The sequence below is a fragment of the Sus scrofa genome, chromosome Y (genome assembly GCF_054392235.1).
Source record: "Sus scrofa isolate SSC_HxYL_T2T_F1_AM1 chromosome Y, Sscrofa_HxYL_maternal_Yorkshire_Landrace_v2.0, whole genome shotgun sequence".
NCBI lineage: Eukaryota > Metazoa > Chordata > Mammalia > Artiodactyla > Suidae > Sus > Sus scrofa.
The window spans coordinates 24,132,528-24,276,706 of NC_139402.1; positions in this window are offsets into that span (position 1 = coordinate 24,132,528).

Below are 144,179 nucleotides of genomic sequence, written 5' to 3' on the forward strand. Positions count from 1 at the left end.
AACTTGTAGCAGGAGGATTCAAGAGAATTTGAAGGGGGGCAAAGGAGGGAGTGAGAGAGCTAGAGAGAAGGAGATCAAAAGAAGGCGAGAGAGAGGTAAAGGAGCTGTTGAGTCAAGCAACGGTCAATGGCAGGATAATTTCTCCAAGGACATGTGTTTGTTTAAGGGGGATATCACACGAATGGGACAAACCAGCACACTTGCACCAGAGTCTTCTCTCCTTCCTGGCCTGACTCCCAAAATGTGTCCATTACAATACCAGCTCCATATTGGAAGACAGGTTTGAAAGCCTTGGTATGGTCCCTATATCTTCTCCAATGGCATGGGGTGGAAATCAGGTTAAAAGTTATTGAATAGTTTTCTTCAGTGTAACAGCATCCTCCCATGGAAAGGGATGCTCGTGTGTTGTTCTTCCTCCATCGGCCATGGTTTTCATGTACAGGCTCCGTGGGGAGTGGGTCATTTTCTATCACATATGTTCTTTCCAAATGAGATTGTAGACTCTGTATTCCTGGGAAGCAGTTCTTGAATCACCGTGTTGAGCCTGACACACGTTCAGGGGAAGAGCCATCCTTCTGTAGAGAGCAGGTGGGCACAGAGGAGTTGGAGTTGCCTTCCATCTGAGAAGTTCAGGCCCAATGGTTGGCAGGGCAATGGCATGCTGCCCACCAAGCATTGTGACACCACAGACCCTCTGTGAGAAGAGAGGCGAGGGATGGGCCCAAAGTGGGAAGCTCTCACCGTCTCCCCTCAATTGTTGTACATGGGGGAGCCTGAGCTCATGATCTGGAGGTAGGTTGATACTAAATTAAAGGACGATCCATTGGATGTATTGAACAATTGGATGATAAGTGTTCTTTCCAGCATTCTTCTCAGGGCCACCATTCTCATCCTGCTCCTGAGTAAATAAATATCCACTGCTCAGGCTTGCTTTGGCATTAAGAAATATCTGAAAGGGACCAGTGAGCATATCACTTCCAGTCTTTTCCAACAGGGGAAAAAAGACGCCTAAGTATTCCCGGGATGATAAATCTCATTCCAGAGCTCAAACCTTGAAACTAGACCCCTCTGCCTTCACCCGAGGACGAGGCCTTCAGTATCAATCCTGAGGAAATAATGGAATGGGGAGAAGGACCATTCCCTGCTTCTGAACATACACGTCAATAGATGAAATCACGCACTAGCTATCCACAGTAACAAATTTCCTGAGAATGAAGCTGGAATATGTCTGGTGGGTATTTCACAGGTTGATCAGAACAAGTCCTGTCTAATGGGGTGCTGGATTGAAGTGGGGTGACTAGTTCCACTGCTGGCTGTTTTGTGGGATACTCAGGTGTCAGGCATTTCAGGAGTCTCTCTTCTTCTCCTCCGTGAGCCCTGTGGTGAGGGCTCCATGGCAAGTCTTGAGGTTTCCCTCTTGGACGAGAGGGGCCTCTGGCCTGCCAATTGAGGGTGTAGAGCAGGAGGAGGATTGTCCCAAATGGAGACTGGTTTTAGGGGACCGAATACTTGACCTCTGTCCCATTGTCATTGAAACCCTGCTGAAGGGTCTCAGACCACTTCTGAGGTGCCACTTCAGTGAGACATGGAGAGTCAGAGACTTCATCTCCCAACTCCCCTTAGAAGGAGTCGAGAGATCCACCTCACGAGCACACTTGGGGCGTGCTGCAGATAAGTGAATTCTCACTAGGTCCCTTAGGTGTAGGTGGTTGAAAAGATGTTGATCTCGGAGTAAATATGTGACCATGTAGAACGCAGTACCAATGGGATGGTTATCGGTCAGTGTGAAGGGCTGACAATGGTAAGATAGGGGTACTGTGAATGGTGGGATATCTCCATACAAGCAGAGTAGTTATTTCAGGAAAAATGCTTTCATATTTGATAGGAGTTTGGAAGACTGATGGAAAATCTTGGTGAAAGAATTTGACTGCCCTCCAGGCTGAGATATGCCAACCTGGACCAGCACAGATAACCTTGGATGCGTAGGATTTGAGAGAATGTGAAGGAGGAAGAAGCCGAGAGCCAGGGAGAGAGAGAGAGAGAGAGAGAGAGAGAGAGAGAGAGAGAGTGAGAGTGAGAGAGAGAGAGAGAGAGAGATGAGATTTGGATAGAAGCCACATTCCAGGGCACAGTTTCATTCCCATGGCCTTGTCTGTGTTTCCGGGGACTATCAGACACGAAGGCTATATCAGGCCTCCTGCATGAGATTTTCACTCGTTCTTGGCCTGTCTCTAGAAATATGTCGGTTGCAAGCAGTCCTCCCTGCGTGGCTCCCATGTCTTCTCAAAGGACACGAGGTGTGGGTCAAGTTAAATGACACACTTTACTGTCCCTAAGCGGAAAAGTCCCTTCCTATTGAAATTGCAGCTCATAGGGTGTTCTTCCTCAGTCGTTCCTTGATGTCATTGTCCAGGGGAGTTTTGCTTGGGTGTTTGGAATGACATATTTTCTCTCCAAAAGAGATTCTGTCCTGTGTATTCGTGTGAGGCCGTGACTGAGAAAGCACTTGACCCTGAAGTGCTACCCATGTTATCAGATATCGATCATGATAGTGAAAATTTGGTTCCCCAGTGTGTGTGGAGTTGCCTTCCTTCTGAAAGGTGCAGTCTCAGAGGTGGCCATGGCACTGATATTATGCCCATGGAGCCTTGTGACCTGACAACCTCTCTGTGAGAAAAGAGGTGTGTGATGGGCCATATGTGGGAAATTCTCACCCTCAAACCTTGGGAGTTCAACGATGGACTCCATGAGCTCTTGCTCTGGAGGTATGTCGAGGTTGATGGAAAATTGGATCCATCAGATGGGTGGTCCTCTTGGAGGAACACTATTATCTCCATCTGTAGACTCATAGCCACCACTCTCATCAGGCTCCCAAGCTAAAGGTGGATTCTAGAGGCTTGGTGTTGGAACATGTGATATCTTCAGGGGATCAGTGGGCAGAATACCTCAAGGGAGTTCCTACATGTGAAAAAAGAATTGTGCTTCATGGCTATTTGAAACAAGACTTCACGGTGCACAAACAAGGCAACCATGCCTCAATGCTCTCCCCCAAGCAGGAGGCCCTGGGTGGAACCCCTGAAGAAGACATTCCCAATGGGGCATTTTCAGCTCCACACTTCGGAATCCATATTTCCATAGCCGAAGCCACAGGGGAGCCCTCCAAACAGAGGCATTTTTACCGAGATGTAACCGGACTATTTCAGGTGCCTGTTCCACAGGTGGATAAGCACAAGCCCTCCCTCTCATGGAGTGCTTACTGGGAGTGTGGTGCCTGGGGCCAGTACCAGTGTGTTTGTTGTGTCTACAGTCATATGGAAGGAAAGGTGGGTCGATTGCCTGAACTTCCAGGAGCCCTGTGATGATGCCTGCAATTGGAGGGTCTTGAAAGTTCCCTCCTGGAAGGGAGTGGGCTCTGTCTCTGACACACATGAGGCTAGAGAATGAGGAGGTCTATTCCGTAGAGATTGGTCTTGGGTGACACACATCTTGCACTCTGGGCTATGGTTGGCCAGCCCACTGGCCACGGAGGCTCAGAGCATTGTTTGGATGCCCAATCATTGAGACATGAAGAGTCCTAGACTTCATCTTCTATATGCCCTAAGAACGAGTCCAGAGATCCACACCCGAGCAAATCCACAATACCTCATGGACCAGGTAGGGAATGCTGCAGATCAGCAATTTCTTGGGAGATCACTCATGTGAGCGTTGTCTCAAGGGTGTTGATCTCTGAGTCCAATATGGGGCCGTCCAGACCGAAGTACATATGAACTGGCCAGCGTGTCCATCGGAAGGGCTGAATATGTGAAGTGATGTGGACTAATTTGGGGTTTACCTACACAGCACAAGAAATCTTTCTGGACAACGGACTTTACATTTGATCCGACCAAGATGACAGGGAGAAAAGGCTGGGGGATCACTTGGACCATTCTCTTGGCTACTATACTTCATCCATTATCACCACAGGTCAACTTGTAGCAGGAGGATTCAAGAGAATTTGAAGGGGGGCAAAGGAGGGAGTGAGAGAGCTAGAGAGAAGGAGATCAAAAGAAGGCGAGAGAGAGGTAAAGGAGCTGTTGAGTCAAGCAACGGTCAATGGCAGGATAATTTCTCCAAGGACATGTGTTTGTTTAAGGGGGATATCACACGAATGGGAAAAACCAGCACACTTGCACCAGAGTCTTCTCTCCTTCCTGACCTGACTCCCAAAATGTGTCCATTACAATACCAGCTCCATATTGGAAGACAGGTTTGAAAGCCTTGGTATGGTCCCTATATCTTCTCCAATGGCATGGGGTGGAAATCAGGTTAAAAGTTATTGAATAGTTTTCTTCAGTGTAACAGCATCCTCCCATGGAAAGGGATGCTCGTGTGTTGTTCTTCCTCCATCGGCCATGGTTTTCATGTACAGGCTCCGTGGGGAGTGGGTCATTTTCTATCACATATGTTCTTTCCAAATGAGATTGTAGACTCTGTATTCCTGGGAAGCAGTTCTTGAATCACCGTGTTGAGCCTGACACACGTTCAGGGGAAGAGCCATCCTTCTGTAGAGAGCAGGTGGGCACAGAGGAGTTGGAGTTGCCTTCCATCTGAGAAGTTCAGGCCCAATGGTTGGCAGGGCAATGGCATGCTGCCCACCAAGCATTGTGACACCACAGACCCTCTGTGAGAAGAGAGGCGAGGGATGGGCCCAAAGTGGGAAGCTCTCACCGTCTCCCCTCAATTGTTGTACATGGGGGAGCCTGAGCTCATGATCTGGAGGTAGGTTGATACTAAATTAAAGGACGATCCATTGGATGTATTGAACAATTGGATGATAAGTGTTCTTTCCAGCATTCTTCTCAGGGCCACCATTCTCATCCTGCTCCTGAGTAAATAAATATCCACTGCTCAGGCTTGCTTTGGCATTAAGAAATATCTGAAAGGGACCAGTGAGCATATCACTTCCAGTCTTTTCCAACAGGGGAAAAAAGACGCCTAAGTATTCCCGGGATGATAAATCTCATTCCAGAGCTCAAACCTTGAAACTAGACCCCTCTGCCTTCACCCGAGGACGAGGCCTTCAGTATCAATCCTGAGGAAATAATGGAATGGGGAGAAGGACCATTCCCTGCTTCTGAACATACACGTCAATAGATGAAATCACGCACTAGCTATCCACAGTAACAAATTTCCTGAGAATGAAGCTGGAATATGTCTGGTGGGTATTTCACAGGTTGATCAGAACAAGTCCTGTCTAATGGGGTGCTGGATTGAAGTGGGGTGACTAGTTCCACTGCTGGCTGTTTTGTGGGATACTCAGGTGTCAGGCATTTCAGGAGTCTCTCTTCTTCTCCTCCGTGAGCCCTGTGGTGAGGGCTCCATGGCAAGTCTTGAGGTTTCCCTCTTGGACGAGAGGGGCCTCTGGCCTGCCAATTGAGGGTGTAGAGCAGGAGGAGGATTGTCCCAAATGGAGACTGGTTTTAGGGGACCGAATACTTGACCTCTGTCCCATTGTCATTGAAACCCTGCTGAAGGGTCTCAGACCACTTCTGAGGTGCCACTTCAGTGAGACATGGAGAGTCAGAGACTTCATCTCCCAACTCCCCTTAGAAGGAGTCGAGAGATCCACCTCACGAGCACACTTGGGGCGTGCTGCAGATAAGTGAATTCTCACTAGGTCCCTTAGGTGTAGGTGGTTGAAAAGATGTTGATCTCGGAGTAAATATGTGACCATGTAGAACGCAGTACCAATGGGATGGTTATCGGTCAGTGTGAAGGGCTGACAATGGTAAGATAGGGGTACTGTGAATGGTGGGATATCTCCATACAAGCAGAGTAGTTATTTCAGGAAAAATGCTTTCATATTTGATAGGAGTTTGGAAGACTGATGGAAAATCTTGGTGAAAGAATTTGACTGCCCTCCAGGCTGAGATATGCCAACCTGGACCAGCACAGATAACCTTGGATGCGTAGGATTTGAGAGAATGTGAAGGAGGAAGAAGCCGAGAGCCAGGGAGAGAGAGAGAGAGAGAGAGAGAGAGAGAGAGAGAGAGAGAGAGAGAGAGAGTGAGAGTGAGAGAGAGAGAGAGAGAGAGATGAGATTTGGATAGAAGCCACATTCCAGGGCACAGTTTCATTCCCATGGCCTTGTCTGTGTTTCCGGGGACTATCAGACACGAAGGCTATATCAGGCCTCCTGCATGAGATTTTCACTCGTTCTTGGCCTGTCTCTAGAAATATGTCGGTTGCAAGCAGTCCTCCCTGCGTGGCTCCCATGTCTTCTCAAAGGACACGAGGTGTGGGTCAAGTTAAATGACACACTTTACTGTCCCTAAGCGGAAAAGTCCCTTCCTATTGAAATTGCAGCTCATAGGGTGTTCTTCCTCAGTCGTTCCTTGATGTCATTGTCCAGGGGAGTTTTGCTTGGGTGTTTGGAATGACATATTTTCTCTCCAAAAGAGATTCTGTCCTGTGTATTCGTGTGAGGCCGTGACTGAGAAAGCACTTGACCCTGAAGTGCTACCCATGTTATCAGATATCGATCATGATAGTGAAAATTTGGTTCCCCAGTGTGTGTGGAGTTGCCTTCCTTCTGAAAGGTGCAGTCTCAGAGGTGGCCATGGCACTGATATTATGCCCATGGAGCCTTGTGACCTGACAACCTCTCTGTGAGAAAAGAGGTGTGTGATGGGCCATATGTGGGAAATTCTCACCCTCAAACCTTGGGAGTTCAACGATGGACTCCATGAGCTCTTGCTCTGGAGGTATGTCGAGGTTGATGGAAAATTGGATCCATCAGATGGGTGGTCCTCTTGGAGGAACACTATTATCTCCATCTGTAGACTCATAGCCACCACTCTCATCAGGCTCCCAAGCTAAAGGTGGATTCTAGAGGCTTGGTGTTGGAACATGTGATATCTTCAGGGGATCAGTGGGCAGAATACCTCAAGGGAGTTCCTACATGTGAAAAAAGAATTGTGCTTCATGGCTATTTGAAACAAGACTTCACGGTGCACAAACAAGGCAACCATGCCTCAATGCTCTCCCCCAAGCAGGAGGCCCTGGGTGGAACCCCTGAAGAAGACATTCCCAATGGGGCATTTTCAGCTCCACACTTCGGAATCCATATTTCCATAGCCGAAGCCACAGGGGAGCCCTCCAAACAGAGGCATTTTTACCGAGATGTAACCGGACTATTTCAGGTGCCTGTTCCACAGGTGGATAAGCACAAGCCCTCCCTCTCATGGAGTGCTTACTGGGAGTGTGGTGCCTGGGGCCAGTACCAGTGTGTTTGTTGTGTCTACAGTCATATGGAAGGAAAGGTGGGTCGATTGCCTGAACTTCCAGGAGCCCTGTGATGATGCCTGCAATTGGAGGGTCTTGAAAGTTCCCTCCTGGAAGGGAGTGGGCTCTGTCTCTGACACACATGAGGCTAGAGAATGAGGAGGTCTATTCCGTAGAGATTGGTCTTGGGTGACACACATCTTGCACTCTGGGCTATGGTTGGCCAGCCCACTGGCCACGGAGGCTCAGAGCATTGTTTGGATGCCCAATCATTGAGACATGAAGAGTCCTAGACTTCATCTTCTATATGCCCTAAGAACGAGTCCAGAGATCCACACCCGAGCAAATCCACAATACCTCATGGACCAGGTAGGGAATGCTGCAGATCAGCAATTTCTTGGGAGATCACTCATGTGAGCGTTGTCTCAAGGGTGTTGATCTCTGAGTCCAATATGGGGCCGTCCAGACCGAAGTACATATGAACTGGCCAGCGTGTCCATCGGAAGGGCTGAATATGTGAAGTGATGTGGACTAATTTGGGGTTTACCTACACAGCACAAGAAATCTTTCTGGACAACGGACTTTACATTTGATCCGACCAAGATGACAGGGAGAAAAGGCTGGGGGATCACTTGGACCATTCTCTTGGCTACTATACTTCATCCATTATCACCACAGGTCAACTTGTAGCAGGAGGATTCAAGAGAATTTGAAGGGGGGCAAAGGAGGGAGTGAGAGAGCTAGAGAGAAGGAGATCAAAAGAAGGCGAGAGAGAGGTAAAGGAGCTGTTGAGTCAAGCAACGGTCAATGGCAGGATAATTTCTCCAAGGACATGTGTTTGTTTAAGGTGGATATCACACGAATGGGACAAACCAGCACACTTGCACCAGAGTCTTCTCTCCTTCCTGGCCTGACTCCCAAAATGTGTCCATTACAATACCAGCTCCATATTGGAAGACAGGTTTGAAAGCCTTGGTATGGTCCCTATATCTTCTCCAATGGCATGGGGTGGAAATCAGGTTAAAAGTTATTGAATAGTTTTCTTCAGTGTAACAGCATCCTCCCATGGAAAGGGATGCTCATGTGTTGTTCTTCCTCCATCGGCCATGGTTTTCATGTACAGGCTCCGTGGGGAGTGGGTCATTTTCTATCACATATGTTCTTTCCAAATGAGATTGTAGACTCTGTATTCCTGGGAAGCAGTTCTTGAATCACCGTGTTGAGCCTGACACACGTTCAGGGGAAGAGCCATCCTTCTGTAGAGAGCAGGTGGGCACAGAGGAGTTGGAGTTGCCTTCCATCTGAGAAGTTCAGGCCCAATGGTTGGCAGGGCAATGGCATGCTGCCCACCAAGCATTGTGACACCACAGACCCTCTGTGAGAAGAGAGGCGAGGGATGGGCCCAAAGTGGGAAGCTCTCACCGTCTCCCCTCAATTGTTGTACATGGGGGAGCCTGAGCTCATGATCTGGAGGTAGGTTGATACTAAATTAAAGGACGATCCATTGGATGTATTGAACAATTGGATGATAAGTGTTCTTTCCAGCATTCTTCTCAGGGCCACCATTCTCATCCTGCTCCTGAGTAAATAAATATCCACTGCTCAGGCTTGCTTTGGCATTAAGAAATATCTGAAAGGGACCAGTGAGCATATCCCTTCCAGTCTTTTCCAACAGGGGAAAAAAGACGCCTAAGTATTCCCGGGATGATAAATCTCATTCCAGAGCTCAAACCTTGAAACTAGACCCCTCTGCCTTCACCCGAGGACGAGGCCTTCAGTATCAATCCTGAGGAAATAATGGAATGGGGAGAAGGACCATTCCCTGCTTCTGAACATACACGTCAATAGATGAAATCACGCACTAGCTATCCACAGTAACAAATTTCCTGAGAATGAAGCTGGAATATGTCTGGTGGGTATTTCACATGTTGATCAGAACAAGTCCTGTCTAATGGGGTGCTGGATTGAAGTGGGGTGACTAGTTCCACTGCTGGCTCTTTTGTGGGATACTCAGGTGTCAGGCATTTCAGGAGTCTCTCTTCTTCTCCTCCGTGAGCCCTGTGGTGAGGGCTCCATGGCAAGTCTTGAGGTTTCCCTCTTGGACGAGAGGGGCCTCTGGCCTGCCAATTGAGGGTGTAGAGCAGGAGGAGGATTGTCCCAAATGGAGACTGGTTTTAGGGGACCGAATACTTGACCTCTGTCCCATTGTCATTGAAACCCTGCTGAAGGGTCTCAGACCACTTCTGAGGTGCCACTTCAGTGAGACATGGAGAGTCAGAGACTTCATCTCCCAACTCCCCTTAGAAGGAGTCGAGAGATCCACCTCACGAGCACACTTGGGGCGTGCTGCAGATAAGTGAATTCTCACTAGGTCCCTTAGGTGTAGGTGGTTGAAAAGATGTTGATCTCGGAGTAAATATGTGACCATGTAGAACGCAGTACCAATGGGATGGTTATCGGTCAGTGTGAAGGGCTGACAATGGTAAGATAGGGGTACTGTGAATGGTGGGATATCTCCATACAAGCAGAGTAGTTATTTCAGGAAAAATGCTTTCATATTTGATAGGAGTTTGGAAGACTGATGGAAAATCTTGGTGAAAGAATTTGACTGCCCTCCAGGCTGAGATATGCCAACCTGGACCAGCACAGATAACCTTGGATGCGTAGGATTTGAGAGAATGTGAAGGAGGAAGAAGCCGAGAGCCAGGGAGAGAGAGAGAGAGAGAGAGAGAGAGAGAGAGAGAGAGAGAGAGAGAGAGAGAGTGAGAGAGAGAGAGAGAGAGAGAGATGAGATTTGGATAGAAGTCACATTCCAGGGCACAGTTTCATTCCCATGGCCTTGTCTGTGTTTCCGGGGACTATCAGACACGAAGGCTATATCAGGCCTCCTGCATGAGATTTTCACTCGTTCTTGGCCTGTCTCTAGAAATATGTCGGTTGCAAGCAGTCCTCCCTGCGTGGCTCCCATGTCTTCTCAAAGGACACGAGGTGTGGGTCAAGTTAAATGACACACTTTACTGTCCCTAAGCGGAAAAGTCCCTTCCTATTGAAATTGCAGCTCATAGGGTGTTCTTCCTCAGTCGTTTCTTGATGTCATTGTCCAGGGGAGTTTTGCTTGGGTGTTTGGAATGACATATTTTCTCTCCAAAAGAGATTCTGTCCTGTGTATTCGTGTGAGGCCGTGACTGAGAAAGCACTTGACCCTGAAGTGCTACCCATGTTATCAGATATCCATCATGATAGTGAAAATTTGGTTCCCCAGTGTGTGTGGAGTTGCCTTCCTTCTGAAAGGTGCAGTCTCAGAGGTGGCCATGGCACTGATATTATGCCCATGGAGCCTTGTGTCCTGACAACCTGTCTGTGAGAAAAGAGGTGTGTGACGGGCCATATGTGGGAAATTCTCACCCTCAAACCTTGGGAGTTCAACGATGGACTCCATGAGCTCTTGCTCTGGAGGTATGTCGAGGTTGATGGAAAATTGGATGCATCAGATGGGTGGTCCTCTTGGAGGAACACTATTATCTCCATCTGTAGACTCATAGCCACCACTCTCATCAGGCTCCCAAGCTAAAGGTGGATTCTAGAGGCTTGGTGTTGGAACATGTGATATCTTCAGGGGATCAGTGGGCAGAATACCTCAAGGGAGTTCCTACATGTGAAAAAAGAATTGTGCTTCATGGCTATTTGAAACAAGACCTCACGGTGCACAAACAAGGAAACCATGCCCCAATGCTCTCCCCCAAGCAGGAGGCCCTGGGTGGAACCCCTGAAAAAGACATTCCCAATGGGGCACTTTCAGCTCCACACTTCGGAATCCATATTTCCATAGCCGAAGCCACAGGGGAGCCCTCCAAACAGAGGCATTTTTACCGAGATGTAACCGGACTATTTCAGGTGCCTGTTCCACAGGTGGATAAGCACAAGCCCTCCCTCTCATGGAGTGCTTACTGGGAGTGTGGTGCCTGGGGCCAGTACCAGTGTGTTTGTTGTGTCTACAGTCATATGGAAGGAAAGGTGGGTCGATTGCCTGAACTTCCAGGAGCCCTGTGATGATGCCTGCAATTGGAGGGTCTTGAAAGTTCCCTCCTGGTAGGGAGTGGGCTCTGTCTCTGACACACATGAGGCTAGAGAATGAGGAGGTCTATTCCGTAGAGATTGGTCTTGGGTGACACACATCTTGCACTCTGGGCTATGGTTGGCCAGCCCACTGGCCACGGAGGCTCAGAGCATTGTTTGGATGCCCAATCATTGAGACATGAAGAGTCCTAGACTTCATCTTCTATATGCCCTAAGAACGAGTCCAGAGATCCACACCCGAGCAAATCCACAATACCTCATGGACCAGGTAGGGAATGCTGCAGATCAGCAATTTCTTGGGAGATCACTCATGTGAGCGTTGTCTCAAGGGTGTTGATCTCTGAGTCCAATATGGGGCCGTCCAGACCGAAGTACATATGAACTGGCCAGCGTGTCCTTCGGAAGGGCTGAATATGTGAAGTGATGTGGACTTATTTGGGGTTTACCTACACAGCACAAGAAATCTTTCTGGACAACGGACTTTACATTTGATCCGACCAAGATGACAGGGAGAAAAGGCTGGGGGATCACTTGGACCATTCTCTTGGCTACTATACTTCATCCATTATCACCACAGGTCAACTTGTAGCAGGAGGATTCAAGAGAATTTGAAGGGGGGCAAAGGAGGGAGTGAGAGAGCTAGAGAGAAGGAGATCAAAAGAAGGCGAGAGAGAGGTAAAGGAGCTGTTGAGTCAAGCAACGGTCAATGGCAGGATAATTTCTCCAAGGACATGTGTTTGTTTAAGGGGGATATCACACGAATGGGACAAACCAGCACACTTGCACCAGAGTCTTCTCTCCTTCCTGACCTGACTCCCAAAATGTGTCCATTACAATACCAGCTCCATATTGGAAGACAGGTTTGAAAGCCTTGGTATGGTCCCTATATCTTCTCCAATGGCATGGGGTGGAAATCAGGTTAAAAGTTATTGAATAGTTTTCTTCAGTGTAACAGCATCCTCCCATGGAAAGGGATGCTCGTGTGTTGTTCTTCCTCCATCGGCCATGGTTTTCATGTACAGGCTCCGTGGGGAGTGGGTCATTTTCTATCACATATGTTCTTTCCAAATGAGATTGTAGACTCTGTATTCCTGGGAAGCAGTTCTTGAATCACCGTGTTGAGCCTGACACACGTTCAGGGGAAGAGCCATCCTTCTGTAGAGAGCAGGTGGGCACAGAGGAGTTGGAGTTGCCTTCCATCTGAGAAGTTCAGGCCCAATGGTTGGCATGGCAATGGCATGCTGCCCACCAAGCATTGTGACACCACAGACCCTCTGTGAGAAGAGAGGCGAGGGATGGGCCCAAAGTGGGAAGCTCTCACCGTCTCCCCTCAATTGTTGTACATGGGGGAGCCTGAGCTCATGATCTGGAGGTAGGTTGATACTAAATTAAAGGACGATCCATTGGATGTATTGAACAATTGGATGATAAGTGTTCTTTCCAGCATTCTTCTCAGGGCCACCATTCTCATCCTGCTCCTGAGTAAATAAATATCCACTGCTCAGGCTTGCTTTGGCATTAAGAAATATCTGAAAGGGACCAGTGAGCATATCCCTTCCAGTCTTTTCCAACAGGGGAAAAAAGACGCCTAAGTATTCCCGGGATGATAAATCTCATTCCAGAGCTCAAACCTTGAAACTAGACCCCTCTGCCTTCACCCGAGGACGAGGCCTTCAGTATCAATCCTGAGGAAATAATGGAATGGGTAGAAGGACCATTCCCTGCTTCTGAACATACACGTCAATAGATGAAATCACGCACTAGCTATCCACAGTAACAAATTTCCTGAGAATGAAGCTGGAATATGTCTGGTGGGTATTTCACATGTTGATCAGAACAAGTCCTGTCTAATGGGGTGCTGGATTGAAGTGGGGTGACTAGTTCCACTGCTGGCTGTTTTGTGGGATACTCAGGTGTCAGGCATTTCAGGAGTCTCTCTTCTTCTCCTCCGTGAGCCCTGTGGTGAGGGCTCCATGGCAAGTCTTGAGGTTTCCCTCTTGGACGAGAGGGGCCTCTGGCCTGCCAATTGAGGGTGTAGAGCAGGAGGAGGATTGTCCCAAATGGAGACTGGTTTTAGGGGACCGAATACTTGACCTCTGTCCCATTGTCATTGAAACCCTGCTGAAGGGTCTCAGACCACTTCTGAGGTGCCACTTCAGTGAGACATGGAGAGTCAGAGACTTCATCTCCCAACTCCCCTTAGAAGGAGTCGAGAGATCCACCTCACGAGCACACTTGGGGCGTGCTGCAGATAAGTGAATTCTCACTAGGTCCCTTAGGTGTAGGTGGTTGAAAAGATGTTGATCTCGGAGTAAATATGTGACCATGTAGAACGCAGTACCAATGGGATGGTTATCGGTCAGTGTGAAGGGCTGACAATGGTAAGATAGGGGTACTGTGAATGGTGGGATATCTCCATACAAGCAGAGTAGTTATTTCAGGAAAAATGCTTTCATATTTGATAGGAGTTTGGAAGACTGATGGAAAATCTTGGTGAAAGAATTTGACTGCCCTCCAGGCTGAGATATGCCAACCTGGACCAGCACAGATAACCTTGGATGCGTAGGATTTGAGAGAATGTGAAGGAGGAAGAAGCCGAGAGCCAGGGAGAGAGAGAGAGAGAGAGAGAGAGAGAGAGAGAGAGAGAGAGAGAGTGAGAGTGAGAGAGAGAGAGAGAGAGAGATGAGATTTGGATAGAAGTCACATTCCAGGGCACAGTTTCATTCCCATGGCCTTGTCTGTGTTTCCGGGGACTATCAGACACGAAGGCTATATCAGGCCTCCTGCATGAGATTTTCACTCGTTCTTGGCCTGTCTCTAGAAATATGTCGGTTGCAAGCAGTCCTCCCTGCGTGGCTCCCATGTCTTCTCAAAGGACACGAGGTGTGGGTCAAGTTAAATGACACACTTTACTGTCCCTAAGCGGAAAAGTCCCTTCCTATTGAAATTGCAGCTCATAGGGTGTTCTTCCTCAGTCGTTCCTTGATGTCATTGTCCAGGGGAGTTTTGCTTGGGTGTTTGGAATGACATATTTTCTCTCCAAAAGAGATTCTGTCCTGTGTATTCGTGTGAGGCCGTGACTGAGAAAGCACTTGACCCTGAAGTGCTACCCATGTTATCCGATATCCATCATGATAGTGAAAATTTGGTTCCCCAGTGTGTGTGGAGTTGCCTTCCTTCTGAAAGGTGCAGTCTCAGAGGTGGCCATGGCACTGATATTATGCCCATGGAGCCTTGTGACCTGACAACCTCTCTGTGAGAAAAGAGGTGTGTGACGGGCCATATGTGGGAAATTCTCACCCTCAAACCTTGGGAGTTCAACGATGGACTCCATGAGCTCTTGCTCTGGAGGTATGTCGAGGTTGATGGAAAATTGGATGCATCAGATGGGTGGTCCTCTTGGAGGAACACTATTATCTCCATCTGTAGACTCATAGCCACCACTCTCATCAGGCTCCCAAGCTCAATGTGGATTCTAGAGACTTGGTGTTTGAACATGTGATATCTTCAGGGGATCAGTGGGCAGAATACCTCAAGGGAGTTCCTACCTGTGAAAAAAGAATTGTGCTTCATGGCTATTTGAAACAAGACCTCACGGTGCACAAACAAGGAAACCATGCCCCAATGCTCTCCCCCAAGCAGGATGCCCTGGGTGGAACCCCTGAAGAAGACATTCCCAATGGGGCATTTTCAGCTCCACACTTCGGAATCCATATTTCCATAGCCGAAGCCACAGGGGAGCCCTCCAAACAGAGGCATTTTTACCGAGATGTAACCGGACTATTTCAGGTGCCTGTTCCACAGGTGGATAAGCACAAGCCCTCCCTCTCATGGAGTGCTTACTGGGAGTGTGGTGCCTGGGGCCAGTGCCAGTGTGTTTGTTGTGTCTACAGTCATATGGAAGGAAAGGTGGGTCGATTGCCTGAACTTCCAGGAGCCCTGTGATGATGCCTGCAATTGGAGGGTCTTGAAAGTTCCCTCCTGGAAGGGAGTGGGCTCTGTCTCTGACACACATGAGGCTAGAGAATGAGGAGGTCTATTCCGTAGAGATTGGTCTTGGGTGACACACATCTTGCACTCTGGGCTATGGTTGGCCAGCCCACTGGCCACGGAGGCTCAGACCATTGTTTGGATGCCCAATCATTGAGACATGAAGAGTCCTAGACTTCATCTTCTATATGCCCTAAGAACGAGTCCAGAGATCCACACCCGAGCAAATCCACAATACCTCATGGACCAGGTAGGGAATGCTGCAGATCAGCAATTTCTTGGGAGATCACTCATGTGAGCGTTGTCTCAAGGGTGTTGATCTCTGAGTCCAATATGGGGCCGTCCAGACCGAAGTACATATGAACTGGCCAGCGTGTCCATCGGAAGGGCTGAATATGTGAAGTGATGTGGACTAATTTGGGGTTTACCTACACAGCACAAGAAATCTTTCTGGACAACGGACTTTACATTTGATCCGACCAAGATGACAGGGAGAAAAGGCTGGGGGATCACTTGGACCATTCTCTTGGCTACTATACTTCATCCATTATCACCACAGGTCAACTTGTAGCAGGAGGATTCAAGAGAATTTGAAGGGGGGCAAAGGAGGGAGTGAGAGAGCTAGAGAGAAGGAGATCAAAAGAAGGCGAGAGAGAGGTAAAGGAGCTGTTGAGTCAAGCAACGGTCAATGGCAGGATAATTTCTCCAAGGACATGTGTTTGTTTAAGGTGGATATACACGAATGGGAAAAACCAGCACACTTGCACCAGAGTCTTCTCTCCTTCCTGGCCTGACTCCCAAAATGTGTCCATTACAATACCAGCTCCATATTGGAAGACAGGTTTGAAAGCCTTGGTATGGTCCCTATATCTTCTCCAATGGCATGGGGTGGAAATCAGGTTAAAAGTTATTGAATAGTTTTCTTCAGTGTAACAGCATCCTCCCATGGAAAGGGATGCTCGTGTGTTGTTCTTCCTCCATCGGGCATGGTTTTCATGTACAGGCTCCGTGGGGAGTGGGTCATTTTCTATCACATATGTTCTTTCCAAATGAGATTGTAGACTCTGTATTCCTGGGAAGCAGTTCTTGAATCACCGTGTTGAGCCTGACACACGTACAGGGGAAGAGCCATCCTTCTGTAGAGAGCAGGTGGGCACAGAGGAGTTGGAGTTGCCTTCCATCTGAGAAGTTCAGGCCCAATGGTTGGCATGGCAATGGCATGCTGCCCACCAAGCATTGTGACACCACAGACCCTCTGTGAGAAGAGAGGCGAGGGATGGGCCCAAAGTGGGAAGCTCTCACCGTCTCCCCTCAATTGTTGTACATGGGGGAGCCTGAGCTCATGATCTGGAGGTAGGTTGATACTAAATTAAAGGACGATCCATTGGATGTATTGAACAATTGGATGATAAGTGTTCTTTCCAGCATTCTTCTCAGGGCCACCATTCTCATCCTGCTCCTGAGTAAATAAATATCCACTGCTCAGGCTTGCTTTGGCATTAAGAAATATCTGAAAGGGACCAGTGAGCATATCCCTTCCAGTCTTTTCCAACAGGGGAAAAAAGACGCCTAAGTATTCCCGGGATGATAAATCTCATTCCAGAGCTCAAACCTTGAAACTAGACCCCTCTGCCTTCACCCGAGGACGAGGCCTTCAGTATCAATCCTGAGGAAATAATGGAATGGGGAGAAGGACCATTCCCTGCTTCTGAACATACACGTCAATAGATGAAATCACGCACTAGCTATCCACAGTAACAAATTTCCTGAGAATGAAGCTGGAATATGTCTGGTGGGTATTTCACATGTTGATCAGAACAAGTCCTGTCTAATGGGGTGCTGGATTGAAGTGGGGTGACTAGTTCCACTGCTGGCTGTTTTGTGGGATACTCAGGTGTCAGGCATTTCAGGAGTCTCTCTTCTTCTCCTCCGTGAGCCCTGTGGTGAGGGCTCCATGGCAAGTCTTGAGGTTTCCCTCTTGGACGAGAGGGGCCTCTGGCCTGCCAATTGAGGGTGTAGAGCAGGAGGAGGATTGTCCCAAATGGAGACTGGTTTTAGGGGACCGAATACTTGACCTCTGTCCCATTGTCATTGAAACCCTGCTGAAGGGTCTCAGACCACTTCTGAGGTGCCACTTCAGTGAGACATGGAGAGTCAGAGACTTCATCTCCCAACTCCCCTTAGAAGGAGTCGAGAGATCCACCTCACGAGCACACTTGGGGCGTGCTGCAGATAAGTGAATTCTCACTAGGTCCCTTAGGTGTAGGTGGTTGAAAAGATGTTGATCTCGGAGTAAATATGTGACCATGTAGAACGCAGTACCAATGGGATGGTTATCGGTCAGTGTGAAGGGCTGACAATGGTAAGATAGGGGTACTGTGAATGGTGGGATATCTCCATACAAGCAGAGTAGTTATTTCAGGAAAAATGCTTTCATATTTGATAGGAGTTTGGAAGACTGATGGAAAATCTTGGTGAAAGAATTTGACTGCCCTCCAGGCTGAGATATGCCAACCTGGACCAGCACAGATAACCTTGGATGCGTAGGATTTGAGAGAATGTGAAGGAGGAAGAAGCCGAGAGCCAGGGAGAGAGAGAGAGAGAGAGAGAGAGAGAGAGAGAGAGATGAGATTTGGATAGAAGTCACATTCCAGGGCACAGTTTCATTCCCATGGCCTTGTCTGTGTTTCCGGGGACTATCAGACACGAAGGCTATATCAGGCCTCCTGCATGAGATTTTCACTCGTTCTTGGCCTGTCTCTAGAAATATGTCGGTTGCAAGCAGTCCTCCCTGCGTGGCTCCCATGTCTTCTCAAAGGACACGAGGTGTGGGTCAAGTTAAATGACACACTTTACTGTCCCTAAGCGGAAAAGTCCCTTCCTATTGAAATTGCAGCTCATAGGGTGTTCTTCCTCAGTCGTTCCTTGATGTCATTGTCCAGGGGAGTTTTGCTTGGGTGTTTGGAATGACATATTTTCTCTCCAAAAGAGATTCTGTCCTGTGTATTCGTGTGAGGCCGTGACTGAGAAAGCACTTGACCCTGAAGTGCTACCCATGTTATCAGATATCCATCATGATAGTGAAAATTTGGTTCCCCAGTGTGTGTGGAGTTGCCTTCCTTCTGAAAGGTGCAGTCTCAGAGGTGGCCATGGCACTGATATTATGCCCATGGAGCCTTGTGACCTGACAACCTCTCTGTGAGAAAAGAGGTGTGTGATGGGCCATATGTGGGAAATTCTCACCCTCAAACCTTGGGAGTTCAACGATGGACTCCATGAGCTCTTGCTCTGGAGGTATGTCGAGGTTGATGGAAAATTGGATCCATCAGATGGGTGGTCCTCTTGGAGGAACACTATTATCTCCATCTGTAGACTCATAGCCACCACTCTCATCAGGCTCCCAAGCTAAAGGTGGATTCTAGAGGCTTGGTGTTGGAACATGTGATATCTTCAGGGGATCAGTGGGCAGAATACCTCAAGGGAGTTCCTACCTGTGAAAAAAGAATTGTGCTTCATGGCTATTTGAAACAAGACCTCACGGTGCACAAACAAGGAAACCATGCCCCAATGCTCTCCCCCAAGCAGGAGGCCCTGGGTGGAACCCCTGAAGAAGACATTCCCAATGGGGCATTTTCAGCTCCACACTTCGGAATCCATATTTCCATAGCCGAAGCCACAGGGGAGCCCTCCAAACAGAGGCATTTTTACCGAGATGTAACCGGACTATTTCAGGTGCCTGTTCCACAGGTGGATAAGCACAAGCCCTCCCTCTCATGGAGTGCTTACTGGGAGTGTGGTGCCTGGGGCCAGTGCCAGTGTGTTTGTTGTGTCTACAGTCATATGGAAGGAAAGGTGGGTCGATTGCCTGAACTTCCAGGAGCCCTGTGATGATGCCTGCAATTGGAGGGTCTTGAAAGTTCCCTCCTGGAAGGGAGTGGGCTCTGTCTCTGACACACATGAGGCTAGAGAATGAGGAGGTCTATTCCGTAGAGATTGGTCTTGGGTGACACACATCTTGCACTCTGGGCTATGGTTGGCCAGCCCACTGGCCACGGAGGCTCAGAGCATTGTTTGGATGCCCAATCATTGAGACATGAAGAGTCCTAGACTTCATCTTCTATATGCCCTAAGAACGAGTCCAGAGATCCACACCCGAGCAAATCCACCATACCTCATGGACCAGGTAGGGAATGCTGCAGATCAGCAATTTCTTGGGAGATCACTCATGTGAGCGTTGTCTCAAGGGTGTTGATCTCTGAGTCCAATATGGGGCCGTCCAGACCGAAGTACATATGAACTGGCCAGCGTGTCCATCGGAAGGGCTGAATATGTGAAGTGATGTGGACTAATTTGGGGTTTACCTACACAGCACAAGAAATCTTTCTGGACAACGGACTTTACATTTGATCCGACCAAGATGACAGGGAGAAAAGGCTGGGGGATCACTTGGACCATTCTCTTGGCTACTATACTTCATCCATTATCACCACAGGTCAACTTGTAGCAGGAGGATTCAAGAGAATTTGAAGGGGGGCAAAGGAGGGAGTGAGAGAGCTAGAGAGAAGGAGATCAAAAGAAGGCGAGAGAGAGGTAAAGGAGCTGTTGAGTCAAGCAACGGTCAATGGCAGGATAATTTCTCCAAGGACATGTGTTTGTTTAAGGGGGATATCACACGAATGGGACAAACCAGCACACTTGCACCAGAGTCTTCTCTCCTTCCTGACCTGACTCCCAAAATGTGTCCAGTACAATACCAGCTCCATATTGGAAGACAGGTTTGAAAGCCTTGGTATTGTCCCTATATCTTCTCCAATGGCATGGGGTGGAAATCAGGTTAAAAGATATTGAATAGTTTTCTTCAGTGTAACAGCATCCTCCCATGGAAAGGGATGCTCGTGTGTTCTTCTTCCTCCATCGGCCATGGTTTTCATGTACAGGCTCCGTGGGGAGTGGGTCATTTTCTATCACATATGTTCTTTCCAAATGAGATTGTAGACTCTGTATTCCTGGGAAGCAGTTCTTGAATCACCGTGTTGAGCCTGACACACGTTCAGGGGAAGAGCCATCCTTCTGTAGAGAGCAGGTGGGCACAGAGGAGTTGGAGTTGCCTTCCATCTGAGAAGTTCAGGCCCAATGGTTGGCAGGGCAATGGCATGCTGCCCACCAAGCATTGTGACACCACAGACCCTCTGTGAGAAGAGAGGCGAGGGATGGGCCCAAAGTGGGAAGCTCTCACCGTCTCCCCTCAATTGTTGTACATGGGGGAGCCTGAGCTCATGATCTGGAGGTAGGTTGATACTAAATTAAAGGACGATCCATTGGATGTATTGAACAATTGGATGATAAGTGTTCTTTCCAGCATTCTTCTCAGGGCCACCATTCTCATCCTGCTCCTGAGTAAATAAATATCCACTGCTCAGGCTTGCTTTGGCATTAAGAAATATCTGAAAGGGACCAGTGAGCATATCACTTCCAGTCTTTTCCAACAGGGGAAAAAAGACGCCTAAGTATTCCCGGGATGATAAATCTCATTCCAGAGCTCAAACCTTGAAACTAGACCCCTCTGCCTTCACCCGAGGACGAGGCCTTCAGTATCAATCCTGAGGAAATAATGGAATGGGGAGAAGGACCATTCCCTGCTTCTGAACATACACGTCAATAGATGAAATCACGCACTAGCTATCCACAGTAACAAATTTCCTGAGAATGAAGCTGGAATATGTCTGGTGGGTATTTCACATGTTGATCAGAACAAGTCCTGTCTAATGGGGTGCTGGATTGAAGTGGGGTGACTAGTTCCACTGCTGGCTGTTTTGTGGGATACTCAGGTGTCAGGCATTTCAGGAGTCTCTCTTCTTCTCCTCCGTGAGCCCTGTGGTGAGGGCTCCATGGCAAGTCTTGAGGTTTCCCTCTTGGACGAGAGGGGCCTCTGGCCTGCCAATTGAGGGTGCAGAGCAGGAGGAGGATTGTCCCAAATGGAGACTGGTTTTAGGGGACCGAATACTTGACCTCTGTCCCATTGTCATTGAAACCCTGCTGAAGGGTCTCAGACCACTTCTGAGGTGCCACTTCAGTGAGACATGGAGAGTCAGAGACTTCATCTCCCAACTCCCCTTAGAAGGAGTCGAGAGATCCACCTCACGAGCACACTTGGGGCGTGCTGCAGATAAGTGAATTCTCACTAGGTCCCTTAGGTGTAGGTGGTTGAAAAGATGTTGATCTCGGAGTAAATATGTGACCATGTAGAACGCAGTACCAATGGGATGGTTATCGGTCAGTGTGAAGGGCTGACAATGGTAAGATAGGGGTACTGTGAATGGTGGGATATCTCCATACAAGCAGAGTAGTTATTTCAGGAAAAATGCTTTCATATTTGATAGGAGTTTGGAAGACTGATGGAAAATCTTGGTGAAAGAATTTGACTGCCCTCCAGGCTGAGATATGCCAACCTGGACCAGCACAGATAACCTTGGATGCGTAGGATTTGAGAGAATGTGAAGGAGGAAGAAGCCGAGAGCCAGGGAGAGAGAGAGAGAGAGAGAGAGAGAGAGAGAGAGAGAGAGAGAGAGATGATATTTGGATAGAAGTCACATTCCAGGGCACAGTTTCATTCCCATGGCCTTGTCTGTGTTTCCGGGGACTATCAGACACGAAGGCTATATCAGGCCTCCTGCATGAGATTTTCACTCGTTCTTGGCCTGTCTCTAGAAATATGTCGGTTGCAAGCAGTCCTCCCTGCGTGGCTCCCATGTCTTCTCAAAGGACACGAGGTGTGGGTCAAGTTAAATGACACACTTTACTGTCCCTAAGCGGAAAAGTCCCTTCCTATTGAAATTGCAGCTCATAGGGTGTTCTTCCTCAGTCGTTCCTTGATGTCATTGTCCAGGGGAGTTTTGCTTGGGTGTTTGGAATGACATATTTTCTCTCCAAAAGAGATTCTGTCCTGTGTATTCGTGTGAGGCCGTGACTGAGAAAGCACTTGACCCTGAAGTGCTACCCATGTTATCAGATATCCATCATGATAGTGAAAATTTGGTTCCCCAGTGTGTGTGGAGTTGCCTTCCTTCTGAAAGGTGCAGTCTCAGAGGTGGCCATGGCACTGATATTATGCCCATGGAGCCTTGTGACCTGACAACCTCTCTGTGAGAAAAGAGGTGTGTGATGGGCCATATGTGGGAAATTCTCACCCTCAAACCTTGGGAGTTCAACGATGGACTCCATGAGCTCTTGCTCTGGAGGTATGTCGAGGTTGATGGAAAATTGGATCCATCAGATGGGTGGTCCTCTTGGAGGAACACTATTATCTCCATCTGTAGACTCATAGCCACCACTCCCATCAGGCTCCCAAGCTAAAGGTGGATTCTAGAGGCTTGGTGTTGGAACATGTGATATCTTCAGGGGATCAGTGGGCAGAATACCTCAAGGGAGTTCCTACCTGTGAAAAAAGAATTGTGCTTCATGGCTATTTGAAACAAGACCTCACGGTGCACAAACAAGGAAACCATGCCCCAATGCTCTCCCCCAAGCAGGAGGCCCTGGGTGGAACCCCTGAAGAAGACATTCCCAATGGGGCATTTTCAGCTCCACACTTCGGAATCCATATTTCCATAGCCGAAGCCACAGGGGAGCCCTCCAAACAGAGGCATTTTTACCGAGATGTAACCGGACTATTTCAGGTGCCTGTTCCACAGGTGGATAAGCACAAGCCCTCCCTCTCATGGAGTGCTTACTGGGAGTGTGGTGCCTGGGGCCAGTACCAGTGTGTTTGTTGTGTCTACAGTCATATGGAAGGAAAGGTGGGTCAATTGCCTGAACTTCCAGGAGCCCTGTGATGATGCCTGCAATTGGAGGGTCTTGAAAGTTCCCTCCTGGAAGGGAGTGGGCTCTGTCTCTGACACACATGAGGCTAGAGAATGAGGAGGTCTATTCCGTAGAGATTGGTCTTGGGTGACACACATCTTGCACTCTGGGCTATGGTTGGCCAGCCCACTGGCCACGGAGGCTCAGAGCATTGTTTGGATGCCCAATCATTGAGACATGAAGAGTCCTAGACTTCATCTTCTATATGCCCTAAGAACGAGTCCAGAGATCCACACCCGAGCAAATCCACCATACCTCATGGACCAGGTAGGGAATGCTGCAGATCAGCAATTTCTTGGGAGATCACTCATGTGAGCGTTGTCTCAAGGGTGTTGATCTCTGAGTCCAATATGGGGCCGTCCAGACCGAAGTACATATGAACTGGCCAGCGTGTCCATCGGAAGGGCTGAATATGTGAAGTGATGTGGACTAATTTGGGGTTTACCTACACAGCACAAGAAATCTTTCTGGACAACGGACTTTACATTTGATCCGACCAAGATGACAGGGAGAAAAGGCTGGGGGATCACTTGGACCATTCTCTTGGCTACTATACTTCATCCATTATCACCACAGGTCAACTTGTAGCAGGAGGATTCAAGAGAATTTGAAGGGGGGCAAAGGAGGGAGTGAGAGAGCTAGAGAGAAGGAGATCAAAAGAAGGCGAGAGAGAGGTAAAGGAGCTGTTGAGTCAAGCAACGGTCAATGGCAGGATAATTTCTCCAAGGACATGTGTTTGTTTAAGGGGGATATCACACGAATGGGACAAACCAGCACACTTGCACCAGAGTCTTCTCTCCTTCCTGACCTGACTCCCAAAATGTGTCCATTACAATACCAGCTCCATATTGGAAGACAGGTTTGAAAGCCTTGGTATGGTCCCTATATCTTCTCCAATGGCATGGGGTGGAAATCAGGTTAAAAGTTATTGAATAGTTTTCTTCAGTGTAACAGCATCCTCCCATGGAAAGGGATGCTCGTGTGTTGTTCTTCCTCCATCGGCCATGGTTTTCATGTACAGGCTCCGTGGGGAGTGGGTCATTTTCTATCACATATGTTCTTTCCAAATGAGATTGTAGACTCTGTATTCCTGGGAAGCAGTTCTTGAATCACCGTGTTGAGCCTGACACACGTTCAGGGGAAGAGCCATCCTTCTGTAGAGAGCAGGTGGGCACAGAGGAGTTGGAGTTGCCTTCCATCTGAGAAGTTCAGGCCCAATGGTTGGCATGGCAATGGCATGCTGCCCACCAAGCATTGTGACACCACAGACCCTCTGTGAGAAGAGAGGCGAGGGATGGGCCCAAAGTGGGAAGCTCTCACCGTCTCCCCTCAATTGTTGTACATGGGGGAGCCTGAGCTCATGATCTGGAGGTAGGTTGATACTAAATTAAAGGACGATCCATTGGATGTATTGAACAATTGGATGATAAGTGTTCTTTCCAGCATTCTTCTCAGGGCCACCATTCTCATCCTGCTCCTGAGTAAATAAATATCCACTGCTCAGGCTTGCTTTGGCATTAAGAAATATCTGAAAGGGACCAGTGAGCATATCACTTCCAGTCTTTTCCAACAGGGGAAAAAAGACGCCTAAGTATTCCCGGGATGATAAATCTCATTCCAGAGCTCAAACCTTGAAACTAGACCCCTCTGCCTTCACCCGAGGACGAGGCCTTCAGTATCAATCCTGAGGAAATAATGGAATGGGGAGAAGGACCATTCCCTGCTTCTGAACATACACGTCAATAGATGAAATCACGCACTAGCTATCCACAGTAACAAATTTCCTGAGAATGAAGCTGGAATATGTCTGGTGGGTATTTCACATGTTGATCAGAACAAGTCCTGTCTAATGGGGTGCTGGATTGAAGTGGGGTGACTAGTTCCACTGCTGGCTGTTTTGTGGGATACTCAGGTGTCAGGCATTTCAGGAGTCTCTCTTCTTCTCCTCCGTGAGCCCTGTGGTGAGGGCTCCATGGCAAGTCTTGAGGTTTCCCTCTTGGACGAGAGGGGCCTCTGGCCTGCCAATTGAGGGTGTAGAGCAGGAGGAGGATTGTCCCAAATGGAGACTGGTTTTAGGGGACCGAATACTTGACCTCTGTCCCATTGTCATTGAAACCCTGCTGAAGGGTCTCAGACCACTTCTGAGGTGCCACTTCAGTGAGACATGGAGAGTCAGAGACTTCATCTCCCAACTCCCCTTAGAAGGAGTCGAGAGATCCACCTCACGAGCACACTTGGGGCGTGCTGCAGATAAGTGAATTCTCACTAGGTCCCTTAGGTGTAGGTGGTTGAAAAGATGTTGATCTCGGAGTAAATATGTGACCATGTAGAACGCAGTACCAATGGGATGGTTATCGGTCAGTGTGAAGGGCTGACAATGGTAAGATAGGGGTACTGTGAATGGTGGGATATCTCCATACAAGCAGAGTAGTTATTTCAGGAAAAATGCTTTCATATTTGATAGGAGTTTGGAAGACTGATGGAAAATCTTGGTGAAAGAATTTGACTGCCCTCCAGGCTGAGATATGCCAACCTGGACCAGCACAGATAACCTTGGATGCATAGGATTTGAGAGAATGTGAAGGAGGAAGAAGCCGAGCGACAGGGAGACAGAGAGAGAGAGAGAGAGAGAGAGAGAGAGAGAGAGAGAGAGAGAGAGAGAGAGAGAGAGAGATGATATTTGGATAGAAGTCACATTCCAGGGCACAGTTTCATTCCCATGGCCTTGTCTGTGTTTCCGGGGACTATCAGACACGAAGGCTATATCAGGCCTCCTGCATGAGATTTTCACTCGTTCTTGGCCTGTCTCTAGAAATATGGCGGTTGCAAGCAGTCCTCCCTGCGTGGCTCCCATGTCTTCTCAAAGGACACGAGGTGTGGGTCAAGTTAAATGACACACTTTACTGTCCCTAAGCGGAAAAGTCCCTTCCTATTGAAATTGCAGCTCATAGGGTGTTCTTCCTCAGTCGTGTCTTGATGTCATTGTCCAGGGGAGTTTTGCTTGGGTGTTTGGAATGACATATTTTCTCTCCAAAAGAGATTCAGTCCTGTGTATTCGTGTGAGGCCGTGACTGAGAAAGCACTTGACCCTGAAGTGCTACCCATGTTATCAGATATCCATCATGATAGTGAAAATTTGGTTCCCCAGTGTGTGTGGAGTTGCCTTCCTTCTGAAAGGTGCAGTCTCAGAGGTGGCCATGGCACTGATATTATGCCCATGGAGCCTTGTGACCTGACAACCTCTCTGTGAGAAAAGAGGTGTGTGATGGGCCATATGTGGGAAATTCTCACCCTCAAACCTTGGGAGTTCAACGATGGACTCCATGAGCTCTTGCTCTGGAGGTATGTCGAGGTTGATGGAAAATTGGATCCATCAGATGGGTGGTCCTCTTGGAGGAACACTATTATCTCCATCTGTAGACTCATAGCCACCACTCCCATCAGGCTCCCAAGCTAAAGGTGGATTCTAGAGGCTTGGTGTTGGAACATGTGATATCTTCAGGGGATCAGTGGGCAGAATACCTCAAGGGAGTTCCTACATGTGAAAAAAGAATTGTGCTTCATGGCTATTTGAAACAAGACCTCACGGTGCACAAACAAGGAAACCATGCCCCAATGCTCTCCCCCAAGCAGGAGGCCCTGGGTGGAACCCCTGAAGAAGACATTCCCAATGGGGCATTTTCAGCTCCACACTTCGGAATCCATATTTCCATAGCCGAAGCCACAGGGGAGCCCTCCAAACAGAGGCATTTTTACCGAGATGTAACCGGACTATTTCAGGTGCCTGTTCCACAGGTGGATAAGCACAAGCCCTCCCTCTCATGGAGTGCTTACTGGGAGTGTGGTGCCTGGGGCCAGTGCCAGTGTGTTTGTTGTGTCTACAGTCATATGGAAGGAAAGGTGGGTCGATTGCCTGAACTTCCAGGAGCCCTGTGATGATGCCTGCAATTGGAGGGTCTTGAAAGTTCCCTCCTGGTAGGGAGTGGGCTCTGTCCCTGACACTCATGAGGCTAGAGAATGAGGAGGTCTATTCCGTAGAGATTGGTCTTGGGTGACACACATCTTGCACTCTGGGCTATGGTTGGCCAGCCCACTGGCCACGGAGGCTCAGACCATTTTTTGGATGCCCAAACATGAAGAGTCCTAGACTTCATCTTCTATATGCCCTAAGAACGAGTCCAGAGATCCACACCCGAGCAAATCCACAATACCACATGGACCAGGTAGGGAGTGCTGCAGATCAGCAATTTCTTGGGAGATCACTCATGTGAGCGTTGTCTCAAGTGTGTTGATCTCTGAGTCCAATATGGGACCGTCCAGACCGAAGTACATATGAACTGGCCAGCGTGTCCAACGGAAGGGCTGAATATGTGAAGTGATGTGGACTAATTTGGTGTTTACCTACACAGCACAAGAAATCTTTCTGGACAACGGACTTTACATTTGATCCAACCAAGATGACAGGGAGAAAAGGCTGGGGGATCACTTGGACCATTCTCTTGGCTACTATACTTCATCCATTATCACCACAGGTCAAAATGTAGCAGGAGGATTCAAGAGAATTTGAAGGGGGGCAAAGGAGGGAGTGAGAGAGCTAGAGAGAAAGAGATCAAAAGAAGGAGAGAGAGAGGTAAAGGAGCTGTTGAGTCAAGCAACGGTCAATGGCAGGATAATTTCTCCAAGGACATGTGTTTGTTTAAGGGGGATATCACACGAATGGGACAAACCAGCACACTTGCACCAGAGTCTTCTCTCCTTCCTGGCCTGACTCCCAAAATATGTCCAGTACAATACCAGATCCATACTGGAAGACAGGTTTGAAAGCCTTGGTATTGTCCCTATATCTTCTCCAATGGCATGGGGTGGAAATCAGGTTAAAAGATATTGAATAGTTTTCTTCAGTGTAACAGCATCCTCCCATGGAAAGGGATGCTCGTGTGTTGTTCTTCCTCCATCGGCCATGGTTTTCATGTACAGGCTCCGTGGGGAGTGGGTCATTTTCTATCACATATGTTCTTTCCAAATGAGATTGTAGACTCTGTATTCCTGGGAAGCAGTTCTTGAATCACCGTGTTGAGCCTGACACACGTTCAGGGGAAGAGCCATCCTTCTGTAGAGAGCAGGTGGGCACAGAGGAGTTGGAGTTGCCTTCCATCTGAGAAGTTCAGGCCCAATGGTTGGCATGGCAATGGCATGCTGCCCACCAAGCATTGTGACACCACAGACCCTCTGTGAGAAGAGAGGCGAGGGATGGGCCCAAAGTGGGAAGCTCTCACCGTCTCCCCTCAATTGTTGTACATGGGGGAGCCTGAGCTCATGATCTGGAGGTAGGTTGATACTAAATTAAAGGACGATCCATTGGATGTATTGAACAATTGGATGATAAGTGTTCTTTCCAGCATTCTTCTCAGGGCCACCATTCTCATCCTGCTCCTGAGTAAATAAATATCCACTGCTCAGGCTTGCTTTGGCATTAAGAAATATCTGAAAGGGACCAGTGAGCATATCCCTTCCAGTCTTTTCCAACAGGGGAAAAAAGACGCCTAAGTATTCCCGGGATGATAAATCTCATTCCAGAGCTCAAACCTTGCAACTAGGCCCCTCTGTCTTCAACCGAGGACGAGGCCTTCAGTATCAATCCTGAGGAAATAATGGAATGGGGAGAAGGACCATTCCCTGCTTCTGAACATACACGTCAATAGATGAAATCACGCACTAGCTATCCACAGTAACAAATTTCCTGAGAATGAAGCTGGAATATGTCTGGTGGGTATTTCACAGGTTGATCAGGAGAAGTCCTGTCTAACGGGGTGCTGGATTGAAGTGGGGTGACTAGTTCCACTGCTGGCTGTTTTGTGGGCTACTCAGGTGTCAGGCATTTCAGGAGTCTCTCTTCTTCTCCTCCGTGAGCCCTGTGGTGAGGGCTCCATGGCAAGTCTTGAGGTTTCCCTCTTGGACGAGAGGGGCCTCTGGCCTGCCAATTGAGGGTGTAGAGCAGGAGGAGGATTGTCCCAAATGGAGACTGGTTTTAGGGGACCGAATACTTGACCTCTGTCCCATTGTCATTGAAACCCTGCTGAAGGGTCTCAGACCACTTCTGAGGTGCCACTTCAGTGAGACATGGAGAGTCAGAGACTTCATCTCCCAACTCCCCTTAGAAGGAGTCGAGAGATCCACCTCACGAGCACACTTGGGGCGTGCTGCAGATAAGTGAATTCTCACTAGGTCCCTTAGGTGTAGGTGGTTGAAAAGATGTTGATCTCGGAGTAAATATGTGACCATGTAGAACGCAGTACCAATGGGATGGTTATCGGTCAGTGTGAAGGGCTGACAATGGCAAGATAGGGGTACTGTGAATGGTGGGATATCTCCATACAAGCAGAGTAGTTATTTCAGGAAAAATGCTTTCATATTTGATAGGAGTTTGGAAGACTGATGGAAAATCTTGGTGAAAGAATTTGACTGCCCTCCAGGCTGAGATATGCCAACCTGGACCAGCACAGATAACCTTGGATGCATAGGATTTGAGAGAATGTGAAGGAGGAAGAAGCCGAGCGACAGGGAGACAGAGAGAGAGAGAGAGAGAGTGAGAGAGAGAGAGAGAGAGATGAGATTTGGATAGAAGCCACATTCCAGGGCACAGTTTCATTCCCATGGCCATGTCTGTGTTTCCGGGGACTATCAGACACGAAGGCTATATCAGGCCTCCTGCATGAGATTTTCACTCGTTCTTGGCCTGTCTCTAGAAATATGTCGGTTGCAAGCAGTCCTCCCTGCGTGGCTCCCATGTCTTCTCAAAGGACACGAGGTGTGGGTCAAGTTAAATAACACACTTTACTGTCCCTAAGCGGAAAAGTCCCTTCCTATTGAAATTGCAGCTCATAGGGTGTTCTTCCTCAGTCGTTCCTTGATGTCATTGTCCAGGGGAATTTTGCTTGGGTGTTTGGAATGACATATTTTCTCTCCAAAAGAGATTCAGTCCTGTGTATTCGTGTGAGGCCGTGACTGAGAAAGCACTTGACCCTGAAGTGCTACCCATGTTATCAGATATCCATCATGATAGTGAAAATTTGGTTCCCCAGTGTGTGTGGAGTTGCCTTCCTTCTGAAAGGTGCAGTCTCAGAGGTGGCCATGGCACTGATATTATGCCCATGGAGCCTTGTGACCTGACAACCTCTCTGTGAGAAAAGAGGTGTGTGACGGGCCATATGTGGGAAATTCTCACCCTCAAACCTTGGGAGTTCAACGATGGACTCCATGAGCTCTTGCTCTGGAGGTATGTCGAGGTTGATGGAAAGTTGGATCCATCAGATGGGTGGTCCTCTTGGAGGAACACTATTATCTCCATCTGTAGACTCACAGCCACCACTCTCATCAGGCTCCCAAGCTAAAGGTGGATTCTAGAGGCTTGGTGTTGGAACATGTGATATCTTCAGGGGATCAGTGGGCAGAATACCTCAAGGGAGTTCCTACATGTGAAAAAAGAATTGTGCTTCATGGCTATTTGAAACAAGACCTCACGGTGCACAAACAAGGAAACCATGCCCCAATGCTCTCCCCCAAGCAGGAGGCCCTGGGTGGAACCCCTGAAGAAGACATTCCCAATGGGGCATTTTCAGCTCCACACTTCGGAATCCATATTTCCATAGCCGAAGCCACAGGGGAGCCCTCCAAACAGAGGCATTTTTACCGAGATGTAACCGGACTATTTCAGGTGCCTGTTCCACAGGTGGATAAGCACAAGCCCTCCCTCTCATGGAGTGCTTACTGGGAGTGTGGTGCCTGGGGCCAGTGCCAGTGTGTTTGTTGTGTCTACAGTCATATGGAAGGAAAGGTGGGTCGATTGCCTGAACTTCCAGGAGCCCTGTGATGATGCCTGCAATTGGAGGGTCTTGAAAGTTCCCTCCTGGTAGGGAGTGGGCTCTGTCCCTGACACTCATGAGGCTAGAGAATGAGGAGGTCTATTCCTTAGAGATTGGTCTTGGGTGACACACATCTTGCACTCTGGGCTATGGTTGGACAGCCCACTGGCCACGGAGGCTCAGACCATTGTTTGGATGCCCAATCATTGAGACATGAAGAGTCCTAGACTTCATCTTCTATATGCCCTAAGAACGAGTCCAGAGATCCACACCCGAGCAAATCCACAATACCACATGTACCAGGTAGGGAGTGCTGCAGATCAGCAATTTCTTGGGAGATCACTCATGTGAGCGTTGTCTCAAGGGTGTTGATCTCTGAGTCCAATATGAGGCCGTCCAGACCGAAGTACATATGAACTGGCCAGCGTGTCCATCGGAAGGGCTGAATATGTGAAGTGATGTGGACTAATTTGGGGTTTACCTACACAGCACAAGAAATCTTTCTGGACAACGGACTTTACATTTGATCCGACCAAGATGACAGGGAGAAAAGGCTGGGGGATCACTTGGACCATTCTCTTGGCTACTATACTTCATCCATTATCACCACAGGTCAACTTGTAGCAGGAGGATTCAAGAGAATTTGAAGGGGGGCAAAGGAGGGAGTGAGAGAGCTAGAGAGAAGGAGATCAAAAGAAGGCGAGAGAGAGGTAAAGGAGCTGTTGAGTCAAGCAACGGTCAATGGCAGGATAATTTCTCCAAGGACATGTGTTTGTTTAAGGTGGATATCACACGAATGGGACAAACCAGCACACTTGCACCAGAGTCTTCTCTCCTTCCTGGCCTGACTCCCAAAATGTGTCCATTACAATACCAGCTCCATATTGGAAGACAGGTTTGAAAGCCTTGGTATGGTCCCTATATCTTCTCCAATGGCATGGGGTGGAAATCAGGTTAAAAGATATTGAATAGTTTTCTTCAGTGTAACAGCATCCTCCCATGGAAAGGGATGCTCGTGTGTTGTTCTTCCTCCATCGGCCATGGTTTTCATGTACAGGCTCCGTGGGGAGTGGGTCATTTTCTATCACATATGTTCTTTCCAAATGAGATTGTAGACACTGTGTTCCAGGGAAGCAGTTCTTGAATCACCGTGTTGAGCCCGAAACACGTTCAGGGGAAGAGCCATCCTTCTGTAGAGAGCAGGTGTGCTCAGAAGAGGTGGAGTTGCCTTCCATCTGAGAAGTTCAGGCCCAATGGTTGGCATGGCAATGGCATGCTGCCCACCAAGCATTATGACACCACAGACCGTCTGTGAGAGGCGAGGGATGGGCCCAAAGTGGGAAGCTCTCACCGTCTCCCCTCAATTGTTGTACATGGGGGAGCCTGAGCTCATGATCTGGAGGTAGGTTGATACTAAATTAAAGGACGATCCATTGGATGTATTGAACAATTGGATGATAAGTGTTCTTTCCAGCATTCTTCTCAGGGCCACCATTCTCATCCTGCTCCTGAGTAAATAAATATCCACTGCTCAGGCTTGCTTTGGCATTAAGAAATATCTGAAAGGGACCAGTGAGCATATCCCTTCCAGTCTTTTCCAACAGGGGAAAAAAGACGCCTAAGTATTCCCGGGATGATAAATCTCATTCCAGAGCTCAAACCTTGCAACTAGGCCCCTCTGCCTTCAACCGAGGACGAGGCCTTCAGTATCAATCCTGAGGAAATAATGGAATGGGGAGAAGGACCATTCCCTGCTTCTGAACATACACGTCAATAGATGAAATCACGCACTAGCTATCCACAGTAACAAATTTCCTGAGAATGAAGCTGGAATATGTCTGGTGGGTATTTCACAGGTTGATCAGGAGAAGTCCTGTCTAATGGGGTGCTGGATTGAAGTGGGGTGACTAGTTCCACTGCTGGCTGTTTTGTGGGCTACTCAGGTGTCAGGCATTTCAGGAGTCTCTCTTCTTCTCCTCCGTGAGCCCTGTGGTGAGGGCTCCATGGCAAGTCTTGAGGTTTCCCTCTTGGACGAGAGGGGCCTCTGGCCTGCCAATTGAGGGTGTAGAGCAGGAGGAGGATTGTCCCAAATGGAGACTGGTTTTAGGGGACCGAATACTTGACCTCTGTCCCATTGTCATTGAAACCCTGCTGAAGGGTCTCAGACCACTTCTGAGGTGCCACTTCAGTGAGACATGGAGAGTCAGAGACTTCATTTCCCAACTCCCCTTAGATGGAGTCGAGAGATCCACCTCACGAGCACACTTGGGGCCTGCTGCAGATAAGTGAATTCTCACTAGGTCCCTTAGGTGTAGGTGGTTGAAAAGATGTTGATCTCGGAGTAAATATGTGACCATGTAGAACGCAGTACAAATGGGATGGTTATCGGTCAGTGTGAAGGGCTGACAATGGTAAGATAGGGGTACTGTGAATGGTGGGATATCTCCATACAAGCAGAGTAGTTATTTCAGGAAAAATGCTTTCATATTTGATAGGAGTTTGGAAGACTGATGGAAAATCTTGGTGAAAGAATTTGACTGCCCTCCAGGCTGAGATATGCCAACCTGGACCAGCACAGATAACCTTGGATGCGTAGGATTTGAGAGAATGTGAAGGAGGAAGAAGCCGAGAGCCAGGGAGACAGAGAGAGAGAGAGAGAGTGAGAGAGAGAGAGAGAGAGATGAGATTTGGATAGAAGCCACATTCCAGGGCACAGTTTCATTCCCATGGCCTTGTCTGTGTTTCCGGGGACTATCAGACACGAAGGCTATATCAGGCCTCCTGCATGAGATTTTCACTCGTTCTTGGCCTGTCTCTAGAAATATGTCGGTTGCAAGCAGTCCTCCCTGCGTGGCTCTCATGTCTTCTCAAAGGACACGAGGTGTGGGTCAAGTTAAATGACACACTTTACTGTCCCTAAGCGGAAAAGTCCCTTCCTATTGAAATTGCAGCTCATAGGGTGTTCTTCCTCAGTCGTTCCTTGATGTCATTGTCCAGGGGAGTTTTGCTTGGGTGTTTGGAATGACATATTTTCTCTCCAAAAGAGATTCTGTCCTGTGTATTCGTGTGAGGCCGTGACTGAGAAAGCACTTGACCCTGAAGTGCTACCCATGTTATCAGATATCCATCATGATAGTGAAAATTTGGTTCCCCAGTGTGTGTGGAGTTGCCTTCCTTCTGAAAGGTGCAGTCTCAGAGGTGGCCATGGCACTGATATTATGCCCATGGAGCCTTGTGACCTGACAACCTCTCTGTGAGAAAAGAGGTGTGTGACGGGCCATATGTGGGAAATTCTCACCCTCAAACCTTGGGAGTTCAACGATGGACTCCATGAGCTCTTGCTCTGGAGGTATGTCGAGGTTGATGGAAAGTTGGATCCATCAGATGGGTGGTCCTCTTGGAGGAACACTATTATCTCCATCTGTAGACTCACAGCCACCACTCTCATCAGGCTCCCAAGCTAAAGGTGGATTCTAGAGGCTTGGTGTTGGAACATGTGATATCTTCAGGGGATCAGTGGGCAGAATACCTCAAGGGAGTTCCTACATGTGAAAAAAGAATTGTGCTTCATGGCTATTTGAAACAAGACCTCACGGTGCACAAACAAGGAAACCATGCCCCAATGCTCTCCCCCAAGCAGGAGGCCCTGGGTGGAACCCCTGAAGATGACATTCCCAATGCGGCATTTTCAGCTCCACACTTCGGAATCCATATTTCCATAGCCGAAGCCACAGGGGAGCCCTCCAAACAGAGGCATTTTTACCGAGATGTAACCGGACTATTTCAGGTGCCTGTTCCACAGGTGGATAAGCACAAGCCCTCCCTCTCATGGAGTGCTTACTGGGAGTGTGGTGCCTGGGGCCAGTGCCAGTGTGTTTGTTGTGTCTACAGTCATATGGAAGGAAAGGTGGGTCGATTGCCTGAACTTCCAGGAGCCCTGTGATGACGCCTGCAATTGGAGGGTCTTGAAAGTTCCCTCCTGGTAGGGAGTGGGCTCTGTCCCTGACACTCATGAGGCTAGAGAATGAGGAGGTCTATTCCTTAGAGATTGGTCTTGGGTGACACACATCTTGCACTCTGGGCTATGGTTGGACAGCCCACTGGCCACGGAGGCTCAGACCATTGTTTGGATGCCCAATCATTGAGACATGAAGAGTCCTAGACGTCATCTTCTATATGCCCTAAGAACGAGTCCAGAGATCCACACCCGAGCAAATCCACAATACCTCATGGACCAGGTAGGGAGTGCTGCCGATCAGCAATTTCTTGGGAGATCACTCATGTGAGCGTTGTCTCAAGTGTGTTGATCTCTGAGTCCAATATGGGACCGTCCAGACCGAAGTACATATGAACTGGCCAGCGTGTCCATCGGAAGGGCTGAATATGTGAAGTGATGTGGACTTATTTGGGGTTTACCTACACAGCACAAGAAATCTTTCTGGACAACGGACTTTACATTTGATCCGACCAAGATGACAGGGAGAAAAGGCTGGGGGATCACTTGGACCATTCTCTTGGCTACTATACTTCATCCATTATCACCACAGGTCAACTTGTAGCAGGAGGATTCAAGAGAATTTGAAGGGGGGCAAAGGAGGGAGTGAGAGAGCTAGAGAGAAGGAGATCAAAAGAAGGCGAGAGAGAGGTAAAGGAGCTGTTGAGTCAAGCAACGGTCAATGGCAGGATAATTTCTCCAAGGACATGTGTTTGTTTAAGGGGGATATCACACGAATGGGACAAACCAGCACACTTGCACCAGAGTCTTCTCTTCTTCCTGGCCTGACTCCCAAAATGTGTCCAGTACAATACCAGCTCCGTACTGGAAGACATGTTTGAAAGCCTTGGTATGGTCCCTATATCTTCTCCAATGGCATGGGGTGGAAATCAGGTTAAAAGTTATTGAATAGTTTTCTTCAGTGTAACAGCATCCTCCCATGGAAAGGGATGCTCGTGTGTTGTTCTTCCTCCATCGGGCATGGTTTTCATGTACAGGCTCCGTGGGGAGTGGGTCATTTTCTATCACATATGTTCTTTCCAAATGAGATTGTAGACACTGTGTTCCAGGGAAGCAGTTCTAGAATCACCGTGTTGAGCCTGACACACGTTCAGGGGCAGAGCCATCCTTCTGCAGAGAGCAGGTGGGCTCAGAGGAGGTGGAGTTGCCTTCCATCTGAGAAGTTCAGGCCCAATGGTTGGCATGGCAATGGCATGCTGCCCACCAAGCATTGTGACCCCACAGACCGTCTGTGAGAAGAGAGGCGAGTGATGGGCCCAAAGTGGGAAGCTCTCACCGTCTCCCCTCAATTGTTGTACATCGGGCAGCCTGAGCTCATGATCTGGAGGTAGGTTGATACTAAATTAAAGGAGGATCCATTGGATGTATTGGACAATTGGATGATAAGTGTTCTTTCCAGCATTCTTCTCAGGGCCACCATTCTCATCCTGCTCCTGAGTAAATAAATATCCACTGCTCAGGCTTGCTTTTGCATTAAGAAATATCTGAAAGGGACCAGTGAGCATATCCCTTCCAGTCTTTTCCAACAGGGGAAAAAAGACGCCTAAGTATTCCCGGGATGATAAATCTCATTCCAGAGCTCAAACCTTGCAACTAGGCCCCTCTGCCTTCAACCGAGGACGAGGCCTTCAATATCAATCCTGAGGAAATATTTGAATGGGGAGAAGAAACATTTCCTGCTTCTGAACATACACGTCAATAGATGAAATCACGCACTAGCTATCCACAGTAACAAATTGCCTGAGAATGAAGCTGGAATATGTCTGGTGGGTATTTCACAGGTTGATCAGAAGAAGTCCTGTCTAATAGGGTGCTGGATTGAAGTGGGGTGACTAGTTCCACTGCTGGCTGTTTTGTGGGCTACTCAGGTGTCAGGCATTTCAGGAGTCTCTCTTCTTCTCCTCCGTGAGCCCTGTGGTGAGGGCTCCATGGCAAGTCTTGAGGTTTCCCTCTTGGACGAGAGGGGCCTCTGGCCTGCCAATTGAGGCCTGCCATTTTGGGAGGATTGTCCCAAATGGAGACTGGTTTTAGGGGACCGAATACTTGACCTCTGTCCCATTGTCATTGAAACCCTGCTGAAGGGTCTCAGACCACTTCTGAGGTGCCACTTCAGTGAGACATGGAGAGTCAGAGACTTCATCTCCCAACTCCCCTTAGAAGGAGTCGAGAGATCCACCTCACGAGCACACTTGGGGCGTGCTGCAGATAAGTGAATTCTCACTAGGTCCCTTAGGTGTAGGTGGTTGAAAAGATGTTGATCTCGGAGTAAATATGTGACCATGTAGAACGCAGTACCAATGGGATGGTTATCGGTCAGTGTGAAGGGCTGACAATGGTAAGATGGGGGTACTGTGAATGGTGGGATATCTCCATACAAGCAGAGTAGTTATTTCAGGAAAAATGCTTTTATATTTGATAGGAGTTTGGAAGACTGATGGAAAATCTTGGTGAAAGAATTTGACTGCCCTCCAGGCTGAGATATGCCAACCTGGACCAGCACAGATAACCTTGGATGAGTAGGATTTGAGAGAATGTGAAGGAGGAAGAAGCCGAGAGCCAGGGAGAGAGAGAGAGAGAGAGAGTGAGAGAGAGAGAGAGAGATGAGATTTGGATAGAAGCCACATTCCAGGGCACAGTTTCATTCCCATGGCCTTGTCTGTGTTTCCGGGGACTATCAGACACGAAGGCTATATCAGGCCTCTTGCATGAGATTTTCACTCGTTCTTGGCCTGTCTCTAGAAATATGTCGGTTGCAAGCAGTCCTCCCTGCGTGGCTCCCATGTCTTCTCAAAGGACACGAGGTGTGGGTCAAGTTAAATGACACACTTTACTGTCCCTAAGCGGAAAAGTCCCTTCCTATTGAAATTGCAGCTCATAGGGTGTTCTTCCTCAGTCGTTCCTTGATGTCATTGTCCAGGGGAGTTTTGCTTGGGTGTTTGGAATGACATATTTTCTCTCCAAAAGAGATTCAGTCCTGTGTATTCGTGTGAGGCCGTGACTGAGAAAGCACTTGACCCTGAAGTGCTACCCATGTTATCAGATATCCATCATGATAGTGAAAATTTGGTTCCCCAGTGTGTGTGGAGTTGCCTTCCTTCTGAAAGGTGCAGTCTCAGAGGTGGCCATGGCACTGATATTATGCCCATGGAGCCTTGTGTCCTGACAACCTGTCTGTGAGAATAGACGTGTGTGACGGGCCATATGTGGGAAATTCTCACCCTCAAACCTTGGGAGTTCAACGATGGACTCCATGAGCTCTTGCTCTGGAGGTATGTCGAGGTTGATGGAAAGTTGGATCCATCAGATGGGTGGTCCTCTTGGAGGAACACTATTATCTCCATCTGTAGACTCATAGCCACCACTCTCATCAGGCTCCCAAGCTAAAGGTGGATTCTAGAGGCGTGGTGTTGGAACATGTGATATCTTCAGGGGATCAGTGGGCAGAATACCTCAAGGGAGTTCCTACCTGTGAAAAAAGAATTGTGCTTCATGGCTATTTGAAACAAGACCTCACGGTGCACAAACAAGGCAACCATGCCCCAATGCTCTCCCCAAGCAGGAGGCCCTGGATGGAACCCCTGAAGAAGACATTCCCAATGGGGCATTTTCAGCTCCACACTTCGGAATCCATATTTCCATAGCCGAAGCCACAGGGGAGCCCTCCAAACAGAGGCATTTTTACCGAGATGTAACCGGACTATTTCAGGTGCCTGTTCCACAGGTGGATAAGCACAAGCCCTCCCTCTCATGGAGTGCTTACTGGGAGTGTGGTGCCTGGGGCCAGTGCCAGTGTGTTTGTTGTGTCTACAGTCATATGGAAGGAAAGGTGGGTCGATTGCCTGAACTTCCAGGAGCCCTGTGATGACGCCTGCAATTGGAGGGTCTTGAAAGTTCCCTCCTGGTAGGGAGTGGGCTCTGTCCCTGACACTCATGAGGCTAGAGAATGAGGAGGTCTATTCCTTAGAGATTGGTCTTGGGTGACACTCATCTTGCACTCTGGGCTATGGTTGGCCAGCCCACTGGCCACGGAGGCTCAGACCATTGTTTGGATGCCCAATCATTGAGACATGAAGAGTCCTAGACGTCATCTTCTATATGCCCTAAGAACGAGTCCAGAGATCCACACCCGAGCAAATCCACAATACCTCATGGACCAGGTAGGGAGTGCTGCCGATCAGCAATTTCTTGGGAGATCACTCATGTGAGCGTTGTCTCAAGTGTGTTGATCTCTGAGTCCAATATGGGACCGTCCAGACCGAAGTACATATGAACTGGCCAGCGTGTCCATCGGAAGGGCTGAATATGTGAAGTGATGTGGACTTATTTGGGGTTTACCTACACAGCACAAGAAATCTTTCTGGACAACGGACTTTACATTTGATCCGACCAAGATGACAGGGAGAAAAGGCTGGGGGATCACTTGGACCATTCTCTTGGCTACTATACTTCATCCATTATCACCACAGGTCAACTTGTAGCAGGAGGATTCAAGAGAATTTGAAGGGGGGCAAAGGAGGGAGTGAGAGAGCTAGAGATAAGGAGATCAAAAGAAGGCGAGAGAGAGGTAAAGGAGCTGTTGAGTCAAGCAACGGTCAATGGCAGGATAATTTCTCCAAGGACATGTGTTTGTTTAAGGGGGATATCACACGAATGGGACAAACCAGCACACTTGCACCAGAGTCTTCTCTTCTTCCTGGCCTGACTCCCAAAATGTGTCCAGTACAATACCAGCTCCGTACTGGAAGACATGTTTGAAAGCCTTGGTATGGTCCCTATATCTTCTCCAATGGCATGGGGTGGAAATCAGGTTAAAAGATATTGAATAGTTTTCTTCAGTGTAACAGCATCCTCCCATGGAAAGGGATGCTCGTGTGTTGTTCTTCCTCCATCGGGCATGGTTTTCATGTACAGGCTCCGTGGGGAGTGGGTCATTTTCTATCACATATGTTCTTTCCAAATGAGATTGTAGACACTGTGTTCCAGGGAAGCAGTTCTTGAATCACCGTGTTGAGCCTGACACACGTTCAGGGGAGGAACCATCCTTCTGCAGAGAGCAGGTGGGCTCAGAGGAGGTGGAGTTGCCTTCCATCTGAGAAGTTCAGGCCCAATGGTTGGCATGGCAATGGCATGCTGCCCACCAAGCATTGTGACCCCACAGACCGTCTGTGAGAAGAGAGGCGAGTGATGGGCCCAAAGTGGGAAGCTCTCACCGTCTCCCCTCAATTGTTGTACATCGGGCAGCCTGAGCTCATGATCTGGAGGTAGGTTGATACTAAATTAAAGGAGGATCCATTGGATGTATTGGACAATTGGATGATAAGTGTTCTTTCCAGCATTCTTCTCAGGGCCACCATTCTCATCCTGCTCCTGAGTAAATAAATATCCACTGCTCAGGCTTGCTTTTGCATTAAGAAATATCTGAAAGGGACCAGTGAGCATATCCCTTCCAGTCTTTTCCAACAGGGGAAAAAAGACGCCTAAGTATTCCCGGGATGATAAATCTCATTCCAGAGCTCAAACCTTGCAACTAGGCCCCTCTGCCTTCAACCGAGGACGAGGCCTTCAATATCAATCCTGAGGAAATATTTGAATGGGGAGAAGAAACATTTCCTGCTTCTGAACATACACGTCAATAGATGAAATCACGCACTAGCTAGCCACAGTAACAAATTGCCTGAGAATGAAGCTGGAATATGTCTGGTGGGTATTTCACAGGTTGATCAGAAGAAGTCCTGTCTAATAGGGTGCTGGATTGAAGTGGGGTGACTAGTTCCACTGCTGGCTGTTTTGTGGGCTACTCAGGTGTCAGGCATTTCAGGAGTCTCTCTTCTTCTCCTCCGTGAGCCCTGTGGTGAGGGCTCCATGGCAAGTCTTGAGGTTTCCCTCTTGGACGAGAGGGGCCTCTGGCCTGCCAATTGAGGCCTGCCATTTTGGGAGGATTGTCCCAAATGGAGACTGGTTTTAGGGGACCGAATACTTGACCTCTGTCCCATTGTCATTGAAACCCTGCTGAAGGGTCTCAGACCACTTCTGAGGTGCCACTTCAGTGAGACATGGAGAGTCAGAGACTTCATCTCCCAACTCCCCTTAGAAGGAGTCGAGAGATCCACCTCACGAGCACACTTGGGGCGTGCTGCAGATAAGTGAATTCTCACTAGGTCCCTTAGGTGTAGGTGGTTGAAAAGATGTTGATCTCGGAGTAAATATGTGACCATGTAGAACGCAGTACCAATGGGATGGTTATCGGTCAGTGTGAAGGGCTGACAATGGTAAGATGGGGGTACTGTGAATGGTGGGATATCTCCATACAAGCAGAGTAGTTATTTCAGGAAAAATGCTTTCATATTTGATAGGAGTTTGGAAGACTGATGGAAAATCTTGGTGAAAGAATTTGACTGCCCTCCAGGCTGAGATATGCCAACCTGGACCAGCACAGATAACCTTGGATGAGTAGGATTTGAGAGAATGTGAAGGAGGAAGAAGCCGAGAGCCAGGGAGAGAGAGAGAGAGAGAGAGTGAGAGAGAGAGAGAGAGATGAGATTTGGATAGAAGCCACATTCCAGGGCACAGTTTCATTCCCATGGCCTTGTCTGTGTTTCCGGGGACTATCAGACACGAAGGCTATATCAGGCCTCTTGCATGAGATTTTCACTCGTTCTTGGCCTGTCTCTAGAAATATGTCGGTTGCAAGCAGTCCTCCCTGCGTGGCTCCCATGTCTTCTCAAAGGACACGAGGTGTGGGTCAAGTTAAATGACACACTTTACTGTCCCTAAGCGGAAAAGTCCCTTCCTATTGAAATTGCAGCTCATAGGGTGTTCTTCCTCAGTCGTTCCTTGATGTCATTGTCCAGGGGAGTTTTGCTTGGGTGTTTGGAATGACATATTTTCTCTCCAAAAGAGATTCAGTCCTGTGTATTCGTGTGAGGCCGTGACTGAGAAAGCACTTGACCCTGAAGTGCTACCCATGTTATCAGATATCCATCATGATAGTGAAAATTTGGTTCCCCAGTGTGTGTGGAGTTGCCTTCCTTCTGAAAGGTGCAGTCTCAGAGGTGGCCATGGCACTGATATTATGCCCATGGAGCCTTGTGTCCTGACAACCTGTCTGTGAGAATAGACGTGTGTGACGGGCCATATGTGGGAAATTCTCACCCTCAAACCTTGGGAGTTCAACGATGGACTCCATGAGCTCTTGCTCTGGAGGTATGTCGAGGTTGATGGAAAGTTGGATCCATCAGATGGGTGGTCCTCTTGGAGGAACACTATTATCTCCATCTGTAGACTCATAGCCACCACTCTCATCAGGCTCCCAAGCTAAAGGTGGATTCTAGAGGCGTGGTGTTGGAACATGTGATATCTTCAGGGGATCAGTGGGCAGAATACCTCAAGGGAGTTCCTACCTGTGAAAAAAGAATTGTGCTTCATGGCTATTTGAAACAAGACCTCACGGTGCACAAACAAGGCAACCATGCCCCAATGCTCTCCCCAAGCAGGAGGCCCTGGATGGAACCCCTGAAGAAGACATTCCCAATGGGGCATTTTCAGCTCCACACTTCGGAATCCATATTTCCATAGCCGAAGCCACAGGGGAGCCCTCCAAACAGAGGCATTTTTACCGAGATGTAACCGGACTATTTCAGGTGCCTGTTCCACAGGTGGATAAGCACAAGCCCTCCCTCTCATGGAGTGCTTACTGGGAGTGTGGTGCCTGGGGCCAGTGCCAGTGTGTTTGTTGTGTCTACAGTCATATGGAAGGAAAGGTGGGTCGATTGCCTGAACTTCCAGGAGCCCTGTGATGACGCCTGCAATTGGAGGGTCTTGAAAGTTCCCTCCTGGTAGGGAGTGGGCTCTGTCCCTGACACTCATGAGGCTAGAGAATGAGGAGGTCTATTCCTTAGAGATTGGTCTTGGGTGACACTCATCTTGCACTCTGGGCTATGGTTGGCCAGCCCACTGGCCACGGAGGCTCAGACCATTGTTTGGATGCCCAATCATTGAGACATGAAGAGTCCTAGACGTCATCTTCTATATGCCCTAAGAACGAGTCCAGAGATCCACACCCGAGCAAATCCACAATACCTCATGGACCAGGTAGGGAGTGCTGCCGATCAGCAATTTCTTGGGAGATCACTCATGTGAGCGTTGTCTCAAGTGTGTTGATCTCTGAGTCCAATATGGGACCGTCCAGACCGAAGTACATATGAACTGGCCAGCGTGTCCATCGGAAGGGCTGAATATGTGAAGTGATGTGGACTTATTTGGGGTTTACCTACACAGCACAAGAAATCTTTCTGGACAACGGACTTTACATTTGATCCGACCAAGATGACAGGGAGAAAAGGCTGGGGGATCACTTGGACCATTCTCTTGGCTACTATACTTCATCCATTATCACCACAGGTCAACTTGTAGCAGGAGGATTCAAGAGAATTTGAAGGGGGGCAAAGGAGGGAGTGAGAGAGCTAGAGATAAGGAGATCAAAAGAAGGCGAGAGAGAGGTAAAGGAGCTGTTGAGTCAAGCAACGGTCAATGGCAGGATAATTTCTCCAAGGACATGTGTTTGTTTAAGGGGGATATCACACGAATGGGAAAAACCAGCACACTTGCACCAGAGTCTTCTCTTCTTCCTGGCCTGACTCCCAAAATGTGTCCAGTACAATACCAGCTCCGTACTGGAAGACATGTTTGAAAGCCTTGGTATGGTCCCTATATCTTCTCCAATGGCATGGGGTGGAAATCAGGTTAAAAGATATTGAATAGTTTTCTTCAGTGTAACAGCATCCTCCCATGGAAAGGGATGCTCGTGTGTTGTTCTTCCTCCATCGGGCATGGTTTTCATGTACAGGCTCCGTGGGGAGTGGGTCATTTTCTATCACATATGTTCTTTCCAAATGAGATTGTAGACACTGTGTTCCAGGGAAGCAGTTCTTGAATCACCGTGTTGAGCCTGACACACGTTCAGGGGAGGAACCATCCTTCTGCAGAGAGCAGGTGGGCTCAGAGGAGGTGGAGTTGCCTTCCATCTGAGAAGTTCAGGCCCAATGGTTGGCATGGCAATGGCATGCTGCCCACCAAGCATTGTGACCCCACAGACCGTCTGTGAGAAGAGAGGCGAGTGATGGGCCCAAAGTGGGAAGCTCTCACCGTCTCCCCTCAATTGTTGTACATCGGGCAGCCTGAGCTCATGATCTGGAGGTAGGTTGATACTAAATTAAAGGAGGATCCATTGGATGTATTGGACAATTGGATGATAAGTGTTCTTTCCAGCATTCTTCTCAGGGCCACCATTCTCATCCTGCTCCTGAGTAAATAAATATCCACTGCTCAGGCTTGCTTTTGCATTAAGAAATATCTGAAAGGGACCAGTGAGCATATCCCTTCCAGTCTTTTCCAACAGGGGAAAAAAGACGCCTAAGTATTCCCGGGATGATAAATCTCATTCCAGAGCTCAAACCTTGCAACTAGGCCCCTCTGCCTTCAACCGAGGACGAGGCCTTCAATATCAATCCTGAGGAAATATTTGAATGGGGAGAAGAAACATTTCCTGCTTCTGAACATACACGTCAATAGATGAAATCACGCACTAGCTAGCCACAGTAACAAATTGCCTGAGAATGAAGCTGGAATATGTCTGGTGGGTATTTCACAGGTTGATCAGAAGAAGTCCTGTCTAATAGGGTGCTGGATTGAAGTGGGGTGACTAGTTCCACTGCTGGCTGTTTTGTGGGCTACTCAGGTGTCAGGCATTTCAGGAGTCTCTCTTCTTCTCCTCCGTGAGCCCTGTGGTGAGGGCTCCATGGCAAGTCTTGAGGTTTCCCTCTTGGACGAGAGGGGCCTCTGGCCTGCCAATTGAGGCCTGCCATTTTGGGAGGATTGTCCCAAATGGAGACTGGTTTTAGGGGACCGAATACTTGACCTCTGTCCCATTGTCATTGAAACCCTGCTGAAGGGTCTCAGACCACTTCTGAGGTGCCACTTCAGTGAGACATGGAGAGTCAGAGACTTCATCTCCCAACTCCCCTTAGAAGGAGTCGAGAGATCCACCTCACGAGCACACTTGGGGCGTGCTGCAGATAAGTGAATTCTCACTAGGTCCCTTAGGTGTAGGTGGTTGAAAAGATGTTGATCTCGGAGTAAATATGTGACCATGTAGAACGCAGTACCAATGGGATGGTTATCGGTCAGTGTGAAGGGCTGACAATGGTAAGATGGGGGTACTGTGAATGGTGGGATATCTCCATACAAGCAGAGTAGTTATTTCAGGAAAAATGCTTTCATATTTGATAGGAGTTTGGAAGACTGATGGAAAATCTTGGTGAAAGAATTTGACTGCCCTCCAGGCTGAGATATGCCAACCTGGACCAGCACAGATAACCTTGGATGAGTAGGATTTGAGAGAATGTGAAGGAGGAAGAAGCCGAGAGCCAGGGAGAGAGAGAGAGAGAGAGAGAGTGAGAGAGAGAGAGAGAGATGAGATTTGGATAGAAGCCACATTCCAGGGCACAGTTTCATTCCCATGGCCTTGTCTGTGTTTCCGGGGACTATCAGACACGAAGGCTATATCAGGCCTCTTGCATGAGATTTTCACTCGTTCTTGGCCTGTCTCTAGAAATATGTCGGTTGCAAGCAGTCCTCCCTGCGTGGCTCCCATGTCTTCTCAAAGGACACGAGGTGTGGGTCAAGTTAAATGACACACTTTACTGTCCCTAAGCGGAAAAGTCCCTTCCTATTGAAATTGCAGCTCATAGGGTGTTCTTCCTCAGTCGTTCCTTGATGTCATTGTCCAGGGGAGTTTTGCTTGGGTGTTTGGAATGACATATTTTCTCTCCAAAAGAGATTCAGTCCTGTGTATTCGTGTGAGGCCGTGACTGAGAAAGCACTTGACCCTGAAGTGCTACCCATGTTATCAGATATCCATCATGATAGTGAAAATTTGGTTCCCCAGTGTGTGTGGAGTTGCCTTCCTTCTGAAAGGTGCAGTCTCAGAGGTGGCCATGGCACTGATATTATGCCCATGGAGCCTTGTGTCCTGACAACCTGTCTGTGAGAATAGACGTGTGTGACGGGCCATATGTGGGAAATTCTCACCCTCAAACCTTGGGAGTTCAAGGATGGACTCCATGAGCTCTTGCTCTGGAGGTATGTCGAGGTTGATGGAAAGTTGGATCCATCAGATGGGTGGTCCTCTTGGAGGAACACTATTATCTCCATCTGTAGACTCATAGCCACCACTCTCATCAGGCTCCCAAGCTAAAGGTGGATTCTAGAGGCGTGGTGTTGGAACATGTGATATCTTCAGGGGATCAGTGGGCAGAATACCTCAAGGGAGTTCCTACATGTGAAAAAAGAATTGTGCTTCATGGCTATTTGAAACAAGACCTCACGGTGCACAAACAAGGCAACCATGCCCCAATGCTCTCCCCAAGCAGGAGGCCCTGGATGGAACCCCTGAAGAAGACATTCCCAATGGGGCATTTTCAGCTCCACACTTCGGAATCCATATTTCCATAGCCGAAGCCACAGGGGAGCCCTCCAAACAGAGGCATTTTTACCGAGATGTAACCGGACTATTTCAGGTGCCTGTTCCACAGGTGGATAAGCACAAGCCCTCCCTCTCATGGAGTGCTTACTGGGAGTGTGGTGCCTGGGGCCAGTGCCAGTGTGTTTGTTGTGTCTACAGTCATATGGAAGGAAAGGTGGGTCGATTGCCTGAACTTCCAGGAGCCCTGTGATGACGCCTGCAATTGGAGGGTCTTGAAAGTTCCCTCCTGGTAGGGAGTGGGCTCTGTCCCTGACACTCATGAGGCTAGAGAATGAGGAGGTCTATTCCTTAGAGATTGGTCTTGGGTGACACTCATCTTGCACTCTGGGCTATGGTTGGACAGCCCACTGGCCACGGAGGCTCAGACCATTGTTTGGATGCCCAATCATTGAGACATGAAGAGTCCTAGACGTCATCTTCTATATGCCCTAAGAACGAGTCCAGAGATCCACACCCGAGCAAATCCACAATACCTCATGGACCAGGTAGGGAGTGCTGCCGATCAGCAATTTCTTGGGAGATCACTCATGTGAGCGTTGTCTCAAGTGTGTTGATCTCTGAGTCCAATATGGGACCGTCCAGACCGAAGTACATATGAACTGGCCAGCGTGTCCATCGGAAGGGCTGAATATGTGAAGTGATGTGGACTTATTTGGGGTTTACCTACACAGCACAAGAAATCTTTCTGGACAACGGACTTTACATTTGATCCGACCAAGATGACAGGGAGAAAAGGCTGGGGGATCACTTGGACCATTCTCTTGGCTACTATACTTCATCCATTATCACCACAGGTCAACTTGTAGCAGGAGGATTCAAGAGAATTTGAAGGGGGGCAAAGGAGGGAGTGAGAGAGCTAGAGAGAAGGAGATCAAAAGAAGGCGAGAGAGAGGTAAAGGAGCTGTTGAGTCAAGCAACGGTCAATGGCAGGATAATTTCTCCAAGGACATGTGTTTGTTTAAGGGGGATATCACACGAATGGGACAAACCAGCACACTTGCACCAGAGTCTTCTCTTCTTCCTGGCCTGACTCCCAAAATGTGTCCAGTACAATACCAGCTCCGTACTGGAAGACAGGTTTGAAAGCCTTGGTATGGTCCCTATATCTTCTCCAATGGCATGGGGTGGAAATCAGGTTAAAAGATATTGAATAGTTTTCTTCAGTGTAACAGCATCCTCCCATGGAAAGGGATGCTCGTGTGTTGTTCTTCCTCCATCGGGCATGGTTTTCATGTACAGGCTCCGTGGGGAGTGGGTCATTTTCTATCACATATGTTCTTTCCAAATGAGATTGTAGACACTGTGTTCCAGGGAAGCAGTTCTTGAATCACCGTGTTGAGCCTGACACACGTTCAGGGGAGGAACCATCCTTCTGCAGAGAGCAGGTGGGCTCAGAGGAGGTGGAGTTGCCTTCCATCTGAGAAGTTCAGGCCCAATGGTTGGCATGGCAATGGCATGCTGCCCACCAAGCATTGTGACCCCACAGACCGTCTGTGAGAAGAGAGGCGAGTGATGGGCCCAAAGTGGGAAGCTCTCACCGTCTCCCCTCAATTGTTGTACATCGGGCAGCCTGAGCTCATGATCTGGAGGTAGGTTGATACTAAATTAAAGGAGGATCCATTGGATGTATTGGACAATTGGATGATAAGTGTTCTTTCCAGCATTCTTCTCAGGGCCACCATTCTCATCCTGCTCCTGAGTAAATAAATATCCACTGCTCAGGCTTGCTTTGGCATTAAGAAATATCTGAAAGGGACCAGTGAGCATATCCCTTCCAGTCTTTTCCAACAGGGGAAAAAAGACGCCTAAGTATTCCCGGGATGATAAATCTCATTCCAGAGCTCAAACCTTGCAACTAGGCCCCTCTGCCTTCAACCGAGGACGAGGCCTTCAATATCAATCCTGAGGAAATATTTGAATGGGGAGAAGAAACATTTCCTGCTTCTGAACATACACGTCAATAGATGAAATCACGCACTAGCTAGCCACAGTAACAAATTGCCTGAGAATGAAGCTGGAATATGTCTGGTGGGTATTTCACAGGTTGATCAGAAGAAGTCCTGTCTAATAGGGTGCTGGATTGAAGTGGGGTGACTAGTTCCACTGCTGGCTGTTTTGTGGGCTACTCAGGTGTCAGGCATTTCAGGAGTCTCTCTTCTTCTCCTCCGTGAGCCCTGTGGTGAGGGCTCCATGGCAAGTCTTGAGGTTTCCCTCTTGGACGAGAGGGGCCTCTGGCCTGCCAATTGAGGCCTGCCATTTTGGGAGGATTGTCCCAAATGGAGACTGGTTTTAGGGGACCGAATACTTGACCTCTGTCCCATTGTCATTGAAACCCTGCTGAAGGGTCTCAGACCACTTCTGAGGTGCCACTTCAGTGAGACATGGAGAGTCAGAGACTTCATCTCCCAACTCCCCTTAGAAGGAGTCGAGAGATCCACCTCACGAGCACACTTGGGGCGTGCTGCAGATAAGTGAATTCTCACTAGGTCCCTTAGGTGTAGGTGGTTGAAAAGATGTTGATCTCGGAGTAAATATGTGACCATGTAGAACGCAGTACCAATGGGATGGTTATCGGTCAGTGTGAAGGGCTGACAATGGTAAGATGGGGGTACTGTGAATGGTGGGATATCTCCATACAAGCAGAGTAGTTATTTCAGGAAAAATGCTTTCATATTTGATAGGAGTTTGGAAGACTGATGGAAAATCTTGGTGAAAGAATTTGACTGCCCTCCAGGCTGAGATATGCCAACCTGGACCAGCACAGATAACCTTGGATGAGTAGGATTTGAGAGAATGTGAAGGAGGAAGAAGCCGAGAGCCAGGGAGAGAGAGAGAGAGAGAGAGAGTGAGAGAGAGAGAGAGAGATGAGATTTGGATAGAAGCCACATTCCAGGGCACAGTTTCATTCCCATGGCCTTGTCTGTGTTTCCGGGGACTATCAGACACGAAGGCTATATCAGGCCTCTTGCATGAGATTTTCACTCGTTCTTGGCCTGTCTCTAGAAATATGTCGGTTGCAAGCAGTCCTCCCTGCGTGGCTCCCATGTCTTCTCAAAGGACACGAGGTGTGGGTCAAGTTAAATGACACACTTTACTGTCCCTAAGCGGAAAAGTCCCTTCCTATTGAAATTGCAGCTCATAGGGTGTTCTTCCTCAGTCGTTCCTTGATGTCATTGTCCAGGGGAGTTTTGCTTGGGTGTTTGGAATGACATATTTTCTCTCCAAAAGAGATTCAGTCCTGTGTATTCGTGTGAGGCCGTGACTGAGAAAGCACTTGACCCTGAAGTGCTACCCATGTTATCAGATATCCATCATGATAGTGAAAATTTGGTTCCCCAGTGTGTGTGGAGTTGCCTTCCTTCTGAAAGGTGCAGTCTCAGAGGTGGCCATGGCACTGATATTATGCCCATGGAGCCTTGTGTCCTGACAACCTGTCTGTGAGAATAGACGTGTGTGACGGGCCATATGTGGGAAATTCTCACCCTCAAACCTTGGGAGTTCAAGGATGGACTCCATGAGCTCTTGCTCTGGAGGTATGTCGAGGTTGATGGAAAGTTGGATCCATCAGATGGGTGGTCCTCTTGGAGGAACACTATTATCTCCATCTGTAGACTCATAGCCACCACTCTCATCAGGCTCCCAAGCTAAAGGTGGATTCTAGAGGCGTGGTGTTGGAACATGTGATATCTTCAGGGGATCAGTGGGCAGAATACCTCAAGGGAGTTCCTACATGTGAAAAAAGAATTGTGCTTCATGGCTATTTGAAACAAGACCTCACGGTGCACAAACAAGGCAACCATGCCCCAATGCTCTCCCCAAGCAGGAGGCCCTGGATGGAACCCCTGAAGAAGACATTCCCAATGGGGCATTTTCAGCTCCACACTTCGGAATCCATATTTCCATAGCCGAAGCCACAGGGGAGCCCTCCAAACAGAGGCATTTTTACCGAGATGTAACCGGACTATTTCAGGTGCCTGTTCCACAGGTGGATAAGCACAAGCCCTCCCTCTCATGGAGTGCTTACTGGGAGTGTGGTGCCTGGGGCCAGTGCCAGTGTGTTTGTTGTGTCTACAGTCATATGGAAGGAAAGGTGGGTCGATTGCCTGAACTTCCAGGAGCCCTGTGATGACGCCTGCAATTGGAGGGTCTTGAAAGTTCCCTCCTGGTAGGGAGTGGGCTCTGTCCCTGACACTCATGAGGCTAGAGAATGAGGAGGTCTATTCCGTAGAGATTGGTCTTGGGTGACACACATCTTGCACTCTGGGCTATGGTTGGCCAGCCCACTGGCCACGGAGGCTCAGACCATTGTTTGGATGCCCAATCATTGAGACATGAAGAGTCCTAGACGTCATCTTCTATATGCCCTAAGAACGAGTCCAGAGATCCACACCCGAGCAAATCCACAATACCTCATGGACCAGGTAGGGAGTGCTGCCGATCAGCAATTTCTTGGGAGATCACTCATGTGAGCGTTGTCTCAAGTGTGTTGATCTCTGAGTCCAATATGGGACCGTCCAGACCGAAGTACATATGAACTGGCCAGCGTGTCCATCGGAAGGGCTGAATATGTGAAGTGATGTGGACTTATTTGGGGTTTACCTACACAGCACAAGAAATCTTTCTGGACAACGGACTTTACATTTGATCCGACCAAGATGACAGGGAGAAAAGGCTGGGGGATCACTTGGACCATTCTCTTGGCTACTATACTTCATCCATTATCACCACAGGTCAACTTGTAGCAGGAGGATTCAAGAGAATTTGAAGGGGGGCAAAGGAGGGAGTGAGAGAGCTAGAGAGAAGGAGATCAAAAGAAGGCGAGAGAGAGGTAAAGGAGCTGTTGAGTCAAGCAACGGTCAATGGCAGGATAATTTCTCCAAGGACATGTGTTTGTTTAAGGGGGATATCACACGAATGGGACAAACCAGCACACTTGCACCAGAGTCTTCTCTTCTTCCTGGCCTGACTCCCAAAATGTGTCCAGTACAATACCAGCTCCGTACTGGAAGACATGTTTGAAAGCCTTGGTATGGTCCCTATATCTTCTCCAATGGCATGGGGTGGAAATCAGGTTAAAAGATATTGAATAGTTTTCTTCAGTGTAACAGCATCCTCCCATGGAAAGGGATGCTCGTGTGTTGTTCTTCCTCCATCGGGCATGGTTTTCATGTACAGGCTCCGTGGGGAGTGGGTCATTTTCTATCACATATGTTCTTTCCAAATGAGATTGTAGACACTGTGTTCCAGGGAAGCAGTTCTTGAATCACCGTGTTGAGCCTGACACACGTTCAGGGGAGGAACCATCCTTCTGCAGAGAGCAGGTGGGCTCAGAGGAGGTGGAGTTGCCTTCCATCTGAGAAGTTCAGGCCCAATGGTTGGCATGGCAATGGCATGCTGCCCACCAAGCATTGTGACCCCACAGACCGTCTGTGAGAAGAGAGGCGAGTGATGGGCCCAAAGTGGGAAGCTCTCACCGTCTCCCCTCAATTGTTGTACATCGGGCAGCCTGAGCTCATGATCTGGAGGTAGGTTGATACTAAATTAAAGGAGGATCCATTGGATGTATTGGACAATTGGATGATAAGTGTTCTTTCCAGCATTCTTCTCAGGGCCACCATTCTCATCCTGCTCCTGAGTAAATAAATATCCACTGCTCAGGCTTGCTTTTGCATTAAGAAATATCTGAAAGGGACCAGTGAGCATATCCCTTCCAGTCTTTTCCAACAGGGGAAAAAAGACGCCTAAGTATTCCCGGGATGATAAATCTCATTCCAGAGCTCAAACCTTGCAACTAGGCCCCTCTGCCTTCAACCGAGGACGAGGCCTTCAATATCAATCCTGAGGAAATATTTGAATGGGGAGAAGAAACATTTCCTGCTTCTGAACATACACGTCAATAGATGAAATCACGCACTAGCTAGCCACAGTAACAAATTGCCTGAGAATGAAGCTGGAATATGTCTGGTGGGTATTTCACAGGTTGATCAGAAGAAGTCCTGTCTAATAGGGTGCTGGATTGAAGTGGGGTGACTAGTTCCACTGCTGGCTGTTTTGTGGGCTACTCAGGTGTCAGGCATTTCAGGAGTCTCTCTTCTTCTCCTCCGTGAGCCCTGTGGTGAGGGCTCCATGGCAAGTCTTGAGGTTTCCCTCTTGGACGAGAGGGGCCTCTGGCCTGCCAATTGAGGCCTGCCATTTTGGGAGGATTGTCCCAAATGGAGACTGGTTTTAGGGGACCGAATACTTGACCTCTGTCCCATTGTCATTGAAACCCTGCTGAAGGGTCTCAGACCACTTCTGAGGTGCCACTTCAGTGAGACATGGAGAGTCAGAGACTTCATCTCCCAACTCCCCTTAGAAGGAGTCGAGAGATCCACCTCACGAGCACACTTGGGGCGTGCTGCAGATAAGTGAATTCTCACTAGGTCCCTTAGGTGTAGGTGGTTGAAAAGATGTTGATCTCGGAGTAAATATGTGACCATGTAGAACGCAGTACCAATGGGATGGTTATCGGTCAGTGTGAAGGGCTGACAATGGTAAGATGGGGGTACTGTGAATGGTGGGATATCTCCATACAAGCAGAGTAGTTATTTCAGGAAAAATGCTTTCATATTTGATAGGAGTTTGGAAGACTGATGGAAAATCTTGGTGAAAGAATTTGACTGCCCTCCAGGCTGAGATATGCCAACCTGGACCAGCACAGATAACCTTGGATGAGTAGGATTTGAGAGAATGTGAAGGAGGAAGAAGCCGAGAGCCAGGGAGAGAGAGAGAGAGAGAGAGAGTGAGAGAGAGAGAGAGAGATGAGATTTGGATAGAAGCCACATTCCAGGGCACAGTTTCATTCCCATGGCCTTGTCTGTGTTTCCGGGGACTATCAGACACGAAGGCTATATCAGGCCTCTTGCATGAGATTTTCACTCGTTCTTGGCCTGTCTCTAGAAATATGTCGGTTGCAAGCAGTCCTCCCTGCGTGGCTCCCATGTCTTCTCAAAGGACACGAGGTGTGGGTCAAGTTAAATGACACACTTTACTGTCCCTAAGCGGAAAAGTCCCTTCCTATTGAAATTGCAGCTCATAGGGTGTTCTTCCTCAGTCGTTCCTTGATGTCATTGTCCAGGGGAGTTTTGCTTGGGTGTTTGGAATGACATATTTTCTCTCCAAAAGAGATTCAGTCCTGTGTATTCGTGTGAGGCCGTGACTGAGAAAGCACTTGACCCTGAAGTGCTACCCATGTTATCAGATATCCATCATGATAGTGAAAATTTGGTTCCCCAGTGTGTGTGGAGTTGCCTTCCTTCTGAAAGGTGCAGTCTCAGAGGTGGCCATGGCACTGATATTATGCCCATGGAGCCTTGTGTCCTGACAACCTGTCTGTGAGAATAGACGTGTGTGACGGGCCATATGTGGGAAATTCTCACCCTCAAACCTTGGGAGTTCAAGGATGGACTCCATGAGCTCTTGCTCTGGAGGTATGTCGAGGTTGATGGAAAGTTGGATCCATCAGATGGGTGGTCCTCTTGGAGGAACACTATTATCTCCATCTGTAGACTCATAGCCACCACTCTCATCAGGCTCCCAAGCTAAAGGTGGATTCTAGAGGCGTGGTGTTGGAACATGTGATATCTTCAGGGGATCAGTGGGCAGAATACCTCAAGGGAGTTCCTACATGTGAAAAAAGAATTGTGCTTCATGGCTATTTGAAACAAGACCTCACGGTGCACAAACAAGGCAACCATGCCCCAATGCTCTCCCCAAGCAGGAGGCCCTGGATGGAACCCCTGAAGAAGACATTCCCAATGGGGCATTTTCAGCTCCACACTTCGGAATCCATATTTCCATAGCCGAAGCCACAGGGGAGCCCTCCAAACAGAGGCATTTTTACCGAGATGTAACCGGACTATTTCAGGTGCCTGTTCCACAGGTGGATAAGCACAAGCCCTCCCTCTCATGGAGTGCTTACTGGGAGTGTGGTGCCTGGGGCCAGTGCCAGTGTGTTTGTTGTGTCTACAGTCATATGGAAGGAAAGGTGGGTCGATTGCCTGAACTTCCAGGAGCCCTGTGATGACGCCTGCAATTGGAGGGTCTTGAAAGTTCCCTCCTGGTAGGGAGTGGGCTCTGTCCCTGACAATCCTGAGGCTAGAGAATGAGGAGGTCTATTCCGTAGAGATTGGTCTTGGGTGACACACATCTTGCACTCTGGGCTATGGTTGGCCAGCCCACTGGCCACGGAGGCTCAGACCATTGTTTGGATGCCCAATCATTGAGACATGAAGAGTCCTAGACGTCATCTTCTATATGCCCTAAGAACGAGTCCAGAGATCCACACCCGAGCAAATCCACAATACCTCATGGACCAGGTAGGGAGTGCTGCCGATCAGCAATTTCTTGGGAGATCACTCATGTGAGCGTTGTCTCAAGTGTGTTGATCTCTGAGTCCAATATGGGACCGTCCAGACCGAAGTACATATGAACTGGCCAGCGTGTCCATCGGAAGGGCTGAATATGTGAAGTGATGTGGACTTATTTGGGGTTTACCTACACAGCACAAGAAATCTTTCTGGACAACGGACTTTACATTTGATCCGACCAAGATGACAGGGAGAAAAGGCTGGGGGATCACTTGGACCATTCTCTTGGCTACTATACTTCATCCATTATCACCACAGGTCAACTTGTAGCAGGAGGATTCAAGAGAATTTGAAGGGGGGCAAAGGAGGGAGTGAGAGAGCTAGAGAGAAGGAGATCAAAAGAAGGCGAGAGAGAGGTAAAGGAGCTGTTGAGTCAAGCAACGGTCAATGGCAGGATAATTTCTCCAAGGACATGTGTTTGTTTAAGGGGGATATCACACGAATGGGACAAACCAGCACACTTGCACCAGAGTCTTCTCTTCTTCCTGGCCTGACTCCCAAAATGTGTCCAGTACAATACCAGCTCCGTACTGGAAGACATGTTTGAAAGCCTTGGTATGGTCCCTATATCTTCTCCAATGGCATGGGGTGGAAATCAGGTTAAAAGATATTGAATAGTTTTCTTCAGTGTAACAGCATCCTCCCATGGAAAGGGATGCTCGTGTGTTGTTCTTCCTCCATCGGGCATGGTTTTCATGTACAGGCTCCGTGGGGAGTGGGTCATTTTCTATCACATATGTTCTTTCCAAATGAGATTGTAGACACTGTGTTCCAGGGAAGCAGTTCTTGAATCACCGTGTTGAGCCTGACACACGTTCAGGGGAGGAACCATCCTTCTGCAGAGAGCAGGTGGGCTCAGAGGAGGTGGAGTTGCCTTCCATCTGAGAAGTTCAGGCCCAATGGTTGGCATGGCAATGGCATGCTGCCCACCAAGCATTGTGACCCCACAGACCGTCTGTGAGAAGAGAGGCGAGGGATGGGCCCAAAGTGGGAAGCTCTCACCGTCTCCCCTCAATTGTTGTACATCGGGCAGCCTGAGCTCATGATCTGGAGGTAGGTTGATACTAAATTAAAGGAGGATCCATTGGATGTATTGGACAATTGGATGATAAGTGTTCTTTCCAGCATTCTTCTCAGGGCCACCATTCTCATCCTGCTCCTGAGTAAATAAATATCCACTGCTCAGGCTTGCTTTTGCATTAAGAAATATCTGAAAGGGACCAGTGAGCATATCCCTTCCAGTCTTTTCCAACAGGGGAAAAAAGACGCCTAAGTATTCCCGGGATGATAAATCTCATTCCAGAGCTCAAACCTTGCAACTAGGCCCCTCTGCCTTCAACCGAGGACGAGGCCTTCAATATCAATCCTGAGGAAATATTTGAATGGGGAGAAGAAACATTTCCTGCTTCTGAACATACACGTCAATAGATGAAATCACGCACTAGCTAGCCACAGTAACAAATTGCCTGAGAATGAAGCTGGAATATGTCTGGTGGGTATTTCACAGGTTGATCAGAAGAAGTCCTGTCTAATAGGGTGCTGGATTGAAGTGGGGTGACTAGTTCCACTGCTGGCTGTTTTGTGGGCTACTCAGGTGTCAGGCATTTCAGGAGTCTCTCTTCTTCTCCTCCGTGAGCCCTGTGGTGAGGGCTCCATGGCAAGTCTTGAGGTTTCCCTCTTGGACGAGAGGGGCCTCTGGCCTGCCAATTGAGGCCTGCCATTTTGGGAGGATTGTCCCAAATGGAGACTGGTTTTAGGGGACCGAATACTTGACCTCTGTCCCATTGTCATTGAAACCCTGCTGAAGGGTCTCAGACCACTTCTGAGGTGCCACTTCAGTGAGACATGGAGAGTCAGAGACTTCATCTCCCAACTCCCCTTAGAAGGAGTCGAGAGATCCACCTCACGAGCACACTTGGGGCGTGCTGCAGATAAGTGAATTCTCACTAGGTCCCTTAGGTGTAGGTGGTTGAAAAGATGTTGATCTCGGAGTAAATATGTGACCATGTAGAACGCAGTACCAATGGGATGGTTATCGGTCAGTGTGAAGGGCTGACAATGGTAAGATGGGGGTACTGTGAATGGTGGGATATCTCCATACAAGCAGAGTAGTTATTTCAGGAAAAATGCTTTCATATTTGATAGGAGTTTGGAAGACTGATGGAAAATCTTGGTGAAAGAATTTGACTGCCCTCCAGGCTGAGATATGCCAACCTGGACCAGCACAGATAACCTTGGATGAGTAGGATTTGAGAGAATGTGAAGGAGGAAGAAGCCGAGAGCCAGGGAGAGAGAGAGAGAGAGAGAGAGTGAGAGAGAGAGAGAGAGATGAGATTTGGATAGAAGCCACATTCCAGGGCACAGTTTCATTCCCATGGCCTTGTCTGTGTTTCCGGGGACTATCAGACACGAAGGCTATATCAGGCCTCTTGCATGAGATTTTCACTCGTTCTTGGCCTGTCTCTAGAAATATGTCGGTTGCAAGCAGTCCTCCCTGCGTGGCTCCCATGTCTTCTCAAAGGACACGAGGTGTGGGTCAAGTTAAATGACACACTTTACTGTCCCTAAGCGGAAAAGTCCCTTCCTATTGAAATTGCAGCTCATAGGGTGTTCTTCCTCAGTCGTTCCTTGATGTCATTGTCCAGGGGAGTTTTGCTTGGGTGTTTGGAATGACATATTTTCTCTCCAAAAGAGATTCAGTCCTGTGTATTCGTGTGAGGCCGTGACTGAGAAAGCACTTGACCCTGAAGTGCTACCCATGTTATCAGATATCCATCATGATAGTGAAAATTTGGTTCCCCAGTGTGTGTGGAGTTGCCTTCCTTCTGAAAGGTGCAGTCTCAGAGGTGGCCATGGCACTGATATTATGCCCATGGAGCCTTGTGTCCTGACAACCTGTCTGTGAGAATAGACGTGTGTGACGGGCCATATGTGGGAAATTCTCACCCTCAAACCTTGGGAGTTCAAGGATGGACTCCATGAGCTCTTGCTCTGGAGGTATGTCGAGGTTGATGGAAAGTTGGATCCATCAGATGGGTGGTCCTCTTGGAGGAACACTATTATCTCCATCTGTAGACTCATAGCCACCACTCTCATCAGGCTCCCAAGCTAAAGGTGGATTCTAGAGGCGTGGTGTTGGAACATGTGATATCTTCAGGGGATCAGTGGGCAGAATACCTCAAGGGAGTTCCTACATGTGAAAAAAGAATTGTGCTTCATGGCTATTTGAAACAAGACCTCACGGTGCACAAACAAGGCAACCATGCCCCAATGCTCTCCCCAAGCAGGAGGCCCTGGATGGAACCCCTGAAGAAGACATTCCCAATGGGGCATTTTCAGCTCCACACTTCGGAATCCATATTTCCATAGCCGAAGCCACAGGGGAGCCCTCCAAACAGAGGCATTTTTACCGAGATGTAACCGGACTATTTCAGGTGCCTGTTCCACAGGTGGATAAGCACAAGCCCTCCCTCTCATGGAGTGCTTACTGGGAGTGTGGTGCCTGGGGCCAGTGCCAGTGTGTTTGTTGTGTCTACAGTCATATGGAAGGAAAGGTGGGTCGATTGCCTGAACTTCCAGGAGCCCTGTGATGACGCCTGCAATTGGAGGGTCTTGAAAGTTCCCTCCTGGTAGGGAGTGGGCTCTGTCCCTGACACTCATGAGGCTAGAGAATGAGGAGGTCTATTCCGTAGAGATTGGTCTTGGGTGACACACATCTTGCACTCTGGGCTATGGTTGGCCAGCCCACTGGCCACGGAGGCTCAGACCATTGTTTGGATGCCCAATCATTGAGACATGAAGAGTCCTAGACGTCATCTTCTATATGCCCTAAGAACGAGTCCAGAGATCCACACCCGAGCAAATCCACAATACCTCATGGACCAGGTAGGGAGTGCTGCCGATCAGCAATTTCTTGGGAGATCACTCATGTGAGCGTTGTCTCAAGTGTGTTGATCTCTGAGTCCAATATGGGACCGTCCAGACCGAAGTACATATGAACTGGCCAGCGTGTCCATCGGAAGGGCTGAATATGTGAAGTGATGTGGACTTATTTGGGGTTTACCTACACAGCACAAGAAATCTTTCTGGACAACGGACTTTACATTTGATCCGACCAAGATGACAGGGAGAAAAGGCTGGGGGATCACTTGGACCATTCTCTTGGCTACTATACTTCATCCATTATCACCACAGGTCAACTTGTAGCAGGAGGATTCAAGAGAATTTGAAGGGGGGCAAAGGAGGGAGTGAGAGAGCTAGAGAGAAGGAGATCAAAAGAAGGCGAGAGAGAGGTAAAGGAGCTGTTGAGTCAAGCAACGGTCAATGGCAGGATAATTTCTCCAAGGACATGTGTTTGTTTAAGGGGGATATCACACGAATGGGACAAACCAGCACACTTGCACCAGAGTCTTCTCTTCTTCCTGGCCTGACTCCCAAAATGTGTCCAGTACAATACCAGCTCCGTACTGGAAGACATGTTTGAAAGCCTTGGTATGGTCCCTATATCTTCTCCAATGGCATGGGGTGGAAATCAGGTTAAAAGATATTGAATAGTTTTCTTCAGTGTAACAGCATCCTCCCATGGAAAGGGATGCTCGTGTGTTGTTCTTCCTCCATCGGGCATGGTTTTCATGTACAGGCTCCGTGGGGAGTGGGTCATTTTCTATCACATATGTTCTTTCCAAATGAGATTGTAGACACTGTGTTCCAGGGAAGCAGTTCTTGAATCACCGTGTTGAGCCTGACACACGTACAGGGGAGGAACCATCCTTCTGCAGAGAGCAGGTGGGCTCAGAGGAGGTGGAGTTGCCTTCCATCTGAGAAGTTCAGGCCCAATGGTTGGCATGGCAATGGCATGCTGCCCACCAAGCATTGTGACCCCACAGACGGTCTGTGAGAAGAGAGGCGAGGGATGGGCCCAAAGTGGGAAGCTCTCACCGTCTCCCCTCAATTGTTGTACATCGGGCAGCCTGAGCTCATGATCTGGAGGTAGGTTGATACTAAATTAAAGGAGGATCCATTGGATGTATTGGACAATTGGATGATAAGTGTTCTTTCCAGCATTCTTCTCAGGGCCACCATTCTCATCCTGCTCCTGAGTAAATAAATATCCACTGCTCAGGCTTGCTTTGGCATTAAGAAATATCTGAAAGGGACCAGTGAGCATATCCCTTCCAGTCTTTTCCAACAGGGGAAAAAAGACGCCTAAGTATTCCCGGGATGATAAATCTCATTCCAGAGCTCAAACCTTGCAACTAGGCCCCTCTGCCTTCAACCGAGGACGAGGCCTTCAATATCAATCCTGAGGAAATATTTGAATGGGGAGAAGAAACATTTCCTGCTTCTGAACATACACGTCAATAGATGAAATCACGCACTAGCTAGCCACAGTAACAAATTGCCTGAGAATGAAGCTGGAATATGTCTGGTGGGTATTTCACAGGTTGATCAGAAGAAGTCCTGTCTAATAGGGTGCTGGATTGAAGTGGGGTGACTAGTTCCACTGCTGGCTGTTTTGTGGGCTACTCAGGTGTCAGGCATTTCAGGAGTCTCTCTTCTTCTCCTCCGTGAGCCCTGTGGTGAGGGCTCCATGGCAAGTCTTGAGGTTTCCCTCTTGGACGAGAGGGGCCTCTGGCCTGCCAATTGAGGCCTGCCATTTTGGGAGGATTGTCCCAAATGGAGACTGGTTTTAGGGGACCGAATACTTGACCTCTGTCCCATTGTCATTGAAACCCTGCTGAAGGGTCTCAGACCACTTCTGAGGTGCCACTTCAGTGAGACATGGAGAGTCAGAGACTTCATCTCCCAACTCCCCTTAGAAGGAGTCGAGAGATCCACCTCACGAGCACACTTGGGGCGTGCTGCAGATAAGTGAATTCTCACTAGGTCCCTTAGGTGTAGGTGGTTGAAAAGATGTTGATCTCGGAGTAAATATGTGACCATGTAGAACGCAGTACCAATGGGATGGTTATCGGTCAGTGTGAAGGGCTGACAATGGTAAGATGGGGGTACTGTGAATGGTGGGATATCTCCATACAAGCAGAGTAGTTATTTCAGGAAAAATGCTTTCATATTTGATAGGAGTTTGGAAGACTGATGGAAAATCTTGGTGAAAGAATTTGACTGCCCTCCAGGCTGAGATATGCCAACCTGGACCAGCACAGATAACCTTGGATGAGTAGGATTTGAGAGAATGTGAAGGAGGAAGAAGCCGAGAGCCAGGGAGAGAGAGAGAGAGAGAGAGAGTGAGAGAGAGAGAGAGAGATGAGATTTGGATAGAAGCCACATTCCAGGGCACAGTTTCATTCCCATGGCCTTGTCTGTGTTTCCGGGGACTATCAGACACGAAGGCTATATCAGGCCTCTTGCATGAGATTTTCACTCGTTCTTGGCCTGTCTCTAGAAATATGTCGGTTGCAAGCAGTCCTCCCTGCGTGGCTCCCATGTCTTCTCAAAGGACACGAGGTGTGGGTCAAGTTAAATGACACACTTTACTGTCCCTAAGCGGAAAAGTCCCTTCCTATTGAAATTGCAGCTCATAGGGTGTTCTTCCTCAGTCGTTCCTTGATGTCATTGTCCAGGGGAGTTTTGCTTGGGTGTTTGGAATGACATATTTTCTCTCCAAAAGAGATTCAGTCCTGTGTATTCGTGTGAGGCCGTGACTGAGAAAGCACTTGACCCTGAAGTGCTACCCATGTTATCAGATATCCATCATGATAGTGAAAATTTGGTTCCCCAGTGTGTGTGGAGTTGCCTTCCTTCTGAAAGGTGCAGTCTCAGAGGTGGCCATGGCACTGATATTATGCCCATGGAGCCTTGTGTCCTGACAACCTGTCTGTGAGAATAGACGTGTGTGACGGGCCATATGTGGGAAATTCTCACCCTCAAACCTTGGGAGTTCAAGGATGGACTCCATGAGCTCTTGCTCTGGAGGTATGTCGAGGTTGATGGAAAGTTGGATCCATCAGATGGGTGGTCCTCTTGGAGGAACACTATTATCTCCATCTGTAGACTCATAGCCACCACTCTCATCAGGCTCCCAAGCTAAAGGTGGATTCTAGAGGCGTGGTGTTGGAACATGTGATATCTTCAGGGGATCAGTGGGCAGAATACCTCAAGGGAGTTCCTACATGTGAAAAAAGAATTGTGCTTCATGGCTATTTGAAACAAGACCTCACGGTGCACAAACAAGGCAACCATGCCCCAATGCTCTCCCCAAGCAGGAGGCCCTGGATGGAACCCCTGAAGAAGACATTCCCAATGGGGCATTTTCAGCTCCACACTTCGGAATCCATATTTCCATAGCCGAAGCCACAGGGGAGCCCTCCAAACAGAGGCATTTTTACCGAGATGTAACCGGACTATTTCAGGTGCCTGTTCCACAGGTGGATAAGCACAAGCCCTCCCTCTCATGGAGTGCTTACTGGGAGTGTGGTGCCTGGGGCCAGTGCCAGTGTGTTTGTTGTGTCTACAGTCATATGGAAGGAAAGGTGGGTCGATTGCCTGAACTTCCAGGAGCCCTGTGATGACGCCTGCAATTGGAGGGTCTTGAAAGTTCCCTCCTGGTAGGGAGTGGGCTCTGTCCCTGACAATCCTGAGGCTAGAGAATGAGGAGGTCTATTCCGTAGAGATTGGTCTTGGGTGACACACATCTTGCACTCTGGGCTATGGTTGGCCAGCCCACTGGCCACGGAGGCTCAGACCATTGTTTGGATGCCCAATCATTGAGACATGAAGAGTCCTAGACGTCATCTTCTATATGCCCTAAGAACGAGTCCAGAGATCCACACCCGAGCAAATCCACAATACCTCATGGACCAGGTAGGGAGTGCTGCCGATCAGCAATTTCTTGGGAGATCACTCATGTGAGCGTTGTCTCAAGTGTGTTGATCTCTGAGTCCAATATGGGACCGTCCAGACCGAAGTACATATGAACTGGCCAGCGTGTCCATCGGAAGGGCTGAATATGTGAAGTGATGTGGACTTATTTGGGGTTTACCTACACAGCACAAGAAATCTTTCTGGACAACGGACTTTACATTTGATCCGACCAAGATGACAGGGAGAAAAGGCTGGGGGATCACTTGGACCATTCTCTTGGCTACTATACTTCATCCATTATCACCACAGGTCAACTTGTAGCAGGAGGATTCAAGAGAATTTGAAGGGGGGCAAAGGAGGGAGTGAGAGAGCTAGAGAGAAGGAGATCAAAAGAAGGCGAGAGAGAGGTAAAGGAGCTGTTGAGTCAAGCAACGGTCAATGGCAGGATAATTTCTCCAAGGACATGTGTTTGTTTAAGGGGGATATCACACGAATGGGACAAACCAGCACACTTGCACCAGAGTCTTCTCTTCTTCCTGGCCTGACTCCCAAAATGTGTCCAGTACAATACCAGCTCCGTACTGGAAGACATGTTTGAAAGCCTTGGTATGGTCCCTATATCTTCTCCAATGGCATGGGGTGGAAATCAGGTTAAAAGATATTGAATAGTTTTCTTCAGTGTAACAGCATCCTCCCATGGAAAGGGATGCTCGTGTGTTGTTCTTCCTCCATCGGGCATGGTTTTCATGTACAGGCTCCGTGGGGAGTGGGTCATTTTCTATCACATATGTTCTTTCCAAATGAGATTGTAGACACTGTGTTCCAGGGAAGCAGTTCTTGAATCACCGTGTTGAGCCTGACACACGTTCAGGGGAGGAACCATCCTTCTGCAGAGAGCAGGTGGGCTCAGAGGAGGTGGAGTTGCCTTCCATCTGAGAAGTTCAGGCCCAATGGTTGGCATGGCAATGGCATGCTGCCCACCAAGCATTGTGACCCCACAGACCGTCTGTGAGAAGAGAGGCGAGTGATGGGCCCAAAGTGGGAAGCTCTCACCGTCTCCCCTCAATTGTTGTACATCGGGCAGCCTGAGCTCATGATCTGGAGGTAGGTTGATACTAAATTAAAGGAGGATCCATTGGATGTATTGGACAATTGGATGATAAGTGTTCTTTCCAGCATTCTTCTCAGGGCCACCATTCTCATCCTGCTCCTGAGTAAATAAATATCCACTGCTCAGGCTTGCTTTGGCATTAAGAAATATCTGAAAGGGACCAGTGAGCATATCCCTTCCAGTCTTTTCCAACAGGGGAAAAAAGACGCCTAAGTATTCCCGGGATGATAAATCTCATTCCAGAGCTCAAACCTTGCAACTAGGCCCCTCTGCCTTCAACCGAGGACGAGGCCTTCAATATCAATCCTGAGGAAATATTTGAATGGGGAGAAGAAACATTTCCTGCTTCTGAACATACACGTCAATAGATGAAATCACGCACTAGCTAGCCACAGTAACAAATTGCCTGAGAATGAAGCTGGAATATGTCTGGTGGGTATTTCACAGGTTGATCAGAAGAAGTCCTGTCTAATAGGGTGCTGGATTGAAGTGGGGTGACTAGTTCCACTGCTGGCTGTTTTGTGGGCTACTCAGGTGTCAGGCATTTCAGGAGTCTCTCTTCTTCTCCTCCGTGAGCCCTGTGGTGAGGGCTCCATGGCAAGTCTTGAGGTTTCCCTCTTGGACGAGAGGGGCCTCTGGCCTGCCAATTGAGGCCTGCCATTTTGGGAGGATTGTCCCAAATGGAGACTGGTTTTAGGGGACCGAATACTTGACCTCTGTCCCATTGTCATTGAAACCCTGCTGAAGGGTCTCAGACCACTTCTGAGGTGCCACTTCAGTGAGACATGGAGAGTCAGAGACTTCATCTCCCAACTCCCCTTAGAAGGAGTCGAGAGATCCACCTCACGAGCACACTTGGGGCGTGCTGCAGATAAGTGAATTCTCACTAGGTCCCTTAGGTGTAGGTGGTTGAAAAGATGTTGATCTCGGAGTAAATATGTGACCATGTAGAACGCAGTACCAATGGGATGGTTATCGGTCAGTGTGAAGGGCTGACAATGGTAAGATGGGGGTACTGTGAATGGTGGGATATCTCCATACAAGCAGAGTAGTTATTTCAGGAAAAATGCTTTCATATTTGATAGGAGTTTGGAAGACTGATGGAAAATCTTGGTGAAAGAATTTGACTGCCCTCCAGGCTGAGATATGCCAACCTGGACCAGCACAGATAACCTTGGATGAGTAGGATTTGAGAGAATGTGAAGGAGGAAGAAGCCGAGAGCCAGGGAGAGAGAGAGAGAGAGAGAGAGTGAGAGAGAGAGAGAGAGATGAGATTTGGATAGAAGCCACATTCCAGGGCACAGTTTCATTCCCATGGCCTTGTCTGTGTTTCCGGGGACTATCAGACACGAAGGCTATATCAGGCCTCTTGCATGAGATTTTCACTCGTTCTTGGCCTGTCTCTAGAAATATGTCGGTTGCAAGCAGTCCTCCCTGCGTGGCTCCCATGTCTTCTCAAAGGACACGAGGTGTGGGTCAAGTTAAATGACACACTTTACTGTCCCTAAGCGGAAAAGTCCCTTCCTATTGAAATTGCAGCTCATAGGGTGTTCTTCCTCAGTCGTTCCTTGATGTCATTGTCCAGGGGAGTTTTGCTTGGGTGTTTGGAATGACATATTTTCTCTCCAAAAGAGATTCAGTCCTGTGTATTCGTGTGAGGCCGTGACTGAGAAAGCACTTGACCCTGAAGTGCTACCCATGTTATCAGATATCCATCATGATAGTGAAAATTTGGTTCCCCAGTGTGTGTGGAGTTGCCTTCCTTCTGAAAGGTGCAGTCTCAGAGGTGGCCATGGCACTGATATTATGCCCATGGAGCCTTGTGTCCTGACAACCTGTCTGTGAGAATAGACGTGTGTGACGGGCCATATGTGGGAAATTCTCACCCTCAAACCTTGGGAGTTCAAGGATGGACTCCATGAGCTCTTGCTCTGGAGGTATGTCGAGGTTGATGGAAAGTTGGATCCATCAGATGGGTGGTCCTCTTGGAGGAACACTATTATCTCCATCTGTAGACTCATAGCCACCACTCTCATCAGGCTCCCAAGCTAAAGGTGGATTCTAGAGGCGTGGTGTTGGAACATGTGATATCTTCAGGGGATCAGTGGGCAGAATACCTCAAGGGAGTTCCTACATGTGAAAAAAGAATTGTGCTTCATGGCTATTTGAAACAAGACCTCACGGTGCACAAACAAGGCAACCATGCCCCAATGCTCTCCCCAAGCAGGAGGCCCTGGATGGAACCCCTGAAGAAGACATTCCCAATGGGGCATTTTCAGCTCCACACTTCGGAATCCATATTTCCATAGCCGAAGCCACAGGGGAGCCCTCCAAACAGAGGCATTTTTACCGAGATGTAACCGGACTATTTCAGGTGCCTGTTCCACAGGTGGATAAGCACAAGCCCTCCCTCTCATGGAGTGCTTACTGGGAGTGTGGTGCCTGGGGCCAGTGCCAGTGTGTTTGTTGTGTCTACAGTCATATGGAAGGAAAGGTGGGTCGATTGCCTGAACTTCCAGGAGCCCTGTGATGACGCCTGCAATTGGAGGGTCTTGAAAGTTCCCTCCTGGTAGGGAGTGGGCTCTGTCCCTGACACTCATGAGGCTAGAGAATGAGGAGGTCTATTCCGTAGAGATTGGTCTTGGGTGACACACATCTTGCACTCTGGGCTATGGTTGGCCAGCCCACTGGCCACGGAGGCTCAGACCATTGTTTGGATGCCCAATCATTGAGACATGAAGAGTCCTAGACGTCATCTTCTATATGCCCTAAGAACGAGTCCAGAGATCCACACCCGAGCAAATCCACAATACCTCATGGACCAGGTAGGGAGTGCTGCCGATCAGCAATTTCTTGGGAGATCACTCATGTGAGCGTTGTCTCAAGTGTGTTGATCTCTGAGTCCAATATGGGACCGTCCAGACCGAAGTACATATGAACTGGCCAGCGTGTCCATCGGAAGGGCTGAATATGTGAAGTGATGTGGACTTATTTGGGGTTTACCTACACAGCACAAGAAATCTTTCTGGACAACGGACTTTACATTTGATCCGACCAAGATGACAGGGAGAAAAGGCTGGGGGATCACTTGGACCATTCTCTTGGCTACTATACTTCATCCGTTATCACCACAGGTCAACTTGTAGCAGGAGGATTCAAGAGAATTTGAAGGGGGGCAAAGGAGGGAGTGAGAGAGCTAGAGAGAAGGAGATCAAAAGAAGGCGAGAGAGAGGTAAAGGAGCTGTTGAGTCAAGCAACGGTCAATGGCAGGATAATTTCTCCAAGGACATGTGTTTGTTTAAGGGGGATATCACACGAATGGGACAAACCAGCACACTTGCACCAGAGTCTTCTCTTCTTCCTGGCCTGACTCCCAAAATGTGTCCAGTACAATACCAGCTCCGTACTGGAAGACATGTTTGAAAGCCTTGGTATGGTCCCTATATCTTCTCCAATGGCATGGGGTGGAAATCAGGTTAAAAGATATTGAATAGTTTTCTTCAGTGTAACAGCATCCTCCCATGGAAAGGGATGCTCGTGTGTTGTTCTTCCTCCATCGGGCATGGTTTTCATGTACAGGCTCCGTGGGGAGTGGGTCATTTTCTATCACATATGTTCTTTCCAAATGAGATTGTAGACACTGTGTTCCAGGGAAGCAGTTCTTGAATCACCGTGTTGAGCCTGACACACGTACAGGGGAGGAACCATCCTTCTGCAGAGAGCAGGTGGGCTCAGAGGAGGTGGAGTTGCCTTCCATCTGAGAAGTTCAGGCCCAATGGTTGGCATGGCAATGGCATGCTGCCCACCAAGCATTGTGACCCCACAGACGGTCTGTGAGAAGAGAGGCGAGGGATGGGCCCAAAGTGGGAAGCTCTCACCGTCTCCCCTCAATTGTTGTACATCGGGCAGCCTGAGCTCATGATCTGGAGGTAGGTTGATACTAAATTAAAGGAGGATCCATTGGATGTATTGGACAATTGGATGATAAGTGTTCTTTCCAGCATTCTTCTCAGGGCCACCATTCTCATCCTGCTCCTGAGTAAATAAATATCCACTGCTCAGGCTTGCTTTTGCATTAAGAAATATCTGAAAGGGACCAGTGAGCATATCCCTTCCAGTCTTTTCCAACAGGGGAAAAAAGACGCCTAAGTATTCCCGGGATGATAAATCTCATTCCAGAGCTCAAACCTTGCAACTAGGCCCCTCTGCCTTCAACCGAGGACGAGGCCTTCAATATCAATCCTGAGGAAATATTTGAATGGGGAGAAGAAACATTTCCTGCTTCTGAACATACACGTCAATAGATGAAATCACGCACTAGCTAGCCACAGTAACAAATTGCCTGAGAATGAAGCTGGAATATGTCTGGTGGGTATTTCACAGGTTGATCAGAAGAAGTCCTGTCTAATAGGGTGCTGGATTGAAGTGGGGTGACTAGTTCCACTGCTGGCTGTTTTGTGGGCTACTCAGGTGTCAGGCATTTCAGGAGTCTCTCTTCTTCTCCTCCGTGAGCCCTGTGGTGAGGGCTCCATGGCAAGTCTTGAGGTTTCCCTCTTGGACGAGAGGGGCCTCTGGCCTGCCAATTGAGGCCTGCCATTTTGGGAGGATTGTCCCAAATGGAGACTGGTTTTAGGGGACCGAATACTTGACCTCTGTCCCATTGTCATTGAAACCCTGCTGAAGGGTCTCAGACCACTTCTGAGGTGCCACTTCAGTGAGACATGGAGAGTCAGAGACTTCATCTCCCAACTCCCCTTAGAAGGAGTCGAGAGATCCACCTCACGAGCACACTTGGGGCGTGCTGCAGATAAGTGAATTCTCACTAGGTCCCTTAGGTGTAGGTGGTTGAAAAGATGTTGATCTCGGAGTAAATATGTGACCATGTAGAACGCAGTACCAATGGGATGGTTATCGGTCAGTGTGAAGGGCTGACAATGGTAAGATGGGGGTACTGTGAATGGTGGGATATCTCCATACAAGCAGAGTAGTTATTTCAGGAAAAATGCTTTCATATTTGATAGGAGTTTGGAAGACTGATGGAAAATCTTGGTGAAAGAATTTGACTGCCCTCCAGGCTGAGATATGCCAACCTGGACCAGCACAGATAACCTTGGATGAGTAGGATTTGAGAGAATGTGAAGGAGGAAGAAGCCGAGAGCCAGGGAGAGAGAGAGAGAGAGAGAGAGTGAGAGAGAGAGAGAGAGATGAGATTTGGATAGAAGCCACATTCCAGGGCACAGTTTCATTCCCATGGCCTTGTCTGTGTTTCCGGGGACTATCAGACACGAAGGCTATATCAGGCCTCTTGCATGAGATTTTCACTCGTTCTTGGCCTGTCTCTAGAAATATGTCGGTTGCAAGCAGTCCTCCCTGCGTGGCTCCCATGTCTTCTCAAAGGACACGAGGTGTGGGTCAAGTTAAATGACACACTTTACTGTCCCTAAGCGGAAAAGTCCCTTCCTATTGAAATTGCAGCTCATAGGGTGTTCTTCCTCAGTCGTTCCTTGATGTCATTGTCCAGGGGAGTTTTGCTTGGGTGTTTGGAATGACATATTTTCTCTCCAAAAGAGATTCAGTCCTGTGTATTCGTGTGAGGCCGTGACTGAGAAAGCACTTGACCCTGAAGTGCTACCCATGTTATCAGATATCCATCATGATAGTGAAAATTTGGTTCCCCAGTGTGTGTGGAGTTGCCTTCCTTCTGAAAGGTGCAGTCTCAGAGGTGGCCATGGCACTGATATTATGCCCATGGAGCCTTGTGTCCTGACAACCTGTCTGTGAGAATAGACGTGTGTGACGGGCCATATGTGGGAAATTCTCACCCTCAAACCTTGGGAGTTCAAGGATGGACTCCATGAGCTCTTGCTCTGGAGGTATGTCGAGGTTGATGGAAAGTTGGATCCATCAGATGGGTGGTCCTCTTGGAGGAACACTATTATCTCCATCTGTAGACTCATAGCCACCACTCTCATCAGGCTCCCAAGCTAAAGGTGGATTCTAGAGGCGTGGTGTTGGAACATGTGATATCTTCAGGGGATCAGTGGGCAGAATACCTCAAGGGAGTTCCTACATGTGAAAAAAGAATTGTGCTTCATGGCTATTTGAAACAAGACCTCACGGTGCACAAACAAGGCAACCATGCCCCAATGCTCTCCCCAAGCAGGAGGCCCTGGATGGAACCCCTGAAGAAGACATTCCCAATGGGGCATTTTCAGCTCCACACTTCGGAATCCATATTTCCATAGCCGAAGCCACAGGGGAGCCCTCCAAACAGAGGCATTTTTACCGAGATGTAACCGGACTATTTCAGGTGCCTGTTCCACAGGTGGATAAGCACAAGCCCTCCCTCTCATGGAGTGCTTACTGGGAGTGTGGTGCCTGGGGCCAGTGCCAGTGTGTTTGTTGTGTCTACAGTCATATGGAAGGAAAGGTGGGTCGATTGCCTGAACTTCCAGGAGCCCTGTGATGACGCCTGCAATTGGAGGGTCTTGAAAGTTCCCTCCTGGTAGGGAGTGGGCTCTGTCCCTGACACTCATGAGGCTAGAGAATGAGGAGGTCTATTCCGTAGAGATTGGTCTTGGGTGACACACATCTTGCACTCTGGGCTATGGTTGGCCAGCCCACTGGCCACGGAGGCTCAGACCATTGTTTGGATGCCCAATCATTGAGACATGAAGAGTCCTAGACGTCATCTTCTATATGCCCTAAGAACGAGTCCAGAGATCCACACCCGAGCAAATCCACAATACCTCATGGACCAGGTAGGGAGTGCTGCCGATCAGCAATTTCTTGGGAGATCACTCATGTGAGCGTTGTCTCAAGTGTGTTGATCTCTGAGTCCAATATGGGACCGTCCAGACCGAAGTACATATGAACTGGCCAGCGTGTCCATCGGAAGGGCTGAATATGTGAAGTGATGTGGACTTATTTGGGGTTTACCTACACAGCACAAGAAATCTTTCTGGACAACGGACTTTACATTTGATCCGACCAAGATGACAGGGAGAAAAGGCTGGGGGATCACTTGGACCATTCTCTTGGCTACTATACTTCATCCATTATCACCACAGGTCAACTTGTAGCAGGAGGATTCAAGAGAATTTGAAGGGGGGCAAAGGAGGGAGTGAGAGAGCTAGAGAGAAGGAGATCAAAAGAAGGCGAGAGAGAGGTAAAGGAGCTGTTGAGTCAAGCAACGGTCAATGGCAGGATAATTTCTCCAAGGACATGTGTTTGTTTAAGGGGGATATCACACGAATGGGACAAACCAGCACACTTGCACCAGAGTCTTCTCTTCTTCCTGGCCTGACTCCCAAAATGTGTCCAGTACAATACCAGCTCCGTACTGGAAGACATGTTTGAAAGCCTTGGTATGGTCCCTATATCTTCTCCAATGGCATGGGGTGGAAATCAGGTTAAAAGATATTGAATAGTTTTCTTCAGTGTAACAGCATCCTCCCATGGAAAGGGATGCTCGTGTGTTGTTCTTCCTCCATCGGGCATGGTTTTCATGTACAGGCTCCGTGGGGAGTGGGTCATTTTCTATCACATATGTTCTTTCCAAATGAGATTGTAGACACTGTGTTCCAGGGAAGCAGTTCTTGAATCACCGTGTTGAGCCTGACACACGTTCAGGGGAGGAACCATCCTTCTGCAGAGAGCAGGTGGGCTCAGAGGAGGTGGAGTTGCCTTCCATCTGAGAAGTTCAGGCCCAATGGTTGGCATGGCAATGGCATGCTGCCCACCAAGCATTGTGACCCCACAGACCGTCTGTGAGAAGAGAGGCGAGTGATGGGCCCAAAGTGGGAAGCTCTCACCGTCTCCCCTCAATTGTTGTACATCGGGCAGCCTGAGCTCATGATCTGGAGGTAGGTTGATACTAAATTAAAGGAGGATCCATTGGATGTATTGGACAATTGGATGATAAGTGTTCTTTCCAGCATTCTTCTCAGGGCCACCATTCTCATCCTGCTCCTGAGTAAATAAATATCCACTGCTCAGGCTTGCTTTGGCATTAAGAAATATCTGAAAGGGACCAGTGAGCATATCCCTTCCAGTCTTTTCCAACAGGGGAAAAAAGACGCCTAAGTATTCCCGGGATGATAAATCTCATTCCAGAGCTCAAACCTTGCAACTAGGCCCCTCTGCCTTCAACCGAGGACGAGGCCTTCAATATCAATCCTGAGGAAATATTTGAATGGGGAGAAGAAACATTTCCTGCTTCTGAACATACACGTCAATAGATGAAATCACGCACTAGCTAGCCACAGTAACAAATTGCCTGAGAATGAAGCTGGAATATGTCTGGTGGGTATTTCACAGGTTGATCAGAAGAAGTCCTGTCTAATAGGGTGCTGGATTGAAGTGGGGTGACTAGTTCCACTGCTGGCTGTTTTGTGGGCTACTCAGGTGTCAGGCATTTCAGGAGTCTCTCTTCTTCTCCTCCGTGAGCCCTGTGGTGAGGGCTCCATGGCAAGTCTTGAGGTTTCCCTCTTGGACGAGAGGGGCCTCTGGCCTGCCAATTGAGGCCTGCCATTTTGGGAGGATTGTCCCAAATGGAGACTGGTTTTAGGGGACCGAATACTTGACCTCTGTCCCATTGTCATTGAAACCCTGCTGAAGGGTCTCAGACCACTTCTGAGGTGCCACTTCAGTGAGACATGGAGAGTCAGAGACTTCATCTCCCAACTCCCCTTAGAAGGAGTCGAGAGATCCACCTCACGAGCACACTTGGGGCGTGCTGCAGATAAGTGAATTCTCACTAGGTCCCTTAGGTGTAGGTGGTTGAAAAGATGTTGATCTCGGAGTAAATATGTGACCATGTAGAACGCAGTACCAATGGGATGGTTATCGGTCAGTGTGAAGGGCTGACAATGGTAAGATGGGGGTACTGTGAATGGTGGGATATCTCCATACAAGCAGAGTAGTTATTTCAGGAAAAATGCTTTCATATTTGATAGGAGTTTGGAAGACTGATGGAAAATCTTGGTGAAAGAATTTGACTGCCCTCCAGGCTGAGATATGCCAACCTGGACCAGCACAGATAACCTTGGATGAGTAGGATTTGAGAGAATGTGAAGGAGGAAGAAGCCGAGAGCCAGGGAGAGAGAGAGAGAGAGAGAGAGTGAGAGAGAGAGAGAGAGATGAGATTTGGATAGAAGCCACATTCCAGGGCACAGTTTCATTCCCATGGCCTTGTCTGTGTTTCCGGGGACTATCAGACACGAAGGCTATATCAGGCCTCTTGCATGAGATTTTCACTCGTTCTTGGCCTGTCTCTAGAAATATGTCGGTTGCAAGCAGTCCTCCCTGCGTGGCTCCCATGTCTTCTCAAAGGACACGAGGTGTGGGTCAAGTTAAATGACACACTTTACTGTCCCTAAGCGGAAAAGTCCCTTCCTATTGAAATTGCAGCTCATAGGGTGTTCTTCCTCAGTCGTTCCTTGATGTCATTGTCCAGGGGAGTTTTGCTTGGGTGTTTGGAATGACATATTTTCTCTCCAAAAGAGATTCAGTCCTGTGTATTCGTGTGAGGCCGTGACTGAGAAAGCACTTGACCCTGAAGTGCTACCCATGTTATCAGATATCCATCATGATAGTGAAAATTTGGTTCCCCAGTGTGTGTGGAGTTGCCTTCCTTCTGAAAGGTGCAGTCTCAGAGGTGGCCATGGCACTGATATTATGCCCATGGAGCCTTGTGTCCTGACAACCTGTCTGTGAGAATAGACGTGTGTGACGGGCCATATGTGGGAAATTCTCACCCTCAAACCTTGGGAGTTCAAGGATGGACTCCATGAGCTCTTGCTCTGGAGGTATGTCGAGGTTGATGGAAAGTTGGATCCATCAGATGGGTGGTCCTCTTGGAGGAACACTATTATCTCCATCTGTAGACTCATAGCCACCACTCTCATCAGGCTCCCAAGCTAAAGGTGGATTCTAGAGGCGTGGTGTTGGAACATGTGATATCTTCAGGGGATCAGTGGGCAGAATACCTCAAGGGAGTTCCTACATGTGAAAAAAGAATTGTGCTTCATGGCTATTTGAAACAAGACCTCACGGTGCACAAACAAGGCAACCATGCCCCAATGCTCTCCCCAAGCAGGAGGCCCTGGATGGAACCCCTGAAGAAGACATTCCCAATGGGGCATTTTCAGCTCCACACTTCGGAATCCATATTTCCATAGCCGAAGCCACAGGGGAGCCCTCCAAACAGAGGCATTTTTACCGAGATGTAACCGGACTATTTCAGGTGCCTGTTCCACAGGTGGATAAGCACAAGCCCTCCCTCTCATGGAGTGCTTACTGGGAGTGTGGTGCCTGGGGCCAGTGCCAGTGTGTTTGTTGTGTCTACAGTCATATGGAAGGAAAGGTGGGTCGATTGCCTGAACTTCCAGGAGCCCTGTGATGACGCCTGCAATTGGAGGGTCTTGAAAGTTCCCTCCTGGTAGGGAGTGGGCTCTGTCCCTGACACTCATGAGGCTAGAGAATGAGGAGGTCTATTCCGTAGAGATTGGTCTTGGGTGACACACATCTTGCACTCTGGGCTATGGTTGGCCAGCCCACTGGCCACGGAGGCTCAGACCATTGTTTGGATGCCCAATCATTGAGACATGAAGAGTCCTAGACGTCATCTTCTATATGCCCTAAGAACGAGTCCAGAGATCCACACCCGAGCAAATCCACAATACCTCATGGACCAGGTAGGGAGTGCTGCCGATCAGCAATTTCTTGGGAGATCACTCATGTGAGCGTTGTCTCAAGTGTGTTGATCTCTGAGTCCAATATGGGACCGTCCAGACCGAAGTACATATGAACTGGCCAGCGTGTCCATCGGAAGGGCTGAATATGTGAAGTGATGTGGACTTATTTGGGGTTTACCTACACAGCACAAGAAATCTTTCTGGACAACGGACTTTACATTTGATCCGACCAAGATGACAGGGAGAAAAGGCTGGGGGATCACTTGGACCATTCTCTTGGCTACTATACTTCATCCATTATCACCACAGGTCAACTTGTAGCAGGAGGATTCAAGAGAATTTGAAGGGGGGCAAAGGAGGGAGTGAGAGAGCTAGAGAGAAGGAGATCAAAAGAAGGCGAGAGAGAGGTAAAGGAGCTGTTGAGTCAAGCAACGGTCAATGGCAGGATAATTTCTCCAAGGACATGTGTTTGTTTAAGGGGGATATCACACGAATGGGACAAACCAGCACACTTGCACCAGAGTCTTCTCTTCTTCCTGGCCTGACTCCCAAAATGTGTCCAGTACAATACCAGCTCCGTACTGGAAGACATGTTTGAAAGCCTTGGTATGGTCCCTATATCTTCTCCAATGGCATGGGGTGGAAATCAGGTTAAAAGATATTGAATAGTTTTCTTCAGTGTAACAGCATCCTCCCATGGAAAGGGATGCTCGTGTGTTGTTCTTCCTCCATCGGGCATGGTTTTCATGTACAGGCTCCGTGGGGAGTGGGTCATTTTCTATCACATATGTTCTTTCCAAATGAGATTGTAGACACTGTGTTCCAGGGAAGCAGTTCTTGAATCACCGTGTTGAGCCTGACACACGTTCAGGGGAGGAACCATCCTTCTGCAGAGAGCAGGTGGGCTCAGAGGAGGTGGAGTTGCCTTCCATCTGAGAAGTTCAGGCCCAATGGTTGGCATGGCAATGGCATGCTGCCCACCAAGCATTGTGACCCCACAGACCGTCTGTGAGAAGAGAGGCGAGGGATGGGCCCAAAGTGGGAAGCTCTCACCGTCTCCCCTCAATTGTTGTACATCGGGCAGCCTGAGCTCATGATCTGGAGGTAGGTTGATACTAAATTAAAGGAGGATCCATTGGATGTATTGGACAATTGGATGATAAGTGTTCTTTCCAGCATTCTTCTCAGGGCCACCATTCTCATCCTGCTCCTGAGTAAATAAATATCCACTGCTCAGGCTTGCTTTGGCATTAAGAAATATCTGAAAGGGACCAGTGAGCATATCCCTTCCAGTCTTTTCCAACAGGGGAAAAAAGACGCCTAAGTATTCCCGGGATGATAAATCTCATTCCAGAGCTCAAACCTTGCAACTAGGCCCCTCTGCCTTCAACCGAGGACGAGGCCTTCAATATCAATCCTGAGGAAATATTTGAATGGGGAGAAGAAACATTTCCTGCTTCTGAACATACACGTCAATAGATGAAATCACGCACTAGCTAGCCACAGTAACAAATTGCCTGAGAATGAAGCTGGAATATGTCTGGTGGGTATTTCACAGGTTGATCAGAAGAAGTCCTGTCTAATAGGGTGCTGGATTGAAGTGGGGTGACTAGTTCCACTGCTGGCTGTTTTGTGGGCTACTCAGGTGTCAGGCATTTCAGGAGTCTCTCTTCTTCTCCTCCGTGAGCCCTGTGGTGAGGGCTCCATGGCAAGTCTTGAGGTTTCCCTCTTGGACGAGAGGGGCCTCTGGCCTGCCAATTGAGGCCTGCCATTTTGGGAGGATTGTCCCAAATGGAGACTGGTTTTAGGGGACCGAATACTTGACCTCTGTCCCATTGTCATTGAAACCCTGCTGAAGGGTCTCAGACCACTTCTGAGGTGCCACTTCAGTGAGACATGGAGAGTCAGAGACTTCATCTCCCAACTCCCCTTAGAAGGAGTCGAGAGATCCACCTCACGAGCACACTTGGGGCGTGCTGCAGATAAGTGAATTCTCACTAGGTCCCTTAGGTGTAGGTGGTTGAAAAGATGTTGATCTCGGAGTAAATATGTGACCATGTAGAACGCAGTACCAATGGGATGGTTATCGGTCAGTGTGAAGGGCTGACAATGGTAAGATGGGGGTACTGTGAATGGTGGGATATCTCCATACAAGCAGAGTAGTTATTTCAGGAAAAATGCTTTCATATTTGATAGGAGTTTGGAAGACTGATGGAAAATCTTGGTGAAAGAATTTGACTGCCCTCCAGGCTGAGATATGCCAACCTGGACCAGCACAGATAACCTTGGATGAGTAGGATTTGAGAGAATGTGAAGGAGGAAGAAGCCGAGAGCCAGGGAGAGAGAGAGAGAGAGAGAGAGTGAGAGAGAGAGAGAGAGATGAGATTTGGATAGAAGCCACATTCCAGGGCACAGTTTCATTCCCATGGCCTTGTCTGTGTTTCCGGGGACTATCAGACACGAAGGCTATATCAGGCCTCTTGCATGAGATTTTCACTCGTTCTTGGCCTGTCTCTAGAAATATGTCGGTTGCAAGCAGTCCTCCCTGCGTGGCTCCCATGTCTTCTCAAAGGACACGAGGTGTGGGTCAAGTTAAATGACACACTTTACTGTCCCTAAGCGGAAAAGTCCCTTCCTATTGAAATTGCAGCTCATAGGGTGTTCTTCCTCAGTCGTTCCTTGATGTCATTGTCCAGGGGAGTTTTGCTTGGGTGTTTGGAATGACATATTTTCTCTCCAAAAGAGATTCAGTCCTGTGTATTCGTGTGAGGCCGTGACTGAGAAAGCACTTGACCCTGAAGTGCTACCCATGTTATCAGATATCCATCATGATAGTGAAAATTTGGTTCCCCAGTGTGTGTGGAGTTGCCTTCCTTCTGAAAGGTGCAGTCTCAGAGGTGGCCATGGCACTGATATTATGCCCATGGAGCCTTGTGTCCTGACAACCTGTCTGTGAGAATAGACGTGTGTGACGGGCCATATGTGGGAAATTCTCACCCTCAAACCTTGGGAGTTCAAGGATGGACTCCATGAGCTCTTGCTCTGGAGGTATGTCGAGGTTGATGGAAAGTTGGATCCATCAGATGGGTGGTCCTCTTGGAGGAACACTATTATCTCCATCTGTAGACTCATAGCCACCACTCTCATCAGGCTCCCAAGCTAAAGGTGGATTCTAGAGGCGTGGTGTTGGAACATGTGATATCTTCAGGGGATCAGTGGGCAGAATACCTCAAGGGAGTTCCTACATGTGAAAAAAGAATTGTGCTTCATGGCTATTTGAAACAAGACCTCACGGTGCACAAACAAGGCAACCATGCCCCAATGCTCTCCCCAAGCAGGAGGCCCTGGATGGAACCCCTGAAGAAGACATTCCCAATGGGGCATTTTCAGCTCCACACTTCGGAATCCATATTTCCATAGCCGAAGCCACAGGGGAGCCCTCCAAACAGAGGCATTTTTACCGAGATGTAACCGGACTATTTCAGGTGCCTGTTCCACAGGTGGATAAGCACAAGCCCTCCCTCTCATGGAGTGCTTACTGGGAGTGTGGTGCCTGGGGCCAGTGCCAGTGTGTTTGTTGTGTCTACAGTCATATGGAAGGAAAGGTGGGTCGATTGCCTGAACTTCCAGGAGCCCTGTGATGACGCCTGCAATTGGAGGGTCTTGAAAGTTCCCTCCTGGTAGGGAGTGGGCTCTGTCCCTGACACTCATGAGGCTAGAGAATGAGGAGGTCTATTCCGTAGAGATTGGTCTTGGGTGACACACATCTTGCACTCTGGGCTATGGTTGGCCAGCCCACTGGCCACGGAGGCTCAGACCATTGTTTGGATGCCCAATCATTGAGACATGAAGAGTCCTAGACGTCATCTTCTATATGCCCTAAGAACGAGTCCAGAGATCCACACCCGAGCAAATCCACAATACCTCATGGACCAGGTAGGGAGTGCTGCCGATCAGCAATTTCTTGGGAGATCACTCATGTGAGCGTTGTCTCAAGTGTGTTGATCTCTGAGTCCAATATGGGACCGTCCAGACCGAAGTACATATGAACTGGCCAGCGTGTCCATCGGAAGGGCTGAATATGTGAAGTGATGTGGACTTATTTGGGGTTTACCTACACAGCACAAGAAATCTTTCTGGACAACGGACTTTACATTTGATCCGACCAAGATGACAGGGAGAAAAGGCTGGGGGATCACTTGGACCATTCTCTTGGCTACTATACTTCATCCATTATCACCACAGGTCAACTTGTAGCAGGAGGATTCAAGAGAATTTGAAGGGGGGCAAAGGAGGGAGTGAGAGAGCTAGAGAGAAGGAGATCAAAAGAAGGCGAGAGAGAGGTAAAGGAGCTGTTGAGTCAAGCAACGGTCAATGGCAGGATAATTTCTCCAAGGACATGTGTTTGTTTAAGGGGGATATCACACGAATGGGACAAACCAGCACACTTGCACCAGAGTCTTCTCTTCTTCCTGGCCTGACTCCCAAAATGTGTCCAGTACAATACCAGCTCCGTACTGGAAGACATGTTTGAAAGCCTTGGTATGGTCCCTATATCTTCTCCAATGGCATGGGGTGGAAATCAGGTTAAAAGATATTGAATAGTTTTCTTCAGTGTAACAGCATCCTCCCATGGAAAGGGATGCTCGTGTGTTGTTCTTCCTCCATCGGGCATGGTTTTCATGTACAGGCTCCGTGGGGAGTGGGTCATTTTCTATCACATATGTTCTTTCCAAATGAGATTGTAGACACTGTGTTCCAGGGAAGCAGTTCTTGAATCACCGTGTTGAGCCTGACACACGTTCAGGGGAGGAACCATCCTTCTGCAGAGAGCAGGTGGGCTCAGAGGAGGTGGAGTTGCCTTCCATCTGAGAAGTTCAGGCCCAATGGTTGGCATGGCAATGGCATGCTGCCCACCAAGCATTGTGACCCCACAGACCGTCTGTGAGAAGAGAGGCGAGGGATGGGCCCAAAGTGGGAAGCTCTCACCGTCTCCCCTCAATTGTTGTACATCGGGCAGCCTGAGCTCATGATCTGGAGGTAGGTTGATACTAAATTAAAGGAGGATCCATTGGATGTATTGGACAATTGGATGATAAGTGTTCTTTCCAGCATTCTTCTCAGGGCCACCATTCTCATCCTGCTCCTGAGTAAATAAATATCCACTGCTCAGGCTTGCTTTTGCATTAAGAAATATCTGAAAGGGACCAGTGAGCATATCCCTTCCAGTCTTTTCCAACAGGGGAAAAAAGACGCCTAAGTATTCCCGGGATGATAAATCTCATTCCAGAGCTCAAACCTTGCAACTAGGCCCCTCTGCCTTCAACCGAGGACGAGGCCTTCAATATCAATCCTGAGGAAATATTTGAATGGGGAGAAGAAACATTTCCTGCTTCTGAACATACACGTCAATAGATGAAATCACGCACTAGCTAGCCACAGTAACAAATTGCCTGAGAATGAAGCTGGAATATGTCTGGTGGGTATTTCACAGGTTGATCAGAAGAAGTCCTGTCTAATAGGGTGCTGGATTGAAGTGGGGTGACTAGTTCCACTGCTGGCTGTTTTGTGGGCTACTCAGGTGTCAGGCATTTCAGGAGTCTCTCTTCTTCTCCTCCGTGAGCCCTGTGGTGAGGGCTCCATGGCAAGTCTTGAGGTTTCCCTCTTGGACGAGAGGGGCCTCTGGCCTGCCAATTGAGGCCTGCCATTTTGGGAGGATTGTCCCAAATGGAGACTGGTTTTAGGGGACCGAATACTTGACCTCTGTCCCATTGTCATTGAAACCCTGCTGAAGGGTCTCAGACCACTTCTGAGGTGCCACTTCAGTGAGACATGGAGAGTCAGAGACTTCATCTCCCAACTCCCCTTAGAAGGAGTCGAGAGATCCACCTCACGAGCACACTTGGGGCGTGCTGCAGATAAGTGAATTCTCACTAGGTCCCTTAGGTGTAGGTGGTTGAAAAGATGTTGATCTCGGAGTAAATATGTGACCATGTAGAACGCAGTACCAATGGGATGGTTATCGGTCAGTGTGAAGGGCTGACAATGGTAAGATGGGGGTACTGTGAATGGTGGGATATCTCCATACAAGCAGAGTAGTTATTTCAGGAAAAATGCTTTCATATTTGATAGGAGTTTGGAAGACTGATGGAAAATCTTGGTGAAAGAATTTGACTGCCCTCCAGGCTGAGATATGCCAACCTGGACCAGCACAGATAACCTTGGATGAGTAGGATTTGAGAGAATGTGAAGGAGGAAGAAGCCGAGAGCCAGGGAGAGAGAGAGAGAGAGAGAGAGTGAGAGAGAGAGAGAGAGATGAGATTTGGATAGAAGTCACATTCCAGGGCACAATTTCATTCCCAAGCCCTTGTCTGTGTTTCCGGGGACTATCAGACACGAAGGCTATATCAGGCCTCTTGCATGAGATTTTCAATCGTTCTTGGCCTGTCTCTAGAAATATGTCGGTTGCAAGCAGTCCTCCCTGCGTGGCTCCCATGTCTTCTCAAAGGACACGAGGTGTGGGTCAAGTTAAATGACACACTTTACTGTCCCTAAGCGGAAAAGTCCCTTCCTATTGAAATTGCAGCTCATAGGGTGTTCTTCCTCAGTCGTTCCTTGATGTCATTGTCCAGGGGAGTTTTGCTTGGGTGTTTGGAATGACATATTTTCTCTCCAAAAGAGATTCAGTCCTGTGTATTCGTGTGAGGCCGTGACTGAGAAAGCACTTGACCCTGAAGTGCTACCCATGTTATCAGATATCCATCATGATAGTGAAAATTTGGTTCCCCAGTGTGTGTGGAGTTGCCTTCCTTCTGAAAGGTGCAGTCTCAGAGGTGGCCATGGCACTGATATTATGCCCATGGAGCCTTGTGTCCTGACAACCTGTCTGTGAGAATAGACGTGTGTGACGGGCCATATGTGGGAAATTCTCACCCTCAAACCTTGGGAGTTCAAGGATGGACTCCATGAGCTCTTGCTCTGGAGGTATGTCGAGGTTGATGGAAAGTTGGATCCATCAGATGGGTGGTCCTCTTGGAGGAACACTATTATCTCCATCTGTAGACTCATAGCCACCACTCTCATCAGGCTCCCAAGCTAAAGGTGGATTCTAGAGGCGTGGTGTTGGAACATGTGATATCTTCAGGGGATCAGTGGGCAGAATACCTCAAGGGAGTTCCTACCTGTGAAAAAAGAATTGTGCTTCATGGCTATTTGAAACAAGACCTCACGGTGCACAAACAAGGCAACCATGCCCCAATGCTCTCCCCAAGCAGGAGGCCCTGGATGGAACCCCTGAAGAAGACATTCCCAATGGGGCATTTTCAGCTCCACACTTCGGAATCCATATTTCCATAGCCGAAGCCACAGGGGAGCCCTCCAAACAGAGGCATTTTTACCGAGATGTAACCGGACTATTTCAGGTGCCTGTTCCACAGGTGGATAAGCACAAGCCCTCCCTCTCATGGAGTGCTTACTGGGAGTGTGGTGCCTGGGGCCAGTGCCAGTGTGTTTGTTGTGTCTACAGTCATATGGAAGGAAAGGTGGGTCGATTGCCTGAACTTCCAGGAGCCCTGTGATGACGCCTGCAATTGGAGGGTCTTGAAAGTTCCCTCCTGGTAGGGAGTGGGCTCTGTCCCTGACACTCATGAGGCTAGAGAATGAGGAGGTCTATTCCGTAGAGATTGGTCTTGGGTGACACACATCTTGCACTCTGGGCTATGGTTGGCCAGCCCACTGGCCACGGAGGCTCAGACCATTGTTTGGATGCCCAATCATTGAGACATGAAGAGTCCTAGACGTCATCTTCTATATGCCCTAAGAACGAGTCCAGAGATCCACACCCGAGCAAATCCACAATACCTCATGGACCAGGTAGGGAGTGCTGCCGATCAGCAATTTCTTGGGAGATCACTCATGTGAGCGTTGTCTCAAGTGTGTTGATCTCTGAGTCCAATATGGGACCGTCCAGACCGAAGTACATATGAACTGGCCAGCGTGTCCATCGGAAGGGCTGAATATGTGAAGTGATGTGGACTTATTTGGGGTTTACCTACACAGCACAAGAAATCTTTCTGGACAACGGACTTTACATTTGATCCGACCAAGATGACAGGGAGAAAAGGCTGGGGGATCACTTGGACCATTCTCTTGGCTACTATACTTCATCCATTATCACCACAGGTCAACTTGTAGCAGGAGGATTCAAGAGAATTTGAAGGGGGGCAAAGGAGGGAGTGAGAGAGCTAGAGAGAAGGAGATCAAAAGAAGGCGAGAGAGAGGTAAAGGAGCTGTTGAGTCAAGCAACGGTCAATGGCAGGATAATTTCTCCAAGGACATGTGTTTGTTTAAGGGGGATATCACACGAATGGGACAAACCAGCACACTTGCACCAGAGTCTTCTCTTCTTCCTGGCCTGACTCCCAAAATGTGTCCAGTACAATACCAGCTCCGTACTGGAAGACATGTTTGAAAGCCTTGGTATGGTCCCTATATCTTCTCCAATGGCATGGGGTGGAAATCAGGTTAAAAGATATTGAATAGTTTTCTTCAGTGTAACAGCATCCTCCCATGGAAAGGGATGCTCGTGTGTTGTTCTTCCTCCATCGGGCATGGTTTTCATGTACAGGCTCCGTGGGGAGTGGGTCATTTTCTATCACATATGTTCTTTCCAAATGAGATTGTAGACACTGTGTTCCAGGGAAGCAGTTCTTGAATCACCGTGTTGAGCCTGACACACGTTCAGGGGAGGAACCATCCTTCTGCAGAGAGCAGGTGGGCTCAGAGGAGGTGGAGTTGCCTTCCATCTGAGAAGTTCAGGCCCAATGGTTGGCATGGCAATGGCATGCTGCCCACCAAGCATTGTGACCCCACAGACCGTCTGTGAGAAGAGAGGCGAGTGATGGGCCCAAAGTGGGAAGCTCTCACCGTCTCCCCTCAATTGTTGTACATCGGGCAGCCTGAGCTCATGATCTGGAGGTAGGTTGATACTAAATTAAAGGAGGATCCATTGGATGTATTGGACAATTGGATGATAAGTGTTCTTTCCAGCATTCTTCTCAGGGCCACCATTCTCATCCTGCTCCTGAGTAAATAAATATCCACTGCTCAGGCTTGCTTTGGCATTAAGAAATATCTGAAAGGGACCAGTGAGCATATCACTTCCAGTCTTTTCCAACAGGGGAAAAAAGACGCCTAAGTATTCCCGGGATGATAAATCTCATTCCAGAGCTCAAACCTTGAAACTAGACCCCTCTGCCTTCACCCGAGGACGAGGCCTTCAGTATCAATCCTGAGGAAATAATGGAATGGGGAGAAGGACCATTCCCTGCTTCTGAACATACACGTCAATAGATGAAATCACGCACTAGCTATCCACAGTAACAAATTGCCTGAGAATGAAGCTGGAATATGTCTGGTGGGTATTTCACATGTTGATCAGAACAAGTCCTGTCTAATGGGGTGCTGGATTGAAGTGGGGTGACTAGTTCCACTGCTGGCTGTTTTGTGGGATACTCAGGTGTCAGGCATTTCAGGAGTCTCTCTTCTTCTCCTCCGTGAGCCCTGTGGTGAGGGCTCCATGGCAAGTCTTGAGGTTTCCCTCTTGGACGAGAGGGGCCTCTGGCCTGCCAATTGAGGGTGTAGAGCAGGAGGAGGATTGTCCCAAATGGAGACTGGTTTTAGGGGACCGAATACTTGACCTCTGTCCCATTGTCATTGAAACCCTGCTGAAGGGTCTCAGACCACTTCTGAGGTGCCACTTCAGTGAGACATGGAGAGTCAGAGACTTCATCTCCCAACTCCCCTTAGAAGGAGTCGAGAGATCCACCTCACGAGCACACTTGGGGCGTGCTGCAGATAAGTGAATTCTCACTAGGTCCCTTAGGTGTAGGTGGTTGAAAAGATGTTGATCTCGGAGTAAATATGTGACCATGTAGAACGCAGTACCAATGGGATGGTTATCGGTCAGTGTGAAGGGCTGACAATGGTAAGATAGGGGTACTGTGAATGGTGGGATATCTCCATACAAGCAGAGTAGTTATTTCAGGAAAAATGCTTTCATATTTGATAGGAGTTTGGAAGACTGATGGAAAATCTTGGTGAAAGAATTTGACTGCCCTCCAGGCTGAGATATGCCAACCTGGACCAGCACAGATAACCTTGGATGAGTAGGATTTGAGAGAATGTGAAGGAGGAAGAAGCCGAGAGCCAGGGAGAGAGAGAGAGAGAGAGAGAGTGAGAGAGAGAGAGAGAGATGAGATTTGGATAGAAGCCACATTCCAGGGCACAGTTTCATTCCCATGGCCTTGTCTGTGTTTCCGGGGACTATCAGACACGAAGGCTATATCAGGCCTCCTGCATGAGATTTTCACTCGTTCTTGGCCTGTCTCTAGAAATATGTCGGTTGCAAGCAGTCCTCCCTGCGTGGCTCCCATGTCTTCTCAAAGGACACGAGGTGTGGGTCAAGTTAAATGACACACTTTACTGTCCCTAAGCGGAAAAGTCCCTTCCTATTGAAATTGCAGCTCATAGGGTGTTCTTCCTCAGTCGTTCCTTGATGTCATTGTCCAGGGGAGTTTTGCTTGGGTGTTTGGAATGACATATTTTCTCTCCAAAAGAGATTCTGTCCTGTGTATTCGTGTGAGGCCGTGACTGAGAAAGCACTTGACCCTGAAGTGCTACCCATGTTATCAGATATCGATCATGATAGTGAAAATTTGGTTCCCCAGTGTGTGTGGAGTTGCCTTCCTTCTGAAAGGTGCAGTCTCAGAGGTGGCCATGGCACTGATATTATGCCCATGGAGCCTTGTGACCTGACAACCTCTCTGTGAGAAAAGAGGTGTGTGATGGGCCATATGTGGGAAATTCTCACCCTCAAACCTTGGGAGTTCAACGATGGACTCCATGAGCTCTTGCTCTGGAGGTATGTCGAGGTTGATGGAAAATTGGATCCATCAGATGGGTGGTCCTCTTGGAGGAACACTATTATCTCCATCTGTAGACTCATAGCCACCACTCCCATCAGGCTCCCAAGCTAAAGGTGGATTCTAGAGGCTTGGTGTTGGAACATGTGATATCTTCAGGGGATCAGTGGGCAGAATACCTCAAGGGAGTTCCTACCTGTGAAAAAAGAATTGTGCTTCATGGCTATTTGAAACAAGACCTCACGGTGCACAAACAAGGAAACCATGCCCCAATGCTCTCCCCCAAGCAGGAGGCCCTGGGTGGAACCCCTGAAGAAGACATTCCCAATGGGGCATTTTCAGCTCCACACTTCGGAATCCATATTTCCATAGCCGAAGCCACAGGGGAGCCCTCCAAACAGAGGCATTTTTACCGAGATGTAACCGGACTATTTCAGGTGCCTGTTCCACAGGTGGATAAGCACAAGCCCTCCCTCTCATGGAGTGCTTACTGTGAGTGTGGTGCCTGGGGCCAGTGCCAGTGTGTTTGTTGTGTCTACAGTCATATGGAAGGAAAGGTGGGTCGATTGCCTGAACTTCCAGGAGCCCTGTGATGATGCCTGCAATTGGAGGGTCTTGAAAGTTCCCTCCTGGAAGGGAGTGGGCTCTGTTCCTGACCATCCTGAGGCTAGAGAATGAGGAGGTCTATTCCGTAGAGATTGGTCTTGGGTGACACACATCTTGCACTCTGGGCTATGGTTGGCCAGCCCACTGGCCACGGAGGCTCAGAGCATTGTTTGGATGCCCAATCATTGAGACATGAAGAGTCCTAGACTTCATCTTCTATATGCCCTAAGAACGAGTCCAGAGATCCACACCCGAGCAAATCCACAATACCTCATGGACCAGGTAGGGAATGCTGCAGATCAGCAATTTCTTGGGAGATCACTCATGTGAGCGTTGTCTCAAGGGTGTTGATCTCTGAGTCCAACATGGGGCCGTCCAGACCGAAGTACATATGAACTGGCCAGCGTGTCCATCGGAAGGGCTGAATATGTGAAGTGATGTGGACTAATTTGGGGTTTACCTACACAGCACAAGAAATCTTTCTGGACAACGGACTTTACATTTGATCCGACCAAGATGACAGGGAGAAAAGGCTGGGGGATCACTTGGACCATTCTCTTGGCTACTATACTTCATCCATTATCACCACAGGTCAACTTGTAGCAGGAGGATTCAAGAGAATTTGAAGGGGGGCAAAGGAGGGAGTGAGAGAGCTAGAGAGAAGGAGATCAAAAGAAGGCGAGAGAGAGGTAAAGGAGCTGTTGAGTCACGCAACGGTCAATGGCAGGATAATTTCTCCAAGGACATGTGTTTGTTTAAGGGGGATATCACACGAATGGGACAAACCAGCACACTTGCACCAGAGTCTTCTCTCCTTCCTGACCTGACTCCCAAAATGTGTCCAGTACAATACCAGCTCCATATTGGAAGACAGGTTTGAAAGCCTTGGTATTGTCCCTATATCTTCTCCAATGGCATGGGGTGGAAATCAGGTTAAAAGATATTGAATAGTTTTCTTCAGTGTAACAGCATCCTCCCATGGAAAGGGATGCTCGTGTGTTCTTCTTCCTCCATCGGCCATGGTTTTCATGTACAGGCTCCGTGGGGAGTGGGTCATTTTCTATCACATATGTTCTTTCCAAATGAGATTGTAGACTCTGTATTCCTGGGAAGCAGTTCTTGAATCACCGTGTTGAGCCTGACACACGTTCAGGGGAAGAGCCATCCTTCTGTAGAGAGCAGGTGGGCACAGAGGAGTTGGAGTTGCCTTCCATCTGAGAAGTTCAGGCCCAATGGTTGGCAGGGCAATGGCATGCTGCCCACCAAGCATTGTGACACCACAGACCCTCTGTGAGAAGAGAGGCGAGGGATGGGCCCAAAGTGGGAAGCTCTCACCGTCTCCCCTCAATTGTTGTACATGGGGGAGCCTGAGCTCATGATCTGGAGGTAGGTTGATACTAAATTAAAGGACGATCCATTGGATGTATTGAACAATTGGATGATAAGTGTTCTTTCCAGCATTCTTCTCAGGGCCACCATTCTCATCCTGCTCCTGAGTAAATAAATATCCACTGCTCAGGCTTGCTTTGGCATTAAGAAATATCTGAAAGGGACCAGTGAGCATATCCCTTCCAGTCTTTTCCAACAGGGGAAAAAAGACGCCTAAGTATTCCCGGGATGATAAATCTCATTCCAGAGCTCAAACCTTGAAACTAGACCCCTCTGCCTTCACCCGAGGACGAGGCCTTCAGTATCAATCCTGAGGAAATAATGGAATGGGGAGAAGGACCATTCCCTGCTTCTGAACATACACGTCAATAGATGAAATCACGCACTAGCTATCCACAGTAACAAATTTCCTGAGAATGAAGCTGGAATATGTCTGGTGGGTATTTCACAGGTTGATCAGAACAAGTCCTGTCTAATGGGGTGCTGGATTGAAGTGGGGTGACTAGTTCCACTGCTGGCTGTTTTGTGGGATACTCAGGTGTCAGGCATTTCAGGAGTCTCTCTTCTTCTCCTCCGTGAGCCCTGTGGTGAGGGCTCCATGGCAAGTCTTGAGGTTTCCCTCTTGGACGAGAGGGGCCTCTGGCCTGCCAATTGAGGGTGTAGAGCAGGAGGAGGATTGTCCCAAATGGAGACTGGTTTTAGGGGACCGAATACTTGACCTCTGTCCCATTGTCATTGAAACCCTGCTGAAGGGTCTCAGACCACTTCTGAGGTGCCACTTCAGTGAGACATGGAGAGTCAGAGACTTCATCTCCCAACTCCCCTTAGAAGGAGTCGAGAGATCCACCTCACGAGCACACTTGGGGCGTGCTGCAGATAAGTGAATTCTCACTAGGTCCCTTAGGTGTAGGTGGTTGAAAAGATGTTGATCTCGGAGTAAATATGTGACCATGTAGAACGCAGTACCAATGGGATGGTTATCGGTCAGTGTGAAGGGCTGACAATGGTAAGATAGGGGTACTGTGAATGGTGGGATATCTCCATACAAGCAGAGTAGTTATTTCAGGAAAAATGCTTTCATATTTGATAGGAGTTTGGAAGACTGATGGAAAATCTTGGTGAAAGAATTTGACTGCCCTCCAGGCTGAGATATGCCAACCTGGACCAGCACAGATAACCTTGGATGCGTAGGATTTGAGAGAATGTGAAGGAGGAAGAAGCCGAGAGCCAGGGAGAGAGAGAGAGAGAGAGAGAGAGAGAGAGAGAGAGAGAGAGAGAGAGAGAGAGAGATGAGATTTGGATAGAAGTCACATTCCAGGGCACAGTTTCATTCCCATGGCCTTGTCTGTGTTTCCGGGGACTATCAGACACGAAGGCTATATCAGGCCTCCTGCATGAGATTTTCACTCGTTCTTGGCCTGTCTCTAGAAATATGTCGGTTGCAAGCAGTCCTCCCTGCGTGGCTCCCATGTCTTCTCAAAGGACACGAGGTGTGGGTCAAGTTAAATGACACACTTTACTGTCCCTAAGCGGAAAAGTCCCTTCCTATTGAAATTGCAGCTCATAGGGTGTTCTTCCTCAGTCGTTCCTTGATGTCATTGTCCAGGGGAGTTTTGCTTGGGTGTTTGGAATGACATATTTTCTCTCCAAAAGAGATTCTGTCCTGTGTATTCGTGTGAGGCCGTGACTGAGAAAGCACTTGACCCTGAAGTGCTACCCATGTTATCAGATATCGATCATGATAGTGAAAATTTGGTTCCCCAGTGTGTGTGGAGTTGCCTTCCTTCTGAAAGGTGCAGTCTCAGAGGTGGCCATGGCACTGATATTATGCCCATGGAGCCTTGTGACCTGACAACCTCTCTGTGAGAAAAGAGGTGTGTGATGGGCCATATGTGGGAAATTCTCACCCTCAAACCTTGGGAGTTCAACGATGGACTCCATGAGCTCTTGCTCTGGAGGTATGTCGAGGTTGATGGAAAGTTGGATCCATCAGATGGGTGGTCCTCTTGGAGGAACACTATTATCTCCATCTGTAGACTCATAGCCACCACTCCCATCAGGCTCCCAAGCTAAAGGTGGATTCTAGAGGCTTGGTGTTGGAACATGTGATATCTTCAGGGGATCAGTGGGCAGAATACCTCAAGGGAGTTCCTACCTGTGAAAAAAGAATTGTGCTTCATGGCTATTTGAAACAAGACCTCACGGTGCACAAACAAGGAAACCATGCCCCAATGCTCTCCCCCAAGCAGGAGGCCCTGGGTGGAACCCCTGAAGAAGACATTCCCAATGGGGCATTTTCAGCTCCACACTTCGGAATCCATATTTCCATAGCCGAAGCCACAGGGGAGCCCTCCAAACAGAGGCATTTTTACCGAGATGTAACCGGACTATTTCAGGTGCCTGTTCCACAGGTGGATAAGCACAAGCCCTCCCTCTCATGGAGTGCTTACTGGGAGTGTGGTGCCTGGGGCCAGTGCCAGTGTGTTTGTTGTGTCTACAGTCATATGGAAGGAAAGGTGGGTCGATTGCCTGAACTTCCAGGAGCCCTGTGATGATGCCTGCAATTGGAGGGTCTTGAAAGTTCCCTCCTGGAAGGGAGTGGGCTCTGTTCCTGACCATCCTGAGGCTAGAGAATGAGGAGGTCTATTCCGTAGAGATTGGTCTTGGGTGACACACATCTTGCACTCTGGGCTATGGTTGGCCAGCCCACTGGCCACGGAGGCTCAGACCATTGTTTGGATGCCCAATCATTGAGACATGAAGAGTCCTAGACTTCATCTTCTATATGCCCTAAGAACGAGTCCAGAGATCCACACCCGAGCAAATCCACAATACCTCATGGACCAGGTAGGGAATGCTGCAGATCAGCAATTTCTTGGGAGATCACTCATGTGAGCGTTGTCTCAAGGGTGTTGATCTCTGAGTCCAACATGGGGCCGTCCAGACCGAAGTACATATGAACTGGCCAGCGTGTCCATCGGAAGGGCTGAATATGTGAAGTGATGTGGACTAATTTGGGGTTTACCTACACAGCACAAGAAATCTTTCTGGACAACGGACTTTACATTTGATCCGACCAAGATGACAGGGAGAAAAGGCTGGGGGATCACTTGGACCATTCTCTTGGCTACTATACTTCATCCATTATCACCACAGGTCAACTTGTAGCAGGAGGATTCAAGAGAATTTGAAGGGGGGCAAAGGAGGGAGTGAGAGAGCTAGAGAGAAGGAGATCAAAAGAAGGCGAGAGAGAGGTAAAGGAGCTGTTGAGTCAAGCAACGGTCAATGGCAGGATAATTTCTCCAAGGACATGTGTTTGTTTAAGGGGGATATCACACGAATGGGACAAACCAGCACACTTGCACCAGAGTCTTCTCTCCTTCCTGACCTGACTCCCAAAATGTGTCCAGTACAATACCAGCTCCATATTGGAAGACAGGTTTGAAAGCCTTGGTATGGTCCCTATATCTTCTCCAATGGCATGGGGTGGAAATCAGGTTAAAAGTTATTGAATAGTTTTCTTCAGTGTAACAGCATCCTCCCATGGAAAGGGATGCTCGTGTGTTGTTCTTCCTCCATCGGGCATGGTTTTCATGTACAGGCTCCGTGGGGAGTGGGTCATTTTCTATCACATATGTTCTTTCCAAATGAGATTGTAGACTCTGTATTCCTGGGAAGCAGTTCTTGAATCACCGTGTTGAGCCTGACACACGTTCAGGGGAAGAGCCATCCTTCTGTAGAGAGCAGGTGGGCACAGAGGAGTTGGAGTTGCCTTCCATCTGAGAAGTTCAGGCCCAATGGTTGGCAGGGCAATGGCATGCTGCCCACCAAGCATTGTGACACCACAGACCCTCTGTGAGAAGAGAGGCGAGGGATGGGCCCAAAGTGGGAAGCTCTCACCGTCTCCCCTCAATTGTTGTACATGGGGGAGCCTGAGCTCATGATCTGGAGGTAGGTTGATACTAAATTAAAGGACGATCCATTGGATGTATTGAACAATTGGATGATAAGTGTTCTTTCCAGCATTCTTCTCAGGGCCACCATTCTCATCCTGCTCCTGAGTAAATAAATATCCACTGCTCAGGCTTGCTTTGGCATTAAGAAATATCTGAAAGGGACCAGTGAGCATATCCCTTCCAGTCTTTTCCAACAGGGGAAAAAAGACGCCTAAGTATTCCCGGGATGATAAATCTCATTCCGCTCAAACCTTGAAACTAGACCCCTCTGCCTTCACCCGAGGACGAGGCCTTCAGTATCAATCCTGAGGAAATAATGGAATGGGGAGAAGGACCATTCCCTGCTTCTGAACATACACGTCAATAGATGAAATCACGCACTAGCTATCCACAGTAACAAATTGCCTGAGAATGAAGCTGGAATATGTCTGGTGGGTATTTCACATGTTGATCAGAACAAGTCCTGTCTAATGGGGTGCTGGATTGAAGTGGGGTGACTAGTTCCACTGCTGGCTGTTTTGTGGGATACTCAGGTGTCATGCATTTCAGGAGTCTCTCTTCTTCTCCTCCGTGAGCCCTGTGGTGAGGGCTCCATGGCAAGTCTTGAGGTTTCCCTCTTGGACGAGAGGGGCCTCTGGCCTGCCAATTGAGGGTGTAGAGCAGGAGGAGGATTGTCCCAAATGGAGACTGGTTTTAGGGGACCGAATACTTGACCTCTGTCCCATTGTCATTGAAACCCTGCTGAAGGGTCTCAGACCACTTCTGAGGTGCCACTTCAGTGAGACATGGAGAGTCAGAGACTTCATCTCCCAACTCCCCTTAGAAGGAGTCGAGAGATCCACCTCACGAGCACACTTGGGGCGTGCTGCAGATAAGTGAATTCTCACTAGGTCCCTTAGGTGTAGGTGGTTGAAAAGATGTTGATCTCGGAGTAAATATGTGACCATGTAGAACGCAGTACCAATGGGATGGTTATCGGTCAGTGTGAAGGGCTGACAATGGTAAGATAGGGGTACTGTGAATGGTGGGATATCTCCATACAAGCAGAGTAGTTATTTCAGGAAAAATGCTTTCATATTTGATAGGAGTTTGGAAGACTGATGGAAAATCTTGGTGAAAGAATTTGACTGCCCTCCAGGCTGAGATATGCCAACCTGGACCAGCACAGATAACCTTGGATGCGTAGGATTTGAGAGAATGTGAAGGAGGAAGAAGCCGAGAGCCAGGGAGAGAGAGAGAGAGAGAGAGAGAGAGAGAGAGAGAGAGATGAGATTTGGATAGAAGTCACATTCCAGGGCACAGTTTCATTCCCATGGCCTTGTCTGTGTTTCCGGGGACTATCAGACACGAAGGCTATATCAGGCCTCCTGCATGAGATTTTCACTCGTTCTTGGCCTGTCTCTAGAAATATGTCGGTTGCAAGCAGTCCTCCCTGCGTGGCTCCCATGTCTTCTCAAAGGACACGAGGTGTGGGTCAAGTTAAATGACACACTTTACTGTCCCTAAGCGGAAAAGTCCCTTCCTATTGAAATTGCAGCTCATAGGGTGTTCTTCCTCAGTCGTTTCTTGATGTCATTGTCCAGGGGAGTTTTGCTTGGGTGTTTGGAATGACATATTTTCTCTCCAAAAGAGATTCTGTCCTGTGTATTCGTGTGAGGCCGTGACTGAGAAAGCACTTGACCCTGAAGTGCTACCCATGTTATCAGATATCGATCATGATAGTGAAAATTTGGTTCCCCAGTGTGTGTGGAGTTGCCTTCCTTCTGAAAGGTGCAGTCTCAGAGGTGGCCATGGCACTGATATTATGCCCATGGAGCCTTGTGACCTGACAACCTCTCTGTGAGAAAAGAGGTGTGTGATGGGCCATATGTGGGAAATTCTCACCCTCAAACCTTGGGAGTTCAACGATGGACTCCATGAGCTCTTGCTCTGGAGGTATGTCGAGGTTGATGGAAAATTGGATCCATCAGATGGGTGGTCCTCTTGGAGGAACACTATTATCTCCATCTGTAGACTCATAGCCACCACTCCCATCAGGCTCCCAAGCTAAAGGTGGATTCTAGAGGCTTGGTGTTGGAACATGTGATATCTTCAGGGGATCAGTGGGCAGAATACCTCAAGGGAGTTCCTACATGTGAAAAAAGAATTGTGCTTCATGGCTATTTGAAACAAGACCTCACGGTGCACAAACAAGGAAACCATGCCCCAATGCTCTCCCCCAAGCAGGAGGCCCTGGGTGGAACCCCTGAAGAAGACATTCCCAATGGGGCATTTTCAGCTCCACACTTCGGAATCCATATTTCCATAGCCGAAGCCACAGGGGAGCCCTCCAAACAGAGGCATTTTTACCGAGATGTAACCGGACTATTTCAGGTGCCTGTTCCACAGGTGGATAAGCACAAGCCCTCCCTCTCATGGAGTGCTTACTGGGAGTGTGGTGCCTGGGGCCAGTGCCAGTGTGTTTGTTGTGTCTACAGTCATATGGAAGGAAAGGTGGGTCGATTGCCTGAACTTCCAGGAGCCCTGTGATGATGCCTGCAATTGGAGGGTCTTGAAAGTTCCCTCCTGGTAGGGAGTGGGCTCTGTCCCTGACACTCATGAGGCTAGAGAATGAGGAGGTCTATTCCGTAGAGATTGGTCTTGGGTGACACACATCTTGCACTCTGGGCTATGGTTGGCCAGCCCACTGGCCACGGAGGCTCAGACCATTTTTTGGATGCCCAAACATGAAGAGTCCTAGACTTCATCTTCTATATGCCCTAAGAACGAGTCCAGAGATCCACACCCGAGCAAATCCACAATACCACATGGACCAGGTAGGGAGTGCTGCAGATCAGCAATTTCTTGGGAGATCACTCATGTGAGCGTTGTCTCAAGTGTGTTGATCTCTGAGTCCAATATGGGGCCGTCCAGACCGAAGTACATATGAACTGGCCAGCGTGTCCAACGAAAGTGCTGAATATGTGAAGTGATGTGGACTAATTTGGGGTTTACCTACACAGCACAAGAAATCTTTCTGGACAACGGACTTTACATTTGATCCAACCAAGATGACAGGGAGAAAAGGCTGGGGGATCACTTGGACCATTCTCTTGGCTACTATACTTCATCCATTATCACCACAGGTCAAAATGTAGCAGGAGGATTCAAGAGAATTTGAAGGGGGGCAAAGGAGGGAGTGAGAGAGCTAGAGAGAAGGAGATCAAAAGAAGGCGAGAGAGAGGTAAAGGAGCTGTTGAGTCAAGCAACGGTCAATGGCAGGATAATTTCTCCAAGGACATGTGTTTGTTTAAGGTGGATATCACACGAATGGGACAAACCAGCACACTTGCACCAGAGTCTTCTCTCCTTCCTGGCCTGACTCCCAAAATATGTCCAGTACAATACCAGATCCATACTGGAAGAAAGGTTTGAAAGCCTTGGTATTGTCCCTATATCTTCTCCAATGGCATGGGGTGGAAATCAGGTTAAAAGATATTGAATAGTTTTCTTCAGTGTAACAGCATCCTCCCATGGAAAGGGATGCTCGTGTGTTGTTCTTCCTCCATCGGCCATGGTTTTCATGTACAGGCTCCGTGGGGAGTGGGTCATTTTCTATCACATATGTTCTTTCCAAATGAGATTGTAGACTCTGTATTCCTGGGAAGCAGTTCTTGAATCACCGTGTTGAGCCTGACACACGTTCAGGGGAAGAGCCATCCTTCTGTAGAGAGCAGGTGGGCACAGAGGAGTTGGAGTTGCCTTCCATCTGAGAAGTTCAGGCCCAATGGTTGGCAGGGCAATGGCATGCTGCCCACCAAGCATTGTGACACCACAGACCCTCTGTGAGAAGAGAGGCGAGGGATGGGCCCAAAGTGGGAAGCTCTCACCGTCTCCCCTCAATTGTTGTACATGGGGGAGCCTGAGCTCATGATCTGGAGGTAGGTTGATACTAAATTAAAGGACGATCCATTGGATGTATTGAACAATTGGATGATAAGTGTTCTTTCCAGCATTCTTCTCAGGGCCACCATTCTCATCCTGCTCCTGAGTAAATAAATATCCACTGCTCAGGCTTGCTTTGGCATTAAGAAATATCTGAAAGGGACCAGTGAGCATATCCCTTCCAGTCTTTTCCAACAGGGGAAAAAAGACGCCTAAGTATTCCCGGGATGATAAATCTCATTCCAGAGCTCAAACCTTGCAACTAGGCCCCTCTGCCTTCAACCGAGGACGAGGCCTTCAGTATCAATCCTGAGGAAATAATGGAATGGGGAGAAGGACCATTCCCTGCTTCTGAACATACACGTCAATAGATGAAATCACGCACTAGCTATCCACAGTAACAAATTTCCTGAGAATGAAGCTGGAATATGTCTGGTGGGTATTTCACAGGTTGATCAGGAGAAGTCCTGTCTAACGGGGTGCTGGATTGAAGTGGGGTGACTAGTTCCACTGCTGGCTGTTTTGTGGGCTACTCAGGTGTCAGGCATTTCAGGAGTCTCTCTTCTTCTCCTCCGTGAGCCCTGTGGTGAGGGCTCCATGGCAAGTCTTGAGGTTTCCCTCTTGGACGAGAGGGGCCTCTGGCCTGCCAATTGAGGGTGTAGAGCAGGAGGAGGATTGTCCCAAATGGAGACTGGTTTTAGGGGACCGAATACTTGACCTCTGTCCCATTGTCATTGAAACCCTGCTGAAGGGTCTCAGACCACTTCTGAGGTGCCACTTCAGTGAGACATGGAGAGTCAGAGACTTCATCTCCCAACTCCCCTTAGAAGGAGTCGAGAGATCCACCTCACGAGCACACTTGGGGCGTGCTGCAGATAAGTGAATTCTCACTAGGTCCCTTAGGTGTAGGTGGTTGAAAAGATGTTGATCTCGGAGTAAATATGTGACCATGTAGAACGCAGTACCAATGGGATGGTTATCGGTCAGTGTGAAGGGCTGACAATGGCAAGATAGGGGTACTGTGAATGGTGGGATATCTCCATACAAGCAGAGTAGTTATTTCAGGAAAAATGCTTTCATATTTGATAGGAGTTTGGAAGACTGATGGAAAATCTTGGTGAAAGAATTTGACTGCCCTCCAGGCTGAGATATGCCAACCTGGACCAGCACAGATAACCTTGGATGCGTAGGATTTGAGAGAATGTGAAGGAGGAAGAAGCCGAGCGACAGGGAGACAGAGAGAGAGAGAGAGAGAGTGAGAGAGAGAGAGAGAGAGATGAGATTTGGATAGAAGCCACATTCCAGGGCACAGTTTCATTCCCATGGCCTTGTCTGTGTTTCCGGGGACTATCAGACACGAAGGCTATATCAGGCCTCCTGCATGAGATTTTCACTCGTTCTTGGCCTGTCTCTAGAAATATGTCGGTTGCAAGCAGTCCTCCCTGCGTGGCTCCCATGTCTTCTCAAAGGACACGAGGTGTGGGTCAAGTTAAATAACACACTTTACTGTCCCTAAGCGGAAAAGTCCCTTCCTATTGAAATTGCAGCTCATAGGGTGTTCTTCCTCAGTCGTTCCTTGATGTCATTGTCCAGGGGAATTTTGCTTGGGTGTTTGGAATGACATATTTTCTCTCCAAAAGAGATTCTGTCCTGTGTATTCGTGTGAGGCCGTGACTGAGAAAGCACTTGACCCTGAAGTGCTACCCATGTTATCAGATATCCATCATGATAGTGAAAATTTGGTTCCCCAGTGTGTGTGGAGTTGCCTTCCTTCTGAAAGGTGCAGTCTCAGAGGTGGCCATGGCACTGATATTATGCCCATGGAGCCTTGTGACCTGACAACCTCTCTGTGAGAAAAGAGGTGTGTGACGGGCCATATGTGGGAAATTCTCACCCTCAAACCTTGGGAGTTCAACGATGGACTCCATGAGCTCTTGCTCTGGAGGTATGTCGAGGTTGATGGAAAGTTGGATCCATCAGATGGGTGGTCCTCTTGGAGGAACACTATTATCTCCATCTGTAGACTCACAGCCACCACTCTCATCAGGCTCCCAAGCTAAAGGTGGATTCTAGAGGCTTGGTGTTGGAACATGTGATATCTTCAGGGGATCAGTGGGCAGAATACCTCAAGGGAGTTCCTACATGTGAAAAAAGAATTGTGCTTCATGGCTATTTGAAACAAGACCTCACGGTGCACAAACAAGGAAACCATGCCCCAATGCTCTCCCCCAAGCAGGAGGCCCTGGGTGGAACCCCTGAAGAAGACATTCCCAATGGGGCATTTTCAGCTCCACACTTCGGAATCCATATTTCCATAGCCGAAGCCACAGGGGAGCCCTCCAAACAGAGGCATTTTTACCGAGATGTAACCGGACTATTTCAGGTGCCTGTTCCACAGGTGGATAAGCACAAGCCCTCCCTCTCATGGAGTGCTTACTGGGAGTGTGGTGCCTGGGGCCAGTGCCAGTGTGTTTGTTGTGTCTACAGTCATATGGAAGGAAAGGTGGGTCGATTGCCTGAACTTCCAGGAGCCCTGTGATGATGCCTGCAATTGGAGGGTCTTGAAAGTTCCCTCCTGGTAGGGAGTGGGCTCTGTCCCTGACACTCATGAGGCTAGAGAATGAGGAGGTCTATTCCTTAGAGATTGGTCTTGGGTGACACACATCTTGCACTCTGGGCTATGGTTGGCCAGCCCACTGGCCACGGAGGCTCAGAGCATTGTTTGGATGCCCAATCATTGAGACATGAAGAGTCCTAGACTTCATCTTCTATATGCCCTAAGAACGAGTCCAGAGATCCACACCCGAGCAAATCCACAATACCACATGTACCAGGTAGGGAGTGCTGCAGATCAGCAATTTCTTGGGAGATCACTCATGTGAGCGTTGTCTCAAGGGTGTTGATCTCTGAGTCCAATATGGGGCCGTCCAGACCGAAGTACATATGAACTGGCCAGCGTGTCCATCGGAAGGGCTGAATATGTGAAGTGATGTGGACTAATTTGGGGTTTACCTACACAGCACAAGAAATCTTTCTGGACAACGGACTTTACATTTGATCCGACCAAGATGACAGGGAGAAAAGGCTGGGGGATCACTTGGACCATTCTCTTGGCTACTATACTTCATCCATTATCACCACAGGTCAACTTGTAGCAGGAGGATTCAAGAGAATTTGAAGGGGGGCAAAGGAGGGAGTGAGAGAGCTAGAGAGAAGGAGATCAAAAGAAGGCGAGAGAGAGGTAAAGGAGCTGTTGAGTCAAGCAACGGTCAATGGCAGGATAATTTCTCCAAGGACATGTGTTTGTTTAAGGTGGATATCACACGAATGGGACAAACCAGCACACTTGCACCAGAGTCTTCTCTCCTTCCTGGCCTGACTCCCAAAATGTGTCCATTACAATACCAGCTCCATATTGGAAGACAGGTTTGAAAGCCTTGGTATGGTCCCTATATCTTCTCCAATGGCATGGGGTGGAAATCAGGTTAAAAGATATTGAATAGTTTTCTTCAGTGTAACAGCATCCTCCCATGGAAAGGGATGCTCGTGTGTTGTTCTTCCTCCATCGGGCATGGTTTTCATGTACAGGCTCCGTGGGGAGTGGGTCATTTTCTATCACATATGTTCTTTCCAAATGAGATTGTAGACACTGTGTTCCAGGGAAGCAGTTCTTGAATCACCGTGTTGAGCCCGACACACGTTCAGGGGAAGAGCCATCCTTCTGTAGAGAGCAGGTGTGCTCAGAAGAGGTGGAGTTGCCTTCCATCTGAGAAGTTCAGGCCCAATGGTTGGCATGGCAATGGCATGCTGCCCACCAAGCATTATGACACCACAGACCGTCTGTGAGAAGAGAGGCGAGGGATGCGCCCAAAGTGGGAAGCTCTCACCGTCTCCCCTCAATTGTTGTACATGGGGGAGCCTGAGCTCATGATCTGGAGGTAGGTTGATACTAAATTAAAGGACGATCCATTGGATGTATTGAACAATTGGATGATAAGTGTTCTTTCCAGCATTCTTCTCAGGGCCACCATTCTCATCCTGCTCCTGAGTAAATAAATATCCACTGCTCAGGCTTGCTTTGGCATTAAGAAATATCTGAAAGGGACCAGTGAGCATATCCCTTCCAGTCTTTTCCAACAGGGGAAAAAAGACGCCTAAGTATTCCCGGGATGATAAATCTCATTCCAGAGCTCAAACCTTGCAACTAGGCCCCTCTGCCTTCAACCGAGGACGAGGCCTTCAGTATCAATCCTGAGGAAATAATGGAATGGGGAGAAGGACCATTCCCTGCTTCTGAACATACACGTCAATAGATGAAATCACGCACTAGCTATCCACAGTAACAAATTTCCTGAGAATGAAGCTGGAATATGTCTGGTGGGTATTTCACAGGTTGATCAGGAGAAGTCCTGTCTAACGGGGTGCTGGATTGAAGTGGGGTGACTAGTTCCACTGCTGGCTGTTTTGTGGGCTACTCAGGTGTCAGGCATTTCAGGAGTCTCTCTTCTTCTCCTCCGTGAGCCCTGTGGTGAGGGCTCCATGGCAAGTCTTGAGGTTTCCCTCTTGGACGAGAGGGGCCTCTGGCCTGCCAATTGAGGCCTGCCATTTTGGGAGGATTGTCCCAAATGGAGACTGGTTTTAGGGGACCGAATACTTGACCTCTGTCCCATTGTCATTGAAACCCTGCTGAAGGGTCTCAGACCACTTCTGAGGTGCCACTTCAGTGAGACATGGAGAGTCAGAGACTTCATTTCCCAACTCCCCTTAGATGGAGTCGAGAGATCCACCTCACGAGCACACTTGGGGCGTGCTGCAGATAAGTGAATTCTCACTAGGTCCCTTAGGTGTAGGTGGTTGAAAAGATGTTGATCTCGGAGTAAATATGTGACCATGTAGAACGCAGTACAAATGGGATGGTTATCGGTCAGTGTGAAGGGCTGACAATGGTAAGATAGGGGTACTATGAATGGTGGGATATCTCCATACAAGCAGAGTAGTTATTTCAGGAAAAATGCTTTCATATTTGATAGGAGTTTGGAAGACTGATGGAAAATCTTGGTGAAAGAATTTGACTGCCCTCCAGGCTGAGATATGCCAACCTGGACCAGCACAGATAACCTTGGATGCGTAGGATTTGAGAGAATGTGAAGGAGGAAGAAGCCGAGAGCCAGGGAGACAGAGAGAGAGAGAGAGAGAGTGAGAGAGAGAGAGAGAGAGATGAGATTTGGATAGAAGCCACATTCCAGGGCACAGTTTCATTCCCATGGCCTTGTCTGTGTTTCCGGGGACTATCAGACACGAAGGCTATATCAGGCCTCCTGCATGAGATTTTCACTCGTTCTTGGCCTGTCTCTAGAAATATGTCGGTTGCAAGCAGTCCTCCCTGCGTGGCTCTCATGTCTTCTCAAAGGACACGAGGTGTGGGTCAAGTTAAATGACACACTTTACTGTCCCTAAGCGGAAAAGTCCCTTCCTATTGAAATTGCAGCTCATAGGGTGTTCTTCCTCAGTCGTTCCTTGATGTCATTGTCCAGGGGAGTTTTGCTTGGGTGTTTGGAATGACATATTTTCTCTCCAAAAGAGATTCAGTCCTGTGTATTCGTGTGAGGCCGTGACTGAGAAAGCACTTGACCCTGAAGTGCTACCCATGTTATCAGATATCCATCATGATAGTGAAAATTTGGTTCCCCAGTGTGTGTGGAGTTGCCTTCCTTCTGAAAGGTGCAGTCTCAGAGGTGGCCATGGCACTGATATTATGCCCATGGAGCCTTGTGTCCTGACAACCTGTCTGTGAGAAAAGAGGTGTGTGACGGGCCATATGTGGGAAATTCTCACCCTCAAACCTTGGGAGTTCAACGATGGACTCCATGAGCTCTTGCTCTGGAGGTATGTCGAGGTTGATGGAAAGTTGGATCCATCAGATGGGTGGTCCTCTTGGAGGAACACTATTATCTCCATCTGTAGACTCACAGCCACCACTCTCATCAGGCTCCCAAGCTAAAGGTGGATTCTAGAGGCGTGGTGTTGGAACATGTGATATCTTCAGGGGATCAGTGGGCAGAATACCTCAAGGGAGTTCCTACATGTGAAAAAAGAATTGTGCTTCATGGCTATTTGAAACAAGACCTCACGGTGCACAAACAAGGAAACCATGCCCCAATGCTCTCCCCCAAGCAGGAGGCCCTGGGTGGAACCCCTGAAGAAGACATTCCCAATGGGGCATTTTCAGCTCCACACTTCGGAATCCATATTTCCATAGCCGAAGCCACAGGGGAGCCCTCCAAACAGAGGCATTTTTACCGAGATGTAACCGGACTATTTCAGGTGCCTGTTCCACAGGTGGATAAGCACAAGCCCTCCCTCTCATGGAGTGCTTACTGGGAGTGTGGTGCCTGGGGCCAGTGCCAGTGTGTTTGTTGTGTCTACAGTCATATGGAAGGAAAGGTGGGTCGATTGCCTGAACTTCCAGGAGCCCTGTGATGACGCCTGCAATTGGAGGGTCTTGAAAGTTCCCTCCTGGTAGGGAGTGGGCTCTGTCCCTGACACTCATGAGGCTAGAGAATGAGGAGGTCTATTCCTTAGAGATTGGTCTTGGGTGACACACATCTTGCACTCTGGGCTATGGTTGGACAGCCCACTGGCCACGGAGGCTCAGACCATTGTTTGGATGCCCAATCATTGAGACATGAAGAGTCCTAGACGTCATCTTCTATATGCCCTAAGAACGAGTCCAGAGATCCACACCCGAGCAAATCCACAATACCTCATGGACCAGGTAGGGAGTGCTGCCGATCAGCAATTTCTTGGGAGATCACTCATGTGAGCGTTGTCTCAAGGGTGTTGATCTCTGAGTCCAATATGGGACCGTCCAGACCGAAGTACATATGAACTGGCCAGCGTGTCCATCGGAAGGGCTGAATATGTGAAGTGATGTGGACTAATTTGGGGTTTACCTACACAGCACAAGAAATCTTTCTGGACAACGGACTTTACATTTGATCCGACCAAGATGACAGGGAGAAAAGGCTGGGGGATCACTTGGACCATTCTCTTGGCTACTATACTTCATCCATTATCACCACAGGTCAACTTGTAGCAGGAGGATTCAAGAGAATTTGAAGGGGGGCAAAGGAGGGAGTGAGAGAGCTAGAGAGAAGGAGATCAAAAGAAGGCGAGAGAGAGGTAAAGGAGCTGTTGAGTCAAGCAACGGTCAATGGCAGGATAATTTCTCCAAGGACATGTGTTTGTTTAAGGTGGATATCACACGAATGGGACAAACCAGCACACTTGCACCAGAGTCTTCTCTCCTTCCTGGCCTGACTCCCAAAATGTGTCCATTACAATACCAGCTCCATATTGGAAGACAGGTTTGAAAGCCTTGGTATGGTCCCTATATCTTCTCCAATGGCATGGGGTGGAAATCAGGTTAAAAGATATTGAATAGTTTTCTTCAGTGTAACAGCATCCTCCCATGGAAAGGGATGCTCGTGTGTTGTTCTTCCTCCATCGGGCATGGTTTTCATGTACAGGCTCCGTGGGGAGTGGGTCATTTTCTATCACATATGTTCTTTCCAAATGAGATTGTAGACACTGTGTTCCAGGGAAGCAGTTCTTGAATCACCGTGTTGAGCCCGACACACGTTCAGGGGAAGAGCCATCCTTCTGTAGAGAGCAGGTGTGCTCAGAAGAGGTGGAGTTGCCTTCCATCTGAGAAGTTCAGGCCCAATGGTTGGCATGGCAATGGCATGCTGCCCACCAAGCATTATGACACCACAGACCGTCTGTGAGAAGAGAGGCGAGGGATGGGCCCAAAGTGGGAAGCTCTCACCGTCTCCCCTCAATTGTTGTACATGGGGGAGCCTGAGCTCATGATCTGGAGGTAGGTTGATACTAAATTAAAGGACGATCCATTGGATGTATTGAACAATTGGATGATAAGTGTTCTTTCCAGCATTCTTCTCAGGGCCACCATTCTCATCCTGCTCCTGAGTAAATAAATATCCACTGCTCAGGCTTGCTTTGGCATTAAGAAATATCTGAAAGGGACCAGTGAGCATATCCCTTCCAGTCTTTTCCAACAGGGGAAAAAAGACGCCTAAGTATTCCCGGGATGATAAATCTCATTCCAGAGCTCAAACCTTGCAACTAGGCCCCTCTGCCTTCAACCGAGGACGAGGCCTTCAGTATCAATCCTGAGGAAATAATGGAATGGGGAGAAGGACCATTCCCTGCTTCTGAACATACACGTCAATAGATGAAATCACGCACTAGCTATCCACAGTAACAAATTTCCTGAGAATGAAGCTGGAATATGTCTGGTGGGTATTTCACAGGTTGATCAGGAGAAGTCCTGTCTAACGGGGTGCTGGATTGAAGTGGGGTGACTAGTTCCACTGCTGGCTGTTTTGTGGGCTACTCAGGTGTCAGGCATTTCAGGAGTCTCTCTTCTTCTCCTCCGTGAGCCCTGTGGTGAGGGCTCCATGGCAAGTCTTGAGGTTTCCCTCTTGGACGAGAGGGGCCTCTGGCCTGCCAATTGAGGGTGTAGAGCAGGAGGAGGATTGTCCCAAATGGAGACTGGTTTTAGGGGACCGAATACTTGACCTCTGTCCCATTGTCATTGAAACCCTGCTGAAGGGTCTCAGACCACTTCTGAGGTGCCACTTCAGTGAGACATGGAGAGTCAGAGACTTCATCTCCCAACTCCCCTTAGAAGGAGTCGAGAGATCCACCTCACGAGCACACTTGGGGCGTGCTGCAGATAAGTGAATTCTCACTAGGTCCCTTAGGTGTAGGTGGTTGAAAAGATGTTGATCTCGGAGTAAATATGTGACCATGTAGAACGCAGTACAAATGGGATGGTTATCGGTCAGTGTGAAGGGCTGACAATGGTAAGATAGGGGTACTATGAATGGTGGGATATCTCCATACAAGCAGAGTAGTTATTTCAGGAAAAATGCTTTCATATTTGATAGGAGTTTGGAAGACTGATGGAAAATCTTGGTGAAAGAATTTGACTGCCCTCCAGGCTGAGATATGCCAACCTGGACCAGCACAGATAACCTTGGATGCGTAGGATTTGAGAGAATGTGAAGGAGGAAGAAGCCGAGAGCCAGGGAGACAGAGAGAGAGAGAGAGAGAGTGAGAGAGAGAGAGAGAGAGATGAGATTTGGATAGAAGCCACATTCCAGGGCACAGTTTCATTCCCATGGCCTTGTCTGTGTTTCCGGGGACTATCAGACACGAAGGCTATATCAGGCCTCCTGCATGAGATTTTCACTCGTTCTTGGCCTGTCTCTAGAAATATGTCGGTTGCAAGCAGTCCTCCCTGCGTGGCTCTCATGTCTTCTCAAAGGACACGAGGTGTGGGTCAAGTTAAATGACACACTTTACTGTCCCTAAGCGGAAAAGTCCCTTCCTATTGAAATTGCAGCTCATAGGGTGTTCTTCCTCAGTCGTTCCTTGATGTCATTGTCCAGGGGAGTTTTGCTTGGGTGTTTGGAATGACATATTTTCTCTCCAAAAGAGATTCTGTCCTGTGTATTCGTGTGAGGCCGTGACTGAGAAAGCACTTGACCCTGAAGTGCTACCCATGTTATCAGATATCCATCATGATAGTGAAAATTTGGTTCCCCAGTGTGTGTGGAGTTGCCTTCCTTCTGAAAGGTGCAGTCTCAGAGGTGGCCATGGCACTGATATTATGCCCATGGAGCCTTGTGACCTGACAACCTCTCTGTGAGAAAAGAGGTGTGTGACGGGCCATATGTGGGAAATTCTCACCCTCAAACCTTGGGAGTTCAACGATGGACTCCATGAGCTCTTGCTCTGGAGGTATGTCGAGGTTGATGGAAAGTTGGATCCATCAGATGGGTGGTCCTCTTGGAGGAACACTATTATCTCCATCTGTAGACTCACAGCCACCACTCTCATCAGGCTCCCAAGCTAAAGGTGGATTCTAGAGGCGTGGTGTTGGAACATGTGATATCTTCAGGGGATCAGTGGGCAGAATACCTCAAGGGAGTTCCTACATGTGAAAAAAGAATTGTGCTTCATGGCTATTTGAAACAAGACCTCACGGTGCACAAACAAGGCAACCATGCCCCAATGCTCTCCCCCAAGCAGGAGGCCCTGGGTGGAACCCCTGAAGAAGACATTCCCAATGGGGCATTTTCAGCTCCACACTTCGGAATCCATATTTCCATAGCCGAAGCCACAGGGGAGCCCTCCAAACAGAGGCATTTTTACCGAGATGTAACCGGACTATTTCAGGTGCCTGTTCCACAGGTGGATAAGCACAAGCCCTCCCTCTCATGGAGTGCTTACTGGGAGTGTGGTGCCTGGGGCCAGTGCCAGTGTGTTTGTTGTGTCTACAGTCATATGGAAGGAAAGGTGGGTCGATTGCCTGAACTTCCAGGAGCCCTGTGATGATGCCTGCAATTGGAGGGTCTTGAAAGTTCCCTCCTGGTAGGGAGTGGGCTCTGTCCCTGACACTCATGAGGCTAGAGAATGAGGAGGTCTATTCCTTAGAGATTGGTCTTGGGTGACACACATCTTGCACTCTGGGCTATGGTTGGCCAGCCCACTGGCCACGGAGGCTCAGAGCATTGTTTGGATGCCCAATCATTGAGACATGAAGAGTCCTAGACTTCATCTTCTATATGCCCTAAGAACGAGTCCAGAGATCCACACCCGAGCAAATCCACAATACCTCATGGACCAGGTAGGGAGTGCTGCCGATCAGCAATTTCTTGGGAGATCACTCATGTGAGCGTTGTCTCAAGTGTGTTGATCTCTGAGTCCAATATGGGACCGTCCAGACCGAAGTACATATGAACTGGCCAGCGTGTCCATCGGAAGGGCTGAATATGTGAAGTGATGTGGACTAATTTGGGGTTTACCTACACAGCACAAGAAATCTTTCTGGACAACGGACTTTACATTTGATCCGACCAAGATGACAGGGAGAAAAGGCTGGGGGATCACTTGGACCATTCTCTTGGCTACTATACTTCATCCATTATCACCACAGGTCAACTTGTAGCAGGAGGATTCAAGAGAATTTGAAGGGGGGCAAAGGAGGGAGTGAGAGAGCTAGAGAGAAGGAGATCAAAAGAAGGCGAGAGAGAGGTAAAGGAGCTGTTGAGTCAAGCAACGGTCAATGGCAGGATAATTTCTCCAAGGACATGTGTTTGTTTAAGGTGGATATCACACGAATGGGACAAACCAGCACACTTGCACCAGAGTCTTCTCTCCTTCCTGGCCTGACTCCCAAAATGTGTCCATTACAATACCAGCTCCATATTGGAAGACAGGTTTGAAAGCCTTGGTATGGTCCCTATATCTTCTCCAATGGCATGGGGTGGAAATCAGGTTAAAAGATATTGAATAGTTTTCTTCAGTGTAACAGCATCCTCCCATGGAAAGGGATGCTCGTGTGTTGTTCTTCCTCCATCGGGCATGGTTTTCATGTACAGGCTCCGTGGGGAGTGGGTCATTTTCTATCACATATGTTCTTTCCAAATGAGATTGTAGACACTGTGTTCCAGGGAAGCAGTTCTTGAATCACCGTGTTGAGCCCGACACACGTTCAGGGGAAGAGCCATCCTTCTGTAGAGAGCAGGTGTGCTCAGAAGAGGTGGAGTTGCCTTCCATCTGAGAAGTTCAGGCCCAATGGTTGGCATGGCAATGGCATGCTGCCCACCAAGCATTATGACACCACAGACCGTCTGTGAGAAGAGAGGCGAGGGATGGGCCCAAAGTGGGAAGCTCTCACCGTCTCCCCTCAATTGTTGTACATGGGGGAGCCTGAGCTCATGATCTGGAGGTAGGTTGATACTAAATTAAAGGACGATCCATTGGATGTATTGAACAATTGGATGATAAGTGTTCTTTCCAGCATTCTTCTCAGGGCCACCATTCTCATCCTGCTCCTGAGTAAATAAATATCCACTGCTCAGGCTTGCTTTGGCATTAAGAAATATCTGAAAGGGACCAGTGAGCATATCCCTTCCAGTCTTTTCCAACAGGGGAAAAAAGACGCCTAAGTATTCCCGGGATGATAAATCTCATTCCAGAGCTCAAACCTTGCAACTAGGCCCCTCTGCCTTCAACCGAGGACGAGGCCTTCAGTATCAATCCTGAGGAAATAATGGAATGGGGAGAAGGACCATTCCCTGCTTCTGAACATACACGTCAATAGATGAAATCACGCACTAGCTATCCACAGTAACAAATTTCCTGAGAATGAAGCTGGAATATGTCTGGTGGGTATTTCACAGGTTGATCAGGAGAAGTCCTGTCTAACGGGGTGCTGGATTGAAGTGGGGTGACTAGTTCCACTGCTGGCTGTTTTGTGGGCTACTCAGGTGTCAGGCATTTCAGGAGTCTCTCTTCTTCTCCTCCGTGAGCCCTGTGGTGAGGGCTCCATGGCAAGTCTTGAGGTTTCCCTCTTGGACGAGAGGGGCCTCTGGCCTGCCAATTGAGGGTGTAGAGCAGGAGGAGGATTGTCCCAAATGGAGACTGGTTTTAGGGGACCGAATACTTGACCTCTGTCCCATTGTCATTGAAACCCTGCTGAAGGGTCTCAGACCACTTCTGAGGTGCCACTTCAGTGAGACATGGAGAGTCAGAGACTTCATCTCCCAACTCCCCTTAGAAGGAGTCGAGAGATCCACCTCACGAGCACACTTGGGGCGTGCTGCAGATAAGTGAATTCTCACTAGGTCCCTTAGGTGTAGGTGGTTGAAAAGATGTTGATCTCGGAGTAAATATGTGACCATGTAGAACGCAGTACAAATGGGATGGTTATCGGTCAGTGTGAAGGGCTGACAATGGTAAGATAGGGGTACTATGAATGGTGGGATATCTCCATACAAGCAGAGTAGTTATTTCAGGAAAAATGCTTTCATATTTGATAGGAGTTTGGAAGACTGATGGAAAATCTTGGTGAAAGAATTTGACTGCCCTCCAGGCTGAGATATGCCAACCTGGACCAGCACAGATAACCTTGGATGCGTAGGATTTGAGAGAATGTGAAGGAGGAAGAAGCCGAGAGCCAGGGAGACAGAGAGAGAGAGAGAGAGAGTGAGAGAGAGAGAGAGAGAGATGAGATTTGGATAGAAGCCACATTCCAGGGCACAGTTTCATTCCCATGGCCTTGTCTGTGTTTCCGGGGACTATCAGACACGAAGGCTATATCAGGCCTCCTGCATGAGATTTTCACTCGTTCTTGGCCTGTCTCTAGAAATATGTCGGTTGCAAGCAGTCCTCCCTGCGTGGCTCTCATGTCTTCTCAAAGGACACGAGGTGTGGGTCAAGTTAAATGACACACTTTACTGTCCCTAAGCGGAAAAGTCCCTTCCTATTGAAATTGCAGCTCATAGGGTGTTCTTCCTCAGTCGTTCCTTGATGTCATTGTCCAGGGGAGTTTTGCTTGGGTGTTTGGAATGACATATTTTCTCTCCAAAAGAGATTCTGTCCTGTGTATTCGTGTGAGGCCGTGACTGAGAAAGCACTTGACCCTGAAGTGCTACCCATGTTATCAGATATCCATCATGATAGTGAAAATTTGGTTCCCCAGTGTGTGTGGAGTTGCCTTCCTTCTGAAAGGTGCAGTCTCAGAGGTGGCCATGGCACTGATATTATGCCCATGGAGCCTTGTGACCTGACAACCTCTCTGTGAGAAAAGAGGTGTGTGACGGGCCATATGTGGGAAATTCTCACCCTCAAACCTTGGGAGTTCAACGATGGACTCCATGAGCTCTTGCTCTGGAGGTATGTCGAGGTTGATGGAAAGTTGGATCCATCAGATGGGTGGTCCTCTTGGAGGAACACTATTATCTCCATCTGTAGACTCACAGCCACCACTCTCATCAGGCTCCCAAGCTAAAGGTGGATTCTAGAGGCTTGGTGTTGGAACATGTGATATCTTCAGGGGATCAGTGGGCAGAATACCTCAAGGGAGTTCCTACATGTGAAAAAAGAATTGTGCTTCATGGCTATTTGAAACAAGACCTCACGGTGCACAAACAAGGAAACCATGCCCCAATGCTCTCCCCCAAGCAGGAGGCCCTGGGTGGAACCCCTGAAGAAGACATTCCCAATGGGGCATTTTCAGCTCCACACTTCGGAATCCATATTTCCATAGCCGAAGCCACAGGGGAGCCCTCCAAACAGAGGCATTTTTACCGAGATGTAACCGGACTATTTCAGGTGCCTGTTCCACAGGTGGATAAGCACAAGCCCTCCCTCTCATGGAGTGCTTACTGGGAGTGTGGTGCCTGGGGCCAGTGCCAGTGTGTTTGTTGTGTCTACAGTCATATGGAAGGAAAGGTGGGTCGATTGCCTGAACTTCCAGGAGCCCTGTGATGACGCCTGCAATTGGAGGGTCTTGAAAGTTCCCTCCTGGTAGGGAGTGGGCTCTGTCCCTGACACTCATGAGGCTAGAGAATGAGGAGGTCTATTCCTTAGAGATTGGTCTTGGGTGACACACATCTTGCACTCTGGGCTATGGTTGGACAGCCCACTGGCCACGGAGGCTCAGACCATTGTTTGGATGCCCAATCATTGAGACATGAAGAGTCCTAGACGTCATCTTCTATATGCCCTAAGAACGAGTCCAGAGATCCACACCCGAGCAAATCCACAATACCTCATGGACCAGGTAGGGAGTGCTGCCGATCAGCAATTTCTTGGGAGATCACTCATGTGAGCGTTGTCTCAAGTGTGTTGATCTCTGAGTCCAATATGGGACCGTCCAGACCGAAGTACATATGAACTGGCCAGCGTGTCCATCGGAAGGGCTGAATATGTGAAGTGATGTGGACTAATTTGGGGTTTACCTACACAGCACAAGAAATCTTTCTGGACAACGGACTTTACATTTGATCCGACCAAGATGACAGGGAGAAAAGGCTGGGGGATCACTTGGACCATTCTCTTGGCTACTATACTTCATCCATTATCACCACAGGTCAACTTGTAGCAGGAGGATTCAAGAGAATTTGAAGGGGGGCAAAGGAGGGAGTGAGAGAGCTAGAGAGAAGGAGATCAAAAGAAGGCGAGAGAGAGGTAAAGGAGCTGTTGAGTCAAGCAACGGTCAATGGCAGGATAATTTCTCCAAGGACATGTGTTTGTTTAAGGGGGATATCACACGAATGGGACAAACCAGCACACTTGCACCAGAGTCTTCTCTTCTTCCTGGCCTGACTCCCAAAATGTGTCCAGTACAATACCAGCTCCGTACTGGAAGACATGTTTGAAAGCCTTGGTATGGTCCCTATATCTTCTCCAATGGCATGGGGTGGAAATCAGGTTAAAAGATATTGAATAGTTTTCTTCAGTGTAACAGCATCCTCCCATGGAAAGGGATGCTCGTGTGTTGTTCTTCCTCCATCGGGCATGGTTTTCATGTACAGGCTCCGTGGGGAGTGGGTCATTTTCTATCACATATGTTCTTTCCAAATGAGATTGTAGACACTGTGTTCCAGGGAAGCAGTTCTTGAATCACCGTGTTGAGCTCGACACACGTTCAGGGGAGGAACCATCCTTCTGCAGAGAGCAGGTGGGCTCAGAGGAGGTGGAGTTGCCTTCCATCTGAGAAGTTCAGGCCCAATGGTTGGCATGGCAATGGCATGCTGCCCACCAAGCATTGTGACCCCACAGACCGTCTGTGAGAAGAGAGGCGAGTGATGGGCCCAAAGTGGGAAGCTCTCACCGTCTCCCCTCAATTGTTGTACATCGGGCAGCCTGAGCTCATGATCTGGAGGTAGGTTGATACTAAATTAAAGGAGGATCCATTGGATGTATTGGACAATTGGATGATAAGTGTTCTTTCCAGCATTCTTCTCAGGGCCACCATTCTCATCCTGCTCCTGAGTAAATAAATATCCACTGCTCAGGCTTGCTTTTGCATTAAGAAATATCTGAAAGGGACCAGTGAGCATATCCCTTCCAGTCTTTTCCAACAGGGGAAAAAAGACGCCTAAGTATTCCCGGGATGATAAATCTCATTCCAGAGCTCAAACCTTGCAACTAGGCCCCTCTGCCTTCAACCGAGGACGAGGCCTTCAATATCAATCCTGAGGAAATATTTGAATGGGGAGAAGAAACATTTCCTGCTTCTGAACATACACGTCAATAGATGAAATCACGCACTAGCTAGCCACAGTAACAAATTGCCTGAGAATGAAGCTGGAATATGTCTGGTGGGTATTTCACAGGTTGATCAGAAGAAGTCCTGTCTAATAGGGTGCTGGATTGAAGTGGGGTGACTAGTTCCACTGCTGGCTGTTTTGTGGGCTACTCAGGTGTCAGGCATTTCAGGAGTCTCTCTTCTTCTCCTCCGTGAGCCCTGTGGTGAGGGCTCCATGGCAAGTCTTGAGGTTTCCCTCTTGGACGAGAGGGGCCTCTGGCCTGCCAATTGAGGCCTGCCATTTTGGGAGGATTGTCCCAAATGGAGACTGGTTTTAGGGGACCGAATACTTGACCTCTGTCCCATTGTCATTGAAACCCTGCTGAAGGGTCTCAGACCACTTCTGAGGTGCCAATTCACTGAGACATGGAGAGTCAGAGACTTCATCTCCCAACTCCCCTTAGAAGGAGTCGAGAGATCCACCTCACGAGCACACTTGGGGCGTGCTGCAGATAAGTGAATTCTCACTAGGTCCCTTAGGTGTAGGTGGTTGAAAAGATGTTGATCTCGGAGTAAATATGTGACCATGTAGAACGCAGTACCAATGGGATGGTTATCGGTCAGTGTGAAGGGCTGACAATGGTAAGATGGGGGTACTGTGAATGGTGGGATATCTCCATAAAAGCAGAGTAGTTATTTCAGGAAAAATGCTTTTATATTTGATAGGAGTTTGGAAGACTGATGGAAAATCTTGGTGAAAGAATTTGACTGCCCTCCAGGCTGAGATATGCCAACCTGGACCAGCACAGATAACCTTGGATGAGTAGGATTTGAGAGAATGTGAAGGAGGAAGAAGCCGAGAGCCAGGGAGAGAGAGAGAGAGAGAGAGAGTGAGAGAGAGAGAGAGAGATGAGATTTGGATAGAAGCCACATTCCAGGGCACAGTTTCATTCCCATGGCCTTGTCTGTGTTTCCGGGGACTATCAGACACGAAGGCTATATCAGGCCTCCTGCATGAGATTTTCACTCGTTCTTGGCCTGTCTCTAGAAATATGTCGGTTGCAAGCAGTCCTCCCTGCGTGGCTCCCATGTCTTCTCAAAGGACACGAGGTGTGGGTCAAGTTAAATGACACACTTTACTGTCCCTAAGCGGAAAAGTCCCTTCCTATTGAAATTGCAGCTCATAGGGTGTTCTTCCTCAGTCGTTCCTTGATGTCATTGTCCAGGGGAGTTTTGCTTGGGTGTTTGGAATGACATATTTTCTCTCCAAAAGAGATTCAGTCCTGTGTAGTCGTGTGAGGCCGTGACTGAGAAAGCACTTGACCCTGAAGTGCTACCCATGTTATCAGATATCCATCATGATAGTGAAAATTTGGTTCCCCAGTGTGTGTGGAGTTGCCTTCCTTCTGAAAGGTGCAGTCTCAGAGGTGGCCATGGCACTGATATTATGCCCATGGAGCCTTGTGTCCTGACAACCTGTCTGTGAGAAAAGAGGTGTGTGACGGGCCATATGTGGGAAATTCTCACCCTCAAACCTTGGGAGTTCAACGATGGACTCCATGAGCTCTTGCTCTGGAGGTATGTCGAGGTTGATGGAAAGTTGGATCCATCAGATGGGTGGTCCTCTTGGAGGAACACTATTATCTCCATCTGTAGACTCATAGCCACCACTCTCATCAGGCTCCCAAGCTAAAGGTGGATTCTAGAGGCGTGGTGTTGGAACATGTGATATCTTCAGGGGATCAGTGGGCAGAATACCTCAAGGGAGTTCCTACATGTGAAAAAAGAATTGTGCTTCATGGCTATTTGAAACAAGACCTCACGGTGCACAAACAAGGCAACCATGCCCCAATGCTCTCCCCAAGCAGGAGGCCCTGGATGGAACCCCTGAAGAAGACATTCCCAATGGGGCATTTTCAGCTCCACACTTCGGAATCCATATTTCCATAGCCGAAGCCACAGGGGAGCCCTCCAAACAGAGGCATTTTTACCGAGATGTAACCGGACTATTTCAGGTGCCTGTTCCACAGGTGGATAAGCACAAGCCCTCCCTCTCATGGAGTGCTTACTGGGAGTGTGGTGCCTGGGGCCAGCGCCAGTGTGTTTGTTGTGTCTACAGTCATATGGAAGGAAAGGTGGGTCGATTGCCTGAACTTCCAGGAGCCCTGTGATGACGCCTGCAATTGGAGGGTCTTGAAAGTTCCCTCCTGGTAGGGAGTGGGCTCTGTCCCTGACACTCATGAGGCTAGAGAATGAGGAGGTCTATTCCTTAGAGATTGGTCTTGGGTGACACACATCTTGCACTCTGGGCTATGGTTGGACAGCCCACTGGCCACGGAGGCTCAGAGCATTGTTTGGATGCCCAATCATTGAGACATGAAGAGTCCTAGACGTCATCTTCTATATGCCCTAAGAACGAGTCCAGAGATCCACACCCGAGCAAATCCACAATACCTCATGGACCAGGTAGGGAGTGCTGCCGATCAGCAATTTCTTGGGAGATCACTCATGTGAGCGTTGTCTCAAGGGTGTTGATCTCTGAGTCCAATATGGGACCGTCCAGACCGAAGTATATATGAACTGGCCAGCGTGTCCATCGGAAGGGCTGAATATGTGAAGTGATGTGGACTTATTTGGGGTTTACCTACACAGCACAAGAAATCTTTCTGGACAACGGACTTTACATTTGATCCGACCAAGATGACAGGGAGAAAAGGCTGGGGGATCACTTGGACCATTCTCTTGGCTACTATACTTCATCCATTATCACCACAGGTCAACTTGTAGCAGGAGGATTCAAGAGAATTTGAAGGGGGGCAAAGAAGGGAGTGAGAGAGCTAGAGAGAAGGAGATCAAAAGAAGGCGAGAGAGAGGTAAAGGAGCTGTTGAGTCAAGCAACGGTCAATGGCAGGATAATTTCTCCAAGGACATGTGTTTGTTTAAGGGGGATATCACACGAATGGGACAAACCAGCACACTTGCACCAGAGTCTTCTCTTCTTCCTGGCCTGACTCCCAAAATGTGTCCAGTACAATACCAGCTCCGTACTGGAAGACATGTTTGAAAGCCTTGGTATGGTCCCTATATCTTCTCCAATGGCATGGGGTGGAAATCAGGTTAAAAGATATTGAATAGTTTTCTTCAGTGTAACAGCATCCTCCCATGGAAAGGGATGCTCGTGTGTTGTTCTTCCTCCATCGGGCATGGTTTTCATGTACAGGCTCCGTGGGGAGTGGGTCATTTTCTATCACATATGTTCTTTCCAAATGAGATTGTAGACACTGTGTTCCAGGGAAGCAGTTCTTGAATCACCGTGTTGAGCTCGACACACGTTCAGGGGAGGAACCATCCTTCTGTAGAGAGCAGGTGGGCTCAGAGGAGGTGGAGTTGCCTTCCATCTGAGAAGTTCAGGCCCAATGGTTGGCATGGCAATGGCATGCTGCCCACCAAGCATTGTGACCCCACAGACCGTCTGTGAGAAGAGAGGCGAGTGATGGGCCCAAAGTGGGAAGCTCTCACCGTCTCCCCTCAATTGTTGTACATCGGGCAGCCTGAGCTCATGATCTGGAGGTAGGTTGATACTAAATTAAAGGAGGATCCATTGGATGTATTGGACAATTGGATGATAAGTGTTCTTTCCAGCATTCTTCTCAGGGCCACCATTCTCATCCTGCTCCTGAGTAAATAAATATCCACTGCTCAGGCTTGCTTTGGCATTAAGAAATATCTGAAAGGGACCAGTGAGCATATCCCTTCCAGTCTTTTCCAACAGGGGAAAAAAGACGCCTAAGTATTCCCGGGATGATAAATCTCATTCCAGAGCTCAAACCTTGCAACTAGGCCCCTCTGCCTTCAACCGAGGACGAGGCCTTCAGTATCAATCCTGAGGAAATAATGGAATGGGTAGAAGGACCATTTCCTGCTTCTGAACATACACGTCAATAGATGAAATCACGCACTAGCTATCCACAGTAACAAATTGCCTGAGAATGAAGCTGGAATATGTCTGGTGGGTATTTCACAGGTTGATCAGAAGAAGTCCTGTCTAATAGGGTGCTGGATTGAAGTGGGGTGACTAGTTCCACTGCTGGCTGTTTTGTGGGCTACTCAGGTGTCAGGCATTTCAGGAGTCTCTCTTCTTCTCCTCCGTGAGCCCTGTGGTGAGGGCTCCATGGCAAGTCTTGAGGTTTCCCTCTTGGACGAGAGGGGCCTCTGGCCTGCCAATTGAGGCCTGCCATTTTGGGAGGATTGTCCCAAATGGAGACTGGTTTTAGGGGACCGAATACTTGACCTCTGTCCCATTGTCATTGAAACCCTGCTGAAGGGTCTCAGACCACTTCTGAGGTGCCACTTCAGTGAGACATGGAGAGTCAGAGACTTCATCTCCCAACTCCCCTTAGAAGGAGTCGAGAGATCCACCTCACGAGCACACTTGGGGCGTGCTGCAGATAAGTGAATTCTCACTAGGTCCCTTAGGTGTAGGTGGTTGAAAAGATGTTGATCTCGGAGTAAATATGTGACCATGTAGAACGCAGTACCAATGGGATGGTTATCGGTCAGTGTGAAGGGCTGACAATGGTAAGATGGGGGTACTGTGAATGGTGGGATATCTCCATACAAGCAGAGTAGTTATTTCAGGAAAAATGCTTTCATATTTGATAGGAGTTTGGAAGACTGATGGAAAATCTTGGTGAAAGAATTTGACTGCCCTCCAGGCTGAGATATGCCAACCTGGACCAGCACAGATAACCTTGGATGAGTAGGATTTGAGAGAATGTGAAGGAGGAAGAAGCCGAGAGCCAGGGAGAGAGAGAGAGAGAGAGAGAGTGAGAGAGAGAGAGAGAGATGAGATTTGGATAGAAGCCACATTCCAGGGCACAGTTTCATTCCCATGGCCTTGTCTGTGTTTCCGGGGACTATCAGACACGAAGGCTATATCAGGCCTCTTGCATGAGATTTTCACTCGTTCTTGGCCTGTCTCTAGAAATATGTCGGTTGCAAGCAGTCCTCCCTGCGTGGCTCCCATGTCTTCTCAAAGGACACGAGGTGTGGGTCAAGTTAAATGACACACTTTACTGTCCCTAAGCGGAAAAGTCCCTTCCTATTGAAATTGCAGCTCATAGGGTGTTCTTCCTCAGTCGTTCCTTGATGTCATTGTCCAGGGGAGTTTTGCTTGGGTGTTTGGAATGACATATTTTCTCTCCAAAAGAGATTCAGTCCTGTGTATTCGTGTGAGGCCGTGACTGAGAAAGCACTTGACCCTGAAGTGCTACCCATGTTATCAGATATCCATCATGATAGTGAAAATTTGGTTCCCCAGTGTGTGTGGAGTTGCCTTCCTTCTGAAAGGTGCAGTCTCAGAGGTGGCCATGGCACTGATATTATGCCCATGGAGCCTTGTGTCCTGACAACCTGTCTGTGAGAAAAGAGGTGTGTGACGGGCCATATGTGGGAAATTCTCACCCTCAAACCTTGGGAGTTCAACGATGGACTCCATGAGCTCTTGCTCTGGAGGTATGTCGAGGTTGATGGAAAGTTGGATCCATCAGATGGGTGGTCCTCTTGGAGGAACACTATTATCTCCATCTGTAGACTCATAGCCACCACTCTCATCAGGCTCCCAAGCTAAAGGTGGATTCTAGAGGCGTGGTGTTGGAACATGTGATATCTTCAGGGGATCAGTGGGCAGAATACCTCAAGGGAGTTCCTACATGTGAAAAAAGAATTGTGCTTCATGGCTATTTGAAACAAGACCTCACGGTGCACAAACAAGGCAACCATGCCCCAATGCTCTCCCCAAGCAGGAGGCCCTGGATGGAACCCCTGAAGAAGACATTCCCAATGGGGCATTTTCAGCTCCACACTTCGGAATCCATATTTCCATAGCCGAAGCCACAGGGGAGCCCTCCAAACAGAGGCATTTTTACCGAGATGTAACCGGACTATTTCAGGTGCCTGTTCCACAGGTGGATAAGCACAAGCCCTCCCTCTCATGGAGTGCTTACTGGGAGTGTGGTGCCTGGGGCCAGCGCCAGTGTGTTTGTTGTGTCTACAGTCATATGGAAGGAAAGGTGGGTCGATTGCCTGAACTTCCAGGAGCCCTGTGATGACGCCTGCAATTGGAGGGTCTTGAAAGTTCCCTCCTGGTAGGGAGTGGGCTCTGTCCCTGACACTCATGAGGCTAGAGAATGAGGAGGTCTATTCCTTAGAGATTGGTCTTGGGTGACACACATCTTGCACTCTGGGCTATGGTTGGACAGCCCACTGGCCACGGAGGCTCAGAGCATTGTTTGGATGCCCAATCATTGAGACATGAAGAGTCCTAGACGTCATCTTCTATATGCCCTAAGAACGAGTCCAGAGATCCACACCCGAGCAAATCCACAATACCTCATGGACCAGGTAGGGAGTGCTGCCGATCAGCAATTTCTTGGGAGATCACTCATGTGAGCGTTGTCTCAAGGGTGTTGATCTCTGAGTCCAATATGGGGCCGTCCAGACCGAAGTACATATGAACTGGCCAGCGTGTCCATCGGAAGGGCTGAATATGTGAAGTGATGTGGACTAATTTGGGGTTTACCTACACAGCACAAGAAATCTTTCTGGACAACGGACTTTACATTTGATCCGACCAAGATGACAGGGAGAAAAGGCTGGGGGATCACTTGGACCATTCTCTTGGCTACTATACTTCATCCATTATCACCACAGGTCAACTTGTAGCAGGAGGATTCAAGAGAATTTGAAGGGGGGCAAAGGAGGGAGTGAGAGAGCTAGAGAGAAGGAGATCAAAAGAAGGCGAGAGAGAGGTAAAGGAGCTGTTGAGTCAAGCAACGGTCAATGGCAGGATAATTTCTCCAAGGACATGTGTTTGTTTAAGGGGGATATCACACGAATGGGACAAACCAGCACACTTGCACCAGAGTCTTCTCTTCTTCCTGGCCTGACTCCCAAAATGTGTCCAGTACAATACCAGCTCCGTACTGGAAGACATGTTTGAAAGCCTTGGTATGGTCCCTATATCTTCTCCAATGGCATGGGGTGGAAATCAGGTTAAAAGATATTGAATAGTTTTCTTCAGTGTAACAGCATCCTCCCATGGAAAGGGATGCTCGTGTGTTGTTCTTCCTCCATCGGGCATGGTTTTCATGTACAGGCTCCGTGGGGAGTGGGTCATTTTCTATCACATATGTTCTTTCCAAATGAGATTGTAGACACTGTGTTCCAGGGAAGCAGTTCTTGAATCACCGTGTTGAGCTCGACACACGTTCAGGGGAGGAACCATCCTTCTGCAGAGAGCAGGTGGGCTCAGAGGAGGTGGAGTTGCCTTCCATCTGAGAAGTTCAGGCCCAATGGTTGGCATGGCAATGGCATGCTGCCGACCAAGCATTGTGACCCCACAGACCGTCTGTGAGAAGAGAGGCGAGTGATGGGCCCAAAGTGGGAAGCTCTCACCGTCTCCCCTCAATTGTTGTACATGGGGGAGCCTGAGCTCATGATCTGGAGGTAGGTTGATACTAAATTAAAGGAGGATCCATTGGATGTATTGGACAATTGGATGATAAGTGTTCTTTCCAGCATTCTTCTCAGGGCCACCATTCTCATCCTGCTCCTGAGTAAATAAATATCCACTGCTCAGGCTTGCTTTTGCATTAAGAAATATCTGAAAGGGACCAGTGAGCATATCCCTTCCAGTCTTTTCCAACAGGGGAAAAAAGACGCCTAAGTATTCCCGGGATGATAAATCTCATTCCAGAGCTCAAACCTTGCAACTAGGCCCCTCTGCCTTCAACCGAGGACGAGGCCTTCAGTATCAATCCTGAGGAAATAATGGAATGGGTAGAAGGACCATTTCCTGCTTCTGAACATACACGTCAATAGATGAAATCACGCACTAGCTATCCACAGTAACAAATTGCCTGAGAATGAAGCTGGAATATGTCTGGTGGGTATTTCACAGGTTGATCAGAAGAAGTCCTGTCTAATAGGGTGCTGGATTGAAGTGGGGTGACTAGTTCCACTGCTGGCTGTTTTGTGGGCTACTCAGGTGTCAGGCATTTCAGGAGTCTCTCTTCTTCTCCTCCGTGAGCCCTGTGGTGAGGGCTCCATGGCAAGTCTTGAGGTTTCCCTCTTGGACGAGAGGGGCCTCTGGCCTGCCAATTGAGGCCTGCCATTTTGGGAGGATTGTCCCAAATGGAGACTGGTTTTAGGGGACCGAATACTTGACCTCTGTCCCATTGTCATTGAAACCCTGCTGAAGGGTCTCAGACCACTTCTGAGGTGCCAATTCACTGAGACATGGAGAGTCAGAGACTTCATCTCCCAACTCCCCTTAGAAGGAGTCGAGAGATCCACCTCACGAGCACACTTGGGGCGTGCTGCAGATAAGTGAATTCTCACTAGGTCCCTTAGGTGTAGGTGGTTGAAAAGATGTTGATCTCGGAGTAAATATGTGACCATGTAGAACGCAGTACCAATGGGATGGTTATCGGTCAGTGTGAAGGGCTGACAATGGTAAGATGGGGGTACTGTGAATGGTGGGATATCTCCATACAAGCAGAGTAGTTATTTCAGGAAAAATGCTTTTATATTTGATAGGAGTTTGGAAGACTGATGGAAAATCTTGGTGAAAGAATTTGACTGCCCTCCAGGCTGAGATATGCCAACCTGGACCAGCACAGATAACCTTGGATGAGTAGGATTTGAGAGAATGTGAAGGAGGAAGAAGCCGAGAGCCAGGGAGAGAGAGAGAGAGAGAGAGAGTGAGAGAGAGAGAGAGAGATGAGATTTGGATAGAAGCCACATTCCAGGGCACAGTTTCATTCCCATGGCCTTGTCTGTGTTTCCGGGGACTATCAGACACGAAGGCTATATCAGGCCTCTTGCATGAGATTTTCACTCGTTCTTGGCCTGTCTCTAGAAATATGTCGGTTGCAAGCAGTCCTCCCTGCGTGGCTCCCATGTCTTCTCAAAGGACACGAGGTGTGGGTCAAGTTAAATGACACACTTTACTGTCCCTAAGCGGAAAAGTCCCTTCCTATTGAAATTGCAGCTCATAGGGTGTTCTTCCTCAGTCGTTCCTTGATGTCATTGTCCAGGGGAGTTTTGCTTGGGTGTTTGGAATGACATATTTTCTCTCCAAAAGAGATTCTGTCCTGTGTATTCGTGTGAGGCCGTGGCTGAGAAAGCACTTGACCCTGAAGTGCTACCCATGTTATCAGATATCCATCATGATAGTGAAAATTTGGTTCCCCAGTGTGTGTGGAGTTGCCTTCCTTCTGAAAGGTGCAGTCTCAGAGGTGGCCATGGCACTGATATTATGCCCATGGAGCCTTGTGTCCTGACAACCTGTCTGTGAGAAAAGAGGTGTGTGACGGGCCATATGTGGGAAATTCTCACCCTCAAACCTTGGGAGTTCAACGATGGACTCCATGAGCTCTTGCTCTGGAGGTATGTCGAGGTTGATGGAAAGTTGGATCCATCAGATGGGTGGTCCTCTTGGAGGAACACTATTATCTCCATCTGTAGACTCATAGCCACCACTCTCATCAGGCTCCCAAGCTAAAGGTGGATTCTAGAGGCGTGGTGTTGGAACATGTGATATCTTCAGGGGATCAGTGGGCAGAATACCTCAAGGGAGTTCCTACATGTGAAAAAAGAATTGTGCTTCATGGCTATTTGAAACAAGACCTCACGGTGCACAAACAAGGCAACCATGCCCCAATGCTCTCCCCAAGCAGGAGGCCCTGGATGGAACCCCTGAAGAAGACATTCCCAATGGGGCATTTTCAGCTCCACACTTCGGAATCCATATTTCCATAGCCGAAGCCACAGGGGAGCCCTCCAAACAGAGGCATTTTTACCGAGATGTAACCGGACTATTTCAGGTGCCTGTTCCACAGGTGGATAAGCACAAGCCCTCCCTCTCATGGAGTGCTTACTGGGAGTGTGGTGCCTGGGGCCAGTGCCAGTGTGTTTGTTGTGTCTACAGTCATATGGAAGGAAAGGTGGGTCGATTGCCTGAACTTCCAGGAGCCCTGTGATGACGCCTGCAATTGGAGGGTCTTGAAAGTTCCCTCCTGGTAGGGAGTGGGCTCTGTCCCTGACACTCATGAGGCTAGAGAATGAGGAGGTCTATTCCTTAGAGATTGGTCTTGGGTGACACTCATCTTGCACTCTGGGCTATGGTTGGACAGCCCACTGGCCACGGAGGCTCAGAGCATTGTTTGGATGCCCAATCATTGAGACATGAAGAGTCCTAGACGTCATCTTCTATATGCCCTAAGAACGAGTCCAGAGATCCACACCCGAGCAAATCCACAATACCTCATGGACCAGGTAGGGAGTGCTGCCGATCAGCAATTTCTTGGGAGATCACTCATGTGAGCGTTGTCTCAAGGGTGTTGATCTCTGAGTCCAATATGGGGCCGTCCAGACCGAAGTACATATGAACTGGCCAGCGTGTCCATCGGAAGGGCTGAATATGTGAAGTGATGTGGACTTATTTGGGGTTTACCTACACAGCACAAGAAATCTTTCTGGACAACGGACTTTACATTTGATCCGACCAAGATGACAGGGAGAAAAGGCTGGGGGATCACTTGGACCATTCTCTTGGCTACTATACTTCATCCATTATCACCACAGGTCAACTTGTAGCAGGAGGATTCAAGAGAATTTGAAGGGGGGCAAAGGAGGGAGTGAGAGAGCTAGAGAGAAGGAGATCAAAAGAAGGCGAGAGAGAGGTAAAGGAGCTGTTGAGTCAAGCAACGGTCAATGGCAGGATAATTTCTCCAAGGACATGTGTTTGTTTAAGGGGGATATCACACGAATGGGACAAACCAGCACACTTGCACCAGAGTCTTCTCTTCTTCCTGGCCTGACTCCCAAAATGTGTCCAGTACAATACCAGCTCCGTACTGGAAGACATGTTTGAAAGCCTTGGTATGGTCCCTATATCTTCTCCAATGGCATGGGGTGGAAATCAGGTTAAAAGATATTGAATAGTTTTCTTCAGTGTAACAGCATCCTCCCATGGAAAGGGATGCTCGTGTGTTGTTCTTCCTCCATCGGGCATGGTTTTCATGTACAGGCTCCGTGGGGAGTGGGTCATTTTCTATCACATATGTTCTTTCCAAATGAGATTGTAGACACTGTGTTCCAGGGAAGCAGTTCTTGAATCACCGTGTTGAGCTCGACACACGTTCAGGGGAGGAACCATCCTTCTGCAGAGAGCAGGTGGGCTCAGAGGAGGTGGAGTTGCCTTCCATCTGAGAAGTTCAGGCCCAATGGTTGGCATGGCAATGGCATGCTGCCGACCAAGCATTGTGACCCCACAGACCGTCTGTGAGAAGAGAGGCGAGTGATGGGCCCAAAGTGGGAAGCTCTCACCGTCTCCCCTCAATTGTTGTACATCGGGCAGCCTGAGCTCATGATCTGGAGGTAGGTTGATACTAAATTAAAGGAGGATCCATTGGATGTATTGGACAATTGGATGATAAGTGTTCTTTCCAGCATTCTTCTCAGGGCCACCATTCTCATCCTGCTCCTGAGTAAATAAATATCCACTGCTCAGGCTTGCTTTGGCATTAAGAAATATCTGAAAGGGACCAGTGAGCATATCCCTTCCAGTCTTTTCCAACAGGGGAAAAAAGACGCCTAAGTATTCCCGGGATGATAAATCTCATTCCAGAGCTCAAACCTTGCAACTAGGCCCCTCTGCCTTCAACCGAGGACGAGGCCTTCAGTATCAATCCTGAGGAAATAATGGAATGGGTAGAAGGACCATTTTCTGCTTCTGAACATACACGTCAATAGATGAAATCACGCACTAGCTATCCACAGTAACAAATTGCCTGAGAATGAAGCTGGAATATGTCTGGTGGGTATTTCACAGGTTGATCAGAAGAAGTCCTGTCTAATAGGGTGCTGGATTGAAGTGGGGTGACTAGTTCCACTGCTGGCTGTTTTGTGGGCTACTCAGGTGTCAGGCATTTCAGGAGTCTCTCTTCTTCTCCTCCGTGAGCCCTGTGGTGAGGGCTCCATGGCAAGTCTTGAGGTTTCCCTCTTGGACGAGAGGGGCCTCTGGCCTGCCAATTGAGGCCTGCCATTTTGGGAGGATTGTCCCAAATGGAGACTGGTTTTAGGGGACCGAATACTTGACCTCTGTCCCATTGTCATTGAAACCCTGCTGAAGGGTCTCAGACCACTTCTGAGGTGCCAATTCACTGAGACATGGAGAGTCAGAGACTTCATCTCCCAACTCCCCTTAGAAGGAGTCGAGAGATCCACCTCACGAGCACACTTGGGGCGTGCTGCAGATAAGTGAATTCTCACTAGGTCCCTTAGGTGTAGGTGGTTGAAAAGATGTTGATCTCGGAGTAAATATGTGACCATGTAGAACGCAGTACCAATGGGATGGTTATCGGTCAGTGTGAAGGGCTGACAATGGTAAGATGGGGGTACTGTGAATGGTGGGATATCTCCATACAAGCAGAGTAGTTATTTCAGGAAAAATGCTTTTATATTTGATAGGAGTTTGGAAGACTGATGGAAAATCTTGGTGAAAGAATTTGACTGCCCTCCAGGCTGAGATATGCCAACCTGGACCAGCACAGATAACCTTGGATGAGTAGGATTTGAGAGAATGTGAAGGAGGAAGAAGCCGAGAGCCAGGGAGAGAGAGAGAGAGAGAGAGAGTGAGAGAGAGAGAGAGAGATGAGATTTGGATAGAAGCCACATTCCAGGGCACAGTTTCATTCCCATGGCCTTGTCTGTGTTTCCGGGGACTATCAGACACGAAGGCTATATCAGGCCTCTTGCATGAGATTTTCACTCGTTCTTGGCCTGTCTCTAGAAATATGTCGGTTGCAAGCAGTCCTCCCTGCGTGGCTCCCATGTCTTCTCAAAGGACACGAGGTGTGGGTCAAGTTAAATGACACACTTTACTGTCCCTAAGCGGAAAAGTCCCTTCCTATTGAAATTGCAGCTCATAGGGTGTTCTTCCTCAGTCGTTCCTTGATGTCATTGTCCAGGGGAGTTTTGCTTGGGTGTTTGGAATGACATATTTTCTCTCCAAAAGAGATTCTGTCCTGTGTATTCGTGTGAGGCCGTGACTGAGAAAGCACTTGACCCTGAAGTGCTACCCATGTTATCAGATATCCATCATGATAGTGAAAATTTGGTTCCCCAGTGTGTGTGGAGTTGCCTTCCTTCTGAAAGGTGCAGTCTCAGAGGTGGCCATGGCACTGATATTATGCCCATGGAGCCTTGTGTCCTGACAACCTGTCTGTGAGAAAAGAGGTGTGTGACGGGCCATATGTGGGAAATTCTCACCCTCAAACCTTGGGAGTTCAACGATGGACTCCATGAGCTCTTGCTCTGGAGGTATGTCGAGGTTGATGGAAAGTTGGATCCATCAGATGGGTGGTCCTCTTGGAGGAACACTATTATCTCCATCTGTAGACTCATAGCCACCACTCTCATCAGGCTCCCAAGCTAAAGGTGGATTCTAGAGGCGTGGTGTTGGAACATGTGATATCTTCAGGGGATCAGTGGGCAGAATACCTCAAGGGAGTTCCTACATGTGAAAAAAGAATTGTGCTTCATGGCTATTTGAAACAAGACCTCACGGTGCACAAACAAGGCAACCATGCCCCAATGCTCTCCCCAAGCAGGAGGCCCTGGATGGAACCCCTGAAGAAGACATTCCCAATGGGGCATTTTCAGCTCCACACTTCGGAATCCATATTTCCATAGCCGAAGCCACAGGGGAGCCCTCCAAACAGAGGCATTTTTACCGAGATGTAACCGGACTATTTCAGGTGCCTGTTCCACAGGTGGATAAGCACAAGCCCTCCCTCTCATGGAGTGCTTACTGGGAGTGTGGTGCCTGGGGCCAGCGCCAGTGTGTTTGTTGTGTCTACAGTCATATGGAAGGAAAGGTGGGTCGATTGCCTGAACTTCCAGGAGCCCTGTGATGACGCCTGCAATTGGAGGGTCTTGAAAGTTCCCTCCTGGTAGGGAGTGGGCTCTGTCCCTGACACTCATGAGGCTAGAGAATGAGGAGGTCTATTCCTTAGAGATTGGTCTTGGGTGACACACATCTTGCACTCTGGGCTATGGTTGGACAGCCCACTGGCCACGGAGGCTCAGAGCATTGTTTGGATGCCCAATCATTGAGACATGAAGAGTCCTAGACGTCATCTTCTATATGCCCTAAGAACGAGTCCAGAGATCCACACCCGAGCAAATCCACAATACCTCATGGACCAGGTAGGGAGTGCTGCCGATCAGCAATTTCTTGGGAGATCACTCATGTGAGCGTTGTCTCAAGGGTGTTGATCTCTGAGTCCAATATGGGGCCGTCCAGACCGAAGTACATATGAACTGGCCAGCGTGTCCATCGGAAGGGCTGAATATGTGAAGTGATGTGGACTTATTTGGGGTTTACCTACACAGCACAAGAAATCTTTCTGGACAACGGACTTTACATTTGATCCGACCAAGATGACAGGGAGAAAAGGCTGGGGGATCACTTGGACCATTCTCTTGGCTACTATACTTCATCCATTATCACCACAGGTCAACTTGTAGCAGGAGGATTCAAGAGAATTTGAAGGGGGGCAAAGGAGGGAGTGAGAGAGCTAGAGAGAAGGAGATCAAAAGAAGGCGAGAGAGAGGTAAAGGAGCTGTTGAGTCAAGCAACGGTCAATGGCAGGATAATTTCTCCAAGGACATGTGTTTGTTTAAGGGGGATATCACACGAATGGGACAAACCAGCACACTTGCACCAGAGTCTTCTCTTCTTCCTGGCCTGACTCCCAAAATGTGTCCAGTACAATACCAGCTCCGTACTGGAAGACATGTTTGAAAGCCTTGGTATGGTCCCTATATCTTCTCCAATGGCATGGGGTGGAAATCAGGTTAAAAGATATTGAATAGTTTTCTTCAGTGTAACAGCATCCTCCCATGGAAAGGGATGCTCGTGTGTTGTTCTTCCTCCATCGGGCATGGTTTTCATGTACAGGCTCCGTGGGGAGTGGGTCATTTTCTATCACATATGTTCTTTCCAAATGAGATTGTAGACACTGTGTTCCAGGGAAGCAGTTCTTGAATCACCGTGTTGAGCTCGACACACGTTCAGGGGAGGAACCATCCTTCTGTAGAGAGCAGGTGGGCTCAGAGGAGGTGGAGTTGCCTTCCATCTGAGAAGTTCAGGCCCAATGGTTGGCATGGCAATGGCATGCTGCCCACCAAGCATTGTGACCCCACAGACCGTCTGTGAGAAGAGAGGCGAGTGATGGGCCCAAAGTGGGAAGCTCTCACCGTCTCCCCTCAATTGTTGTACATCGGGCAGCCTGAGCTCATGATCTGGAGGTAGGTTGATACTAAATTAAAGGAGGATCCATTGGATGTATTGGACAATTGGATGATAAGTGTTCTTTCCAGCATTCTTCTCAGGGCCACCATTCTCATCCTGCTCCTGAGTAAATAAATATCCACTGCTCAGGCTTGCTTTGGCATTAAGAAATATCTGAAAGGGACCAGTGAGCATATCCCTTCCAGTCTTTTCCAACAGGGGAAAAAAGACGCCTAAGTATTCCCGGGATGATAAATCTCATTCCAGAGCTCAAACCTTGCAACTAGGCCCCTCTGCCTTCAACCGAGGACGAGGCCTTCAGTATCAATCCTGAGGAAATAATGGAATGGGTAGAAGGACCATTTTCTGCTTCTGAACATACACGTCAATAGATGAAATCACGCACTAGCTATCCACAGTAACAAATTGCCTGAGAATGAAGCTGGAATATGTCTGGTGGGTATTTCACAGGTTGATCAGAAGAAGTCCTGTCTAATAGGGTGCTGGATTGAAGTGGGGTGACTAGTTCCACTGCTGGCTGTTTTGTGGGCTACTCAGGTGTCAGGCATTTCAGGAGTCTCTCTTCTTCTCCTCCGTGAGCCCTGTGGTGAGGGCTCCATGGCAAGTCTTGAGGTTTCCCTCTTGGACGAGAGGGGCCTCTGGCCTGCCAATTGAGGCCTGCCATTTTGGGAAGATTGCCCCAAATGGAGACTGGTTTTAGGGGACCGAATACTTGACCTCTGTCCCATTGTCATTGAAACCCTGCTGAAGGGTCTCAGACCACTTCTGAGGTGCCAATTCACTGAGACATGGAGAGTCAGAGACTTCATCTCCCAACTCCCCTTAGAAGGAGTCGAGAGATCCACCTCACGAGCACACTTGGGGCGTGCTGCAGATAAGTGAATTCTCACTAGGTCCCTTAGGTGTAGGTGGTTGAAAAGATGTTGATCTCGGAGTAAATATGTGACCATGTAGAACGCAGTACCAATGGGATGGTTATCGGTCAGTGTGAAGGGCTGACAATGGTAAGATAGGGGTACTGTGAATGGTGGGATATCTCCATACAAGCAGAGTAGTTATTTCAGGAAAAATGCTTTCATATTTGATAGGAGTTTGGAAGACTGATGGAAAATCTTGGTGAAAGAATTTGACTGCCCTCCAGGCTGAGATATGCCAACCTGGACCAGCACAGATAACCTTGGATGAGTAGGATTTGAGAGAATGTGAAGGAGGAAGAAGCCGAGAGCCAGGGAGAGAGAGAGAGAGAGAGAGAGTGAGAGAGAGAGAGAGAGATGAGATTTGGATAGAAGCCACATTCCAGGGCACAGTTTCATTCCCATGGCCTTGTCTGTGTTTCCGGGGACTATCAGACACGAAGGCTATATCAGGCCTCTTGCATGAGATTTTCACTCGTTCTTGGCCTGTCTCTAGAAATATGTCGGTTGCAAGCAGTCCTCCCTGCGTGGCTCCCATGTCTTCTCAAAGGACACGAGGTGTGGGTCAAGTTAAATGACACACTTTACTGTCCCTAAGCGGAAAAGTCCCTTCCTATTGAAATTGCAGCTCATAGGGTGTTCTTCCTCAGTCGTTCCTTGATGTCATTGTCCAGGGGAGTTTTGCTTGGGTGTTTGGAATGACATATTTTCTCTCCAAAAGAGATTCAGTCCTGTGTATTCGTGTGAGGCCGTGACTGAGAAAGCACTTGACCCTGAAGTGCTACCCATGTTATCAGATATCCATCATGATAGTGAAAATTTGGTTCCCCAGTGTGTGTGGAGTTGCCTTCCTTCTGAAAGGTGCAGTCTCAGAGGTGGCCATGGCACTGATATTATGCCCATGGAGCCTTGTGTCCTGACAACCTGTCTGTGAGAAAAGAGGTGTGTGACGGGCCATATGTGGGAAATTCTCACCCTCAAACCTTGGGAGTTCAACGATGGACTCCATGAGCTCTTGCTCTGGAGGTATGTCGAGGTTGATGGAAAGTTGGATCCATCAGATGGGTGGTCCTCTTGGAGGAACACTATTATCTCCATCTGTAGACTCATAGCCACCACTCTCATCAGGCTCCCAAGCTAAAGGTGGATTCTAGAGGCGTGGTGTTGGAACATGTGATATCTTCAGGGGATCAGTGGGCAGAATACCTCAAGGGAGTTCCTACATGTGAAAAAAGAATTGTGCGTCATGGCTATTTGAAACAAGACCTCACGGTGCACAAACAAGGAAACCATGCCCCAATGCTCTCCCCAAGCAGGAGGCCCTGGATGGAACCCCTGAAGAAGACATTCCCAATGGGGCATTTTCAGCTCCACACTTCGGAATCCATATTTCCATAGCCGAAGCCACAGGGGAGCCCTCCAAACAGAGGCATTTTTACCGAGATGTAACCGGACTATTTCAGGTGCCTGTTCCACAGGTGGATAAGCACAAGCCCTCCCTCTCATGGAGTGCTTACTGGGAGTGTGGTGCCTGGGGCCAGCGCCAGTGTGTTTGTTGTGTCTACAGTCATATGGAAGGAAAGGTGGGTCGATTGCCTGAACTTCCAGGAGCCCTGTGATGACGCCTGCAATTGGAGGGTCTTGAAAGTTCCCTCCTGGTAGGGAGTGGGCTCTGTCCCTGACACTCATGAGGCTAGAGAATGAGGAGGTCTATTCCTTAGAGATTGGTCTTGGGTGACACACATCTTGCACTCTGGGCTATGGTTGGCCAGCCCACTGGCCACGGAGGCTCAGAGCATTGTTTGAATGCCCAATCATTGAGACATGAAGAGTCCTAGACTTCATCTTCTATATGCCCTAAGAACGAGTCCAGAGATCCACACCCAAGCAAATCCACAATACCTCATGGACCAGGTAGGGGATGATGCAGAGAAGACATTTCTTTGTAGAACTCTCAGGTGAACGTTGTTTCAAATGTGTTGCTCTCAGTGTCCTATATGGTGTCCTATATACCGAAGTACATATGCAGTGTTCAGCGTGTCCATAGGAAGGGCTGAATGTGGGAAGTGTTATGGAAGGATGACCTAGTTGGGGTGTCTCCACAAAGCACAGGAAGTCTTTCTGGACCACGGATTTTATATTTGATCAGACCTAGGATGACAGGGAGAAAAAGCTGGGGGATGAATATGACCATTCTCTTGGCTAATAATTTTCCTCCATTATCACCACAGGTCAACTTGTACCAGGAGGATTCAAGAGAATTTGAAGGGGGGCAAACGAGAGAGTGAGAGATCTAGAGAGAATGAGATCAAAAGAAGGAGATAGGTACAGGATTTGTAGATTCCAGCAACCTTCAATGGCAAGATAATTTCTCCAAAGACATGTCTTGGTTTAACGTGGATATCCCACAAATGGGACAAACCAGCATACTTGTACCAGAGTCTTCTCTCCTTCCTGGCCTGACTTCCAAATGGGTCCATTACAATCCCTGCTCCATACTGGAAGACAGGTTCGAAAGCCATTTTATGGTACCTATATCTTCTCCAATGTCATGGTGTGGAAATCAGGTTAAAAGATATTCTATAGTTTCCTTCCGTGGAAAAGCCTCATCCCATGGAAAAGGATGCTCGTGTGTTGTTCTTCATCCATCGGTCATTGTTTTAATGTTCAGGCTCCATGTGGAGTGGGTCTTTATTTTTTTTACTTTCCCACTGTACAGCAAGTTGGTCAGGTTATCCTTACATGTATACATTGAACTTACAGTTTTTCCCCCACCCTTTCTTATGTTGCAGCATGAGTATCTAGACATAGTTCTCAATGCTATTCAGCAGGATCTCCATGTAATTCTATTCTAAGTTTTGTCTGATACGCCCAAGCTCCTGATCCCTCCCACTCCCTCCCCCTCGCATCAGGCAATCACAAGTCTGTTCTCCAAGTCCATGTTTTAATTTTCTGAGGAGATGTTCATTTGGGCTGGATATTAGATTCCAGTTATAAGTGATATCATATGGTATTTGTCTTTGTCTTTCTGGCTCATTTCACTCAGAAGGAGATTCTCTAGTTCCAACCATGTTGCCTCATAAGGCATTATGTCATCCTTTTTTATGGCTGAGTAGTATTCCATTCTGTATATATCCCACCTCTTCCGAATCCAATCATCTGTCGATGGACCTTTGGGTTGTTTCCATGTCCTGGCTATTGTGAATAGTGCTGCAATGAACATGCGGGTGCACGTGTCTCTTTTAAGTAGAGTTTTGTCCGGATAGATGCCCAAGAGTGAGATTGCAGGGTCATATGGCAGTTCTATGTATAGATTTCTAAGGTATCTCCAAGCTGTTCTCCATAGTGGCTGTACCAGTTGACATTCCCACCAGCAGTGCAGGAGGGTTCCCTTTTCTCCACAGCCCCTCCAGCACTTGTTCTTTGTGGATTTATTAATGATGGCCATTCTGACTGGTGTGAGTTGGTATCATGGTAGTTTTGATTTGTATTTCTCTTATAATCTGCAATGTTGAGCATTTTTTCATGTGTTTGTTGGCCATCTATATATCTTTGGAGAAATGTCTATTCAGGTCTTTTCCCCTATTCTCCATTGATTGATTGGTTCTTTTGCTGTTGAGTTTTTAAGTTGCTTATATATTCTACAGATAAGCCCTTGTCCGTTGCATCATTTGAAACGATTTTCTCCAATTCTGTAAGTTGTCTTTTTGTTTTCTTTTTGGTTTCCTTTGCTGTGCAAAAGCTTTTCAGTTTGATGAGGTCCCATGGGTTTATTTTTGCTCTAATGTCTATTGCTTTGGGAGGCTGACCTGAGAATATATTCATGATGTTGATGTCAGAGAGTGTTTTGCCTATGTTTTCTTCTAGGAGTTTGATGGTGTCCTGTCGTATATTTAAGTCTTTCAACCATTTGGAGTTTCTGTTTGTGCATGGTGTGAGGGTATGTTCTCGTTTCATTGCTTTGCATGCAGCTGTCCAGGTTTCCCAGCAATGCTTGCTGAATAGACTTTCTTTTTCCCATTTGATGTCCTTGCCTCCCTTGTCCAAGATTAATTGACCCTAGGTGTTAGGGTTTCTTTCCGGATTCTCTCTTCTGTTCCATTGGTCTGTCTGTCTGTTTTGATGACTGTGGCTTTGTAGTATTTCTTGAAGTCTGGGAGAGTTATGCCTCCTGCTTGGTTTTTGTCTCTCAGGATTGCTTTTGCGATTCTGGGTCTTTTGTTGCTCCATATAAATGTTTGGATAGTTTATTCTAGTTCTGTGAATACTGTCCTGGGTAATTTGATAGGGATTGCATTGAATCTGTAGATTGCTTTGGGTAGTATGGCCATTTTTACAATATTGATTTTCCCAATCCAGAAACATGGAATATCTTTCCATTTCTTTCCATCTTCTTTGATTTCTTTGATTAAAGTTTTGTAGTTCTCGGTATATAGTTCCTTTACCACTTTGGTCAGGTATATACCGAGGTAATTGATTTTGTGAGGTACAATTTTAAAAGGTATCGTATTTTTGTATTCTAATGTTTCATTGCTGGTATACAAATGCAACTGACTTCTGAATGTTAATCTCATATCCTGCCACTTTACTGAATTTATTAATCAGTTCACGGAGTTTTGGGATTGATTCCTTAGGGTTTTCTAGGTATAGTGTTTCGTCTGCATACAGTTACAGTTTGATATCTTCTCTCCCTATATGGATGCCTTTGATTTCTTTTGTTTGTCTAATTGCTGTGGCTAAGACTTCCAAAACTCTGTTGAAGAGCAGTGGTGAGAGTTCGCATCCCTGTCTTGTTCCAGATTTGAGTGCGAAGGCTTTCAGTTGTTCCCCATTGAGGATTATATTTGCTGTGGGTTTCTCATAAATGGCTTTGGTTATATTCAGGAATGTTCCCTCTATACACACTTTGGCGAGGGTCTTGATCATGAATGGATGTGGACCTTTGTCAAATGCTTTTTCTGCCTCTATTGAGATGATCATATGATTTTTGACACTTTTTTGTTCATGTGGTGTATGATGCTGATTGATTTGTGTATGTTGAACCATCCTTGTGAACCTAGGCTGAACCCAACCTGGTCATGGTGTATCATTTTTTTGGTATGTTGTTGGATTCGGTTGGCTAAGACTTTGTTGAGAATTTTTGCATCTATATTCATCAATGATATTGGGCGATAGTTTTCTTTTTTGGTGGTATGTCTGTCTGGTTTTGGAATGAGGGTGATGGTGACCTCATCGAATGTCTTTGGGAGTATTCCTTCTACTTCAACTTTTTGAAAGAGTTTAAGGAGGATGGGCACCAATTCCTCATTATATGGTTGATAGAATTCACCTGTGAAGCCATCTGGTTCTGGACATTTATTTGTAGGGAGTGATTTTATGACCTCTTCAATTTCATTTCTACTGATCGGTCTGTCCAGTTGGTCTGTTTCTGCTTGATTCCGTTTTGGCAGGCTGTAAGATTCTAGAAAATTGTCCATTTCTTCCAGATTGTCAAACTTGTTGCCATACAGTTGTTCATAGTATTCTCTTATGGTTTTTTGTATTTCTGCTGTATCCGTTGTGGTTTCTCCTTTTACATTTCTAATTTGGGTTATGGGGGTTCTTTCTCTCCTCTTTTGAGTGAGTCTGGCCAGGGGTTTGTCCATTTTGTTGACCTTTTCAAAGAACCAGCTCTTGGTTTTATTACTTTTCTCTATTGTTTTTTGAGTCTCTATTTTATTGATTTCTTCTTTGATCTTTATAATTTCCTTCCTTCTGCTGACTTGAGGACATTTTTGGTTCTTCTTTTTCTCATTCGTTTAGGTGGAGGTTAAGTTGTCCATTTGGGATCTATCTTCTTTTTGAGAAAGGCCTGGATTGTTATACATTTCCCTCTGAGCACTGCTTTCGCAGCATCCCATAGATTTGGAGAGGTTGTGTCTTCATTATCATTTGTTTCAGTGTAGTTTTTAATGTCCTTCTTGATTTCCTCCTTGACCCATTTGTTTTTTAGTAGCATATTGTGTAGTCTCCATGGAGTAGGTTTTTTCTCTTTGATTTTCCCATGGTTGATTTCTAATTTCATGGCATTGTGGTCAGAGAAGATACTTGAGATAATTTCTACGCTCCTAAATTTATTGAGATTCGCTTTGTGTCCCAAGATGTGGTCGATTCTTGAGAGTGTTCCATGAGCATTTGAGAAGAATGTGTATTCTGATTTTTTTTGGATGTCGTGTCCTGAAGATATCAATGAAGTCTACCTTTTCTCTTGTTTCCTTTAGGATCCCTGTTGCTTTATTGGTTTTCTGTCTAGAGGATCTGTGCATTGATGTGAGGTGGGTATTGAGGTCTCCTACTATGATTGTATTCTCATCAATATCTCCCTTTATGTCTATGAATATTTGTTGTATGTATCTGGGTGCTCCTATATTTGGGGCATATATGTTGATGATAGTAACATCCTCTCCTTGGATGGATCCCTTAATTATTAAATAGCGTCCTTCTTTGTCTTTCTTTATGTCTTTTGTTTTAAAGTCTATTATGTCTGAAATGAGTGTTGCGACTCCTGCTTTTCTGTCATGTCTATTGCCATGAAATATTTTTCCCCACCCTTTCCCTTTCAGTCTATATGTGTCTTTTGTCCTAAGGTGAGTTTCTTGCAGGCAGCATATTGAAGGGTTTTGCCTTTTTATCCACTCAGCCACTCTGTATCTTTTGATTGGGGCATTCAGCTCATTGACATTTAAGGTTATAATTGAGAGATGACTATTTATTGCCATTTCAACCTCGTGTTCCAGTCGATTCTATGGTTCTCCAATCTTCCTTTCATTTTTTTTTTTGGTCTCCTGTTATTATCTGCTTGAATATAATATTTTTTCATTTTTTGCAAATGCAATATTTGGTTTTGGCTTGTGGTTGCCCTGTTTTTTAAGTATGCTAACCACTTCTCATAATTGTGTGTTTCAGCCTGATGGTCCTGTAAGTTGAAATACTTCATTACTATCTTAAAATTAAGAGCAGAGGCGTATAAACACACAAAAGGGGTTATTTACTTCCTATCATCCCTTGCCCACATTTTATGGTTTTGATGACTCTTTTTTATTTTTTTCTTTTTAATTTTATTTTGTTTGAAGCATGTCCATGATTAAATCTGTATGCTGGCTTATTTGAGTGACTATTCTCTGATTGCGGTTTCCTCAGTCCTACTTCTTCCTCTTCATCTACTTTTCTTTTTTTCTTTTCTTTTTTCTTCCCTTTCCTTCCTTTCTTTTTTGTTTAGAGAAGCCCTTTCAATATTTCCTTTAACCTGGGTTTTGTGTTGCTGTATTCTTTCATTTTTAGTTTATTTTGTGAAAAGTTTTCATTTCCCCTTCTATTTGAAATGATATTCTTGCTCGATAGAGTATTCTAGGTTGCATATTTTTTCCTTTGAGCACTTTAAATATCTCTTGCCATTCCCTCCTGGCCTGTAGTGTTTCTGTAGAGAAATCCGCTGATATGCTTATGGGGGTTCCCTTGTAGGGAACATTCTGTTTTTCTCTTGCTGCCTTTAGGATCCTCTCTTTATCCCTAACTTTTGCCATTTGTATTATGATGTGTCTTGGTGTGGGTCTGTTTGGGTTCAGTTTGATTGCAGCCCTCTGTGCTTCTTGTATCTTCAACCCAGTATCCTTTAGATTTGGGAAGTTTCCAGTGATAATTTCTTCAAAGATATTTTCCATTCCCTTATCTTTTTCCCCTCCTTCTGGAATTCCTATTATGCGTAGATTCGCCCGCTTTATATTATCCCATAGGTCTCTTATATTGCTTTCCAGTTTTTTGCTTCGGTTTTCTGTCTGTTGACCAGATGGAGTGATTTCCATTATTCTATCTTCCATATCACTGATTCGTTCTTCTGCATTATTCATTCTGGTTTTTACTGCTGCTAGTTCAGTTTGCATCTCTGCCAATGAATGTTCTAGTTTTTTATGGCTGCTCCTTATATTTTCTAGTTCCTTTCTGAGGGTATCTGCATTACTGTTCCTATCTTCTCTTAATTCCTTCAGTATTCTCACTATTTCTCTTTTGAACTCCAGGTCTGTCTGACTGCCGAGATCTGTTTCATTGTTGACTGTTTTAGGTGAGTCCTCCTGTTGGTTTGACTGGGGGTGGTTTCTCAGCTTCTTCATCTTTCTTGTTGTTTTCTTTCTCCTGAGGGATTTGTACCCTCCGTGACCGGGCAGTGTTGGCCTTGTCACTGCTGTGGAATATTTCCTAAGGGCTGGCGTGGTTGGTCAGTCTTTTTTGAGGCAGTGTGGCTTTTCTGGAGTGTTGATGGGGCTAACAGTGTTTCTTTGAAGCAAAGGAGGACTTCCTGAGGGCAGAGAGGACTGGGAGGTACACACCACGATGGTAGCAGAATTCACTTGGTCATGCAGAGCTTGCTCTGGTGTTTTGAGGCTGTGGGGTTCTTGCAGGGGGTTGGCGGTGTTGGGCAGCTGCTCCTCAGGGGTGCAGCACCCCCTGGGGGCTGGAGCAGCTATCTGGGTCACTGAGCACCTAAGAGGCTCTTCCCTAGGGCAGCCCAACTCAGAAGGACAGCCTGAGAATGTAGGCGGATATTTTCACAGTCTGGCCGAGCTTGTTGCGTGTTTTCTGGGCTGCAGGAGCTCTTCCAGGGGGCTGGTGGTGCTGAGCAGTTATTTCACGGGAGTGGGGCACCCCCTGGGGGCTTGAGGGAGTAGCAGGGCCGTTGGAGACCCAAGCGGCTCCTCCCCAGGGCAGCCTGAGTCAGAAAAACCTGCTGAGATATTTTCCCAACTCGGCCAGGCTTGTTGCAGCTTTTCTGGGCTGCAGGGGGTCGTGCCTGGAGCTCTCACTCCTATGCAGCTGATCCATGAGAGATTCCCTTGGGGGCTTGGGCGGGTAGCAGGGCTGTTGGAAACCCAAGGGGCTCCTCCCCAGGGCAACCCGACTCAGAAAAACCATCCGAGAATTAGGCCGATCTATTCACAACCTGTCTAAGCTTGTTCTAGCTTTTCTGGGCTGCAGGCATTTTCTTGGGGGCCGGTGGTGTTTGAGGCTGCTCTGTGGAAGTGTAGCCCCTCCAAAGGGCAAGCAGGCCTGTGCAGGGACAGCCCCTGCGGTGGTAGGCTTCAGGCAATTGTTGAGTCCAGCCCTCCTGGATGGCAGGCAGCCCCAGGTCTGGTGAGAGCATATGGGGTGGCGGGGGTGTGGGGAGGGCATGCACTGGGAAGCACAGCTTTCAGCTAGCTAGCGGGCCTGTAAGCTTGCTCTGGCATGGTGGGTATTCTATGGGGACCCACCCCTTCTTCTCTATCCTCTCCAACACAGGTGCAGACCAGGCTCTTCTCCCGTGTTCCCTCTGATGTGGCTTTCCACTTGCCCGCTCCTAGAGTATTGATCCCTTCCTCTGTGACAGCTTTGTTTTCTAGTCTCCCAGGCAGTCTCTGCCCCATCAAAGTGTTTCTAGACCTCCCAAGCAGTTTCCGCTCTGCCTCGCCCCCCTATCCAGGGGACTAACCACTGCAGCCGAAGTCTCGGTGCCCAGCCCCCACCCAGCGTCGCCTGGCCATTTCTTGGGTACTAACATTCGGAGGCAAGGTCTCAGTTCCCAGCCCACCCAAGGGATCCCCAGCCCTTTCTCAGGGATTAACTTTCAGAGGCGACTCTTGGTACCATCCCCACCCAGGCCTCCCCCGGCCGCCTCTTGGGGACTAACCTTCAGAGGCGAGGTTTCAGTGCCCACCCCCACCCAGGTGTCACCCGGCACTTTCCCGGGGACTAACCTCTGGAGTCCAGGATTCGGTGCCCAGCTCCACCCAGGCGTCTCAATTTTTAGTGACTGTGCCCAGAGTTCAGACGGTCCTTTGGGTTCTTGATCGGATTTTCCGTACTCCAACTTACTGCTACACTCCTCTCTGCATCTGGAGATTCCTCCGGTTCGTTTGATCTTACTCACGGTAGGTGACTTTCCAGGGTGCCGGATCCATTTCTCCTGCGCAGTTGCCTTTCAGGAGCGCCCCTCCTGCTCGGATTCAGCTTCTCCAACTCTCCTCTTTTCTACAATTCTGCCCAATATTGTCATGAACTTCTTGCCGTTATTGGAGTTTAGGTTCCCCTGCCAGCGATTTGTGCCTGTTTTCTGCGAGTCATTTAATCTGTAGATGTGCTTTTTTTGCTGTGATTGTGGATGAGGGCGAGCGTGTCCCCCTGCTCCCCCGCCATCTTGTCCTCTCTCCGGTTAAAGAATTTGACTGCTCTACAGGCTGAGATATGCAAACTGGGACCAGCACAGATAACCTTGAATGAGGAGGACACGAGAGAATGTGAAGGAGGAAGAAGCCGAGAGAGAGAGTGAGAGAAGAGAGAGAGAGATGAGATTTGGATACAAGCCACATTCCAGGGCAAAATTTCATTCCCAAGCCCTTGACTGAGTTTCCGGGGACTATTAGACACAAAGGCTATACCAGGACACTTGCATGAGATTTTCACTCTTTCTTAGCCTGTCCCTAGAAATATGTCAGTTGCAAGCAGTCCTCCCTGCTTGGCACCCATGTCTTCTCAAAAGACAAGAGGTGTGGGTCAAGTTAAATGACACCCCGTATCTTTCCTAAGCGTAAAAATCACTTCCAATTGAATTGGCAGGTCATAGGTTCTTCTTCTTCAGTCGTTCCTAGATTTCATTATCCAGGAGACTTTTGTTTGGGTATTTGGAATGACATATTTTCTCTCTAAAAGAGATTCTGTACTGTGTATTCTTGTGAGGCAGTGACTGAGGAAGCAATAGACCCTGAAGTGCTACACATATTATCAGAGATCCATCATGATAGAGAAAATTGGATTCCCCAGAGTGTGGAGTTGCCTTCCTTCTGAAAGGTGAAGCTCCAGAGGTGGCCATGGCACTGATATTATGCCCATGGAGTCTTGGGGCCAAACAAACTCTCTGTGAGAAAAGAGGTGTGTGACGGGCCATATGTGGGAAATTCTCACCCTCAAACCTTGGGAGTTCAACGATGGACTCCATGAGCTCTTGCTCTGGAGGTATGTCAAAGTTGATGGAAAGGAGGATCCATCACATGTGTGGCCCTCTTGGATGAACATTATTATCTCCATCTGTAGACTCATAGCCACCACTCTCATCAGGCTCCCAAGCTAAAGGTGGATTCTAGAGGCTTGGTGTTGGAACATGTGATATCTTCAGGGGATCAGTGGGCAGAATACCTCAAGGGAGTTCCTACATGTGAAAAAAGAATTGTGCTTCATGGCAATTTGAAACAGGACATCCCAGGGCACAAACAAGGAAACCATGCCCCAATGCCCTCCACCAAGCATGAGGCCCGGGATGGAACCCCTGAAGAAGATATTCCCAATGGGGCATTTTCAGCTCCACACTTCGGAATCCACATTTCCATAGCCTAAGCCACAGGGGAGCCCTCCAAACAGAGGCATTTTTACCGAGATGTAACCGGACTATTTCAGGTGCCTTTTCCACAGGTGGATAAGAACAAGCCCTCCCTCTCATGGAGTGCTTACTGGGAGTGTGGTGCCTGGGGCCAGCGCCAGTGTGTTTGTGGTGTCTACAGTCATAAGGAAGAAAAGGTGTGTCGATTGCCTGAACTTCCAGGAGTCCTGTGATGATGCCTGCAATTGGAGGGTCTTGAAAGTTCCCTCCTGGTAGGGAGTGGGCTCTGTCCCTGACACTCATGTGGCTCGAGAATGAGGAGGTCTATTACATAGAGACTGGTTTTGGTGGACAGACATCTTTCACTCTGGGCTATGGTTGGCCCGCCCACTGGCCAAGGATGCTCAGACCATGGTTTGGATGCCCAATCATTGAGACATGAAGAGTCATATACTTCATATTCTATATGCCCTAAGAAAGAGTCCAGAGATCCACACTCGAGTAAATCCACAATATCTCATGGACCAGGTAGGGAATGCGGTGGAGAAGCAATATCTTGGTAGAGCACTCGTGTGAATGTTGTTTCAAGTGTGTTGCTCTCTGCGTCCAATAATTGACCCTACAGACCGAAGTACATATGCAGGGGTCAGCGTGTCCATAGGAATAGCTGAATACGGGAATTGCTGTGGAAGGATGACCTAGTTGGGGTGTCTCCACACAGCACAGGAAGTCTTTCTGGACCACTGATTTTATATGTCATCAGACCTAGGATGACAGGGAGAAAAGCCTGGGGGAAAACTTGGACCATTCTACTGGCTAAGATATTTCATCCGTTATCACCACACATCAACTTGTAGAAGGAGGATTCAAGAGAAATTGAATGGGGTCCAAGCGGAGAGTGAGAGAGCTAGAGAGGAAGAGATCAAAAGAAGGACAGAGGTACAGGAGCTATAGATTCCAGCAAATGTCAATGGCAGGATAATTTCTAAAAGGACATGTCTTTGTTGAAGTTGGATATCCCACAAATGGGAGAAACTAGCACACTTGTACCAGAGTCTTCTCTCCTTCCTGGTCTGACTCCCAAAATGTGTTCATTACAATCCCTGCTCCATACTGGAAGACAGATTTGAACGCCTTGTTATGCTGGCTATATCTTCTCCAATGACATGGGGTGGAAATCAGGTTAAAAGATATTCCATAGTTTCCTTCCGTGGAAAAGCCTACTCCAATGGACAGGGATGCTGGTGTGTTGTTCTTCGCCAATCGGCCATTGTTTTCATGTTCAGGCTCCGTGGGGATTGGGTCATTTTCTATCACCTATGTTCTTTCCAAATGGGATTGTAGACTGTGTATTCCTGGGAAGCAGTTCTTGAATCACCGTATTGAGCCTGACACACGTTCAGGGGAAGAGCCATCCTTCTGTAGAGAGCAGGTGGGCACAGAGGAGGTGGAGTTGCCTTCCATCTGAGAAGTTCAGGCCCAATGGTTGCCCTGGCAATGGCATGATGCCCACCAAGCATTGTGACACCACTCACCCTCTGTGAGAAGAGAGGCGAGTGATGGACCCAAAGTGGAAAGCTCTCACCGTCTCCCCTCAATTGTTGTACATCGGGCAGCCTGAGCTCATGATCTGGAGGTAGGTTGATACTAAATTAAAGGATGATCCATTGGATGTATTGAACAATTGGATGATAAGTTTTCTATCCAGAATTCTTCTCAGGACCACCATTCTCCTAAGGCTCCTGTGTAAAGAGCCACTGCTCAGGCTTGCTTTTGGATTATGATACATCTGGAAGGTCTAGTGAGCTTATCCCTTCCAGTCTTTTTCAACATGGGAAAAAAGACTCCTAAGTATGACCGGGATGAGAAATCTCATTCCAGAGCACAAACCATGAAAATAGGCCCCTCTGCCTTCAACCAAGGACAAGGCCCTCACTATCAACCCTGAGGAAATATTGGAATGGGGGGAAGGACCACTCCCTGCTTCTGAACGTACACGTCAATAGATGAAATCACACACTAGCTATCCACAGTAACAAATTTCCCGAGAATGAAGCTGGGATACTTCTGGTGGGTATTTCACAGGATGATAAGTATTAGTCCTGTCTAATGGGGTGCTGGATGGAAATTGGGTGACTTTTTCCACTGCTGGCTTCTTTGTAGGGTACACAAATGTCAGGAATTTCAGGAGTGTCTCTAGTTATCTAACGTGAGCCATGTGGCGAGGGCTACATGGGCAGGTCTTGAGGTTTCCCTCTTGGACGAGAGGGGCCTCTGGCCTGCCAATTGAGGGTCTAGAGAAGGAGGAGAATTGTCCCAAATGGAGACAGGTTTTAGGGGACCGAAACTTGAACTCTGTCCCATTGACATTCAGACCCTGCTGAAGGGTGCTCTGACCCCTCCTTTCATGCCAATTCACTGAGACATAGAGAGTCAGTGACTTCATTTCCTAACTCTGCTTAGAAAGAGTGGAGAGATCCACCTCACCAGCAATATCACAGACCTGATCACACACGTGTGGTGTGGTGAAAGTAAGTGGATTCTCACTCGGTCCCTTATGTGTAGGTGGTTGAAAGATGTTGATCTCGGAATCAAATCTGTGGCCATGTAGAACGCAGTGCAAATGGGATGGTTTTCTGTCAGTGTGAAGGGCTGCCAACGGTAAGATAGGGGTACACTGTGTACGGTGGGATATCTCCATAGAAACAGAGGTGTTATTTCAGGAAAAATGCTTTTATATTTTATAGGAGTTTGGAAGACAATGGAAAATCTTGGTTAAAGGATTTGACTGCTCTCCTGGCTGAGATATGCCAACCTGGACCACCAAAGATAACCTTAGATGATGAGGATTCGAGAGAATGTGAAGGAGGTAGAAGCCAATAGAGAGAGACAGAGAGAGAGAGAGAGAGAAAGAGAGAGAGAGAGAGAGAGATGACATTTGGATAGAAGCCACATTCCAGGGCACAATTTCTTTCTCAAGAACTTGTCTGTGTTTCCGGGGAGTATTAGACACAAAGGCTATATTGCGACTTTTGCATGAGATATTCACTCTTTCTTGGCTTGTCTCTAGAAATATGTCGGTTGCAAGCAGTCCTCCCTGCTTGGCACCCATGTCTTCTCAAATGACACATGGTGTGGGTCAAGTTAAATGACACCCTCTATTTTCCCTAAGCGGAAAATCCCTTCCTTTTGATATGGCAACTCGTAGGGAGCTCTTCCTCAGTAGTCCTTTGATTTCATTATCTATGACTCTTTTGTTTGGGTGTTTGGAATGACATCTTTTCTCTCCAAAAGAGATTCTGTCTTGTGTATTCATGTGAGGCAGTGACTGAAAAAGCACTTCACACTGAAGTGCTACATATGTTATCAGAGATCCATCATGTTAGAGAATATTACGTTCCACAGTGTGTGGAGTTGCCTTCTTTCTGAATGATGCAGCCCCATTTGGCCATGGTAATGATATTATGCCCATGGAGACTTGTGATCAAACAAACTCTCTGTGAAAATAGAGGTGTGTGATGGGCCATATATGGGACATTCTCACCCTCACACCTTGAGAGTTAAATGATGGACTCCATGAGCTCTTGCTCTGGAGGTATGTCAAAGTTGATGGAAAGGAGGATCCATCAGATGGGTGGTCCTCTTGGAGGAACACTGTTATCTCCATCTGTAGACTCATAGCCACCACTCTCATCAGGCTCCCAAGCTAAAGGTGGATTCTAGAGGCTTGGTGTTGGAACATGTGATATCTTCAGGGGATCAGTGGGCAGAATACCTCAAGGGAGTTCCTACATGTGAAAAAAGAATTGTGCTTCATGACCTTTTGAAACAATACATCCCAGGGCACAAAGATCCCATGCCACAATGCTCTCCCCCAAGCATGAGGCCCTGAACGTAACCCCTGAAGAAGACATTCCCAATGGGGCACTTTCAGCTCCACACTTCTGACTACCTATTTCCATAGCCTAAGCCACAGGGGAGCCCTCCAAACAGAGGCATTTTAACCGAGATGTAACCGGTCTATTTCAGGGGCCTTTTCCACAGTTGGATAAGCACAAGCCCTCCCTCTCATGGAGTGCTTACTGGGAGTGTGGTGCCTGGGGCCAGTGCCAGTGTGTTTGGTGTGTCTACAAGCATAAGGAAGGAAAGGTGGGTCGATTTTCTGAGCTTGCAGGAGCCTCGTGATGATGCCTGCAATTCGAGGGTATTGAAAGTTCCATCCTGGAAGGGAGTGGGCTCTGTCCCTGACAATCATGAGTCTCGAGAATGAGGAGGTCTATTCCATAGAGACGGGTTTTGGTTGCCAGACATCTTGCACTCTGGGCTATGGTTGGCGAGCCCACTGGCAAGGATGCTCAGAGCATTGTTTGGATGCCCAATCATTGAGACATGAAGTGTCATAGACTTCATATTCTATATCCGCTAAGAACGAGTCCAGAGATCCACACCCAAGCAAATCCACAATACCTCATGGACCAGGTAGGGTATGCTGCAGATCAGCAATTACTTTGGAGAGCACTTATGTGAACGTTGTTTCAAGTGTGTTGTACTCTGCATCCAATATTTGACCCTACAGACCGAAGTACATATGAAGTGGTCAGCGTGTCCATAGGAAGGGCTGAATATGGGAACGGTTGTGGAAGGATGACCCAGTTGGGGTGTCTCCACACAACACAGGAAGTCTTTCTGGACCACTAATTTTATATTTGAATCAGACCTTGGATGACAGGTAGAAAAGGCTGGGGGATAACCTGGACCATTCTCTTGGCTAATATATTTCACCCATTATCACCACAGGTCGACTTGTAGCAGGAGGATTCAAGAGAAATTGAAGGGGGGTAAAGGGGAGAGTGAAAGAGCTAGAGAGAAAGAGATCAAATGAAAGAGACGGAGAGGTACAGGAGCTGTTGCTTGAAGCAACCGTCAAT